This window comes from Crotalus tigris, unplaced genomic scaffold, assembly GCF_016545835.1.
Source record: "Crotalus tigris isolate CLP2741 ecotype Arizona unplaced genomic scaffold, ASM1654583v1 scf7180000020019.1302030, whole genome shotgun sequence".
In the NCBI taxonomy this organism is placed as follows: domain Eukaryota; kingdom Metazoa; phylum Chordata; class Lepidosauria; order Squamata; family Viperidae; genus Crotalus; species Crotalus tigris.
In genome coordinates this window covers 1,035,594-1,176,640 of record NW_024097821.1, presented here as the reverse complement: position 1 = coordinate 1,176,640, position 141,047 = coordinate 1,035,594, and the positions used below count along the sequence as shown (strand labels likewise).

The 141,047-nt window shown below is 45.3% G+C and overlaps 4 protein-coding genes across 16 annotated transcripts; 2 read left to right on the top strand and 2 right to left on the bottom strand.

Moving 5' to 3' along the window:
• Positions 1 to 25,133: 25,133 nt before the first annotated feature.
• TMIE (transmembrane inner ear) lies at positions 25,134 to 45,591 on the bottom strand. Its single transcript, XM_039365294.1, has 4 exons — positions 45,490 to 45,591; positions 38,539 to 38,656; positions 34,067 to 34,216; positions 25,134 to 25,627 (listed from the first exon to the last, which is right to left on the bottom strand). The coding sequence occupies exons 1-4, from the start codon at positions 45,589 to 45,591 to the stop codon at positions 25,269 to 25,271; spliced, it is 729 nt and encodes a 242-aa protein (XP_039221228.1). The 3' UTR covers positions 25,134 to 25,268.
• Positions 33,477 to 92,335, top strand: ALS2CL (ALS2 C-terminal like). 6 transcript variants are annotated; one of them, XM_039365255.1, is made up of 27 exons: positions 53,145 to 53,525; positions 57,349 to 57,504; positions 58,556 to 58,676; positions 59,820 to 59,997; positions 60,464 to 60,529; positions 61,408 to 61,573; positions 62,400 to 62,528; positions 64,057 to 64,176; positions 65,667 to 65,734; positions 67,364 to 67,430; positions 69,059 to 69,261; positions 69,351 to 69,416; positions 70,680 to 70,778; positions 71,057 to 71,218; positions 72,598 to 72,709; positions 72,846 to 72,923; positions 75,005 to 75,132; positions 77,949 to 78,122; positions 79,424 to 79,514; positions 82,671 to 82,828; positions 85,225 to 85,287; positions 86,092 to 86,265; positions 87,404 to 87,446; positions 87,707 to 87,768; positions 88,879 to 89,028; positions 89,909 to 90,002; positions 90,814 to 92,335. In XM_039365255.1, the coding sequence occupies exons 3-27, from the start codon at positions 58,571 to 58,573 to the stop codon at positions 90,856 to 90,858; spliced, it is 2,802 nt and encodes a 933-aa protein (XP_039221189.1). In that variant the 5' UTR covers positions 53,145 to 53,525; positions 57,349 to 57,504; positions 58,556 to 58,570; the 3' UTR covers positions 90,859 to 92,335. The 6 variants fall into 6 exon arrangements, with proteins under 6 accessions (XP_039221190.1, XP_039221188.1, XP_039221187.1 ...); XM_039365256.1 differs by lacking the exons at positions 53,145 to 53,525; positions 57,349 to 57,504 and adding an exon at positions 33,477 to 33,699; XM_039365254.1 differs by lacking the exons at positions 53,145 to 53,525; positions 57,349 to 57,504 and adding an exon at positions 48,233 to 48,286.
• A 4,133-nt stretch (positions 92,336 to 96,468) lies between these two features.
• Positions 96,469 to 110,365, bottom strand: JMJD4 (jumonji domain containing 4). Of its 4 annotated transcripts, none has more exons than XM_039365248.1 (7): positions 110,259 to 110,365; positions 105,561 to 106,205; positions 104,005 to 104,170; positions 103,006 to 103,131; positions 100,830 to 101,097; positions 99,110 to 99,256; positions 96,469 to 97,648 (listed from the first exon to the last, which is right to left on the bottom strand). In XM_039365248.1, the coding sequence occupies exons 2-7, from the start codon at positions 105,823 to 105,825 to the stop codon at positions 97,337 to 97,339; spliced, it is 1,284 nt and encodes a 427-aa protein (XP_039221182.1). In that variant the 5' UTR covers positions 105,826 to 106,205; positions 110,259 to 110,365; the 3' UTR covers positions 96,469 to 97,336. The 4 variants fall into 4 exon arrangements, with proteins under 4 accessions (XP_039221182.1, XP_039221181.1, XP_039221184.1 ...); XM_039365247.1 differs by lacking the exon at positions 110,259 to 110,365 and adding an exon at positions 107,139 to 107,200; XM_039365250.1 differs by lacking the exon at positions 110,259 to 110,365 and adding an exon at positions 107,139 to 107,200 and having other exon boundaries at positions 100,880 to 101,097.
• Positions 110,366 to 110,451: 86 nt separating this feature from the next.
• SNAP47 (synaptosome associated protein 47) lies at positions 110,452 to 132,935 on the top strand. Of its 5 annotated transcripts, none has more exons than XM_039365242.1 (5): positions 110,452 to 110,601; positions 116,937 to 117,477; positions 119,929 to 120,419; positions 128,114 to 128,250; positions 132,208 to 132,935. In XM_039365242.1, exons 1-5 carry the CDS (start codon positions 110,559 to 110,561, stop codon positions 132,352 to 132,354), a joined length of 1,359 nt encoding a protein of 452 aa, XP_039221176.1. In that variant the 5' UTR covers positions 110,452 to 110,558; the 3' UTR covers positions 132,355 to 132,935. The 5 variants fall into 5 exon arrangements, with proteins under 5 accessions (XP_039221176.1, XP_039221177.1, XP_039221178.1 ...); XM_039365243.1 differs by having other exon boundaries at positions 110,460 to 110,601; positions 116,851 to 117,477; XM_039365244.1 differs by lacking the exon at positions 110,452 to 110,601 and adding an exon at positions 110,854 to 111,088 and having other exon boundaries at positions 116,851 to 117,477.
• The last annotated feature ends 8,112 nt before the right edge of the window (positions 132,936 to 141,047 follow it).

Here is a 141,047-nt window from a genome sequence, read left to right as displayed (position 1 = left end):
CACCCACAATTACTCTGAGATACACTGCCCATCAGACTAGGTTCCCATCCCTTTGGAACAATATTTCCAGTGGGATCTTGACAGGGAAGAGTCAGAGAAAGGATTCCCCCTGGTGAGGTCCCAGAAGAAGACCAGCAACTAGACCGTTTGTGGTCAGGAGTTCTTGGAAAGTCCTGGAGGGAAGCTGCCCCTGCCAGTGTCCACGAGAAGAACATCCAAAAGAAATAAGGGTGTAATTCGAAGGAATTTGGAAGGCGGAGAGGTCCTACTCCAGAGGAACCACAGGATTCATTCATGAAGTCCTTCCAGAGTTTGGTAGATGGTGATGGGGCCCTCTTGAGTCTGGGTTTCTCCAGAGGTTCCTGGAGGTTCTGTGGGTCAACGTGGAAAGCAGAGCCTCAGGAGTGGAACGAAACCACCAAGGATGGGTCTGACCCATCCAGGTTTCCACGAAGTTGACCCTTGATGGAAAACAAAACCTCATTTCAACGAAAGAACTTGATTACGATTCTGCAACATGGCACATACTTTGGAGTTGATTTGCAGGCTTACAACCCAGACAGTTGCAATTACTGAACGAACAATGGATTCTGGGTTGTACTAGAACAGTGATTCTCAACCTTTTTAATGCTGCGACCCCCAACCGGTCGTAAATCGAGGACTACTCAACTGGTGTAGCACCGTTTGCAGAATGGGACTTTTGGCGGGCTCAGCAGGGCAGAGACAGCCTGGACAATTCCTATTGGCTTTTGAAAGCCAATAGAATTAGACTCTATTCAAGAGAGTCTATTCTATTGGCTTTCAAAAGCCAATAGAATAAAAGGGAGTAGCACAGCCAAGGAAAAGGGGGAAAAAATGGCGGACTGCGTTGTTTGGCGACCCCTGTGAAATGGTTGTTCGACCGCAAATGGGGTCCCGACCCACAGGTGGAGAACCACTGTGCTAGAAAGTTCTACTTCAGGTTGTCAGCCCTAAAATCCTAAACCTGGATGTGGTCTTGGAGGTCATCTAACCTGACCCTCGCCCAGAATTCTCAGACCATCCTGGACAAATGGCTTGCAACCCTCTAGTGTGGTGGAGTCTCCATGTCACCAGGAGATTATTCCATTGCTGAACAGTTTTCAGGAAATTCCTCCTTATTGTGAGTTAGGATCTCTGAAGCTTTCATAGACTAGGGTTAGCCTGTCCCCATTCCAGCTTCTCTCCCTTACGTAAAGTCTTCCCACTTCCTTTTGTTCCATGTGCCTTAAGAGCCTGGACAATTCCTATTGGCTTTTGAAAGCCAATAGAATTAGACTCTATTCAACAGAGTCTATTCTATTGGCTTTCAAAAGCCAATAGAATAAAAGGGAGTAGCACAGCTAAGGAAAAGGGGGAAAAAAATGGCAGACCGTGTTGTGTGGCGACCCCCGTGAAAGACAAATGGGGTCCCGACCCACAGGTGGAGAACCACTGACTTAGACTTATATACTCTCTAAGCGGCATTAAAAAGGTTGAGAACCACTGGTCTAAGTGCTATCGCTATCGCTTAACCTCAACAGCTTTAAGATGGGTGAACTTCAGCTCCCAGAATTCCCCAGCCAGAATCGCTAACCAGCAAGGTTGAAAAACCAGCTTTCAAATCTAGGGTTAGGTTTAGGCTTAGGAGTTAGAGCTAGAGTTAGGGTTGAGATTAGATTAGGAGATAGGGATAGGGATAAGGTTAGGGTTAGGAATGGAGAGAGGAAGGGAAGGAAGGAAAGACAGGAAGGAGCAAAGAAGGGAGGGAGGGAGGAGAAAAAGAAAATGAAATGAGATGAAAGGGAAGAGAAGGGAAGGGAAGGAACTTCAACTCCCAGAATTCCCTAGCTCAGTGGTTCTCAACCTTTTTAATGCCACAACCCCCAACCGGTCGTAAGTCGAAGACTACTCAACCGGTCGTAAGTCGAGGACTACTCAACTGGTGCAGCACCGTTGGCAAAATGAGACTTTTGGCGGGTTCAGCAGGGCAGAGACAGCCTGGACAATTCCTATTGGCTTTTGAAAGCCAATAGAATTAGACTCTATTCAAGAGAGTCTATTCTATTGGCTTTCAAAAGCCAATAGAATAAAAGGGAGTAGCACTGCTAAGGAAAAGGGGGAAAAAATGGCGGACTGCGTTGTTTGGCGACCCCCGTGAAATGGTCGTTCGACCCCAAATGGGGTCCCGACCCACAGGTGGAGAACCACTACGCTAGCCAGTAGGGCTAGGGTTGAGATTAGTGTTAAGAATAGGGGTTAGGCTTCGGTTTAGGAGTTAGCGTTAGGGATAGGGATAGAGGTTAGAGTTAGGAATGGAGGGAGGGAGGGAAGGAAGGAAGGAAGGAAAGACAGGAAGGAGGGAGGGAGGGATGGAGGGAGGAGAAAAAGAAAATGAAATGAAATAACTTCAACTCCCAGAATTCCCCAACCACCAGTCCATGCGTCTTCAAGCCTCTGAGGCTGAGAAACTCCTCTTTAGCAGTTGAGCCTCCAGGTCCCTCACCGCCTTCATTGCTCTCCTCTGCACCTGTTGAATACCACCTGCCTCCAGAAGTGGTGGGTGCTCCATCACTGGAGCTTTTGAAGGAGAGACTGGACAGCCATCTATCCGGAATGTTACAGGCTCTCCTGCCTGAGCAAGGGGTTGGACTAGATGACCTCCAAGGTCCCTCCCAGCCCCGTTACTCTGCGATATCGTTATTTCCAAAGACGTTCTCAAGCCTCTTCACGGACATTATGGGATGGCTCTGCCAGGGCTTCCAGCACGGACAGAGCCGGGAATTCAGCACTGGGTGTTCCTGCTTTTATAAATTAGTCATTCTTCTAGGAAGCTCCTGGCACAAAAGCCTGGTGGGGGTTTTTTTTGCACCGGGGAGATGGCAAAGCAAGCTGGCATTCCCAAAAATCTTTCTTTAGCCACACTGCCTGGCTAGGTTGCAGAAAACCAGTCGGTAATGCAGAATAGAATACAGGTAATCCTCAACTTACAACCGTTCAGTTAGTGACCGTTCAAAATTACCACAGCACTGAAAAAGGTGACTTAGGACTGTTTTTTCATACTTACGACCGTTGCGGCATCATGTGATCAAAATTCAGACACTTGGCAACTGACTCGTATTTACAATGGTCGCAGCATCCTGGGGTCACCCAATTTCCTATTTGGGATCATCTGATAAGCAAAGCGAAGCCAGATTCACTTAACAACTGCAGTGATTCACTTAACAACGGTGGCAAGAGAGGTCGTAAAATGGGGGAGAACTGGAGGTAAAGCACATTTCAAGGTAGGTATCCTATACTGCTAGCCAGTTCTCAGCTTAGGACGATTGCCAGTCAAGATCTTTGTTGAGTGCAAAACATGTGATCTGAAGACATTTTGCCACGACTGTTAAGTGAATCATGTGGTCATTAAGCAAATCTGGCTTCTCCGGTTGAATTTGCTTGTTAGAAACCAGCTGGGAAGGTCTCAGAAGGGGTTCACGTGACCCCAGGACACTGCAACCGTCACAGATACATGTCAGTTGCCAAATGCCCAAATTTTGGTCACATGACTGTGGAGATGCTGCAATGGTCTTTTAAATGCCTGGACCGGTTTTAAGTCATGGTTTTCTGTGTTGTAACTTCAAACGGTCACTAAACAAATGGTTATAAGTTAAGGACTGCCTGTATCATCAAGTTATAGCAGGAGGTGGCTGAGTTCTGCAATATGGCAGGTCCAATAAATGCAATTAAAGCCCGTCTCCAAGTTGGCAGGTGTGTGGTGTCACAATCAAGGCCTCTCCTGTGTTTGCCCACCGTCCATTTTTGCAAAGTTTAACCTGCAGACGATCATCAAACAATTTACCTTTTGAGCCGTGTGGAATGTATGACCACAAAACCACGGGGTTAACCTGCGAGTGATTTATTTCCGTAATTTTGCAGCCTGCTATTTTCAGAGAGTAGAAAATGTTCAGCAAACACAAATGGACACACACACATACGCACGCTCATTTGTTCATTTATTCTCTGAGGATCCCAGGATCTTTTTCACTAATGCAATTTCTGGTTACATTAGAAGAGAATCTGTGTAGCTCAGAGTTGAACTGGGGGGGGGTCTTTGTGGGTCTCTGAGAGTGGGAGTTTTCTGGCAGACATTTCATGACCCAACTAGGGAACATCATCAGGGCTAGAAGGGAGGAGGAGGAGGAGGAGGAGGAGGAGGAAAAAAAAGACTATGAGTTCCTTGATGGTCTCTGATCTTGGTTGTTATCTTGCAAACATTTCATGACCCAACTAGGTAATATCATCAATAAGAGGGTGTGTGGTGTTTGCTCCCTGCTTATATACAGTAGTTTGTGCTTCCAGTGTGGGGAGGACAGCATTTTCTCCTTAAAACCTTCTTATATTCTAGGGCAGTAATGGTGAAACTTTTAGAGACCAAGTGCCCAAACCGCAACCCAAAACCCACTTATTTATCACAAAATGCCAGGGCCGCATTAGCATTGTGGTGCCCTCAGGGGGGGGGGGTCAGGGAGGTGCCTCTGAGTGCCACCTCTGGCATGCAAAAACCAGGGGTGCAAAAATGGGCCACTGTGCTGCAAGGCGCAAAAATGACCGCTGCCGCGCTGCAGGGTGCAGATACAAGGCGCTGCACCACGCAAGAATGGGGCAGGGGTAGTGAGTATCACACAGGCACTAGCCCCGTCCCATTTGCAGCAGGTGCGTGCTCACGGCCTCGTGCACGCATACATGCATGTAAAATGCTTCCCCCTCCCTTTTCTTCCAGTCTGCCAATCCACAATGGTTGGTGATCTCTGCTCTACCATCTCTACTCCAGCTTGCTAGTCGGCCGCTTCACCTCCTTTGTGCTGGGCGGGGCTCCTGCTCCGGGCGGCGGGGGCCTGATGGACCTGCTGCTGGCAGTGGTGGCGCGTGTGCCAACAGAGAGGGCTCTGAGTGCCGCCTCTGGCACACGTGCCATAGGTTTGCCACCACCGCTGTAAGGTATTATTTTCTGCTTGATTGTCTGGTGTTAATCTGGGTGCTGGCCATTGGAGAGTCTATGTTTTTATTCTGTCCTTGGCTTTTTTTGTTATTGTGTGTAAATGTGGTTTGTCTCCATGTGTGTTATCAATAACGGATTTGTCTGAATGGCAGATTGTCTAGTGTTTTTAGGATTCGACTTGGTCCATAAGGATGCTCTCAGCCATGTGCCGTGAGTTTAACAAGTTTTTGGTTATTTTTTCTGGCAGCTGGCTGGTGTTCACAGACATCCTTTGGTGGTATTTTGCCTGCCTGCAGTCCTTACTAATGTGTTGTGGGAGAGTCTTGTTTTTATTTCTTGAGCCACTGGATCTAAAATTCCTTAGTCTCATAACACAGACACACACACAGAGAGAGAGAGAGAGAGAGAGAGAGAGAAAGAGAGACTTAGCCACAATTTCAGCTGGGAGTGTGGTAGACCTAGACGTCCTACCTAACCCTAATTTGGCCATGAAATATCTGCAAGAAAACAGACCTTGCACAGAGAACATCAAGGACACCATAGTCCTTTTCCTCCTCCTCCTCCTCCTCCTCCCCACAAACCCTACTCCCTTCTAGCACTGATGACGTTCCCTAGTTGGGTCATGAAATGTCTCCAAGGAAATCACCCACATCAGAGAGCGCCAAGGACCCCATAGTCACAGTCTTTCTTCCTCCTCCTCCTCCTCCTCCTCCTCCTCCTCCTCCTCCTCCTCCTCCTCCTCCTCTATCTCCATCTCCTCCTCATACCCCCCTCCCTTCTAGCACTGATGATGCTCCCTAGTTAGATCATGAAACATCTGCAAGAAAGTCATCAGAGGGCATCAAGGACACCCCAGTCGTCGTCCTCCTCCTCCTCCATTTCCTCTCTCCTCCTCCTCCCCACAAATCCCACTCCATTCTAGCACTGATGATGTAACCTAGTTGGGTCATGAAATGTCTGCTAGAAAACAATCAAGTTCAGAGACCACCAAAGGCTCCACAATTTATGTTTGGTGCTTCCTGCCACTCATCGGAAGGAAGATCAGCCAGGAAGCATCAATGTTTATTTTTATGTGTTATGGATTTATGGCTGTTTTAGTCTAGTGATGGATGCTTCAGCCATCTGATCTGCTCATGTCTTTGTTTGATGATCTTAATTACTGTAAACCGACGCAAATGACCGTAAACCACTATAAGCCTGCTTGATTGCGGCCGGTGTATATTCAATGAATAACTCAAATGGTTTAAGCCGTAGAATAAACGCCGTGTTGTTACAACACAATCTTTCCTACTCGTTCAAAAATGCCTGTAAAAGAAAAAAAAAAAATAGTTCCACAAGATTGTGCTAAGAAGAGAAGGCACGAGGTTCCAGGAAAAAGAAATTTAAAAGTTTTTTAAAGTCTCAGCTCTCAATTTTCTGCGCTGAAACCTCTAATGATCCTTGGCATTAAATTAATTTAAAACACAGTGTTTAATTGATCATATCGGGCAGTTAAACGTTGGAAAAATCTAGAAGAGCAAAATTTAACCTCATACATGATGCCACTTGTCTGAGCATGGTGCACACTGTGAACCAATATGTACATTAACATGTGAATTTGTACATGATGCACAAAGATGTACAGGTAATCCTTGACTTACAACAGTTCACTTAGTGACCGACGGCACTGAAAAAGGTGACTTATGACCATTTTTCATACTTAATAACCATTGCGGGATCCCCACGGTCAAAATTCAGACGCTTGGCAACTGACTCACATTTATGACGGTTACAGTGTCCTGGAGTCCCATGATCCCATTTTGCGACTAGCAAAGTCAAAGGGAAAGTCAGATTCACACAACGACCGTGTTGGTAGCTTAATAACTGCAGGGATTCAGTTAACAGCCTTGGCGAGAACCGTCGTACAATGGGGCAAATGTCAATGTCTCAGTTAGCCATGGAAATTTTGAGGTAAATTGTGGTTGAAATTGTGAGTGAAATTGCTTTAGTTGCTTATACAGAGCTGAGGAAAAAATTATCTCGTTCCCCATTAATTGCCTGGGGGAAATTGACTATATTTTAGTGTAATCCTCGACTTACGACTATTTGTTTAGTGACCATTCAAAGTTACAATAGCAGGGGGGGGGGAAGGATTTAACACTGGTGCTCACGCTTACAGGCAGTCCTCAAATTTACAACAATTGTGTCCGAAATTTCTGCAGCTACGCTAGACAGCTAAGTGAGTTTTGCCCCATTTTACAACCATTTTCGCCACAGTTGTGAATTAGTGAATCCCTGCTATTGTTAAGTCAGTCACACAGTTGTTAAGTGAATCTGACTTTCCTTGTCAGAAGGTCGCAAAAAGGGATCGCGTGACCCCGGGGACGGTGCAACCGTCGTAAATGTGAGTCTGAATTCTGACGCTGCAACAGTTGTAAGTGTGAAAAATAGTCCTGTTACTTTTTTTAGTGCCGTTGTACTTTTGAATGGTCACTAAAACGAACGGTCGTAACTCTGTACAATCTGTAACTGGGACTGGAACTTCCATTACCAAACAATGAGGTTGTTAAGTGAGCCACATCCAATCTTACAATCTTTTTTTGCCACTGTCGTTAAGTGAATCATATGGTCGTTAATGTAATCAACCCCCCGTTGCTTCTCAGAAAGCACCCGGGAAAGCCACAACTGGAGATCCCCTGGCCCCAAGATGCTGCAACATGCCAGTGGCCAAGTGCCCCGATGTTCTGATGGTCGTAAGTATGAGGACTACTTTTAAGACCTCTTTTTTCAGCACCGTTGTAATTTCAGATGGTGCCGAAATGAAAAGTCGTAACTCGAGGACTATCTGTCATGAGCCAAGTTTTCTTTTAGCCCTGTTTTGACTTTTAGCCATGGGCTCCTGTGAAGAAATTTAATTAAACGCATTATGTTTAATTAATTATGTTTATATCGTGGAAAGAAGGGAAATATAATAACAAGGAGCTGGAAAATCATGCGTCCGGCTGATTCGTTTTCATTTTGATGGAGACATTATCCCTCTTTCGCCCACCCACCGCCCACCTCTGCATAATTATTCACATCTTTCCTAGGGGATAATTTAATATTTTGGAAAGCGACTTTAAAGCCGGTCTCTTAGTTAGTTCTCAACTTATGACCACAACGGACTCCGAAATTTCTGCCGTTAAATCAGACAGTTGTTAAACGACTTTTTACCTCACTTTACAACCTTTCTTGAAGCAATTGTTAAGTGAATCACTGTAGTCATTAAGTGAGTGACTCGGTTGTTAAGTGAATCTGGCTTCCCCATTGTCAGAAGGTCACAAAAGGGGATCAGGGGATTACCGTCATAAACTGGGAGGGTCCGTCATTAAGTGTCAGCCGTAAATGGAGGACTACCTATAGATGCCTATACAGGTAGTCCTCGAATTATGACCACAATTGAATCCAAGGTTCAAGTGGCTAAGCAAGACAGTTGTGAAGTGAACAGATTCGCCCCATTTAACAGCCTTTTTTGCCACAGTTGTTAAGTGAGTCACTACAGAATCTGGCTTCCCCATTGCTTATCCAAAGGTTGCAAAAGGGGGGGGTCACGTGACCCCGGGCACACTGCAACCGTCATAAGTACATGCCAATTGCCAAGCCTCTGGATGTTGATCACGTGACCATGAATGGATGCGGCAAAAGTCGTAAGTATGAAAAATGGTCTTTTTCTCAGAGCTGCCCTGACTTCAAAATGTCACTAAACAGACCGTTGTAAGTCAAGGACGATCTGTAATCGCCCATGCCCGACTTACTTTTAAGGGGGTTTCGAACTCAGCTAATGTTGGGGAGGCTGGTTTTCAAACTCGGCATTTGGCCTTCTGTTCAATGTCTCAACCACCCCGAAAAGCAATCTCAAATTTGTGGGAAGGAATTCCATACGTTGATTATAGGTTGCATGGAAACCAAAATTAACATTTATCGTGATTGCGCTGTCAAGCTTCTCTCGGCGATTCGCACGCAGGCCGAGTTGCGCTCTCCAATTTACAAGAAAATTATGAACTTCGGCAATTCTCTGTCCAACTGAAACTTTGTTTATGCCGAAAACCTCAGCTATATTTCTCGGTGACTTGTCACCCCGAAACTATGACCCATCACAGCTTCCTGGATGCTTTGATTGTGCACAGACGTCTCTGCTGCTTCCCGGGACCAATGGAAGCAGAATTCGAAACCCGAACGCCTGCCAGGCCTTCCCACAGAGTAACTGTAGCCTTCCCTCGTGCCCACATTACGGCATTCTGACGGACACTAATAATTACCGGACGAGATGAAAGGGTTCAGATGGAGTTCTTAATAAAAGAACAGCGATGGGCATTTGGTTCAGAAACATCTGCTTGAAGCATTTGCCTTCAGGCTGTGGAGGAAAGAAAGAAAGAAAGAAAGAAAGAAAGAAAGAAAGAAAGAAAGAAAGAAAGAAAGAAAGAAAGAAAGAAAGAGGGAGGGAGGGAGGGAGGGAGGGAAGGAAGGAAGGAAAGAAGGAAGGAAGGAAGGAAGGAAGGAAGGAAGGAAGGAAGGAAGGAAGGAAGGAAGGAAAGGAGGGAGGGAGGGAGGGAGGAGGGAAGAGAGTGAGGGAGGGGAAGGAGGAGGAAATAAGGGAGGAGGGAAGGAGAAAGGAGGGAGGGAGGGATGGAAGGAGGGAGGGAGGAGGGAAAAAGAAGAGGAAGGAAGGAAGGAAGGAAGGAAGGAAGGAAGGAAGGAAGGAAGGAAGGAAGGAAGGAAGGAAGGAAAGTTTTTAAAAGTTAAAAGTCTAACCTACTGACTGCAGTGATTCACTTAACAACTCTGGCAAGAAAGGTCATAAAATAGGGAAAACTCACTCAACAAATGTCTCACTTAGCAACGGCTCTACAAACAGCGACTTATAACGGTCTTCGCACTTACGACCATCCCAGCATCACCAAGTCCAGACACTGGGTAGCCAAGATGCATTTATGACGGTCATGTGACCAACATCTCTGACCTTCCCACTCTGCTCTACTCTATTCTATTCTATATTCCATTCCATTTTATATTCTACTCTACTCTACTCTACTCTACTCTACTTTACTCTACTCTACTCTATTCTACTCTACTCTACTGTACTCTACTCTACTCTATATACTCTACTCTACTCTACTCTACTCTACTCTACTCTACTCTATCTACTCTACTCTACTCTACTCTACTCTACTCTACTCTATTCTATTCTATTCTATTCTATTCTATTCTATTCTATTCTATGACATGTGCTGAGATCTTGTCAGGGTTTCTGACATGAGACAAGCATTTCCAGTTCTTCTGTGGAATAAGATTTTTGGTAGAACCTCAAATGTCTTTCTTGAGAAAGATTCTTCAGGGTCTTCTACCAAGATTTAAAAAAAGATGTTGAGATTCTAGAAAGAGTGCCGAGAAGACTAACTAAGATGATTAAGGATTTGAACCTGTGATGAACTATTGAAGGAATTAGGAATTAGACCTCAATAGAAGATATGGTGTTTTATGAGGTCTAAGCAGAAAACGGTGGAGAAGAACATTCTGGATGTGCGACCTTCCGAACTTGCAAAAGTCAGCTAGATGGAGAAACAGCTTGCAACATGCTTGGCAGCGTCACAACATGTTGGGTTAAATGGGTTGTAACTATCAGTAATAATAAGCCAGTATTGATGGGTTAGGATGAGCCAGGTGCTTTAAACTTGTGTGGTAAACCAAGCTGACAACAGATTAGGAGTTAGTCCAGGTATGAACCAGTTGTACTTCAGCCTGGGAGAAGGAAAGATCGCCAGTCTTAAGGTCCAGCTCCACATCTGATGGTCAAAGAAGCTCATGGTGACCATCTTGATTTTTCTTGACCTCCGTGCTAGTTTTTTTCACTTGGAATGACCTCCCCATACCCTCATTCTGTGGTGTGTGTTTTTTCTGAAATGGACCCAGCTTAAAAAGCTGGATTGTCCTCATTGACCCCCTTCAATTTCAGAGGCCTTTCATGCTCCCCTGGGCATGGTCTGCAGCTGTTGCCTTCGAAAAAGGAAATAAAACAATGACAGGCTATTTTAAAACATGAATATAAACTGCCATGGTGTGTTCTGTTTGTTTTCCAGCAGGATCTTTCTGGAGAAATTGACGGGGAGGGAACAAAAGGGAGGAGGGGGAGATGCTGGCCCCACTGAACAGGACTAGGGGTGACAGGATAGCAGCCTTCCAATGTTTGAGGGGCTGCCACAAAGAAGAGGGGGTCCATTTATTTTGCAAAGCACCAGAAGGCAAGACCAGAAGCAATGGATGGAAAGTAATCAAGGAGAGAAGCAACCTGTAAATTAAGAAACAAGTAATTAAGGAGAAACTTCCTAACAGTGAGGACAATTAACCAGTGGAACGGCTTGCCACCAGAAATTGTGGGTGCTTCATCTGGAGCAGCGGTTCTCAACGTTTGTGTGACGGCGACCCCCGTCACACAAACGTTATGCGCATGCGCGGCGCGGCGCGCATGAGGGCGGGGCCCCCGCACGCTGCGTGCATGCGCGGCGGGCCCCCTGCGCGTGGCGCGCATGCGCGGTGCGCATACGCGGCGGCAGCCCCACGCACGGCGGCGCATGCGCGGCGCTACCCCCGGGAGGCGCGGTGCGGCCCCCATACGCGGCGCGCATGCACGGCGGTGCCCCCCGGAGCGCACCGCCGCCCCCACGCGTGGCGCGCGTGCGCAGCACCGCCCCCCGGAGGCGCGCCGCCGCCCCCACGCGCGGCGCGCATGCGCGGCACCACCCCCCCGGAGGCGCGGCGCGCCCCCGGAGGGGACAAAATGGCGGATCGCCGCATTTGGCGACCCCGCAAAAGAGGTTGATCGACCCCAAATGGGGTCGCGACCCATAGGTTGAGAACCGCTGATCTGGAGGTTTTTAAGAAGAGAGTGGACGGTCAATTGTCTGAAATGGTATAGGCCAAGGTCTTCTGCCTGAGCTGGGGGTTGGACTAGATCAGTGGTTCTCAACCTTTTTAATGCCGCGACCCCCAACCGGTCGTAAGTCGAGGATTACTCAACCGGTCGTAAGTCGAGGACTACTCAACTGGTGCAGCACCGTTTGCAGAATGGGACTTTTGGCGGGCTCAGCAGGGCAGAGACAGCCTGGACAATTCCTATTGGCTTTGGAAAGCCAATAGAATTAGACTCTATTCAAGAGAGTCTCTTCTATTGGCTTTCAAAGCCAATAGAATAAAAGGGAGGAGCACAGCTAAGGAAAAGGGGGGAGAAATGGCGGACTGCGTTGTTTGACAACCCCCGTGAAATGGTCGTTTGACCCCAAATGGGGTCCCGACCCACAGGTTGAGAACCACTGGACTAGATGAACTCCAAGGTCCCTTCCAACTTGGTTATTCTGTTAGGAGGAGGAGGAGGAGGAAGAAGAAGAGGAGGAGGAGCAGGAGCAGGAGCAGGAGCAGGATTATTGTGGGGTCCTGGGTGTTCTCCGAGCTGGGTGGTTTTCTTGCTAACGTTTCATAACCCAACTAGGTAACATCATCAGTGCTAGAAGGGAGGGGGGTTTGCAGACAAGAGGAGAAGGAGGAGGAAGAGGAGGAGGAGGAGGAGGAGGAGGAGGAGGAGGAGGAGGAGGAGGAGGAGGAGGAATATGACAATGGGGTCCTTGGTGCTCTCTGAGCTGGGTGGTTTTATTGCAGACATTTCATGACCCAACTAGGTAACATCATCAGTGATAGAAAGGAGTGAATTTGTGGAAAGAAGGAGGAGGGTCAAAAAAGTCAGAAAAACAGCCATGACAGTGTCAGAGAAGCCTCACCCCATTTTGTCAAGAGTTCAGTAAAGTCAGCGCCACCATTTTGACTTGTTTTGACCTAACCCATCCCCACTGTGGACCTTCCCAGCTCTTGGCCCAAAATTTTGAGTGGGAAGCTGCTCAAACTATTCTGAAATTCTGTCCAGATCTCATTTTTGGGGATTAACTTGCAAAATGGCAAAGTTACACATTCAGTTTTGGGATTCTTTTGGCTGAAAAAAGACTAAAACACGTTATAAATAATTAAATTCATGTCATTTTTCTTTTCTTTCTTTTCTCTTTTATTTCATTCTTTGGCCAGCTGTCCAGAGATGCCGGAAAAATATGTTTCCTTCTCTCTCTCTTCCTCCCTCTCTCCCTCCCTATCTATCTATCTATCTATCTATCTATCTATCTATCTATCTATCTATCCATATATATGTCTATATATCTCTATATCTCTATCTATCTATCTATCTATCTATCTATCTATCTATCTATCTATCATCCATCCATCCATCCATCTATCTATAGCAATGCAATACAATACATACAATACAATATATACAATAGAATACTATACAATATTGTGCGTGTATATAAATATATATAATATAAATATATATAAAAGCTCTCTCTATATATATACATAATTTTAAAAAATGAGATGACAAAGCTTAAACCAAGCGCCGTTCGATGCTTTTTAATCTACCACCGTTGGACTCCCGATTAATTTCTCTGCGGTGCGATGAAGCAAAACAGGCATTCAAATACTCTTTTATTAAAATGTCCAATTTAAAGCACATAATGTGGAAAAGAGTCTAGGGTCCTGTGGGGGTCATTTGAGATGAAAAAGAGGCAGGAAAAAAACTTTTGTGAAATAGTTTCTCTAAGGAAGGGGGGTGCTTTGGAGGGGAATTCCTCCACCGTGGCCATTCTGAGATGGGAGGAAGGAAGGAAGGTAGAAGGGAAGCAGGAAGAGAGGGAGAGAAAGAAGGAAGGAAATGGATAAGATAGATAGATAGATAGATAGATAGATAGATAGATAGATAGATAGATAGATAGATAGATAGATAGGAACCAAGGAAGAAGAGAGGGGGAAGGAAGGAAGGAAGGAAGGAAGGAAGGAAGGAAGGAAGGAAGGAAGGAAGGAAGGAAGGAAGGAAGGACGAATGGGAGGAAGGGAGGAATTGAAGGAACATGAGGGGGGAGAGGAAAGGAAGAACGAATGCAAGGGAGGGAGAGAAGAAAGATAAGAGATGGAAAGAAGAAAGGAAAGAAGAAAGGAAGGAATGGAAGGGAGGGATAGAAAGAAGACGAGGGCGGGAAGGAAGGAAGGAAGTAGAGAAGAAAGGAGGAAATGGAAAAAAGGAAGGAAGAAGAGGGAGAGAAAGAAGGAAGATAGGAAGGAAGGAATGGAAGGGAGAGGATAGAAAGAAGACAAGGGAGGGGAGGAAAGAAAGAAGGAATGGGAGGGAGAGGAAAGGTGGAACTGGAGAAAAAAGGGAGGAATATAAAGAAGAAAGAAAGAAAGAAAGAAAAAAGAGAGTGGGACGTATAGAAGGAAGGGAGGGAAGGAGGGATAGAAGGAAGCAAGGAAGGGAGAGGAAGGAAGGAAGTAGAGAGAAGTGAGGAAGGAAAAGAAGGAAGGAATGGAAGGGAGGGATAGAAGGAAGACGAAGGAGGGAGGGAAGGTAGCTGGGGAATTCTGGGAGCTGAAGTGTCCCTATCGAAAAGTTGCCAAGGCTGAGAAACTTTGCTTTTGAGCTCTTTTTTTTTTTTTTTTTTTTTGAGTCGGTGAGGGTCTGTCCAGAGGAAATGCCAAGCGTTTGATCAATGAGGGCTTTTAAGGGGGGGGGCTTTGCAATCCCAGCTGTCAATCTCTGCCAAAGTCATCTACTCTGTCTGCAGTTTTGAGCGCGACGCTCCTCCGCTGCAAAGCGCCTCTTCCGCCCCCCCCCCCCGGCGAAAGGCTCAGCGTGGCAGCGTCTCTCTTCCAAACTCACCGTTTCCTCCACCTTTACTCCAAGGTGCCCGAAGGGAACTGAGGAGGGGCTTCACCCGGGCAATTCGGCGGCAGGGCTCTCCTCCATAAGGCAGTTGGCAAGGGGGGTGGTGGTTTGCACCTGCACGCCCCCACCTCCCTGGCCGGGAAGGGAACATGGGGGGAGGGGGTCTGGCGGGAGGGTGCCGGGGCTCCTGCCAGCTGCTTGGGGGGGGGGGGTCAGGAGAAGAGGGGGAAGCAAAGGGGCTTTAGGTGGGCAAAGAGGGCATTTCGCTTGAAGGAACAGGGTCTAAAATTGAATTTATCAGAAAAGGGGACCAGTGGCCTAGTTTTCCCTTCCTTTCCCTAACCCTCTTTCTTTCTTTCTTTCTTTCTTTCTTTCTTTCTTTCTTTCTTTCTTTCTTTCTTTCTTTCTTTCTTTCTTTCTTTCTTTTTTCTTTCCTTCCCCTCCCCTCCCCTTCCTTACCTTTCTTTTCCTTCCTTCTTTCATCTTCCTGTCTCTTTTTTCTTCCCTTCCTCTTTCTTTCCCTTTCTTTCTTCCCCTTCCTTTTTTCTTCCTTCCTTCCTTCCATCCTTCTTTCCTCTCCCCCCTCTATCCCTCCCTCCCTCCCTTCCTTCCATCCATCCTTTTTCTCCCTTCCTTTCCCTTTCCTTCCCTTCCCTTCCCCTCCCCTCTTCTCTTTCTTTCTTTCTTTCTTTCTCTCTCTCTCTCTCTCTCTCTCTCTCTCTCTCTCTCTCTCTCTCTCTCTCTCTCTTCCTTCCTTCCTTGCATCCATCCTTCTTCTCCCTCATCTCATCCATCCTTGGAGCTGAGCTCTTTGTCACTTGAAGCTGCTTCCTTGAACCCTCCTTCTGAAAGATGAGATAATAATAGTAGTAGTAGTAGTAGTAGTAGTAGTAGTAGTAGTAGTAGTAGTAGTAGTAGTAAAGTTGGAAGGGACCTTGGAGGTCATCTAGTCCAACCCCCTGCTCAGGCAGGAACCCTACATCATTTCGGACAAATGGCTGTCCAGTCTCTTCTTAAAAACTTCCAGTGTTGGAGCATTCACCACTTCTGGTGGCAAGCAGTTCCACTGGTTAATTGTTCTCACTGTCAGGAAGTTTCTCCTTAGTTCCAGGTTGCTTCTCTTTCACTTCTGATGCTCTCCTCAGCCCATCCAGCAACTGTAAGAGGTTCCTGGGCACATACAAAGTTCCTACAAAGCAAAGGATTTCTCCTGCAGCCCTCAGGTTTTGACTGGTGTCTCTGCAAAGATCAACCAAAAATCTTATCTTTTATTTAAATATTTTAGAAACCACTGAAGTCAGCTCTATGCTGCCCCCTGCTGGTTCATATCGCTTAGTTCACTTTTTTCCTATTGGTATTTCTCCACTTAGGACCGTAATAGAACGTGCCCAGTATAGTCGTAAAATGAATCACCCACGTGACCAACCTGATTTTACCACTTTTTTTTGCATAAGTTGTTAAGCAAATGGCCCAATTGTCAAGTGAACCAATTGTTTTTACCAAAAATTGAAAATAAATCCCGATTTTTGGTTATGTGACTTCAAGGTGGTGCAAATAGCCCTAAATCCAACAGGGGGCGAACGTCAGAACTTCGGAACTGAGTTATAAGGATCCCCAAGGAGGTCTGTCATAACTCGGAACGGTCGCTAAGCTGTGTTCTCCTTTGCTATGCGTTCTTTGACCTGATTAATTAAAATCAAGCCATTAATTTTAGTTGCCTTTTTCCAGAATTAAGTGGTGCTTAAAAAATGGCACCCATGTTTTAACTAAAAAAGGACAAAGATACTAATTTCTGTGCAAGCTATAATAACAGCGCACCTGGATAAATATATTTTAAAAAAACAAAAAGAAAACATTAAAATTCAAGATAAAGACAAGGTAGAATATTTTTAAAATAGGAAAAGCAAGGGGAACATGACCTTTTACCTTGTGACAGCTTCCCAAATATTATTTGGTGTTAGGGCAGTTAATTCAAGCCACAGATTAAAAGGTCAATCCATTTATCAGCATGAGGACTAGGAACTTGAGCTATCCCGAAATTTCCTTTAGAATTTTACTGTATTCAACTAATACGTGTGTATGTGTTGTTTTCTTTTTTTATGCACCATTTTTTTTTCAATGTCTGTCTTGTTTTGTGTTTTTTCTTTGTTTATTTTTTTTAAAAATTGGACTTTTATGTTTTAACTTTTTTCAAATAAAAAAAAAATAGAAACAATTTTTTTTTTTAATCAGATGGCCAGATGCAAGTCATGTCTTTTTCTCTCTTGGCCAAAATGATGGGCTTTGACAGATATAATAATAATAATAATAGACAGGAAGACCTGGAGGAATGTTGTCCATGGGGTCGCGATGGGTCGGACACGACTTCGCAATTAACAACAACAACAAAGTTGGAAGGGACCTTGGAGGTCATCTAGTCCAACCCCCTGCTCGGGCAGGAAACCCTACACCATTTCGGACAAATGGCTGTCCAGTCTCTTCTTAAAAACTTCCAGTGTTGGAGCATTTACTGCTTCTGGAGGCAAGCTGTTCCACTGATTAATTGTTCTCACTGTCAGGAAGTTTCTCCTTAGTTCTAGGTTGCTTCTCTCCTTGATTAGTTTCCACCCGTTGCTTCTTGTCCTGCCTTCAGGTGCTTTGGAAAATAGCTTAATTCCCTCTTCTTTATGGCAGCCCCTGAGATATTGGAATACTGCTATCATGTCCCCCCTTGTCCTTCTCTTCGTTAAACTAGACATACCCAATTCTAGCAACCGTTCCTTATATGTTTTAGCCTCCAGTCCCCTAATCATCTTTGTTGCTCTTCTCTGTACTCTTTCTAGAGTCTCAACATCTTTTTTACATCGTGGTGACCAAAACTGGATGCAGTATTCCAAGTGTGGCCTTACCAAGGCATTGAAGAGTGGTATTAATACTTCGCGTGATTAATACCACTCTTCAATGCCTTGGTAAGGCCACACTTGGAATACTGCACCAGTTTTGATATTCCACACTGGAATATCCAGTGAAATATTATAATGTTCCCTTCTACTTCTGTGTTATTTACACCAAGTTATGACAGCTTAGTTTGCATTCAAGAACTGCTTTCGAAAAACTCAGATCAAAGATCAAAACTTTCCGAGCTGCTGTTAACTCTTATTCATCTGAGATCCTTGTTGCTAATAAAAGCAATCCTTGACTTACAACCGTTCATTTAGCAACCATTTCACAGCTACAACAAGCACTGGAAAAAAATAATTTACGAGCAGTCCTCACACTTACAACTATTGCAGCATCCTGATGGTCACATGATCAAAATTCGGCCACTTGGCAACCAGCATGTAGTTCTCGACTTACAACAGTTCATTTAGTGACTGTTCAAAGTCAAAGCACAGAAAAAGTGACTTATGACCGTTTTTCACACTTACGACCGTTGCAGCATCCCCAGGGTCACATGATCAAAATTCAGTCGTTTGGCAAGTGGTTCATACTTATGACGGTCGCTGTGTCCCGGAGTCACGTGATCCCCTTTTGTGACCTTCTGACAAGCAAAGTCAATGGGGAAGCCGGATTCACTTAATAACCGTGTGAATAATTTAACAATGGCAGTGATTCACTTAACAACTGGGGCAAGGAAGGTCGTAAAATGGGGCAAAACTCACTTAATGAATGTCTCGCTTAGGAAGAGAAATTTTGAGCTCAACCGGTGGACACAATTTCAGAATCCGTGCCTGAAAGGAGAAAAAATGTCTTTCCTCTCCTATTTATGCAATATTTATGCAAGAAGCAGGAGTTAGGTTAATTTGCAAGTCCATTAGCCACCCAATTAGCGTTCTCTCTATCATTTTCAGTGAAGCCTAAAGAGAATTTTAATAACTCCCAGCTTGAAGCCCGGCAAAGATCAGCCCCAATTACAAATTGCCTTCATTCTGGTTTTTAGATTTAATTGAGAAACAACGGCGACTGTAACTAAAACAGCGCTGGAGGCTGGCCTTGTTTATTCATCAGCTGCTCCCGTGTTGTCACTTGCGGCTCACTTAATCGCCCAAATATGAGTCTGCACGGAGTCCCCATTGGTCTGCAAACGCTCGTTTCCACAAGCGGTTCAGATTCCTCCCCCCGAGGGAACTCCACTCCCCCCCCCCCCGGCCCTGGTGACGTTCCCTGGTTGGGTCATGAAATGTCTGCAAGGAGACCACCCGGCTCAGAGGGGACCAAGGACCCCCACACACACAGCCCTCCTCCTCCTCCTCCTCCTCCCTTCTAGCTCTGGTGATGCTCCCTAGTTGGATCATGAAACGTCTGCAAGAAGACCACCAAGCTCAGAGAACCCCCAAGGACCCCCACTGTCATTTTCCTCCTTCTCCTCCTCCTCCTCCTTCTCCTTCTTCCTTCCATCCGTCTGTCCATCCATCCATCCATCCATCTCTGGTGATGTTCCCTACTTGGGTCATGAAACATCTGCAAGGAAACCACCAAACTCAGAGAGCTCCAAGGACCCCCACAGTCCATCCATCTCCTCCTCCTCCTTCCTGTCTTTTCCTCCTCCTCCCTTCTAGCTCTGGTGATGTTCCCTAGTTGGGTCATGAAATGTCTGTAAGGGAACCACCCAGCTCAGAGAGCACCAAGAACCTCACTTTCCTTCCTTCCTTCCTTCCTTCCTTCCTTCCTTCCTTCCTTCCTTCCTTCCTTCCTTCCTTCCTCCTCCTCCTCCTCCTCCTCCTCCCTTCTAGCTCTGGTGATGTTCCCTAGTTGGGTCATGAAATGTCTGCAAGGGAACCACCCAGCTCAGAGAGCACCAAGGACCTCACTTTCCTTCCTTCCTTCCTTCCTTCCTTCCTTCCTTTCCTTCCTTCCTTCCTTCCTTCCTTCCTTCCTTCCTTCCTTTTCCTCCTCCTCCTCCTCCTCCTCCTCCTCCTCCTCCTCCTCCTCCTTCTAGCTCTGGTGATGTTCCCTAGTTGGGTCATGAAATGTCTGCAAGGGAACCACCCAGCTCAGAGAGCACCAAGGACCTCACTCCTTCCTTCCTTCCTTCCTTCCTTCCTTCCTTCCTTCCTTCCTTCCTTCCTTCCTTCCTTCCTTCCTTCTTCCCCTCCTCCTCCTCCTCCTCCTCCTCCCTTCTAGCTCTGGTGATGTTCCCTAGTTGGGTCATGAAATGTCTGCAAGGGAACCACCCAGCTCAGAGAGCACCAAGGACCTCACTTTCCTTCCTTCCTTCCTTCCTTCCTTCCTTCCTTCCTTCCTTCCTTCCTTCCTTCTTCCTTCCTTCCTCCTCCTCCTCCTCCTCCTCCTCCTCCTCCTCCTCCTCCTTCTAGCTCTGGTGATGTTCCCTAGTTGGGTCATGAAATGTCTGCAAGGGAACCACTCAGCTCAGAGGGCACCAAAGGCCCTCCAGCCCCCCCATCTTCCTCCTCCTCTTCCTCTTCGTCTCCGTAAATTCCTCTTCTAGCACTGATGATGTTACCTAGTTGGGTCATGAAATGCCTGGAAGAAAGTCTGAAAATTCACTCTCTCCATTATTCCTGTTCAACACAAGCTTCTGCAGAGAAAGAATAATAATAATATTCCAAAAATTCACACTTGACAATCAACTTTTGTAAAGAAAGGGACATTGAAAGACACAAATCACTAAAAAAAATAATAAATAAATTTCCAAGTCAAGCAAATATCACCATTTGCGTTTACAAGGTCTCGTGGCAGATTTGGTAAATGTCCCTCTCTAATTTACACATTGTTGTAAATTGCAGGATATAGTGTCTTTATAGTAAAAAAACAGCAACAACAATGCAAATCCTCTCATTTTTAGGCACATAAATTTCACTAATGGAGGCTTTCTAAATGCAAATTCAGCTGAATTTTCCTGGAGAACAAGCCACTCCATTATTGAATATTGTTTCCATTCGAAACAATTTCCCCGCTCAGCATCTTCTTAATTCATTGATTTAATGATTTTTGCAAAGTGAACAAGTTCCTGGAATATCTGTGGAAGAGGCCAAGGGTCAAAAGAGTCAAAATGACAGTCACAACCCTTACCGATAGGTGCAGGTAGATGATCAGTTTATAAACACATCCCTATTTGTCTATTAATGGCTGATTTCTCCCGGTTTCCTATCGTTTTTGGATTTAGTTTGGTCTAGGATGTTTTGGATTTAGTTTGGTCTAGGATGTTCGGAGCTCTGATCTCAGGGTGGTGGCTGCCATCTTGACTTTTTTGACCCTTGGTCAATGACTCTGAGAGGTTTGTAGGGGGCTGGTCACACTCTTCAGCACCTGACATTTCCACCTAGAGAAAACGTAGGGATTTATTTCCTAAAACAGGCAAGGTTGAGACTTCTTATGAGGCAGATGCTCACGTGCTGGCTTAAAAACCAGGAGACGGTGAGTTCTAGTCCCGCCTAAAGCATGAAAGCCAGTTGAGTGACTTTGGATCAATTACCAGGTGATGGTGAGTTCTAGTCCCGCCTTAGCTGGCTAATCACCGGGTGATGATGAGTTCTAGTTCCGCCTTAGACATGAAACCCAGCTGGGTGACTTTCAGCTGGATGACTTTGGACCTATCACCAGGAGATGGTGAGTTCTAGTCCCGCCTAAAGCATGAAAGCCAGTTGGGTGACTTTGGATCAATTACCAGGAGACGGTGAGTTCTAGTCCCATCTTAGGCACAAAAGCCATCTAGCTGGCTAATCACCAGGAGATGGTGAGTTCTACTGTCGCCTTAGGCATGAAAACCAACCGGGTAACTTTGGGCCAATCACCAGGAGACAGTAAGTTCTAGTCCCGCCTTAGACATGAAACCCAGCTGGGTGACTTTCAGCTGGATGACTTTGGACCTATCGCCAGGAGACGGTGAGTTCTAGTCCTGCCTTAGGCATAAAAATCAACTGGGTGACTTTGGGCCAAGCACCAGGAGATGGTGAGTTCTAGTCCCACCTTAGACATGAAAGCTGGATGTGTCCATTACCTAGGAAGGAGCATTGTATGTTCCTTGCCTTGAGTTATTTGCGGGATATAAATACCTAAATATACATGCTGCTTGCCTGCATCTTCCAAAGGCTGGTATATTTTGTAAAAGTGAACACATAAATGGGATTCCTTCAATGTCGCCTGCCTGCAGATTTTTCCTCTCGAATCTCAGCCTCCCCACGAAATGAAGCAGGTGGTCTCTGACCCCCAGCTTGGTCTTATCTGCTCTAAAATCAAGACGCAGCGGGGTATTGTCAGGAATTCAATATTTTGCTCTAATTAAATATTTGTCTGATCTGATGCTTTCCCAGCAATTTCCCCCCTTCGGCTTTTAATGGCTCTGCAACCTTGGATGGCATTTCCTACAGTTAAATATCCCAAATTTGGCCAAGTGGCTCAAGAGAAGCAGCTTGGGAGATCAAGGGCAGAATCAGGACCAGAATCCAGATACGGCTAGGCTTTTTTGGGGGGGGGGGTGAGAAATTAGCAATTTGAAGAACTGGAATTTATTTTTGGGACAAGGTCAACAGCCACTTAAGGCCCTCTTGAATGTGGCAATGCTGGAGGATTTCATAAATGGTGAGATGGTCTGAATTGGTGATTTTTTAAAAAAAAAATAGGCAAGCTTAAGAAGGGAGGACTTCAACTCCCAGAATCCCCTAGCGGCTTGCTTTAAGAGAGGTGGACCAACTCCCAGAATCCCCCAGCCGGCATGTTTTAGGAGTGCAGGACTTCAACTCCCAGAATCCCCCAGCCAGCCATCCTTTAAGAGGGGAGAACTACAACTCCCAGAATCCCCCAGCCAGCCATCCTTTAAGAGGGGAGGACTACAACTCCCAGAATCCCCCAGTCAGCATGACACGTTAAAGCAGGCCGGACGCGTCACCAGGAAATCGCGCCCACCCCATTGCCGGCAATGGAGAAAGGCTCCGATACATCATGCGATGTCACATGACGTCGTGAGTTTGACATGTCTGCCTTAAAACATGGTGAATGGAGAATTCTGGGACTTGAAGTCTGCCCATCTTAAAGTTGTCACTGTTGAAAAAGCACTTTTCTGACTCATTTAAATAATTCAGGTAGTTCTCAACTTATAACAGTTCATTTAGTGACCATTCGAAGTGATAATGGCACTGAAAAAAGGGACTCATGACTGTTTCCAGCATCCCCCAGGGTCACATGATCAAAATTCGGATGCTTGGCAACTGACTCATACTTACGACGGCTGCGGTGTCCCGGGGTCACGTGATCCCCTTTTGCGAACTGACAAGCAAAACAATCCAGAGTCGCTTAACAATATTAACAACTTAACAGCTTCAGTTGATTCACTTAACAACGGTGGTAAGAAAGGTACTAAAATGGGAGAAAACTCACTTTACAATGGTCTCGCTTAGCAACAAAAATGTTGGGCTCCATTGCGGTCGTAAGTCGAGGACCACCTATATTTTTGATTGGCAAATTTCCATTAAAAACACGCATCTCGCTGAGCGCTGTCTTCAAATCAAACCAGGGGCTTTTTTTTTTTTTTTGTTCCTTCTACCCTTCAAGTACCAGGTGCGAATCCACACAAGAGCTTAATTGTGCTTTTGATCATCAGAGAGGCTGCAGAGTGGCACCACTTGAGGTGATTTTAGCAAGCGCCTGATTATCTCAGCCTGCAATTTTGTGCTGAGAGCTCTTATATCCTACGCACACTGTTCCCGGCGTCAAACACCTGTATATTCATCAAGAAAATTAGATTTTGAAATGGTTTTCGCCTCAAAGGGACACAGAGAACTTCTTTTCTGAAATAATACATTCAGTTTTCTAAATTAAAAATGGCGGCATATACAGGTAAGGAGATATCTGGAAAGTTCCTTTTGCTCAGAACCGACAGGCCTCTCTTAGGCTCTCTGATTTATTAATAAATTCCACGAATTTTCAAAATTCTCCAGATTTTTCCAAGGCCTCTGCAACTCAGAAAAGGGACTTTTTTAAAAAAAAATTAAGCCCAGAATCATGTTGTATTGAGTAACAAGAGAGAAGGACAGGGGGAAAGTCTTTGTAGTAAAAGTATGTGCAACAGGGTCAGTATGAGGAGAAAACCAATTTATAGAGGTTTGTTTTAAAAAAATAATAATTGGAAAACAAGCAAAGAGCCACAAAATAAATCGATTTAAACGTAGACCAAAGTGAACTCAGTATCCCACAGATAAAGAAGGGAAATGTCTAAATTCAATAGGTTGAGCTTTAAAAAGGATCAAAGAGGCATGTGCCCAAAGGCAGTCTTAGAGGTCATCTAGTCCAGCCCCCTGCTCCCAGGATCCCAGGACACTGTTACGTCATAAATCTGAGTTAGTTGCCACAGTGTCTGAATTTTGATCACATCACTATAAGGACGCTGCTGCAGCGGTCATAAGTGTGAAAAACAGTGGGGGATTTTCAGTCCGTTGTAATTTAGAACGGTCACTAAATGCACCATTGTAAGTCAAGGACTGCCTTGTATTTGACTCTGAAAAACAAAACAAAACTCTGATTTTAGGTTTTGATGCTGTTATAGATTATATCTATATCTATATATCTGTTGCTTGAAAGATTATAAGAGAAATTATAACATTTCTTTTATAAATTATCAAAGAAATGTAAAGCCAAAACTTGATGCTGTAAACTTTTTTGTGTTTTTGTGCTAAAAAAAAAAAAACAGAAGTCACTTCCAATTTTTCCTTCCTTTTTGACTTCTTTCTCCCTTTTTCTTCTTCTTCTCTCTTTAACCTTCTCAATTTTTATTTGTATTTGACCTTGTAATAAACTTTAATAATGGGGTTTTTTTTAAAAAAAACAAAAACTTTCCTTTAAAATTACCGCTTGGAGCAGATGACCCATCTTGCTCCAGATGCTAAAATATTGAACGGCCTTCTGTACATGCCCAGAGGCATACTTTTCGCAGAAAGAATTTGTGTTCCTGAGCATCGCCATAAACTGGACCATCCTAACGATCTTGAGCAAATTAGGACTTTGAAGCACAATTATACATTTTTAACCCTCATTAACCATCTGCCTTTTGAACAGATGTTTTCAAAACCCACTAAAAAAAATAAATCTGAATTTATTTTTCATTTGCTACCTGCTGGATCACTACAGGCAACTTTTCCTACTGTTTGCATGCAAGCCTGTGCTTGTGCATATCATTGAGATAATAATTGTTTCCCCAATATATATTACCTTTTCCAAAACAATTAGAAATTTCCCAAATTAAATTATTGCACTGGATGAAGGCAGTTGCTAAAAAACAGCCACTCTATCCTCCTAAATATTCTGAATTGAGTTCACAGTTGAACTTTTTTTTTTTTTGGAACAGGACAAAAGAGATAGTCAACATAGATTTCAAGATGCTTGTTCAAGTTTCTAGTCCTCAAGGCTGAGATTTATTTTTCTCAATCATCATTTTTTAAAAAACGAGTCCAAAGTGGTGCAAACATTCAGAGACATTGAGAAGATGCAGAAAGTCCTTTTTTTTTTAACCTCCAGGTTTCTCTCTCTCTCTCTCTCTGTCTCTCTCTCTTTTTTTTGCAATTTTTCTCTCATCTTCGCTCATTTTTTCCGGGACGAAGATTTAGGATTTCCAGGTGTTTTTGCACGTGCTCTGGAACTGCCTCTGAGTCCGTCTTTGCCACTGTTCTTTTCTCCTTCCTCTTTCTTCCTTCTCTCCAATTTTGTCTCATTCCCTTCTTTCTTGCTTTGTTTTTTCTTCGTTCCCTCTTTTCCGTTCTTCTCGGAAGCTTCCCTTTCTTCTTTTTCCTCTTGGTGCTTCTTCTTCTTTTCTTTTTTTCCGTCTTTCGATTTTTCTTTCCTCTTCTGGGCATCCACTTTGCCAGATACGGTGGGCACGTCCTCCTCCTCTTCCTCTTCTTCTTCTTCTTCTTCTTCCTCGCCCTTCACATTGGCCAGACCTGGGGTGGGAGGGGAGAAAAGGAAGGAGAAAGAGAGCGGAGAAGATAGAAACAAAAAGTGCCATTAATAACAAGGATGGGACCCTCTGTGCTGGGGGTTCTCTCTGCAGATGTTTCACGACCCAACTAGGTAACATCATCAGTGCTAGAAGGGAGGGGGAGGAGGAGGAGGAGGAGGAGGAGGAGGAAGAAGTAGAAGTGGAGGATGATTGTGGAGGTCTTGGGGTCATGAGACATCTGCAATCCTCCTCCTCCGTCCTTGGTCCTCCTCCTCCTTCTCCTCCTCCATCTCCCCCACCTCCTCTTCTTCCTCTTCTTTCTACTCCTCCTCTCCACAAACCCCTCTCCCTTCTAGCACTGATGATGTTCCCTAGTTGGGTCCTGAAACATCTGCAAGGAAACCACCAAACTCAGGGATCACCAGGGACCCCACAGTCTTTCCTCCTCCTCCTCCCCCCCCCTTTTCTCCTCCTCCTTTCTACAACACCCTCTGCAGCACTGATGATGTTCCCTAGTTGGGTCATGAAATGTTTCCAAGGAAACCACCAAGTTTAGGGAGCATCAAGGAACCCACAGTTGTCCTCCTCCCCCTCCTCCTCCTCCCCCTCCTCTTCCTCCTCCTCCTCCTCCTCCTCCTCACAAACTCCCCTTCCTTCTAGCACTGATGATGTTAGCTAGCAGGGTTATGAAACGTCTGCAAAAAACCAAGCTCAGAGAACACCAAGAACCCCACAGTCTCTTTCTTCTTCTTCTTCTTCTTCTTCTTCTTCTTCTTCTTCTTCTTCTTCTTCTTCTTCTTCTTCTTCTTCTTCTTCTTCTTCTTCTTCTTCTTCTTCTTCTTCTTCCTTCTTCTTCTTCTTCTTCTTCTTCTTCTTCTTCTTCTTCTTCTTCTTCTTCTTCTTCTTCTTCTTCTTCTTCCTTCTCCTCCTCCTCCTCCTCCTCCTCACAAACTCCTCTTCCTTCTAGCACTGATGATGTTACCTAGTGGGGTCATGAAACGTCTGCAAGGAAACCACCCAGTTCCACAGTTTATGTTCAATGTTTCCCCAGATTTTTTTTTTCATTTGTACAAAAAGTTCACAAGTCCCTTGGTTAAATTAGGCAGTTATAGAAAATGAATAGAATAAAATAATAATATAAATGTATTTAGTCCTCAACTTATAGCATTGTTTAGTGACCAAAGTTGCAATGGGATTGAAAAAAACTGACTTATGACCATTTTTCACACTTACGACTGTTGCACCCCTCCCATCATTACATAATCAAAATTCAGACGCTTGGCAACGGACTCATATTTACGACGGTCGCAGCGTCCCTGGGTCATGTGATCCCATTTTGTGACCTCCTGACGGGCAAATACAATGGGGAAGCCAGATTCACTTAATAGCCATTTTACTCACTTAACAACTGCAGGGATTCACTTAACAACTTGACAAGGAAGGTCATGAAATGGGGCAAAACTCACTGAACAACTGTCTCACTTAGCAACAGAGGTTTTGGGCCCAGTTATAGTCGTAAGTCGAGGACTCCCTGCATGTATTGCCTATAACTTGAACCAGGTGGGGAAAAAAAATCATTTAATTCTTATTAGCCAGCGGTTAAGTTTGGTGTTGCAAAACTCTCTTTAAAAATGTTTTCTGAAGATCAGGTTCATTTGCCACTGAAAAGTACAAGAAACTCTGTTTGCAGAAAAATTAATCTCACTATAGGGAGCGAAGATAAAATTGCCAATAACTATCTTTTATTTATACTCATAATGTTTATTCTAATAGATTACCCCACAGCTGTGCAAATGTCATCCCTACATTAAATAGAGACTATTAAAAATGAAAAATGCTTCCGTGTGGATAAATTTAATCGATAGCTAAATATCAGCTTCATTTGTAATGTTTGTTCTGATTACTGTATAAGTGTCATACAGACAGTCCTCGACTTACGATAGTAATCGGAACTAGCAACATATTGTTAAGTGAGTTATTCCTGATTTTATGAGTTATTTTTGCAGTGGTTGATAAGCAGTTGTTAAATAAGTTCAGCTTTCCCCCATTGGCTTTGTTTATCAGAAGGTCACAAAATGGGATCTCATGATCCCAGGACACTGGGACCGTCATAAATGTGAATCAGTTGCCAAGCGCCCATATTTTGATCATGTGACTACTGGCATCCTGCCATGGTTGTAAGTGTGAAAATTGGTCATAAGTCATAATTTTTCAGTGCCGTTGTAACTTTGAAGGGTCACTTATTCACAATGACTGCCTTACATAGCAACGGAAATTTTGTGGTTGTAAGTGGAGGACTCATATATATGTACAATCAAATCAAAATCACTTTGAAATTTCAACTATAAAGGTTGAGGCACCAAAATGGATTCTAGATAAAAGAAGCTTGTACAAAAACTTCGCTCTTTTGTTCTGCTTGCTGGATATTGATCAACAAAAAGAAAAAGTATAGAAAATGTATTTCGTCTGAGTGAAAGTTTAATTAACACTTTATTTTATTCAGCCTTTGATTAAACTTTCATTTTTGATTAAGCCGATAGCTCTTACAGATGTGGATTTTATAGCAGTGTTTTTCTTTTATAAACTCACCATGTTTTAATTCTATACTACAGTGTTTTTTTTAGCTTGCTAAGTTTTAAGAGGGGTGGGTTTCAATTCCCAGAATCCCCCAGCCGGCCATGTTTTAAGAGGGGAGGACTTCGACTCCCAGAATCCCCCAGCCAGCATGCTTTAAGAGGGGTGGACTTCAACTCCCAGAATTCTGCAGCCACGATGCTGGCTGTGGAATTCTGGGAGTTGAAGTCCATATATCTTAAAGTTGCCAACTTTTGAGAGCCAATTGAAAGGCTGGAAAGCAGAAGGGCGAAAACTAATTGCCCCCAAATTTCACTGAACATTTTAAGGTACATGTTTCTTTTAGGGGTTCACCTGAAATTTGGAGGACCCAGCATGGAAGCAGAAAGGCAGTGGGTGGGTTAAAGCTTCGCTCTTTCTCACACACACACACACTTTTGCAAAAGTTTCTGAAAACTTGCTGCCTGCCTCCAGGACGTGTGTATAAGAAATCTGGCTTTTTCGTGTGTCATCACCTGAAGCTGTTTTTTGTCTTTTAATTACAAGCTGGCCAGATGTTTGACTGGGACGCCACGTCGCTTCTTGTTGGACCCAAACCAAGATTCGTTGGCTACAGCAACCAAAAACAGCTTGTTTCCTGCCACCCGTGAGGCAGACTTATAAATCTGAGAGAAAGACTGAACCAAAGAGCCATCCCATAACAAGAGAGCCAGAAAACCAGAGAATTGCCTGAATTGGGAGGGACTCCCAAAGATCATCTAGTTCACCCTTCCGCAACAGGCAGGAACACTAGTTTGGCCATCCTCAAGGCCATTCGGATTCTTCTTTCAAACCCCTCCAGAGTTTGGAAGGAGCTTTTAATGACCAGGGTCTGATAGCGGAGGAATTTTAATTTCTAATCCTCAAATTGGAAAAGTCCTTTGAGATCATCTATTCCAACCCCCTGCTCATTGCAGGAACCCTCCGAAGGGCAAATGGGTGGTCTAAAAACGCAATAAGTAAATAAAGTAAACTCAATAAATATCCGTGACAAAGGATTACCTGGGCTGTACCAAACCCAGGTTTGTGATAATCCTCTTTCTAGATAGTCCTCACTTTACGACCGGTGGCTTAGCAACCGTTTCATGTTACGATGGACCTCCTCTGAGAGACTTGTGACCTATTTCTTTTGCACACACACACACACACACAGAGAGAGAGAGAGAGAGAGCTTTGTGATTTGTGTCTTTGGGCACTTAGCAACCGACTCCCCTTTTACTGTCGTTTGCAGCATCCCACAATCACACAACTGCGATTTGCAATGTTTTTTGATGGGTTTTGACAAAAAAAGTCCTATTGGGGAAAATAGCTTCGCTTAATGACCGCCGTGCTCACTTAAGAACCGTCCTAAAAACTTCAAATCAGGACACAAGTTGCCTTGATTTACGACAGCAATGACTTATTCCAGGTTCAATTCCAGTCATAAGTCAAGGACCATTGTGTGTCCTACTTATTTCTCGCCAAGGAGTCTTTGCCACTCAGTTATGATGACTCCACGCTGCTTCCTAAAATTTCTGTTGCTAAGCGAGACAGCTGTTAAGTGAATTTTGCTCCATTTTACAACATTTCTCGCCCTACTGGGCAAGCGAATCACTGCCATAAGGTCGCAAAAGGGGGTCACGTGACCTTGGGACCCTACAACAGCGTCATAAATGCGAGTCAGTTGCCAAGCGTCTGAATTCTGATCACATAACCACGGGGACGGTGCAACGGCCGTAAAAGTGAAAAAACATTGTAAGTTACATTTTTGAGTGCTGTTGTAACTTTGAGCGGTCACTAAACAAATAGTTGTAAATCAAGGATTGTCTGTAGTGGAAATAATGTAAATTCTTACCAGTTCTTCCCTTTTTTCTTTCTTGCGCTCTCTTCCTTTTCTCTGCCTGCTATCCCCTTTTTCTGACAGCTGGCAGTTTTGCTAGTCGCTGGTGTTTAATAAGTAATATCCACTTGTTCATTAAATATTATTTTATTAAATATTAATGCTGTAATAAATTAATAATAAATAATGCATATTTTTTTCTAACTGAACCCAGGATGGGAATGCTGGCTGTGATCCAAATTCAGGGCTAACTGGCTGAGCAAAGTGGTTTTCTAACAACCTGGAGGCCTGGGGTAGTCCAATAGTCCTTGACTTACGACCGTATTGGAGTCTGGAATCTCCATCCTAAGTCATGACGGTCATAAGTCAAGGCACCCTGTGACCAACCAAACTCAATTTTAAGACATTTTTGCCAGTGGCCTTTCAGCGAATACGGTGGTCATTAAACGAAGCAAGGCATTCCTATGGGCGTTTTTTCCTGGAAACCATCCAAAAGGGAAAAAATTAAAGAATGAAAATAAAGAATGAAAAAAGAAATAACAATTAATAAAAAATGTGATTCATTGTACGTCGGCCATAAAACTGAGCCGGTTACCAAGCACCAATACTGGTGTCTATTTCTGGTTTCAGGTAAAGCTGCCCCATAGGAAATGATGAGTTTCACTTAACGACCGCCATAAAAAAAGATCGTAAAATGTTTCCAGTCACCACTATCATGATTTACAAACATAATTGTGGTCGTCAATGATGGTCGTCATAACTCAGAGACTACCTATAAACGCTTTTTCTAAGGAGCAAAACGCCACCACGTTGCACGTAAATCAGAGATGGGTCTCTGGATTGCCTGGCTGTGGACTCCATCTTGACTTTTTTGACCTCCTCTCCCGTTCCAAAGGAAACCTATTTTCCATTTCCTGCATCCTTTTAATACTTTCCTGTCTTTGCAGATTCAGCCCTTCTACAGAGTCCTCGAAGTATGAACACAAATGAACCCATTGCTAAGCAAGACAGTTGTTAAGTGAGTTTTGCCCCATTTTACGACCATCCTTGCCACAGTCACTAAGTGAATCACTGCAGTTGCTAAATTAATCACATCATTATTAAGCAAATCTGGCTTCCCCATTGACTTTGCTTGTCAAAAGTTTGCAAAAGGGGATCATGTGACCCGGGACTCTGCGACCGTCGTACATATGAGTCAGTTGCCAAGAGTTTGAATTTTGATCATAAGGCCATGGGGATGTCGCAATGGTCGTAAGTATGAAACACAGTCGTAAGTCTTTTTTCAGTGCAGTTGTAAATTCAGATTTAACTGATAGAAACTAAATTTTGCATTCTTGCTATTCTTAGCATCCTATATCGCTCTGACTTCTTTTAATTTGCCAATTAAGCAAACCATCCATATTTAATTTAATTTCAAGATCTAAAGAAATCCTGATCTCAGGAGGGATCTTGGAGATCTAGTAGTTCAACTCAACTCTCAGTTTTGGCTTTCTACGAGTTTCCGTCTCTCTCAAACCAATTGGCGGATTTAAAAAACCCAAAGCTTTTAATTCCCTCTGTCCTATTAATCTATTCCTCTCTTTTCTCTCCTCTCTTTTTAATCCCCTACGATCTTCAGCTTCATTGGTTGATCTGGTGAGGGGATTCTGGGTGGGCATATATGCAGATTTATGCAAATAAGCAGAATTATTTATGCAAGCAGGATGATGCACCGCAAAGGATTATGGGAGTCTAGACAGGAGTCATCCAGAAGGAAGCAGCCGATGTGCATTTCACCCACGGGGTCAAAAAAGTCAAAATGGTGGCCACCCATGATACAATTCCACAACATTCTTTTTTAAAAAATGAGAAGCTGGCCACTATCTTGAATTGTTTTACTTTCTTTGTGAGATCAGGCAAGGAGGATCTGGCTGAAATCTGATTTTTTGGGATTCCCCCAAAGCCGCAGGAGTGGTGCAGGCTGTCCTCTACTTACAACCATTTGCTGAGGTTGAGAAACTTGGATTTATTTGCTTAGTGATCTTTTGAAGTTACATTAGTTTCACACTAATGACCGTTGCAGCCAACCCCCGGGTCACATGATTAAAATTTCAACGCTTGGCAACTGACTCATATTTACGAAGGCTGCAGTGTCCCGGTGTCATGTGATCCCATTCTGTGACCTTCTGACCAGCAAATTCAATGGAGAAGCCGGATTCACTTAACAACCGTGTCCCTAACTTAACAACTGCAGGGATTCACTTAATAACTGCGGTCGTAAAACGGGGCAAAACTCACTTAACAACTGTCTTGCTTAGCAACGGAAATCTGGGGCTCAATTGTGGTCGTAAGAAAAGGACTACAGTGTATTCAATGGCAAGAAGTTGAGAAAGGAGCTGCCCGCCGTGCTTCTGCAGGAGTCCCTGTTCGGGCAGGATGAGGCGGCGGAAGAGACGGGCTTTCGGATCGAAGGAGAAAGCCAGAAGAGGAGCGACGTGGCCGGAGGAGGAAAAAGACAGGACAGAGAAAGGATCCCAGAGGAGGAGAGAAGAACGTTGAAGGGGAGGGAAAGCGGGCGGCGGGCGCCCCCTAGTGGGCTTCCCCCGCGACTTCCTCTTCTTCCTGGACGGCCGGCAGAGAGGCGAGCGGGCGCGCTTCGAGCTGGCCCGAAAGAGTTTGGAGGCTTTCCGTGGAGCCTGGAAGAGGCAGAGAAGCAGGGGAATGAAGGACAGGAAAGGAGGGAGGGAGGGAGGAAGAAGAACGAGGGGAGGAGGAAATGGGAGGGAGGCTGGGAGGGAGAAGAAGGAAGGAAGAAAGGAAAGAGAGAGAGAACGAAAGAAAAAGGAAGGAAGGAAAGAAGGAAGGAAAGAAGGAAAGGGAGAGCAAGGGAGAAAAAAGGAGAGGAGGAAGGAAGGAAAGAAAGAAAGAGAGAACGAAAAAAAAGGAAGGAAGGAAAGAAAGAAAGAAGAGGAAGGGAGGGAAAGGGAGAGCAAGGGAGAAAAAAGGAGAGAAGGAAGGAAGCAGGGAGGAAGGGAAGGAAGGAAGGAAGGAAGGAAAGAACAAGGGGAGGAGGAAATGGGAGGAAGGAATGGGGGAGAAAAGGAGAGGAGGAAGGAAACAGGGAGGAAGGAAAGGAAGGAAGGAGAACAAGGGGAGAAGGAAATGGGAGGGAGGAAGAAAGGAGGGAGAGAAGAAAGGAGAGAGCAAGGGAGAAAAATGGAGAGGAAGAAGGAAGGAGGAGGAGGAAATGGGAGGGAGGGAGGAAGCAATGAGGGAGAGAAGGAAGGAAGGAAGGAAGGAGAATGGGAGGAGGAAATAGAAAGGAAGGAAGAAGGAAGGAAAGAGCAAGGGAGAAAAAAGAGGAGGAAGGAAGGAAAGAAAGAAAGAGAGAGAACAAAAGAAAAAGGAAGGAAGGAAGGAAGGAAAAAAGAGGAAGGAAGGAAAGGAAAGGGAGAGTAAGGGAGAAAAAAGGAGAAGAGGAAGGAAGGAAAGAAAGAGAGAACGAAAAAAAAGGAAGGAAGGAAGGAAGGAAAGAAAGAAGGAAGGAAAACTGTCAAGAGTGCATTGAAGATCCCTTAATTGAGCCAATGAACTGGTGATCAGAGTGGACAGTCCTGCCACGCCTGTGGCTGCAGCGCAGAGTCTGGCGGTCATTGCCCGTGGTGAGTGTGTCCCTCAGCCTTCTAATGGGGGTGGGGGGAGGGACACAGCTGGCTGCTGTTCCTTTCTGTACAGGTCATCCTCAGCTTACGTCCACAGTGCGGACCAGAATGTCCATTGCTAAGTAAGACGGTTGTTAAGCAAGTCCCAACTTTTATGCTGGGGTTGTTAAACGAATCACTGCCTCTCTGACAAGTCAAGTCAATGGGTCCAGATGCATTCACTTCACAACCAAACTTATTCGCTTGCTTAGCAATAAAAATTCTGCTCCCCACTGTGGTCGTAAGTGGAGGACTCCCTCGACCTGATGCCCCAATTTCTGCCCTCTTACCCAACCCTGGGTAGAGGAAAAACGTGGTCCCCCCTCACCTCCTGGAATCTCAGTCAGTTCATTGAGGGGGGGGACGGTGTCCAGCTTGTCCGCGTACATCTTTGCCGCCTGCCTCTTGGCGTAGCGTGCTTCGATCTCCTTCTTGGTCCTCGGGATGCGGCATTTGAAGATGCAGCAGAGGGTGATGACTAAAAAAAAGGGAGGGAGGGAGGGAAAGAAAGGAAGGGGTGGCTCAGGAGCCAGGAGAGCCCTCCTCCCCCACGGGAGAATGGACCCCCAGATTTGGGGCTCCCCAAAGGAAAGACAGTTGCTCATCCTCCCGGCTGAAGCCAGAAACCTGCAGTGCCTGAGTTAAATTTTAAAACTCACAAATGAAGGGTGGAAAGCAAGGAGGAAAAATGAGGGTGTAGAATGGGGAAGAAAGGGGAAATAAAAATGAAAGGAAGGAGAAGGAGAAAAGAGGAAGAAGAGAAGGGAGGAGAGAAGAAACAGAAGGTGAAGAGAGGAGAGAGAAAGAGGAAGGAAGGAGAGAGAGAAAGAAAGAAAGAAAGAAAGAAAGAAAGAAAGAAAGAAAGAGAAAAAGAAGGAAGAAAGAAGAAAAAAGTAGGGAGAAAGGAAGAGGAAAAGAGGAAAAGAGGAAAAAGAAAGAAAAAGGAAGGAAGAAAAAAGAAAAGAAGGAAGAGCGAGGAAAAAGAAAAGGGGAAGGGAAAGGAGGAGAAAGAAAAAAGAGAATGAAAGAAAGGAAGAGAAAGAAATGGAGGAAGGAGGAAGAGGGAAAAAAGAAAGAAGAAAGGGAGGAAAGAGAAAAAAGAAAAGAAATGAAAAAAAGAAAGAAAAAAGAGAGAAATGGAGGAAGGAAGAGAGAAAAAGGAAAGAAAAGTAGGAGAAGAAGAAAGGAAAGAAAGAAAAAAGAGAAAGAAAGAAAGAAAGAGAAAAAGAAAAAGAAAAAGAAAGAGAAAAAGAAAAAGAAAGAAAGAGAAAAAGAAAGAAAGATTGTAAGTTGAGGACTACTTGTATGATGTGTAAGTGGCCCAGATTCACTTGACAGTGAGATGGACAGCATATTAAACTGAAATAATAAAATCAAGTGAAATTAAATTAAATAGCCCCTTTTTTTCAGCGTTGCCATAACTTTGCATAGCTGCTAAAATATGAACGGGGTTAATTTGAGGACCCTCCTTCTGTCTGGGGAACCTCAACTTAAAATCCGCAGCCAGCTTTGGCTCCCGTTCTCGAAAGAAACAAGATCCTTTTGATCTGTGGCTTAAAGAGATCTGTTGGGAAAGTCAAATAGGACGGGGAAGCAAGACTATTAATGTGCCAACTGGCAAGGTCAAAACGTTTTGGGTAACTTCGCCGTCTGGCATGCTCGGCGCGCATTCCCTGTGTGATGCTCGTGAAATTAAATCTGCCTCAAAAAAAAAAAAAAAAAAAAACCCCAACCCCCCAAAAACACTCCTTAAAAAGCTTGTTTTCTCTTCCTGGCAACTTTTTCAGTGGGTCTGTTTTCACTGTCAGCCGCGGGAAAAACCTGGCCACGTTTCCCGCGATGATGCTTATTTAATGGTGCAAATATTTCCTGCCCTGTCTGGGAACATTTTCTTCTAGCGTTTCTCTTCCAGTGCCAGCAGGCAGGCTGCAGACCTGGAAAACGGCCCGCGCCAGGTGGAATCAATGGGGCGTGCGGTGGAACAGTTGCCGTTTGCTTAATTCCCGGGGATAGGAGCGAGTTCGAATCCTGTCAACCGTGCTGCCATAATTTACGGCTCTAAGAAAACCCATCCAGATTCTCTACTCCAGGCAGCAGTTCATCCTGAAGAGCTACGGGGTGTGTGTGTGTGTAATTGGCTTTGCACAGCAGGACGGTCCTTGACTTACAGCTGTTTTTGTTTAGCAACATTTCCAAGTTACAATGGCATTGAAAACCCTGACTTACGACCGTTTTTCAGACTTATAACTGTTGCAGCCTTCTTGCAGTTGTGTGATTAGAAACCAGACGCTTGGCAACCAGAATGTACAGGTTGTCCTCAAATTATGACCAAGCCTCACATTTCTGCTGCTCAGTGAGGCCTCAGTTAAGTGAATTTTGCCCCATTGCATGACCTTTCCCCTCGCCGTTGTTAAGCAAAGCCCTGCAGTTGTTAAGTTAATAACATGGCTGTTAAGTGAATCACCATTGACCTTGTTCGTCACAAAGTAGCAAAAGCCGATCACAGGATCCTGCAACACTGCAACCGTCAAAGTATGAATCAGTTGCCAAGCACCTGAGCTTTGATTGCATTATCGTGGGGATGGTTGCAATGGACGTAAGTGTGAAAAATGACCGTTGCTCTCTTTTTTTGGTGCTGTTGTAACTTTGAAGGGGCACCGACCGAACTGTAGTAATCTGTATATATTGCGGGGGTCTTATAGGCTAGTCCAGGATCTACAAACACTGAATGCCAAGATATGGAGTCCAACTCTGCCCAGGGTGGAAGACTTGACCATCTCAGGTAGAGATGAACCTCAACACTCCAAAAAACAAAGTCTTCCATGGCTCCATAGCTCTGGCCATAGAGAAATCCCTCCTTATTGGGAGTTTTCTTGAGGATGTCCATCTGGCAATCTTTCATGGTTAGGTCTTCTCCAGCTGTTGGACATCGTGGAGACGTCTCTTCACAAGTTGGAAGGTGCTCTGATGTCTTCTCTTAGCTTTCTCTTCTGAGGTTGAACCTATCCCATTCCTCTAAGTCAGTATTTCCCAAACTTGACAATTTTAAGGCATGTGGACTTCAACTCCCAGAATTCCACAGCCAGCGTTGCTGGCTGTGGAATTCTGGGAGTTGAAGTCCTCATGCCTTAAAATTGTCAAGTTTGGGAAACACTGCTCTAAGTTCTTTGTAAGAACATGTAGGACTCTCACCATCTTCACTGTCTTCTTCACAGCTGGTCCTCAACTTACGACAGTTCATTTAACGACCATTCAAAGTTACAACAGCAGTGGAAAAAGTGACTTAGGAGCATTTTTCACCCTTACGACTGTTGCAGCATTCTGATCAAAATTCAGACACTTGGAAACTGACTCATATTTATGATGGTCATGGCGTCCCAGGGTCACTTGATCCCCTTTTCCAACCTTCCAGTCAAGTTAATGGGGAAAATCAGACTCACTTAACAACCGTGTTACTAATTTAACAGCTGCAGTGATTCACTTAACAACCGTGGAAAGAAAGGTCGTCAAATGGGGCAAAATTTACTTAACAACTGTCTCACTTAGCAACATAAATTTTGGGCTCAGTTGTGATTGTAACTTGACTGCCTGTAGTGGCTTTCCAGGATCTTAGCAATCAATCAATCAATATCAATCAATAAATCAAATATTTATTTGGTCATTGTCCAGACTTCTTAGCATCCTTTTCAGATTGGGCCTCAAATCCTCAAATTTATTTAGTGACCCTTGAAAGTTACAACAGTAAAGTGACATGAGTGGTCCTCGCACTTGTGATCGTCGCAGCATCACCGTGGTAACACGATGGTGATCACAGACTCTGGGACACTGCAAGTGTTATTAATTAATGTCCAACCATCTGAATATTGATCATGTGACCATGAGGACAATACTATTGTTGTAAGTGTGAAAACAGTCATGAATCATTTTTTTCAGTGCTGTTGTGACTTTGAATGGTGACTAAACAAATGGTTATAAGGTGAGGACTACCTGCACATGGTATTGAAGGAGACCAAAGCTTGTTTTTTTTATACTATCCAACAAGGATGTCCACAGGAGAGTGGTCAAAAAAAAGTCAAGATGGCAAGAAACAGTGGCTGGAAACTGACCAAAGAGAGAAACAACCTGGAGAAAGTTCCTAACAGGGAGGACAATTAACCAGTGGAACTTGTCACTAGAAGTTGTGGGTGCTTCATAGCTGGAGGTTTTTAAAGAAAAGACTCTATTATATTCCATTTTGTATTCTCTTCTCTTCTCTTCTCCTCTCCTCTCCTCTCCTCTCCTGTTCTATTCTATTCTATTCTATTCTTATTTTCTATTCTATTCTGTTCTGTTCTATTCTTATTTTCTATTCTATTTATGTTCTATTCTATTCTATTCTATTCTTATTTTCTTTTATATTCTATTCTATTCTTATTTTCTATTCTATTCTTATTTTCTATTCTATTCTGTTCTGTTCTGTTCTATTCTTATTTTCTATTCTATTCTATTATGTTCTATTCTATTCTTATTTTCTTTTATATTCTATTCTATTCTTATTTTCTATTTTATTCTTATTTTCTATTCTATTCTATTCTATTCTGTTCTATTCTATTCTTATTTTCTTTTATATTCTTTTCTATTCTTATTTTCTATTCTATTCTTATTTTCTATTCTATTCTATTCTGTTCTATTCTATTCTTATTTTCTTTTATATTCTATTCTATTCTAATTCTCGACCTCCATTTGACTTTTTTGACCTTCTTACCCATAAAACTGGCACCCAAGAGGATGGAAATTAAAAGAAGAAGAAACAGCACTTACTAACACTCAGCACAAAAATAGCAAAAATTCCAACCACTTGCCAAAGCCGCAAACCCCAGATCACCACGGTTTCCGACGTGATGGGATCCGGTTTCTTTTTCGGCGTTTCAGTGGTCGCCTACAGAGACACAAAAGAGGCTAAAGAAAGGAGAAGGAAGGCAGAGGGAATTCTGGGAATGGGCTTAAGCAGCCATAACAGACCCAGAGGCTTGTGGGAAAGAGGAAGTTGGTGATTCATAGCCAACTTTGACTTTTGTTAATTGCAGGTTTTCTAATGCAGCTAATTTGAAAACTAAATTTAACCATCCTGGGGGTCTTTTTTCTTTTTCTTTTTATAAATGTTTCATTAATTTTCTATTTTCACAAGCAAGTGCTCAATTGACAACGTGATGACTGAGTCCATTAGTAATTTGGTGACACATGTAAGTTTCCCCAACTAAGTCCAATGTTACGACCTGTCTTCTTCTGGTAATAACAATTTTTCCGCATTAGGCAAATACAATTCTTATTATTATTAGTAAACATACAAGTGCACATCAACATTGATTACATTTTTCTAATAATATCAATAATATCAGTTTAAAATATCTTTCCTATCCAAAGTATATCTGAATTGCATTTGCATTCAATTTCCACTTATTTAATCCCTGTCCATATTTTTTAATCCATTTTTAATCCATATTTTTGCTTTTTTCAATTTTTGTTTCCCATCCATATTCAAACCATCCCAATCATTTATTATTTCAAAACAAGTTACATTGGGGCAACAAAGAGAGTCCCTTATTCAAAATTTTTAACATATTCTTATTTCCCTTCTCATACCAAGATATAATATTCTAATTACAAATCATAACTAATTAGTTATAATAATATTTCTATTTCTAACAATCTATTTTTAACCATATTCAAATCTCTAATCAATAGTCTAGCATCTCCTATAATAGGTCAAAGCTTTTGCTTCCTTCAATCTTACTCTAGCTTTCTTTCTTTGCCAACTAGCTTTCCCAGTCAATGCATTTGGATCATCAAATAATTCTTCCTCTGTTTTTATATTTATTATTTGGAACAAAAGAAACAATTTAGTTAAAATATTTTTGGAAGAGCTAGCCCAGTTAAACCGCCTCCCTCCTTCTCTGGTTCCCCACAGTTCTTTTAACGGAGTTATCTTCCATTCCATCAGTTCTCCTTCCTTGTCATCCGGTATGTTCTGAAACCTTAATTTATAAAATGTCTCTTTCACTTCCAGTATTATCGTTATACCTTAGGAGTGTTCATTTATCTGAATCTGGTTGTTTGTTTCCTCTTTTGGATCCTCAATATTTGTGTCAGAATTCTCTAGTTTTCCTTCTATTTTCTGGGTTGCTGAGGGTCCATTTTCAATGGTGGCAGCTTCATGATGTGGACTTCAACTCCCAGAATGCTGGCTGGAGGATTCTGGGAGAGGAAGTCCAAGCCTCTTAAAGCATGCCAGCTGGGGGATTCTGGGAATTGAAAGCCACCCATTTAAGCCACCCGTTTAAGCATGCCGGCTGGGGGATTCTGGGAGTTGAAGTCTTCCCCTCTTAAAGCATGCTGGCTGGGGGATTCTGGGAGTTGAAGTCCTTCCTTCTTAAAGCATCCTGGCTGGGGGATTCTGGGAGTTGGTGTCTAAACACAGATCTAAGGGACATAGACAGCCCCTTGTCTACCAAGTGTTGCTTTACAACTCCCATCATCCTCCATCTTGCGCTTTCTTTACCTGGGGCTGCTGGGTGTTGTAGTTCAAGGCTTTTCAACCAGTGGTACGGGTACCACCTGTAGTACATTGGCACCTGGCAGGTGGTACGCGACCATCCTAGAAAAGTGATAGCGGGGGAGGAGAATGAGCTGAACCGATGGCAGCACCGCACAAGCCTGAGCGAGAGACGGCTGGAGCTGCAGGGTTGTCAGGGCTCAGCGGAAGCACCAGGATCAGCACCAGGCTCCAGCTGATCGGCGCTTCTTTGGGGCTATCAGGGCTCAGTGGAAGCGCCAGGATCAATGCCAGGCTCCAGCTGGAGCTCAGCACTGATCCTGGTGCTTCTGCTGAGCCCAGAAGAAGCGCCGATCAGCTGGAATGTTGCAGCCTCTCCAGGGTCTTGTGATTTATATTCAGATGCTTTGCAACGGATTCATATTTATGACGGTCACAGGGTCCCAGGGTCATGTGAGATGACCAAAACCTGCTGCAACCACCCAGCAGACGGGGGGGGGAATAAAAACCAAACACCCCCCCCACCCCACCCCCGCTGCCAATCCTCAACAGAAACACTCACAACAATGAAAACCTGGGACAGGAGGAAGAGCGTGGCCAGGCGGGCAGGCAGGTGTCTTGCTCGGCTGTGGCTTGGGGGGCACTTTTTTCAGTGCCATTGTAACTTTGAACAGTCACTAAGCGAACGGTTGTAAGTCAAGGACTACCTGTACTTTATCACTTTTTTCCTTTTTGGTCATCAAGTTTTTGACCCCTTGCTAGGCGACTGGTGGTACTTGGATATTGCTATATCCTAAAAATGATACAATGGGTGAAAAGGTTGAAAAGCCCTGTTGTAGTTGACCAAGAGGGCCTGAGTTATACAGATAGTCCTCTACTCATGACCACAATCAAGTGAGTGAGACATTTGTTAAGCCCCATTTTACAGGCTTTGATGCCATAGTTGTTGAGGGAATCCCTGCAGTTGTTAAGTGAAACACACCGTCGCTAAGTGAATCTGGCTTCCCATGGACTTTGCTTGTCAGAAGGTCAGAAAAGGGGATCCTGTGATCCTGGGACTTTGCGACCGTCATAAATACGAGTCAGTTGCCAAGGGTCTGAATTTTGATCCCGTGACCCATGGGGAGGCTGCAACGGTCGTTAAGGGTGAAAAACGGTCAGAAGTCAATTTTTTCAATGCTGTTGTAACTTTGATCGGTCATTAAATGAACTGTTGTAAGTCGAGGACCGCCTGTATTTGGTTAATCTTGTTTTTAACTTTATACCTTTTTCTTTCTCTCAACTCTTTCGTGACAAAATGGCAGCCGGGGGGTGGGTGTTGGAACAGTCACACTGAATCTAGAACTAAGGAGAAACTTCCTGACAGTGAGAACAATTAATCAGTGGAACAACCTGCCTCCAGAAGCGGTGAATGCTCCAACACTGGAAGTTTTTAAGAAGAGACTGGACAGCCATTTGTCCAAAATGGTGTAGGGTTTCCTGCCTGAGCAGGGGGTTGGACTAGATGACCTCCAAGATCCTTTTCAACTTTATTACTATTATTATTATTATTATTAATTGTGTGAAACATTCATAGGGGCTTTGAGGACAAGATAACACAACCCTTCAACACACTCCTGCACATACACACACACATATACACACACACACAGGTTGCTGTCTTCCTTGAAGGCTCTATGATTTATTTCGAGCGCATTATGTTTCTCACTCGTCTCCAGTTTCAGAACATAGTCTGGCTGTTGTTGAGGTGCGGCGTTGCATAAACTAATCGCCACTTTAAAAAAACCTAGGATGCCAAATTGTGAGGTCTAACACAAAGACACAAACGCACACATAGACCCTCCTCCTGTACTCAATCTGCAAAATTGCTGCATCCTCGAATCCAACTAAGCAGGCAAAAGGAGTTACCAACTTTCAATTTATCTCAAGCACGGGTAGTCCTCGCCTTACAACCACAGTTGAGCCACTTAACAGCCGCAACTTACCACACTAGAATGTCCCTTGCTAAGCCAGGCGGTTGTTAAATGACTCGTGCCCGATTTTACAACCTTTTCTGGGGCACGGCTGTTCATCAAATCTCCGCTGTTGTTAAGTGAGTCCCGAGGCTGTTGTTAAGCGAATCCAAACTCCCCTCCTTGGTTTTGCTGGTCCGCTGGGAAGGTCGCATCACGTGACCCAGGGATGCTGCAACGGTTGTTAAATACATTCCTGTTAACTCAGATCATGTGAGCATGGGTGTGCTGTGACGGTCGCAAGTGTGAGGACCGTTCAAGTCAAGCCGGTTTCCAACAAGAAAAGTCGAAGTTGGATTTGCTTAACAACCACATGATTTGCTTAACTTCTGCGATTCGCTTAACAACGGTGGCCTAAAGGTCGTAAAATTGGGCGTGACTCGCCTTGTTTAGGAATGGAAATTCTGGTCCCTGATTTTGGTTTAGAGCAACAGCTGGCGTCATAATTCGAGGACTACCTGAATTACAACTTACTTTCTAGCTAGAACAAAGATTTGTTTGCTTAGCGATAAAATTCAGAGCCCTCTTACTCCCAGGAAAATCTTACTTCCTTGCTTTGCAGCCCACTATAAATATTTTCAGAATCAGAATGACAAGAGTTGGAAGGGACCTTGCAGGTCATCTAGTCCAACCCCACCTGCCCTCCTTCCACCCCCTATTTTCAGTGGAATTAATCTCGGTTTTAGAATAAGAACTGTGGCTTGAACAAGTGGAATTTCTACTTTTTGCTTGGAAGAAACAAAACTTTAATTGTGGGATTTGACGATTAGAACCGTTTATGATTCTAGGAAAATTCTGTATTATATTTAATTTTAGAGCAAGAGGCTTAATGCACTTTACATTTGCACAATATCTGCGCTGAAAAAAGCATAAATGATTATTTTTCTATTTTGTTCTTGGTTTGTTTTCTTTTCCACTCTCCTTTGTTCCTTTTCTGATCTTGCCTTCTCTTAATTCTTCTTTCTGTTTCTGTTTTATCGTTTGTTGACTCTTAAAACCTTACTAAAAGATAAGGCCAGAGATTCTGAAACATTTGCAAACAGAGGAGAACAAATATATTTGGTGAGCTTTTTCTCTGCATTTTTGATCTAGAATAAAAATTGCCGATGAAATAACAGGGGGCTAAAAATAATTCCCTTCAGTTTGTGGGGGGCCATTGCAAAGCTTAAATTAAATAAATATTCAATGTTGAAAGTCAAAATTATCTGGAAATTCCTGAAAACCTCTCTCTGTTTTAAAGAATTTAAGTACATTTTTCTTGGAGATTTCCTGCAACTTATCTGATACTCCTCAACTAAATACCTTTTGTTAGTTTTTCCTTTTGTTTGCGAAATTCCTGGCCTAAACCTAGTTCAAATAAAAACCCCAAACTAGAATCTCTGTAAATACCCTTGTGAGAGCCAGTTGACTGGATTTCAGACTGATGGAAAAATTGGGATTTTTGCAATGCAAAACAGATGGTCCTCAACTTACGACCGCAACTGAGCCCAATATTTCCGTTGCTAAGTGAGACAGTTGTTAAGTGAGTTTTGCTCCATTTGATGACCTTTCTTACCACGGTTGTTAAGTGAATCACTGCAGTTAGTAACGTAGTTGTTAGGTGAATCTGGTTTTCCCAATCAGAAGGACATAAAAGGGGACACTGCAACCGTCATAAATATGAGTCAGTTGACAAGCGTCTGAATTTTGATCACGTGACTGTGGGGATGGTTGAAATGGCCGTAAGTGTGAAAAACGGTCAAAAGTCCCTTTTTTCAGTACAGTTGTAATTTCAAACGGTCACTAAATGAACTGTCGTAAGTCGAGGACTACCTGTATTTGGGGAGTCTTAGCCTGCAGGCTAGTTTGTCTCATTAGTTATTTTATTTATTTAAAATATTTATGTAACTTGCCTCGTCTTTCAATCAACTCTGGGCGTCATCCAATCGAAAAATAAACAAGATGGAAAATCAGATTAAACTGCTAAGATTCAACTGATGAAAAAAAATTAAAAACAACAACAGCATCCTTAGCCTCTTGAGCCATTCTGGATCTGTGATGGCAAAATGTGATGGCCAGAAGGTGCTGGGAAAGAGATCTTCCCCTCCCACCCCCAATTCTCTGCTGGCCTTTAGTGGTGGTCCAGATATTTGCAACCCAGATTTGATAATCCTGCTTCTAAGATTTTTTCCTTTCGGTTAGGATCCCGAAGAATTTGGCACAACGGTATTTTTGGATTTAGGGGTCCTTGGTAGTCTCTGAGCTTTCCTTGCAGACGTTTCATGACCCAACTAGGGGACATCATCAGTGCTAGAAGGGAGGAGGAGGAGGAGGAGGAGGAGGAGGTGGAGGAGGAGGTGGAGGAGGAGGGGGAGGAGGAGGGGGAGGAGGAGGAGGAAGATGGGAGGAGGAGGAGGAGGAGGAGGAGGAGGAGGAGGAGGAGGAAGGACTGGGGGGGGTCCTTGATGCTCTCTCTGAGCTGGTTGGTTTCCTTGCAGACATTTCATGACCCAACTAGGCAACATCATCAGAAGGGAGGGGGGTTTATGGAGAGGAGGGGGAGGAGGAATGAGAAGAAGAAAGAGGGGGGAGGGGGAGGCGGCCTGTGTGGGGTTTTTGATGCTCTCTGAGCTGAGTTGTTTTCTTGCAGATGTTTCATGCTCCAACACTGCCAGGGCAAGCTATTGCAAATCCCACTTTTAGCACTGGTGACTTTACCAAGTTGGGTCATGAAACATCTACAAGAAAACAACTCAGCTCAGAGCTCCTCCTCCTCCTCCTGCTCCTCCCTGTAACCCCCCTCCTTCTAGCATGGATGATGTTCCCTAGTTGGGTCACGAAACGTCTGCAAGAAAAAACACCAATCTTAGAGGGCACCCTACAGTCCTCCTCTCCTCCTCCTCCTCCTCCTCCTCCTCCTCCTCTCCGCACACCCCACTTCCTTTAGCACTGATGATGCTCTCTAGTTGGGTCATGAAACGTCTGCAAGAAAACCTCCAACCTCAGAGAACCCCAAGGACCCCCCCCCCAATTAATTTTCTGAGCTACAAATATTCTCAGCTATTCCCGGGTGTCTTGCAACCACCACCCATCCTTTGCTGATCCTGGATGGGGTCTCTGCACCCACCCACCCACCCATTCATCCACCCATCCATCCATCTTCCAGGCACCCCCCAATCTCTTCTGGCCTTCCCCCCCCCCCCGTCTTTCTCCCATCCGCTTGCTCACCTGAATCAGCTGGCTCCAGGCAGTGCTGGAGTAGCAGAGCAGGATGGAGGGTGAGCCCCCAAACGGACAGAGGGGGCTTCGTGTGTTTGGATCCCAGGCCATCTCCCTTCGGTGCTCAAGGCTCGGTGCAAAGCGGAGCCTGCTTCGGCAGGAGGAGAGATGGCTCCCCCCCCCTCCCTTTGTCCCTGTCCATGCCCAGGCAGAGCCATTAATTAATTCATTAGGGGCAGGTTGGCTTTCAGACAGCCTGGCTCAGCTGAGCCAGGAAGCCAGGAAATATCTTGTTTTTTTACGGTTCTCGCTCAAGGCAGCAGGGCGTTCTCCTCAAGGAGAAGGTGATTTGGTTAGGCCAGGTCTGCTTTTTTTCAGAGCAGCATCCGGGCGTGTTTTGCAGCCCCAGGATGTAGTTGCAGCTTTGCATTTCTGGGGTGCAGGCGACCACTTGGGGGGGGGAGCAACTGGGCCCTGCAGGTGGCCAGGTTTTAGGCTGGAAAGAGGGATTGGGGCCGTTCGGCTGGGTGGGTTGATTCTTTTTTATTTATAATACAATTAAAAAACATTGGATGTAACGTGACATTCCAGTATATACCTTCTGATCAAGTTGTTCCACATTTTACAATCGATTCTTCATCTATAATTATACATCTACGTTTTTTATACAGTACTTATTCTAAAAGAACATATATTTCTATCTTAACGCTAATCTTTAATCCCAACCGCCCTCCTCCAATCCCTCCAGCAGTAAAGTTTATCCCAGGTTTTGAAATAAATTGATCCACATTTGTCTTTCGATACCATTGTGAGCCTGTCCATTTCCACACATGCTAATATTTTATATAGTAACTCTTCCTCTGTGGCTGGGTTGCTTCTTAAAGGAAAGAGAAGCAGGAAGAGAGGAAAAGAGGGAGTGAGAAAGAAAAGAGAGACAGAGAGGAAGGAAGGAAGGAAGAAAGGAAGGAAGGAAGGAAGGAATAATGGAGGGAAGTGGAGAGAAAGGATGGGAAGGAGGGAGGAATAATGGAGGTAACAAGGGGAGGGATGGGAAGTGAAGAAGGAAAGAGGAAGAAGGGAGGAAGGGAGGGAGGGAAGGAGGGAGGAAGGAATAATGGAGGGAATGGGAGGGGAAGGATGGGAAGGAGGAAAAAGGGGAAGAAAAAGAAGGAGGGAGGGAAGGAAGGAAGGAAACCGAGAAAGACGATGGTGTGAATTTTGATTTGGTCAAATCTCTAGTTTCAAATAAAGGCAAACCTCGACTTACGACTACAATCCATATCAGAATTTCCCTTTCTAAGCAAGGTGGTGGTTAACTGAGTCACACCTGATTTTACGACCTTTTTTGCCACCGTTCTTAAGCAAATCACTGCCGTTGTTAAGTGAACCGCACAGTCACTAAGTGAATCCAACTTGCCCGATTGACTTTGCTTGGCAGAAGCCTCGCTCGGTGATCAGGCGATTCTGGGATGCTGCAACTTCCCTCAGTGACAGGCCCGTTGCCAAGGTCTGAATTTTGATCACGTGACCGTGGGAATCCTGCAATGGTCGTAAGTGTGAGGACTGGTTGTAACACACTTTTTCCAGTTACGTTGCCATTTGGAACGCTTGCTAAGCAAAGGGTTGTTGAGGACCACCTATATTTTTTTCTTCTTTGTTCCCCACATTTCTCTCTCCTTGCTTCCTTTCTCTTATCAACTTTATTCTCACCTATATTTTATATTTGGAGGATTTCAATTAAAAAAAAATGGTCAAAAAAAGAGTAAAATGCAGAGGACTGCTCCAATGGAGTCTTTCACCGTCTTTGTTGCACTCAGGTTAATTCAGCACTGTTTTTGCAGGATGCATTTTTCAGTACAGAACGTGACCCTTGCTTATTTTGCTGTTCCTCTTTCGATGGATTTGTGGTGATTCAATTTCCGTCTTTTCCTGTTTCCTCTTTCTGGCCTAAATTTAGCAGATCAGGACAAAGACAGATTCAACCTCAGTGTCTGCACGGCAATTTTCATATGGATGGACTTCCACTCCCAGAACCCCCCAGCCAGCCATCCTTTAAGAGGGGAGGACTTTGACTCCCAGAATTCCCCAGCCAGCCTGCTTTAAGATGGGCAGACTTCCACTCCCAGAATCCCCCCAGCAACTATGCTTTAAGAGGGGTGGACTTCAACTCCCAGAATCCCCTGCCAGCCTGCTTTAAGATGGGCAGACTTCCACTCCCAGAATCCCCCCAGCCACTATGCTTTAAGAGGGGTGGACTACAACTCCCAGAATCCCCTGCCAGCCTGCTTTAAGATGGGCAGACTTCACTCCCAGAATCCCCCAACCACCATGCTTTAAGAGGGGTGGACTACAACTCCCAGAATCCCCCAGTCAGCATGCTTTAAGCTGGACAGCATTCCCAGGATTCCTCAGCAGACATCCTAAACGGAGAATTCTGGGAGTTGAAGTCCACAGATTAGAAAATGGCTACCTTCGTGCCCTGGAGGGATCCCCCCCTCCTTGCCAAGTGTCAGAAGGTTTGGCAGCTCCCCAAAGGATTTCATGGAGGGCCAGGAGGAATGTGGTTGCAGTGCATTGTGGGATTCCACCCCCCACACAAACACACACACACACACCCCTCCTTTTTTTTTCTTTCCCTTTGGCAGCCGGGCCAACCTTTGGAGCCGAGATTGGCTGAGCTGCTGCTTGCAACACGAGTGCAGGGCGCACGTGAGCTGGGAGGGAGAACGTGCCTTGTGGGTTGCGACCGGGAAGGGCCAGAGGGAGGAAGAGAAGGAGGCAGCCACGGATGCCTGCTCCAGCCCAGGTGGGGTTGTTTTGCTTCGGGAGAAGGCAGAAAGGGAGGAAAAAAGGAAGGAGGGAACGGGAAAGGAGGAAGGAAGGAAGGCAGGAAGCACGGAAGGAGAAAAAAAAATATACCAAGAAGGAAAGAAAAGGAAATAAAGTGGGGAAGAGAGAAAGAAGAAAAGAAAGGAGGGAGAAAGGGAAGGAAGGAAGGAAGGAGGAGAGAAGGGAACAAAATAAAGAAGATAGAAAAGACGGAGGGAGTGGGGAGGAAGGAGAGAGAGAAAGGAAGGAATGATGGGAAAAAAGGAAGACAAAAAGGAAGGACAAAACGAAAGAGGAAAAGAGGGATGAAGGAAGGGGAAGGAGAGAGGAGAGGGAGGATAAGGAAGGGAGAGGAAGGAAGGAAGGAAGAAGAAAAAGACAAAAAGGGAAGGAAAGAAAGGATAGGAAAGGAGGAATGAAGAAAGGAAGTGGAGGGACGAAGGAGGAAAAAAGTGCACGCAATGAAGGGGTCTTCAAACTTGGCAACTTGTAAGACTTGTGGACTTCAACTCCCAGAATTCCTCAGCCAGCCCTGAGGCTCAGCCCTGGCTGGCTGAGGAATTCTGGGAGTTGAAGTCCACAAGCCTTAAAAGTTGCCAAGTTTGAAGACCCCCTGCCTTAGACTCCCTCTGAGTAGACAGGTAGGTTTTTGCTGCTGGGAAAATTGGCCCGTTTTCCCCGACTACGGAAAACAGCTGAAATGCAAAATTAACTGTTATCATGTATGATGCCCCTCCGCAAGGGCAATTAACTCTAGGGATGTGTGTGTGTGTGTTGAGGTTGCTGATTTTCCCAATCCCCACAAGTTCTCCCTTCTGCAAGCTTCCATGGCTGTTTGTTGGTCACCGTTTTGCAAAGTTGAGAATGTGACGTTCGTTCCCCATTGGAGGAACACCCTCCCCCAAAGGCTTCCGTTTTTCTGCCTCATTCTCAATGGAGAACCTCCAGTGGTTCCCTTGAGGCTGCCTTGATGACAGTGTTGGTTTCTTTGACCTGTCTCTCCCCTCAGGAGTGTGGAGTTCCCTTCCCTTCCTTCCCTTTCCTCCCTCCCTCTCCCTCCTCCCTCCATCGTCCCTTCCTTCCTTCCTTCCTTCCTTCCTTCCTTCCTTCCTTCCTTCCTTCCTTCCTTCCTTCCTTCCTTCCTTCCTTCCTTCCTTCCTTCCTTCCTTCCCATTTCTATAGCCATTTCTTAACCAAGCAACAATGGGCAGCTCACAGTTCTCAAATCCTAAAACAAATCAAATCATTTAAGAAGCACTAAAACAATAAAAACATGCGCAAAGCATATTTATTTTGCTTCCAGTGGAGCAAAGGGAAAATGGATAGGGGAAGAAATGCAGGCCTTATCTTGCAAAGGCTGAATTGCTGAAGGCGCTGTGGATCATGGGGGGTGTTGTCCCGCTGGTCTGCCTTAAGGGGGTCTCTCCTGGGAGTTGTCAGTCTTCCTTTTTAGCTGCAATGTTGCCGTTTTTGTCGCTCTCTGAGTCTCTGGAGGGCCTAAGGCAATATTTCCCAAACTTGACAATTTTAAGGCATGTGGACTTCAACTCCCAGAATTCCACAGCCAGCGTTGCTGGCTGTGGAATTCTGGGAGTTGAAGTCCTCATGCCTTAAAATTGTCAAGTTTGGGAAACACTGGCCTAAGGACTCCTTTCATGCCAGGGAGAAATGGGGGGGGGGTGTTTGCTCATGTTTTGAACCTGGACATTTTTGACACGGAAGTCCATAATTGCTCAGAAGGGGAGTGACTCAGGTTGACTCACCTGTGACTCATTGCACTTCTGTGGGACCTCCGGTCTCGTCTCCTGCGACCGTGCAGCAATTTTGCAGCCTCTCATTGGCTGATCAGGTCGCCCTCCAGCAAAGCATGGGGGGATTCAGGAATAGGGTAGCTGGTTGGTGAGGTGTCCTTTGGGGGGGGGGCATGATGAAGAAAAAATAATGGAGGTTTTTGGCTGCTGGCTACGATGTGGGCAGGCAGAGACCAAGATCCCCATAATGCGGTTGGTTTCTTTCTTTCTTTCTTTCTTTCTTTCTTTCTTTCTTTCTTTCTTTCTTTCTTTCATTCTTTTTTCTTTCCTTCCTTCCTACCTTTCTTCCTTTTTCTCCTTCCGCTCTTTCTCTTTCCTCTTTCTTTCTTCCTTTCTTTTTCTTCCTTTTTTCTTTTCTTTTTTCTTTTTTCTCCTACTTTTCTTTCTTTTTTCTTTCTTTTTCTTCTGCTCTTTCTTTCTTTCTTTCTTCTTTTCTTTTTCTCCTCCGCTCTTCTTTCTTTCTTTCTTTCTTTCTTTCTTTCTTTCTTTCTTTTTCTTTCCCTCCCTCCCATCCTTTCTTTCTTCTTTTCTTTCTTCCTATCTTTTTCTTTCTTTCCTTTTCTTTCTTTCTCTTTTTCGTTCTCTTTCCTTTCTTTCTTTCTTTCATTCATTCATTTTTCTTTCCTTCCTTCCTACCTTTCTTCCTTTTTCTCCTTCCGCTCTTTCTCTTTCCTCTTTCTTTCTTCCTTTCTTTTTCTTCCTTTTTTTCTTTTCTTTTTTCTTTTTTCTCCTACTTTTTCTTTCTTTTTTCTTTTTTCTTTCTTTTTCTTCTATTGTTTCTTTCTTTCTTCTTTTCTTTTTCTCCTCTGCTCTTCTTTCTTTCTTTCTTTCTTTTTCTTTCCCTCCCTCCCATCCTCTTTCTTTCTTCTTTTCTTTCTTCCTATCTTTTTCTTTATTTCCTTTTCTTTCTTTCTCTCTCTTTTTCGTTCTCTTTCCTTTCTTTCTTTCTTTCTTTCTCTTTCCCTCTTTGCAATTCTTTAGTCTCTATATCTCTGTCTCTTTCACTTTCTCTTTCCTTCTTTCTCTCTTATTCTTTCTCTTTCTTTCTATCTTCCTTCTTTCTCTTTCCCTCTTTCCCTTTTTCTGCTTTCTTTACTTATCTTTATTTCTCTCTCTCTCTTTTCCTTTCCTTTCTCTCCATCCCCTCTCCCTTTTCACTTTTCTCCCTTTCTATATTTTATTTCTCTCTTCTTTTTTCCCTTTCTCTCTCCTTTCTTTCTCTTTCTATTCATTTCTCGCTTCTTTCTTCCTTGCTTTCTCTCCCTCTGGCTATTGCTCTTTCTCCTTAATCCCTCTTGCTTTCTTTTTCTCTTTTTCTCTATATCCATTCTTTTCTTTCTTCCTCTTCCTCTCTAGTTCTTTCTTTCTTTCTCTCCCTCCCTCCTCCTCTTTCTCTTTCTTTTTCCCTTCTATTATTTTACAATATTTATGTTCCTTAAATCCGCCATCATGTGCTTTCGGTATATGTCAACATCTGCCAGATTGGGATCCCTTCTCCATTTGGTGAGGGCATTAACCTGCCACATGTGTCAAAATGGCAAACGTTGCGTGATAACATCACCCCTCCCATTTTGTAACCTTTAACCCCATTTCACCCCTTTAGTTATAGGCGCTCTCAAGCGGAGAAGGGCCTTTTAAAGCCAATGAGGCCATTACGGCTGCAAATGACATTAACCACATAATTTGCATGATGGCTTCATGTCGCTCGCCTGTGACATTGTGGTTTGTCCCATTTGTCACCAACCTCGGATGGGCATTTCCACCAGCTGGGAAAACGGGTGTCACAACGTGATTTAACTCTGGATCAATTTCCTCTATTACTCAAACAACCCTAAATTTCTCTCTATGGAAATACAAAGAGCAGTGTGCAGCAGCTTAAAAAAAGGAGAGAAAAAAAGGGCAATTGGCTAGATTCGAATCAAGGGCCCAAATTAACCTCAGGATCATTAAAACAAAAATGCTGTAATTAGGTTAAACTGCAGTGATTTATGTCCCTGTGACCTGGCTGACTCTGGTCCTAAACAGGATAAAATAATAGGTAACGCTGTACAGATAGTCCTTGACTTACAACTTTTCACTTAGTGACGGTTCGAAGTTGCAACAGCAATGAAAAAAAGTGACTTAGGACTGTTTTTCACATTTATGATTGTTGAAGCATCCCTGCGGTTCACGTGATCCAAATCCAGACGTTTGGCAACTGGCATGTACTTAATGAGGGTCACAGCATCCTGGGAGGATCACGTGATCCCCTTTTGTGACCTACTGACAAACAAAGTGAACTGGGGAAGCCAGATTCACTTAACAACCGTGTCGCTAACATAATAACTGCAGTGATTTACTTAACAATGGTGGCAAGAAAGGTTGTAAAATGGGGTAAGATTCACTTAATAGCGATGTGGCTTGGCAACAGATATATCCCTTGCAGCATCCCCATGTAATCAAAATTTGGGTGCTTGGCAACTGATGTTATGAAGATGCAGTGGTGGCGAACCTCTGGCACGGGTGCCAGAGCTGGCACTCGGAGCTCTCTCTGTGGGCACACGTGCCGTTGCCCCAGCCTCGCCTCCCCCCGTGACCCCCTCCTCACCAGCAGCCCCCCTGGAGGAGAGTCGGCCACAAGCGTGGCCCACGCAGAGCAGCACAGCCAAGGACATGGCAGCCAGGCAGCGTAGACAAGACTCTGCCCACACACCCCATTGTGCACAGTTGATGCTGCGGGGCGCGGGCAGAGGGTGTGGCCGCCATGGCACTGCTGGGCTGCCTGGGCAATCTGTGGGGGTCCTGGAGGTGGTGAGTGGCCCTGTGGGCAGGCGGGGTGGGGGCGGGGCAGGGGGTGGGGCAGGGGCGGGGCCAGTTTTTGGGCACTCGGTCTTTAAAAGGTTCGCCATCACTGTCCTAGGGTCATGGGCTTTAAGATGGGTGGGCTTCAACTCCCAGAATTCCCAGAATCCCCCAGCCGGCCATGTTTTAAGAGGGGAGGACTTCCACTCCCAGAATCCCCCAGCCGGCCATGTTTTAAAGAGGGGAGGACTTCCACTCCCAGAATCCCCCATGCTGGCCGGAGATTCCTTGGAGAAGCACACATGTCTTCAGGTGGCCAGGCTTGGAGACCCCCGGTCCAGAGGGTCTCTCTGGCCCTCAGGCCGGGCTTTTGAGGGGGACCCCTCTGGAGGTCTGGGGTCCAGAGGGGAGCATGGAGTTGAGCTTCTGAAGCTGCTGCTGGAAGCCTTTCTGCCTGTGTGTCCTGGGCCAGGAAAGAGGCGTGTCTGGATGCGTCCTGGAGGAAAGAGGAACTGGCTGTGCGGAGGTGGAGGGAGGGCTCAGCCCTCCGTGCTCCCTTCCGAAAAGGGTCAGCCAGACGGAGGCTATGTCAGCGGAGTAAACCAGGAGGATCTTAAAAGTAAGGTGAGTTTTCTGGGCCGGTTCTTTGAGGGGGTGTGTATGGGGTCCTCTTCTTCCTTCTCCTCTTTCTTTTCTTTCCTTCTTTCTCTGGTCTATTTTCTCCTGCTTTCCCTCCTCTATGTCTATCTTCTCCTCCTTACGTAGCTTCTCCTAGTCTTCCTCCTCCTCTTCTGCTCCTCCTCTATCTCCTCCTCTTCTTTCTGCTCCTCCTCTGTCTTCTCCTCTTTCTGCTCCTCCTCTGTCTTCTCCACTTTCTGCTCCTCCTCCTCTATCTTCTCCTCATTATGTATCTTCTCCTTCTCCTTCTCTTCCTCCTCTTTTTCTTCCTCCCTCACCCCTTCATCTTCTTCTCCTCCACCTTATCTGCCTCCTCCTCCTCCTCCTCCTCTTCTTTCTGCTCCTCCTCTGTCTTCTCCACTTTCTGCTCCTCCTCCTCTATCTTCTCCTCATTATGTATCTTCTCTTTCTCTTCCTCCTCTTTTTCTTCCTCCCTCACCCCTTCATCTTCTTCTCCTCCACCTTGTCTGCCTCCTCCTCCTCCTCCCTCCTCCTCCTCCTCCTCCCATTTTCCCTTTAGTCAAAGCCTCATCACACATAGTCCACAACTTACACCCACCCTTGGGATCTGAATATCCATTACTAAGCAAGACCAGTGTGAATTGAGTTGCTCCCAATTTTTTGGGCCATGGTTGCTAAGCGAATCGTCCTATCCTTAAGTGAATCCATCTCTCCCTCCATTGACTTTGCTTGTTGGCATGGGGGGAATTCCCGTTTGGCCCCAAGACTTTGCAATCATTGTTGGCACGGGCTGGGTTCCAAGCACCCAAATAATGATCATGTAACTGTGGGGATGCTGTGACGGTCATAACTGCGAGGACCGGTGGTAAGTCCACTTTTTTTCAGTAGCGTTCTAACTTGGAATGGTGGTTAAATGAATGATTGTAAGTGGAGGACAACCTGTATCCGTTTTACGCTTTCCCCGGTGAACGCTAAGCCCACATTTAGAAAAAGTTGGATAGGTAGGTTGAAAGCAAAGAGATGGGGTTGCATCAAGCAGGAGCAGTGGGGTGCACAGATCCCTGGACCCCCTCCCCCCCACAGGTGGGTCCTCGACTGATGACCACAATTGACCCTGAAATTTCTGTTGCTAAATGAGACAATTATTAAGCAAGTTTTGGTCTCTCTCCGTTGCTAAAGGAGATAGTTATTAAGTTTTGCTCTCTCTCTTTCTCTGTTGTTAAATGAGACAGTTGTTAAGTGAGTTTTTTTCTTTCCGTTGCTAAATGAGACAGTTAAGAGAGTTTTTGTCTCTATATCTGTTGTTAAATGAGACAAGTGAGTTTTATTCTGTCTGTTGCTAAATGAGACAATTGTTAAGAGAGTTTTGCTCTCTCTCTCTCTGTTGTTAAGACCCCATTTTACGACCTTGCTTGCCACAGATCTTAAGTGAGTCACCCGGCCGCTAAGTGAATCTGGCTTCCCCATCAACGATGCTTGTTAGAAGGTCGCAAAAGGGGATCATATGTGAAACCCACTGCCCAGGACATGGCAACCGTCGTAAATACGAGCCAGTTGCCAAGGGTCTGAATTTTGATCACGTGACCATGGGGATGCTGCAACGGTCGTAAGTGTGAAAAACTTTTTCCGGTGACATTGTAACTTCGAACGGTCACTAAACGAAATGGTGGTAAGTCAAGGACTAATCTGTATGCCTGTCACCTGTTCAAGGAGCCATTTTATCCCCTGGGGCTAAACCTGCCTGCCACAGCTGAACTCTGCCAGGGGAGAGAACATAGAATCATAAGGGACCTTGGAGGTCATCTAGTCCAACCCCCTGCTCAAGCAGGAGACCTTATACCGTGGGCTGTCCAGTCTCATCTTGAAACCCTCCAGAGATGGGGGGGGTGTTTCCCTGCGGGGAAGGGCAACCGAGTCAGAAATCACACCCAAGTCTTTCCTGCAGCCCCCCCAAAAGATGGGAACCCCATTTGCTGGCTGAGCTCTTTGATTTACATCAAGGTGTTTGGTGGATAATACTCTTTATAAGATCCCCAAGGCTCCCCAGCTTTGTAAATACATGCCCGAGTAATTAATCATTAAGAAAGAAATGGTGTTGGCATCAGGTCAGGGCACAGGAAGGGTGAGGTCTAGAAACTTAAAAAAAGACCTTGCATAATTAATGGGTTGCATCAGGCCCCTTGTCTCACCCAACCCCTTGAAAGCCTCCAGCTAGGATGGACTACAGCTAACCCTCCACTTAAAAACAGTTCATTTAGTGACCAAAGTAACAACAGCCTGGGGAAAAAAGTGACTTACAACCAGTCCTTGCACTTATGACTGTTTTCCGTCCTTGCGACCATTTTCCACACTTACGACCATTGCAGCACCCCTGTGGTCATGTGATCCAAATTCAGAGGTTTGGCAAATGATTCACACTTAACGACGGTTGTATTGTCCCAGGCTCATGTGACTCCATTTTGGTGACTTTGGGACCAGCAAAGTCAATGGGGAAGCCGGATTAACTTAACAACCGTGTTGCTAACTTAACAAATACAATGACTTACTTAACAATTGTGGCAAGAAAGTGGATGAAACTTGCTTAATAAATATTTCATTTAACAACAGAAATGTGGATGCAAGTCGAGGACTATCTGTATTATGTTTGGGCTGCAGTAAGTGTGCCAAAACAGGCAGGATTTGCCGTTTCCAAACCATTTTCTAAACCTTTTTGTAGATTTTTGAGGTTGTTGTGGTTATTTTTTTAAAAAGGAATCCACCATTTGTTTGTCCACCATTTGTTAGTCAGTATGTCCACCATTTGTTAGACAGTATGTCCAGTGGGGCTTCAAAAGCTATTGGAGGGGTAGGGGAAAGAGAGAAAGAAATCAAAATGAAGAGAAGGACGAGGGGGGACATGATAGCAGTGTTCCAGTATCTCAGGGGCTGCCCCAAAGAAGAGGGAGTCAAGCTATTCTCCAAAGCGCCTGAAGGCAGGACAAGAAGCAACGGATGGAAACTAACCAAGGGGAGAAGCAACCTGGAACTAAGGAAAAACTTCCTGACAGTGAGAACAATTAACCAGTGGAACTACCTGCCTCCAGAAGCAGTGAATGCTCCATCACTGGAGGTTTTTAAGAAGAGACTGGACAGCCATTTGTCCGAAATGGTGTAGGGTTTCCTGCCTGAGCAGGCGGTTGGACTAGATGACCTCCAAGGTCCCTTCCAACTTTATTATTATTATTAAAACTTTGCAGACTTTCAAAATGGGCGAGCCTGAAACTGTGTAAAGATTGTGTTGCTTTCAAGAGACAATGTCACACCTCAGCCACACACCCGGGAGCAAGAAGAATGTCACTCTTATGCAATTGCCGATTTTCAGGGACGCCTTTGTGTGCTCAGCAACTTTTCCCCACCTCGGCTTACGACCACAACCCGTTGCTAAACAAGGAGGTTGTTAAGTGAGTGACACACGATTTTCCAACCTTTGGTGCCACGGTTCTTAAGCAAATTGCTGCTAGTTGTTAAGTGAATCACACCCAATTTTACAAAAAAAAATTCCCACGGTTGTTAAGCAAATCACATGATCATTAAGTGAATCTGGCTCCTCCTTGCTTGTCAGAAGGTTTCAAAACTGATCACATGCCACAACTGTCATACATACATGCCAGTTGCCAAGTGCCCGCATTTTGATCACATGATCCTGCAATGGTCGTAAGTATGAGGACCGGTCATAAGTCATATTTTTTAGGTTGCCTGTGCAAGGAAGGGGGAGAATTGGATTCAAAGTCATGCTTTTCACCCAGTCTATTAATTTTTGCTTTGCCAGTTGACATGATTCCACAGAGTTGAAAAACAACAGCAAACATAATAATATATTATTAAAAGCAGATGCTACAAACCATCATCAAGATATCCTGATTTAGTCTGTAAATTCATCTATTTATGTCTTCGCCACCTATAAAGGAATCGCTGCCGTTGTTAAGTGAGTAGCATAGTTGTTAAGTGAATCTGGCTTCTCCATTGGCTTTGCTTCTCAGAAGGCGGGAAAAGGGGATCACTTGATCCCGGGGCACTGCGACCATCGTAAATACGAGTCAGCTGCCAAGCATCCGAATTTTGATCGCATGACCACAGGGATGCTGCAACGGTCGTAATCGTGAAAATTGGCCATAAGTCACTTTTTTTAGTGCTGTTGTTACTTCGAACAGTCACTAAATAAACTGTTGTAAATCTATTACTACCTGTGTACAGTCAAAAAACTGAAGCCAGTATGAGAAAGACAATCAAAATAAACCTGGTTTGATTTTATTTTGCATAAAAGGGGACAGGGATAAACATGGATTGTTTTTCTAAATCCTGTTTCATGCCGTGTTTTTCAACCATGGCAGCTTGATGGTGAGGGACTTCAACTCCCAGAGTTCCCCAACCAGCTGGGCTGGGAGTAGAAGCCCTCCCCTCTTAAAGCATGGCTGGCTGTGGGATTCTGGGAGTTGAAGTCCACCCTCTTAAAACATGCTGGCTGGGGGATTCTGGGAGTGGAAGTCCTCCCCTCTTAAAGCATGCCGGCTGGGGGATTCTGGGAGTTGAAGTCCTCCCCTCTTGAAACATAGCTGGCTGTTGGATTCTGGGAGTTGAAGTCCACCCTCTTAAAGGATGCTGACTGGGGGATTCTGGGAGTTGACGCCCACCCCTCTTAAAGCATGCCATCTGGGGGATTCTGGGAGTTGACGCCCACCCCTCTTAAAGCATGCCATCTGGGGGATTCTGGGGGTGAAAGTCCACCTCTCTTAAAGCATGCCAGCTGGGGGTTTCTGGGAGTTGAAGTCCACCCCTCTTCATCCTTAATCCCACCACAATCCTTCAGAAATATCGTTTTTTCCCCCTTGCTTCCCCTTCCTGAATCTTTAAAGGCGTCCCAGTGTGAACCTTGTTTCTGGATCAAGTTGAGTTTCATCCTGACCTGTTTCTGAAGCGTCCAAGCTTCGCAACTCCGGCCTAATTCAGCGTCTCTGCCTCCTCTCCTTTCCCAACAGGGGTCTTCCCAGGACATGAGCATCACGGAGGTGATCTCCTCACTACTAAGGGTGGAGGAGACCTTCTCTGCGCATCTTGCCCGGATCAACACGGTGGTCCTTAAGCCCCTTCTGCAAACAGGTGAGAAGGGGGACACCCAATCTTGGGGTCCAGGTTCGGGTGCTCTTAATCTGTGCTGTGCAATGGGTCGTGCCTGGCAGAATGGGTTCGAATTTACCGTGGGAAATTCAAGATAACAACTGCAGGCGGTCCTTGACTTAAGACCTCATTGAGGCCCTCATTTCCATTGCTAAGCGAGACAGTTGTTGATATGTTTTGCTCTGTTTTAGGACATTTCTTGCCACCGATGTTAAGGGAATCGCAGCCGTCATTAAGTGAGTCACACGGTCGTTAAGTGAATCTGACTTTCCCCATTGACTTTGCTTGTCAGAAAGTTGCATGTGACGCCAGGGATGGTGTGACCGTCGTAAATACAAGTCAGTTTCCAAGCGTCTGAACTTTGATGGTGTGAACACGGAGATGCTGTGACGGTTGTAAGTGTGAAAAATGGTTATATGATTTTTTTTCAGTTGTGGTCATAAGCTACTTGAAAAATAGCTGTGCCCTCAGGCATTTAACTTGAATTAGACACAAAATTTCTCAGTTTTATATAGCACTGAGTCCAGTTCTGGCCCACAAGAAAAAGGAAAAAAACAAACTTTAATTTTGAGGTCAATATATCATCAGGATAACATTCTGTCTGATGCATTAGCCACATCACCGCTAAACTTCAAGTACTCCTCAAGTTACAAGTCCTCGTTTAGTGACTGTTTGAAGTTAGAACTGCCCTGAAAAAAATAACTTACAATTGTTTTTCACACTTATGACCGTTGCAGCATCTCCAGGGTCACGTGATCAAAAATTCAGATGCTTGGCAACTGACTCGTACTTATGACAGTTGCTGTCTCCCAAGGGTCACGTGATCCCCTTTTGCGACCTTCTAACAAGCACAGTAATGGGGACACCAGATTCACTTAACAACTGTGTTACTTAACAACAGCAGGGATTCATTTAACAACTGTGGCAAAAAAGCTCGTCAAATGGATCAAAACTCACTTAATAAATGTTTCGTTTAGCAACAGAAACGTTGGGCTCAAATGTGGTCGTAAGTCAAGGACTAATTTGTATCCGAGATCACCAAATTGCATTATTTCAGGATGATTAAACCATTTTTCCAACCAGACTATTTCACCTTATGGGTAACTCCGATTTTTATCTTAAAAGGGTCTTTGGAGAACATAAAGTTCTTTCCCTTATTAAATGACCACTTCCAAGTGATCTGGCATCTGACGGAGGCGAATTACAGGACATTAAAGGAGACGTACAGCACTTCCGAATCTGTTGACTTTCCGGACATCTATCTCATTTGCAAAGCGGACTCGTTCCTGAATGCTTATATCCAGTGAGTACTACAAAGCTCATCTTGCGAACAGATATGGATGCTGGCCCTCTTTTCATTATTCAGGATTTTTTAAATTAATTTAATCCAAGCGTAAAACACAAAAATATAAGGAAAGATGAAGGTCAGGGGATTCTGGGAGTTGAAGTCCTCCCCTCTTAAAGCATGCTGACTGGGGGATTCTGGGAGTTGAAGTCCTCCCCTCTTACAGCATGGCTGACTGGGGGATTCTGGGAGTTGAAGTCCTCCCCTCTTAAAGCTTGGCTGGCTGGAGGATTCTGGGAATTAAAATCCTCCTCCTAAGGTATGCCAGCTGGGGGATTCTGGGAGTTGAAGTCCTCCCCTCTTAAAGCATCCTGGCTGGGGGATTCTGGGAGTGGAAATGCTCCCCTCTTAAAGCATGGCTGGCTGGGGGATTCTGGGAGTTATTGGTTACAGCAATAACCCAGTGTCTTTGTTTAACTCACAGATACTTTTTCACATTTGGTACTTGCGTCGTGGTGCAAGATTTCGAACAGGCCGCTCGGAGTAAAAAGTGAGTAGCGCAGGACAACAATTAATCAATTGGCCTGCAAAATTAAAAATGCTTCTAATTTGAATTTAGCCTTTTGGAGCAAAAATGCCCCTGTTGGAAAATTTTTTTTGCAATTTTTGTATTTGAACGGAAGCGTGTTTCTAGCAAAGGAAAATCGTGATTGGGCAAGAATTATGTGTTTGGAGAGGTAAAATGTGCAAAATATTACATGAACCTTTTCAAAGGAAATAAAAAATAAATAAATTGTGCTCTAAAGGGGTTTGCAGGCCAATTTTTTTTTTTAAAATTGATTTATAGGTACTTTTGAATCCTAACAAAAAGGAAATAAAAGAACAAAACACTCACACACACACAGAACCTGATGGTAGAAATAAATACATTACCAAGAAAGGGAAAATTAAGAAAAAGAACACATAACAGCATAGTTTGATACAGGTAGCCTTTTACTTATCAATAGTTCATTTAGTGACCGTTTGGAGTTACAACAGCACTGAAAAAAAAAGAGTTATGATCGTTTGTCACACTTGTTGCAGCACCCCCACGGTCACGTGATCAAAATTGGTGACTGATTCGCATTTATGACGGTCGCACAGTGTCCCGGGGTCACGTGATCCCCTTTTGCAACCTTGTGACAAGCAAAGTCAATGGGGGAAGCCAGATTCACTTAACAACTGTGTGTGACCCACTTAACAACTGCGGTAATTCATTTAACAACCGTGCCAGGAAAGGTTCTCTATAGGCTTCATGGCAAAAATTTCTGCTGGTTGAGGAATCTCAGGATTTGTGGGGAAGGGGCCTTTTTTCAAAAACTCTGAACTTTCTTGAGATCATTTCCAGTTTGACAGCTCCATGGTCTTGCTGGTTCTTTGTGATTGCAGTGACATCTGGAGGTTGCAAAAACCAGCCCTGCAGGAATTCCTTGCTGACTTCTCACTGGATACCTGTCTGGCAATGGGGCTCCACACGGTGTTGCAGAAGCCGTTCCGAGACCACCTACAGCAATATGCCTGTGTCCTTGCCAAGCTCAAGACAGCCACCGGACAGGTAGCACATCTGCAGCTGGAAACACCTGTCTGTGGAGTCCTGGGTGCTCTCTGAGCTTGGTGGTTTTCTTGCAGACGTTTCGTGACCCTACTTGATTACATCAACAAGGCTGTAAGGGAGTGCGGTTCTAACCTCTAGCACTGGTGATGTTACTGGTTGGTAAATGAAACGTCTGCAAGGAAACAGGCAAGTTCAGACAGTACCAAGGACCCCATAAGTGTCCTCCTCCTCCTTCTCCTCCTCCTCCTCCTCTCTGCAAATCCCACTCCCTTGTAGCATTGATGATGTTCCCTAGTTGGGTCATGAGACATCTGCAAGGAAAAAAACCAAGTTCAGAGAGCGCCAAGGACCTCACACTCCGCCTCCTCCTCCTCTTCTTCTTCTCCTCCTTCTCTTACTCCTCCTTTTCTTCTCCTCTTTCTCCTCCTCCTCTTCTTCCTCCTCCTCCTCTCTGCAAATCCCACTCCCTTCTAGCACTGATGCTGTTCCCTAGTTGGGTCATGAAACATCTGCAAGGAAACCACCCAGCTCAGAGAGCACCAAGGACCCCACAGTCATTTTCCTCCTCCTCCTCCTCCTCCTCCTCCTCCTCCTCCTCCTCCTCCTCCTCCTCCTCCTCCTCCTCCTCCTCCTCCTCCTCCTCCTCCTCCTCCTCCTCCTCCTCCTCCTCTACACCCAGTTGGAGCCACTCAGAGTTCACTGGATTGCATGAATGGAAAACTCAGGTTCATCCCGGAAGCAGCTTAAACCCATTTTGCCAATGTCCGCCTTGACTCGGAAAAAGTTGGGAGCTGAGCCAGCTCCGTTTCTACTTTTCTTCCCACAGAGCTTAGAGGCAGAAAAAATCTCGGAGGCCTCCGAAAAGTTTGCAAAGCTCCGTTCGTGCCTCAGCCGGATCCTGGACGAAGCCTGCCTCACTGCCAGGTTGTGGAAGTCCATGGGGGCTAAGTGCACGGTGCGTTCTTCAGAACGGATGGATGTAATAAGTAATAATAATAATAAAGTTGGAAGGGACCTTGGAGGTCATCTAGCCCAACCCCCTGCTGAGGGAGGAAACCCTGCACCATTTTGCACTAATGGCTGTCCAGTCTCTTCTTAAAAGCCTCCAGTGTTGGAGCATTCACTGGATGATTCAGGATGATTCAGGTGTCCCAGCGAAATGGCCATTAGGATCCCAGACCAAATGTCATTTTTCCCCATTAAACCTCTCAGCCATAAATACCAACAGATCTATAACTCAGACACACCCAAAACCAGAAATATCGATTACAAAATTTATCTATCTATCTATCTATCTATCTATCTATCTATCTATCTATCTATCTATCTATCTTTGGTTATTCGGGTTTTCTCCCGCATCAAATTGAAAGTGTCTTGGTGACGTTTCGACGAAGTCCCATTCGTCATCTTCAGGCTGGTGCTTTCAGCTTCGTGCTTCTAGAAGCAGCTAAGACCACACCTTGCTCCTCAAAGCACGAAGCTGAAAACACCAGCCTGAAGATGACGAATGGGACTTCGTCGAAACGTTGCCAAGACACTTCCAATTTTACGCGGGAGAAAACCCAAACAACCAAAGACCTACATACAAACACCCGTGAAAACCTCAGAAAACACACACATATATATATATATATATATATATATATATTTCGGGTTTTCTCCCGCGTAAAATTGGAAGTGTCTTGGCAACGTTTCGACGAAGTCCCATTCGTCATCTTCAGGCTGGTGTTTTAGCTTCGTGCTTTGAGGAGCAAGGTGTGGTCTTAGCTGCTTCTAGAAGCACGAAGCCGAAAGCACCAGCCTGAAGATGACGAATGGGACTTCGTCGAAATGTCGCCAAGACACTTCCAAGTTTACGTGGGAGAAAACCCGAACAACCAAAGACCTACACACACACACACACACACACACACACACACAGATATGTTTTCTGAGGTTTTCATGGGTGTTTGTATGTAGGTCTTCTGCCGCGGGAGAAAACCCAAATAACCAAAGACCTATATATAAACACCCGCGGAAGCCTCAGATAATATGTTTGTGTGTGTGTGTGTGTGTGTGTGTGTGTGTGTGTGTGTACAGGGGGTGCTCAGGTTACACCCTCAATTGAACCCAAAATTTCCGTTGCTAAGCAAGAATGATTGTTAAGTGAATTCTGCTCCATTTAATGACCTGGCTTGCCACGGAGGTTAAGTGAATCGCTGTAGTTGGTAAGTTCATCACACGGTCGTTAAGTGAATCTGGCTTCCCCATTATTTGTCAGAAGGTCGCAAAAGGGATCACGTGTCCCCGGGATGCTTCAACCCGTCATAAATATGAGGCACTTATCCCAATTTCTATCACGTGATCACGAAGGGGGAGGCTGCAACGGTCGTAAGTGTGAAAAATGATCATAAATCACTTTTTTTCAGTGCCGTTGTAACTTTGAATGGTCAATAAATGAAGTGTCGTAAGTTGAGGACTGCCTGTATCTCTCTCCCTTGCAGGAGGCCCTTTGCACCCCAGAGAGACGGTTGCTGGAGGACAGCGAAAACCTCCACATCTGTGCCCGCCCTGGCAGAGCGGACCGCGTCCTGCTCTTCAACGACATCCTGGTGCTGATGCAGGTAAGGCGGCGAGGCGGATTCCAGGTGCTGTGAAGTGGAGCGTTGCCTTCCACAGGACCGCAACATCCCGGTGATTTACGTATTTAGTTTTATTCCTGTATTATTCTTTAGCAATCACTCAAAGGATAGAACTTACTTTCCTCCTCCTATTTTCGAAACAACAGCCTTGTGAGGTGGGTTGGGTTGAGAGAGAGGGAGAGAGGGAGAGAAAGAATGAGAGGGAGAATGAGAGCGAGAAAGGGAGGGAGGGAGAGAGAGAGAGAGAGAAAGGGAGAAAGAGAGAGAAAGAGTGAGAGGGAAAGAAAGAGAAAGAAGGAGAGGGAGAGAAAATGAAAGAATGAGAGAGAGAATGAGACAGAAAGAGCGAGAGGGAGAGAAATAGAAAGGGGGAGAGAATGAGAATGAGAGAGAGAAAGGGAGGGAGGGAGAGAGAGAGAAAGGGAGAAAGAGAAAGAGTGAGGGGAAGAAAGAGAGAAAGAAGGAGAGGGAGAGAAAAAGAATGAGAGGGAGAAGGAGAGAAAGGGAGGGAGGGAGGGAGAAAGAGAATGAGACAGAAAGAGTGAGAGGGAGAGAGAGAGAAAGGGAGGGAGGGAGAGAGAAAAAGAATGAGGGAGAAAGCAAGAGGGAGAGAAAGAGAGTGAGAGAGAAGGGGAGGGAAGGAGGGAGGGAGGGGGAGAGAGAGAGGGAGAGAAAGAATGGGAGAATAGAGAGAAAGGGAGGGAAGGAGAAAGAAAGAGGGAGAATGAGAAAGGGAGGGAGAGGGAGAGAGAGAAAGAATGAGAGAGAGAGAGAGGGAGAGAAAGAATGAGGGAGAATGAGAGAAAGGGAGGGAAGGAGGGAGAAAGAGAGGGAGAATGAGAAAGGGAGGGAGAGGGAAAGAGAGAAAGAATGAGAGAGAGAGAGAGAGAGAGAGAGAGAGAGAGAGAGAGAGAGAGAGAGAGAGAGAGAGAGAGAGAGAGAGAAGAACTAGCTTTCATGCCCACAGTGGCATTTACAAACTCACCATCTCCAGGTGATTGGCCCAAAGTCATCCAGCTGGCTTTTGTGGCTAAGGCAGGACTAGAATTCGCTGCCTCCCACTTTTTAGTGTGTGAGAGAGAAAACATCCTCCTCCCCCCCCCCTCCTCCCTTTCCCTACGTGTTGATTGCAGTTCTCCAAACCCTGGGGTTTTCCCAAGCCTGTTGTATCTGGAGCACCCGTTTTCCTTCCATAATCCCCGACCCTTTCAAGATGAGAAGAGGGATTTACACCTGGGGCCATGCAGCCTCTCCTCCTGAGCCTTAAAAGAGTCCCAGGAATCAGAAAACAGCTTTATGCCTTGTGTCCCAGTTAATGCCCTTCGAGCAAGCAGCAGCAGCAGACACACGCATGAACGTCTGGTGCCAAATCCAGGGAAACTGACTTTGCAACGGTGTACTGTTGTTTTTATTTTATTTTTTTTAATTAATTGTTCTGAGGCTTTTTCTGTTTTAATTCTCAAATCTTCCAGGGGAATAACCTGCAGAGTTTTGATCTGAAGCTGCTGTGGATAGATACGTCTTACAGTGAAAACGAAAAGTGAGTGGAATTAGTTCAGTTGCTTAAACAGAGCAGAGGAAAAAAATTATCTCGTTCTCCACTTATTTACCTGGGGAAAATTTAGTATCTTTCACAGTAGTCCTCAACATACAACTGTTTGTTTAGTAACAATACAGCAGCACTGAAAGAGTTGACTTATGACAGCACATACAGGTCATCATCTCCGACTTATGGCAACAATTTAGACCAAAACTGCTGTTGCTAAATGAGACAACTAAGTGCGTTTGGCTCCATTTTCCGATTGTTCTTGCCACAGTTAAGTGAATCATTACAGTTGTTAAGTGAGTCATGTAGTTGTTAAATGAATCTGGCTTCCCCCATTGATTTTGCTTGTCAGAAGGTCACAAAAGGGATCACATGACCCCGGGACACTGCAACGGTCATAAGTGTGAATCAAAGGCCAAGTATCCGAATTTTGATCATGTGACCATAGTACGAAAAATGGTCATAAGTCACTTTTTTCAGGGCAGTTATAAGTTTGGACTGTCATTAAGCGAATGGGTTGTAACTTGAGGATTATCTGTATGTGGGAGGAGAAGAGCGGGAGGACAAATTGAGGGGTCCTCAATAATAAGACCACCTTCATTGACCCAGGTGTTTCCTTATGTTTACACTAGGGGTCCCCAGCCTATGGGCCACAGCCCGGGGTCAGTGGGCCTCAGAAAAGGCATTCTCCCCCACTTGCGCTAGCGCCCACGGCCCCGTTTGAGCATGTGTGTGGGTGCGAACGGGCCCCTAGCGTGGGGCGGGTGTGTGGGCCATTTGCGCCTGCGTGCAACGGGCCGCTAGCGTCGGTGCGGGTTTGCATGGCTGTTCATGTATGTGCACGGCACCAGCGCATGCCGCATGCATGACCAAGGCTGCTGGTGCTGTGCCACTACGGGTGGCCCTGTTTGTGTGTGTCCATATGCGTGCACCAATTCTCTGATCCGCAAGCCAGGAAAGGTTGGAGATGTCTGATTTACATCAGGGTTCCCCAACCTTTTCAGCTTGGTGCCGGAAGGAAAGGAAGCAGAAGGAGAATGTGTGCGTGTGCAGCCTGCGTGCACATGCGCAAATAGGTGCGTGCACAATGGTGGCAATAGCCTGCACATGCATGCACAAGTGGGCCACGCGTATCCGTGATGCACTTGTTGGCCATGCGCATGTGCAAATAGGCCACACAGGCCACTCACAATCTCCTGCTGATTGGCCCGAATCACCCAGTCACTTTTCGTGCTTAAGGCAGGACTAGAATTCACCATCTCCTGGTGATTGGGCCAAAGTCACCCAGCCAGTTTTCGTGCCTAAGGCAGAACTAGAACTCTCCACCTCCTGGTGATTGGCCCAAAATCACCCACGTGTGCGCAAATGGGCTACTGGCGCCCGCATGACGCTGGCAGCGATGCTAGCATCCCCACACATGTGCAAATGGGACTGCTAGCGCCCACGCGGCAAGGCTACCACAGGTGGGGCAGGCCTCGCCAGCTGTTCCCGGAGCCTGGTGGCCAAGAGGCCACGTCCCAGTACCGAGCCACGGACTGTAGGTTGGGAACCCTGGTTTACACAGTTAAAAAGATGAAATTACTTTTAATGCAGAACTTCTACAATTTGTCTTTTTTTTTGCAGCTGTGCTTTACTGATTGTGACTCCCGAAGACAATTTCTTCCTGTTGGCCAAAGCAGCAAAAGCCAAAGTAAGTGGCTGATGGCCTTGCGTGCAAGTAGTCCCCATCTTACGACAGCTCACTTAGTGACCATTCAAAGTTATGACACCAAAAAGAGTGACTTATGACCGTTTTTCACACTTACGACCATTGCAGCCTCCCCCATGGTCACGTGATCCAAATTGAGATGCTTAGCAACTGACTCGTATTTAGGACAGGGTCACGTGATCCCCTTTTGCGACCTTCTGACGAGCGAAGTCGATGGGGGAGCTCAGATTCACTTTACAACCTAATAACTGTGAGGATCCATTTAACGACTGTAGCAAGAAATGGTCGTAAAATGGGGCAAAATTCAGTTAACTGTCTCACTTAGGAACAGAAATTCTGGTCTCAATTGTGGTTGCAAGTCAAGGACTCCCTGTACGGTGGAACAACTACATGTTACTCTTCCCATGTGGTTTGCAAAGATTGTCCAAGCAATGAATGTCCAGTAAATGACTAATTCCATCAAAAAGGGGATCATGCGACCATCGTAACTGTGAGTCAGTTGCCAAGCATCCAAATTTTGATCACCTGACAAAGGGGAAGACTGCAACGGTCGTTAAGTGTGAAAAACCTAATGGTCATAAGTCAACTTTTTTCAACACTGTTGTAACTTTGGATGGTCCCTAAACGAATAGTCGTAAGTCGAGGACTACCTGTAAAGAGGAAATACGGGAAGTCCTCGACTTACAACCACAATTGAGACCAAAATTTCCATTGCTGAGTCAGATAGTGGTTGTGAGTTTGGTCCCATTTTATGACCTTTCTTGCCACAGTTGTTAAGTGAATCACTGCGGTTGTAAAGTGAGTAACACGGTTGTTAACTGAACCTGGCTTCCCCCATTGACTTTGCTGGTCAGAAGGTTGCCAAGCAGGATCACGTGACCCCTCCCGGGATGCTGCGACTGTCGTAAATGCGTGTTGGTTGACAGGTGTTGTCTGAATTTTGATCACATGACTGGGGATGCTGCAATAGGGGTAAATGTGAAAAATGGTCCAAACTCCCTTTTTTCAATGCCGTTGTAACCTAAACAGTCACTAAACGAATGGTCATAAGTCAAGGACTACCTGTTGAGAGGAAATCATACTCTTTTGATGGAATTAATTACAATTTTACATCTTTAGGGCAATCTTGAAGATGTGTGGATTCCTTTCCTTCCTTCCTTCCTTCCTTCCTTCCTTCCTTCCTTCCTTCCTTCCTTCCTTCCTTCCTTCCTTCTTTCCTTCCTGCTGTATCTATCAGCTATCCATAAGCTCTCTACCATCGATCTATAATTTATAAGCTATATTTATAATCCTCCCTCCCTCCCTTCTTTCTTTCCCTCACACCCTTCCTTCCTTCCTTCCTTCCTTCCTTCCTTCCTCTCTCTCTTTCTTTCTTCCTCCCTCTTTTCTTTTTTCCCTCACACCCTTCCTTCCTTCCTCTCTCTCTCTCTCTTTCTTTTCCTCACACCCTTCCTTCCTTCCTCTCTCTCTCTCTCCCTCCCTCCCTCTCTCTCTCTCTCTCCTTCCTTCCTTCCTTCCTTCCTTCCTTCCTTCCTTCCTTCCTTCCTTCCTTCCTTCCTTCCTTCTTTCTTTCTTTCTTTCATCCGCCCTTCTCCTATCCCCCTCTCTAGGTGGTGTGGCAGTGGAAGATCAACCGGGCGGTGGGCCAGGCCTTGCAGGACAAGAGGGATCTCCCGTTGTGGGGTGACACGGGCAAAGGCCCAAAATCCGACCCCCCTCTCTGCCGCTGCGCCAGCTTCACATTCAGGACTGAAGAACGGTTGAGGAGTGCCACCTACGAGGGGGAGTGGTGCCTTGGGAAACCGCATGGAAAGTAAGTCCCTTCGCCGGGTGGCTGGAAAGCCCCGATTAATTAAAGCTCAGATTTAATTAATGGCTTTAATCGGTCTCTTCTCTTTGCAGAGGGAAGCTGACGTGGCCCAATGGCCAGAATTATGCTGGAGATTTCAAGAAAGGCTTCGAAAATGGGTGAGTGGCTTTACCTGGTGAATTGCCGACTTACGGGGGGACTATTTTGAGTGGCAGGTTGCTTGGTCTCTCTCGAGCCCAGCGTGCAATGCCCAGATTTGTCTGTTGGGTAGATCCAGGCCTAAAATCCACTTGACCTTGTGAGGGTTTGGCAGGTAAGCAGGTTTGGGCCAAATCGGGCTTTGGATGGGAGACCACCAGGAAACCCTGGAGGCAAGAGACAAAACCAAGAGGCTAAAAAACATAAATCCCACTAAATCAGTGGTTCTCAACCAGTGGGTCGGGACCCCATTTGGGGTCGAACGACCATTTCACGGGGGTCGCCAAACAACGCAGTCCGCCATTTCCCCCCCCTTTTCCTTAGCTGTGCTACTCCCTTGTATTCTATTGGCTTTTGAAAGCCAATAGAATAGACCCTCTTGAATAGAGTCTAATTCTACTGGCTTTCCAAAGCCAATAGGAATTGTCCAGGCTGTCTCTGCCCTGCTGAGCCTGCCAAAAGTCCCATGCTGCAAACGGTGCTGCACCAGTTGAGTAGTCCTCGACTTACGACCGGTGGAGTAGTCCTCGACTTACGACCGGCTGGGGTTCACGGCATTAAAAAGGTTGAGAACCACTGCACTAAATTAAGACATAATTAAACTGCCTCTGGACGGTGCCAGGAAAAACAGCACCTCGGAATTGACTTCGTCTGCAAATCTGTTTTGGGAATTCTTGCACACTTACATACAGCTAGTTCTCGACTTATGGCCATCCATTTAATAACCACTCGAAGTTACGACAGTGCTGAGAAAAGTGACTTACAGCCAGTCGTCTCATTTGAGACCATTGCATGATCAAAATTCAGACATTTGGCAAATGGTTCATATTTATGACGGTCGCAGTGTCCCGGATTCAAGTGAACTTCTTTTGCGACAAGCAAAGTCAACAGGGAATCCAGATTTACTCAACAACCTTGTTACTAGCTTAACATCTGCAGTGATTCACTTAACAACAGTGGCAAGCAAGGTTGTAAAATGGGGCACAACTATTTAACAACTCTCTCACTTAGCAACACAAATTTTGGGCTCAATTGTGGTCATAAGTCAAGGATTGCCTGTACTGGATGTGGTGGAGCATTGAGGATACTTTAATTGGGTGCCTATTTGAAGCGGGTTGGACTGGATGACCTTCAGGGCTTTTTCCAGTTCCAGAATAATGAGATTTCCTCACTATAAGTCAATGCCAGCATTTCTCTCTAACATCTTTTCTTCTGGGTTTCAGGTTTGGGATCTGCTTGATCCCTCAAGAATCCAAGGACCACTACAACTGCTACAAATGCCACTGGAGGGATGGTCAGATGAATGGCTACGGTATCTGCGAGTAAGTTTGTCTGAAATGGTCTCCTGCCTGAGCAGGGGGCTGGACTAGATGACCTCCAAGGCCGCTTCCAACTCTGCTATTCCATGATCCTGTAAGGATCTCCTGCTCCAGCAGGGGGTTGGACTAGATGATCTCTGAAGAATTGGGGCAAAAATGGTGCAAAATTGGGTGTGACTCCCTTAACAACCACTTTGCAACACAAAATGTGGTCATAAGTCAGGGACCGCCTGTACTGTTAAAATCCGCTCTCCGTTGAAGAGGTCTTTGTTATTTTTCAGATACGGCAATGAGATGGTCTACAAAGGCTATTTCAAGGACAACGTGCGGGAGGGTTTTGGCGTCCTGGATAGTCCCCCGAGTACCGGACATCCATTTAAATACACAGGACACTGGAAGAAGGACAAGAAAACAGGTTATGGTGTCTGGGATGATAAGGAGAGGTAAGACGGCTTGCATCTCGTGAGTAAATAAAGTGTAGGGTCCTTGGTGCTCTCTGAGCTGGGTGGTTTCCTTGCAGACGTTTCATGACCCAACTAGGTGGCATCATCAGTGCGAGGAGGAGGAGGAGGAGGAGGAGGAGGAGAGGAATGACTGTGAGGTCCTTGGTGCTCTCTGAGCTTGGTTATTTCCTTGCAGACCTTTCATCACCCAGCTATGTAACATCATCTAGAAGACAGTAGGGTTTGTGGAGAGGAGGAGGAAGAGGAGGAGGAGGAGGAGGAGGAGGAGGAGGAGGAGGAGGAGGAGGAGGAGGAGGAGGAGGAAGGACTGTGGGGTCCTTGGTGCTCTCTGAGCTTGGTTATTTCCTTGCAGACCTTTCATCACCCAGCTATGTAACATCATCTAGAAGGGAGTAGGGTTTGTGGAGAGGAGGAGGAGAGGAGGAGGAGGGGAGGAGAGGAGGAGGAGGAGGGGAGGAGGAGGGAGGAGGAGGAGGAGGAGGAGGAGGAGGAGGGAGGAGGAGGAGGAAGGATGTGGGGTCCTTGGTGCTCTCTGAGCTTGGTTATTTCCTTGCAGACCTTTCATCACCAGCTATGTAACATCATCTAGAAGGGAGTAGGGTTTGTGGAGAGGAGGAGGAGGGAGGAGGAGGAGGAGGAGGAGGGGAGGCGGAGAGGAGGAGGAGGAGGAGGAGGAGGAGGAGGAGGAGGAGGAGGAGGAGGAGGAGGAGGAGGAAGGACTGTGGGGTCCTTGGTGCTCTCTGAGCTTGGTTATTTCCTTGCAGACCTTTCATCACCCAACTATGTAACATCATCTAGAAGGGAGTAGGGTTTGTGGAGGAGGAGGAGGAGGAGGAGGAGGAGGAGGAGGAGGGAGGAGGAGGAGGAGGAGGAGGAGGAGGAGGAGGAGGAGGAGGAGGAGGAGGAGGAAGGACTGTGGGGTCCTTGGTGCTCTCTGAGCTTGGTTATTTCCTTGCAGACCTTTCATCACCCAGCTATGTAACATCATCTAGAAGGGAGTAGGGTTTGTGGAGAGGAGGAGGAGGAGGAGGAGGAGGAGGGGAGGAAGACTGTGGAAGGAGGAGGAAGAGGAGGACTGTGAAGTCCTTGGTGCTCTTTCAACTTGATTCTTTCCTTGCAGACCTCTCATGACCCAACTAGGTAACATCATCAGTGTTTGAGGGATGTGGGTTTTGCTGTCTATGCACGTACTAGTGGCTCCCCCTATCTGTGTTGGTGGGAATAGTCTGGTTGGTGAACAACAGCTGGAGCAAGGAACCACCAAGAACACTTGAGGTTGAATTTAATGTAAACGTAACGTAATTTAAATTTAATTTAATTATTCAATTTCAATTCATTCCTGGCTTGCCGGATGTCAGAGGCGAGAGGTACATCGGGATGTGGCAAAACGACCAGCGGCATGGACCAGGGATTGTGGTGACGCAATCCGGGCTCTGCTTCCAGAGGACGTTTCACCTGGATAAAATGGTGGTAAGGGAGTCTCTGGATTCTGTTTTTAAAAAAGGACTATAAAAACTGACACTAATGTTTATTTATTTACTTGATTTTTCAATCCCGCTTTCCACCAATGGTTCCTCCTTTCTCTTTTTGTCTCTTGATCCGGAAGGGATCCGGGATTCTCCTTCTAGAGGACGGCTCTATCTACGAAGGAAATTTCACGAACGACTTGAAATTTGTCGGCAAGGCAAGTATTAGGATGGGGAACCCGTTGAATCGAGGTCCGAGTCTGGAAGACTCAGGCTGTTGCTTAAAGGGCTTTCTTAAGATCGGGATTGGTAAATCCCTAGATAGGAGACCACCAAGAAATCCCAGGTTTGGATAAATAGATAGATAGATAATTAGATATAGGTCTAGATCAGGGGTTCTCATCCTTGGCAACTTTAAGACTTGTGGACTTCAACTCCCAGAATTCCTCAGCCAGCAAAGCTGGCTGAGGAATTCTGGGAGTTGAAGTCCACAAGTCTTAAAGTTGCCAAGGTTGAGAACCCCTGCTATAGATAGATAGAAAAATAGATAGATAGATAAATAGATAGATAGATAGATAGATAGATTAGATATAAATAGATATAGATAGAAAGATAGATATAGATAGATAGAAAGATAGATAGAAAAATATAACTAAAGTAGATGATAGACAATAGATAGAGATAGAAAGAAAGATAAATAGATATAGATAGATAGATGATTCATAATGTATAAATAGATATAGATAGAAAGATAGATATAGGTAGATAAATATAACTAGAGATAGATGATAGACGATATAGATAGAAAGAAAGAAAAATAAAGATAGATAGATAGGTGATAGATATAAGATGATAGAGATAAAAAAGAAAAGAAAGAAAGAAAGAAAGAAAGACAGATAGATAGATATGGATGGATTTTCTTTTTTTGCTGCCAAGAAATTTGTATGGATGTGGGAAATAGTGGTTATTAATAACGAATAGTTAATAACAGTTAAATTGACTAATAATTAATTGACTAATAAATTAACTATGAATAGTTAATAATTATTAATAATTAATAATCTAAGCATTGCCAAGGAACAATAGTTAAGATGAAAATGAATTGATAATTAGTACATTCATATTAACCGGGTGTGTTAGTGATACTGGATGTTTGCTGTTTGTAGATCCCCTTCCCAGCTGCTAAATGCCTCACAAGCACTCCTCAACTTATGACTGTTTGTTTAACAACAGTTTGGAGATATGACGGTGCTGAACAAAGGCACTTACAAGCCATCCTTAAAGAGGTTGTAAAACGGGTCCAGTCTTCTGACGATGCACTTAATGACCGCATCACTTAATGACCAAGATTTCAGTCCCAATTGTGGTTGTACATTGAGAAGTATCTAATAATAATAATAATAATAGTAGTCAAGTTGGAAGGGACCTTGGAGGTCATCTAGTCCAACTCCCTGCTCAGGCAGGAAACCCTACACCATTTCGGACAAATGGCTGTCCAGTCTCTTCTTAAAAACTTCCAGCATTGGAGCATTCACCGTTTCTGGAGGCAGGTTGTTCCACTGATTAATTGTTCTCACCGTCAGGAAGTTTCTCCTTAGTTCTAGGTTGCTTCTCTCCTTGATCAGTTTCCATCCGTTGCTTCTTGTCCTGCCTTCAGGTGCTTTGAAAAATAGCTTGACTCCCTCTTCTTTGGGGCAGCCCCTGAGATATTGGAACACTGCTATCATGTCCCCCCTCGTCCTTCTCTTCGCTAAACTAGACATACCAAATTCCTGCAACCGTTCCTTATATGTTTCAGCCCCCAGTCCCCTAATCATCTTTGTTGCTCTTCTCTGTACTCTACAGGAAGTCCTTGACTTACGACCCACAATTTAGCCCCAAATTTCCCTAGCTAAGCAAGACAGTCATGACTCCACTTTATGACCATTTTTGCCCCATTTTACGGCTATACTTGCCACTGCTGAAACGCAAATCACTGCGGTTGTAAAGTTAGTAACACAGATGTGAAGTGAATCACATGGAGATCACATGAACCCAGGACACTTCAACTGTCGTAAATATGAGTCAATTGCCAAGCATCTGAATCTTGACTATGCTTCAACGATCATAAGAATGAAAAACGGTCATAAGTCAGTGCCGTTATAACTTTGTGCGGTCAATGAATGGTTATAAGACGAGAACTATCTGTATTGTGTCTGCGTCTCTCTGTTTTTATCATGTTTAATATTGTTAGTGACATGTACTTAAGGTGAGTGGCTGTGTAAACATGTGAAATAAACAAACCATCATATAATTTTAGGGAAAACTGACATTTCCAAATGGCTTCGTTCTGGAGGACACCTTCGCCAACAAATCTAGAGAAGGGTGCCAGGTTCCTGGGGTGGCGAATTCTTCTGGAGACCATCAGGCTGTCACTAGACCTGCTATGTAAGTCAGAAGACCATGGTCGGTTGAGATTCTGGGCTTTCCACTCTTCTAAAATCTCCATTCTTGTTCCTATGAGTGTTTGGCTAGGAAAGACCTTGTTTCCTTGCTGATGGATGGCTGGAGCAATCTCAGCACAAACATGTCTCCAAATCCTGGTCCAATGATCTGATCCAGCATTTCTCAAGCTCAACCTTTGAAGATGGGTGGATTTCAGCCTCCAGAATCCCCCAGTCAGCATGTCTTGATGGGCTTCAACTCCCAGAATCCCCTAGCCAGCATGCTTTAAGAGGGGAGGACTTCATTCCAGAATCCCCCATCTGGCATACTCTAAGGGGGGGGGCCCTTCAATTCCCAGAATCCCCCAGACAGGACTCTTTAAGAGGGTTGGACTTCAACACCCAGGATCCCCCAGCCAGCATGCTTTAAGAGGGCTGGACTTCAACTCCCAGAATCCCCCTCCGGCATCCTTTAAGAGGGGAAGATTTCAACTCCCAGAGTGCCCTAGCCAGCATCCCGTTTGGAGATTTCTGGGAGCTAAAGTCCACGAGTCTTCAATGGCAAGGCTTTTCAACCAGTGGTACGGGTACCACCTGTGGTACATGGGCACCTGGCAGGTGGTACACGACCATCCTAGAAAAGGGGTAGTGGGGGAGGGGAATGAGTTGAACTGGTGGTAGCACCGCACAAGCCTGAGCGAGAGACGGCTGGAGCTGCAGGGCTGTCAGGGCTCAGCGGAAGTGCCAGGATCAGCGCCAGGCTCCAGCTGGAGCTCAGCGCTCATCCTGGTGCTTCTGCTGAGCCCTGAAGAAGCACCAATCAGCTGGAAAGCAGCACTGATCCTGGTGCTTCTGCTGAGCCCAGAAGAAGCGCCAGGATCAGCTGGAATGTTGCAGCCTCTCCAGGGTCTTGTGATTTACATTCAGATTCTTGGCAACTGATTCATATTTATGATGGTCACAGTGGCCCAGGGTCATGTGAAGGGACCAAAACCTGCTGCAACCATCCAGCAGATGGGAAGGAATAAAAACCAAACACCCCCCCACCCTACCCCCGCTGCCAATCCTCAACCGAAATGCTCACACCAATGAAAACCTCGGACAGGAGGAAGAGCGCCGCTGGGTGGGCAGGCAGGTGTCTTGCTCGGCTGTGGCTTGGGGGGCACTTTTTTCAGTGCCATTGTAACTTCAAACAGTCACTAAGTGAACTGTTGTAAGTCGAGGACTACCTGTACTTCATCACTTTTTTCCTTTGGTTTTTTTTTGTTGTTGTTGTTTTGGTCATCAAGTTTTTGACACCTTGCTAGGCAACTGGTGGTACTCAGATGTTGCCATATCCTAAAAGTGGTACAATGGGTGAAAAGGTTGAAAAGCCCTGACCTAGATCCAGGGGTGTCCTTGGAGTCTACTTTAAAGATGGTGACCTGATGGTCCTCTGCACATCAGAAATGGTCAACGTTTCAGTCAAGTTTCATCTTGACTCTTTGGCGATATCCTGAGGACACCTTTTCGTGGACCAGGCATTCTTTTTCCTTAATCAACTTTGTGAGAAAATACGGGATTTATGCAGGTAGTCCTCAACTTACGACCACAATGGAGCCCAAAATTTTTGTTGCTAAGTGAGACATTTGTTAAATGAGCTTTCTCCCCCTATTACGGCTTTCCTTGACATAGCAAATCATTGCAGCTGTTAAATTACTCATACAGTCATTAAGCGAATCTTTGCTGATCAGAAGGTCGCAAAAGGGGATCACATGACCCCGGGATGCTGTGCCCGTCATAAATATGAGTCAGCTGCCAAGTGTGTGAATTTCGATCACGTGACCCAGGGTATCGCTGCAACGGTTGTGAAAAATGTCCTAAATCCCCTTTTTTCAATGCCGTTGTAACCACAAATAGTCACTAAAGGAACAGTTGTTAAGTCAAGGACTATTTCTAGAGTCCTATGAACAGATTACATTGTCAGAGCTGATAGATATAGTAATAAGAATAACAACAACAACAACAATAATAATAATAAAGTTGGAAAGGACCTTGGAGGTCATCTAGTCCAACCCCCTGCTCAAGCAGGAAACCCTATACCATTTCAGACAAATGGCTGTCCAGTCTCTTCTTGAAAAGATAAGATAATCTTTATTGTCATTTTTTTATTGTGGGCACAACGGCACACATCAAAATGAAATTTAGTTGCCCGCTCTCAATGTGAAACACATACATGACACACACCTAAAACATACTATATACAACATATGTACAGAGCAGTGGTTCTCCACCTGTCGGTCAGGACCCCATTTGGGGTCAAACGACCATTTCACGGGGGTCGCCAAACAACGCAATCCGCCATTTTTTCCCCCTTTTCCTTAGCTGTGCTACTCCCTTTTATTCTATTGGCTTTTGAAAGCCAATAGAATAGACTCTCTTGAATAGAGTCTAATTCTATTGGCTTTCAAAAGCCAATAGGACTTGTCCAGGCTGCCTCTGCCCTGCTGAGCCCGCCAAAAGTCCCATTCTGCAAACGGTGCTGCACCAGTTGAGTAGTCCTCGACTTACGACCGGTTTAGTAATCCTCGACTTACGACCGGTTGGGGGTCGCGGCATTAAAAAGGTTGAGAACCACTGCTCTAGAGCCACACCCCTACATATACATAACAAATAAATATTAAATACCGTCCATCTTGAATATATAACTTCCAGTGTTGGAGCATTCACCGCTTCTGGAGGCAGGTTGTTCCACTGGTTAATTCCTGCGTGTCACGTTAAATATGCACTGATGTCCATTCGCACGTGATTTCGTGTGAACTGTTGGTTTTTCCCATCCAGCCAGTTGGGTCAGGAGGACTTCCCGGTGGAGAAGCGGTGGGAAGACCTCTACAACCAGTTCCTAGCGTTCATCCGTGCGGGAGGCCAAGCAGACGACGAGGAGTCCTTCATGGGGTTTCACGTGCAGACGAGTCGCGAGCTGCGGAAATCTCAGGAGAATCTCTTCAGCCACGGGTAAACATCCAGCTCGCGAGAAACTAATGCTGTTCCTGAGCAGCAGGATCGGGGCCGTGGGTCGCCACCTTTATGTGAGGGTTAGATTTTGACTACTGCAATAGGCCCTGCGTGGGGCTGCCCTTGGAAACTATCGGGAAGCTTCACTTGGTTCAATATGCAGTGGGGTTTTTTTTTTTGCCAGTCTAGATTTGCACCCAGGTCACGAGCTTAATGTGCTTCCAGGTGAAATTCCAGGTGTGGGGTGATCACCTTCAAAGCCCTACGTGGCTTGGGACCAGATATTGGGCAGGATTGGGGAATGGGTCGCGATCTTTAAATAAAAAATAAATTAAGAGATCTTCCACTTATTGCGGCTATATATACATATATATTGGTAGTCCTTGGGCTTATGACCTTTTGTTTAATGACCGTTTAAAATTATGACTATGCTGAAAAAAGTGACTTGGGAAAAGGTGGTTGTAATGTTGCAGTGTGTGCATGGTTGCACAGTCACAAACTTGGCAGCCGGCTTGCATTTTGGACGGTCGCACTGCCCCAGGGTCAAGTGATCCACAGTTGTGACCTTCCCAGCCAGCTTCTGACACACAAGCTGTCAGGGAAGGACAAGTGTCAGTCATGTGATGCCTTGCTTAAGCAGCGTAGTGGTTCACTTAGCGACCGGAGAGAAAGGTTATAAAATCACATACAGTTACATGATGATTTGCTTAATGACCACCTGGCTTATTGATAACATTTCTTGATCCCTTATGTCCTCAACTTACAACCTTAGGTGGTTGTAAGTTGAGGACTACCTGTATTTTCCCCTTAGGGGTAACAGTGCAGAAAAGTTGATGGACACCCCTGATGGTAAAGCTTGAAATGTAGAGGTAGTCCTCGACTTATGACTTACGACCACAAAAATTGACCCCCGAATTTGCTAACTTATTAAGACATTTCTTCAGTTAGTTTTGCCCCATTTTACGACCTACCTTGCCGCAGTTTTTAAATTAATCACATGGTTGTTAAGCGAATCTGGCTTCGCCCGTTGACTTTGCTGGTTCACAAAAGGGAGTCATGTGACTCCAGGACATAGCGACCGTCATAAATATGAGTCAGTTGCCAAGCCTCTAAATGTAAATCATGTGACCCCGGGGATGCTACAGCAGTCGTAAGTGTGAAAAACGATCCCAGGTCCCTTTTTTCACTGCCGTTGTAACTTTGAACGGTCACTAAACGAATGGCTGTAAGTCAAGGACTACCTGTATGTAGCACCAGGGCAAGTATGAGGCTTCTCACTCACCTCCATCTGTCTCCTCCAGCGGAACCGAAGAAGCGTCTGAGAAAACGGACTTCCTTGAAGAACTAATAAAGCATCAGGATCCAGAAGCTCGACGGAATTGTTTGCAACAGGTATGGATGTAGCACAGGTAATCTTCTGAACTTAGTAATAGAATTGGAAAGGTCCTTGGAGGCCATCTAGTCCAGCTCCCTGCTCCAGCAGGAGACCCTTACAGAGTCATGGAATAAGAGACTTGGAAGGGATCTTAGAGGTCATCTAGTCCAGCCCCCTGCTCCAGCAGGAGACCCTTACAGAGTCATGGAATAAGAGACTTGGAAGGGATCTTAGAGGTCATCTAGTCCAGCTCCCTGCTCCAGCAGGAGACCCTTACAGAGTCATGGAATAACAGACTTGGAAGGGATCTTAGAGGTCATCTAGTCCAGCTCCCTGCTCCAGCAGGAGACCCTTACAGAGTCATGGAATAACAGACTTGGAAGGGATCTTAGAGGTCATCTAGTCCAGCCCCCTGCTCCAGCAGGAGACCCTTACAGAGTCATGGAATAAGAGACTTGGAAGGGATTTTAGAGGTCATCTAGTCCAGCCCCCTGCTCCAGCAGGAGACCCTTACAGAGTCATGGAATAACAGACTTGGAAGGGATCTTAGAGGTCATCTAGTCCAGCCCCCTGCTCCAGCAGGAGACCCTTACAGAATCATGGAATAAGAGACTTGGAAGGGATCTTAGAGGTCATCTAGTCCAGCTCCCTGCTCCAGCAGGAGACCCTTACAGAGTCATGGAATAACAGACTTGGAAGGGATCTTAGAGTGTAATCATAGTCAGCCCCCTGACTCCAGCAGGAGGACCCTTACAGAGTCAGGGAATAAGAGACTTGGAAGGGATCTTAGAGGTCATCCTAGTCCAGCCCAATGCTCAAGCAGGAGACCCATAACAGAGCAGGAATAAGAGGACTTGGAGGGATCTTAGAGGTCATCTAGGTCCGCCCCTGCTCCAGCAGGAGACCCTTACAGAATCATGGAATAAGAGACTTGGAAGGGATCTTAGAGGTCATCTAGTCCAGCCCCCTGCTCCAGCAGGAGACCCTTACAGAATCATGGAATAACAGACTTGGAAGGGATCTTAGAGGTCATCTAGTCCAGCCCCCTGCTCCAGCAAGAGACCCTTACAGAGTCATGGAATAACAGACTTGGAAGGGATCTTAGAGGTCATCTAGTCCAGCCCCCTGCTCCAGCAGGAGACCCTTACAGAGTCATGGAATAAGAGACTTGGAAGGGATTTTAGAGGTCATCTAGTCCAGCCCCCTGCTCCAGCAGGAGACCCTTACAGAATCATGGAATAAGAGACTTGGAAGGGATCTTAGAGGTCATCTAGTCCAGCCCCCTGCTCCAGCAGGAGACCCTTACAGAATCATGGAATAAGAGACTTGGAAGGGATCTTAGAGGTCATCTAGTCCAGCCCCCTGCTCCAGCAGGAGACCCTTACAGAATCATGGAATAAGAGACTTGGAAGGGATTTTAGAGGTCATCTAGTCCAGCCCCCTGCTCCAGCAGGAGACCCTTACAGAATCATGGAATAAGAGACTTGGAAGGGATCTTAGAGGTTATCTAGTCCAGCCCCCTGCTCTAGCAAGAGACCCTTACAGAGTCATGGAATAACAGACTTGGAAGGGATCTTAGAGGTCATCTAGTCCAGCTCCCTGCTCCAGCAGGAGACCCTTACAGAGTCATGGAATAACAGACTTGGAAGGGATCTTAGAGGTCATCTAGTCCAGCCCCCTGCTCCAGCAGGAGACCCTTACAGAGTCATGGAATAAGAGACTTGGAAGGGATTTTAGAGGTCATCTAGTCCAGCCCCCTGCTCCAGCAGGAGACCCTTACAGAATCATGGAATAAGAGACTTGGAAGGGATCTTAGAGGTTATCTAGTCCAGCCCCCTGCTCTAGCAAGAGACCCTTACAGAGTCATGGAATAACAGACTGGAGGGATCTTAGAGTCTCTAGTCCAGCCCCCTGCTCTAGCAAGAGACCCTTATCAGAGTCATGGAATATAACAGACTTTGGTGAGTGATCTTGAGAGGTCATCTAGTCCAGCCCCCTCTCCAGCAGGAGACCCTTACAGAGTCATGGAATAAGAGACTTGGAAGGGATCTTAGAGGTCATCTAGTCCAGCCCCCTGCTCCAGCAGGAGACCCTTACAGATCATGGAATAAGAGACTTGGAAGGGATCTTAGAGGTCATCTAGTCCAGCCCCCTGCTCCAGCAGGAGACCCTTACAGAGTCATGGAATAAGAGACTTGGAAGGGATCTTAGAGGTCATCTAGTCCAGCCCCCTGCTCCAGCAGGAGACCCTTACAGAGTCATGGAATAAGAGACTTGGAAGGGATCTTAGAGGTCATCTAGTCCAGCCCCCTGCTCCAGCAGGAGACCCTTACAGAATCATGGAATAACAGACTTGGAAGGGATCTTAGAGGTCATCTAGTCCAGCCCCCTGCTCCAGCAAGAGACCCTTACAGAGTCATGGAATAACAGACTTGGAAGGGATCTTAGAGGTCATCTAGTCCAGCCCCCTGCTCCAGCAGGAGACCCTTACAGAGTCATGGAATAAGAGACTTGGAAGGGATTTTAGAGGTCATCTAGTCCAGCCCCCTGCTCCAGCAGGAGACCCTTACAGAATCATGGAATAAGAGACTTGGAAGGGATCTTAGAGGTCATCTAGTCCAGCCCCCTGCTCCAGCAGGAGACCCTTACAGAATCATGGAATAAGAGACTTGGAAGGGATCTTAGAGGTCATCTAGTCCAGCCCCCTGCTCCAGCAGGAGACCCTTACAGAGTCATGGAATAAGAGACTTGGAAGGGATCTTAGAGGTCATCTAGTCCAGCTCCCTGCTCCAGCAGGAGACCCTTACAGAATCATGGAATAAGAGACTTGGAAGGGATCTTAGAGGTCATCTAGTCCAGCCCCCTGCTCCAGCAGGAGACCCTTACAGAATCATGGAATAAGAGACTTGGAAGGGACCTTAGAGGTCATCTAGTCCAACCCCCTATTCAAGCAGGAGATTCTACACCATTTCAGACTACCCTTTCAGACCTCTCTTAAACACTTCCAGGGTTGGAGCACCCACGACTTCTGGTGGCAAGCTGTTCCACTGATTCAATTGTCCTCAGTGTCGGGAAATTCCTCCTTCATTCTGGGTTGCTTCTGTCTCTTTGATTAGTTTCCAAATTTGAAATTCACCTTGATTTTAAAGTGGTTTGTTTATTTGATTTCCCAGGCTCTGGAGTCCTCGTTACATCCTTTAGGGAAATTGCTGAAAGCTTTCGTTCTGGTGTTCCAGTCCACTTATTCTGGCATTGGGGCTAACAAGCATCTCTTGAGAATGGCCCAAGAAGAAGCCAAGCACTACGCCACGAAAATATGGGAATTTTACCAGTAAGTATGGCTTGCATTGTGCAATTCCTGGAAATCTTTACTGCTAAACAACTTCAAATAAAAATAAGTTTTGCTTTGTGTGGGGAAAAATGCACACCCAGAAAACTGCCATGCTTCCCCCCCCCCCAAACTTCATAATCTTTTGATACCTTTGTCCCAATGAAGCAGCCAGAAGGTCATCCCCTTTTGACTTAATGCCTCACCTACCTAAATAGATAATATGCTTAAATTCCTTCCTATCTCTTCCTACCTTTGTCAGTTATTTCTCCTTTTGATCTACCTGTATTTGTTATTTACCTGGTCTTTGATCAGGTAATGCGTTACTAGAAAATAGTTGCTTACATGAAGACATTTTCCAATGAAGAAACTTTGTCAACATCTAATGGTTAACCTTATGAATGTAAAATGTCAGCATTTAATGGTAAAAGCCTATGTATGTAAAAAGTATATAAAAACCAATAAACACACAGACTCTCAAGCTGTCTCATGCTGTGACAAGCAGCTCTGCAGCAGCTTCAAATCTCTGCTCAAGACATGCCTGAGTCTTTTTCTTAGCGTCTTACAGCTTTGGGCTATTGGCTTGTAGCTTTGGCCACTTTCGTTTGCCTTTTGCCTGGATTGCGCTCCTAAAAACTTTCCTGTGTTTGTAACAGGAAATATCATTCTTTTGACAGTAGTTCTTGATTTACGACCATTCGTTTAGTGACCGTTCGACCAGCACTTAAAAAAGTGACCTAGGGCTGTTTTTCACACTTACGACTGTTGCAGCATGCTCAAAATTCAGACGCTCGGCAACTGACTCATATTTATGACGGTCGCAGCATCCCGGGGTCACGTGATCCATTTTTGCAACCTTCTGACAAGCAAAGTCAATGGAGAACCCAGATTCACTTAACAACAGTGTGATTAACTTAACAACCACAATGATTTACTTAGGAACTGTGGCAAGAAGGTGGCAAAACTCATTTAACAACCGTTTCACTTATCAACAGAAAATTTGGGCTCAGCTGTGGTCGTAAGTCAAGGACTACGTATGTAACAAAATAACAAGGTTGAAGGTTAATCTACTCCAGGAGTCTTCAAACTTGGCAACTTTAAGACTTTTGGACCTCAACTCCCAGAATTCCTCAGTCAGAATTCCTGGCTGGCTGAGGAATTCTGGGAGTTGAAGTCCACAAGTCTTGAAGTTGCCAAGTTTGAACCTTTTGTGTAGTTTCCCTTCCTTTCTCTTTTTCATTTATAGCTATAAGTAGGAGTCCAGGTTTTGAGCTAAAACATGGTTTCCATCAAATTTAAATTTTAAATTTCTGAGTTTAAATTTCTGGGTGTCTGCTAATGGTCTTTTTAAAATGTATTAATTTTCTGATATTGTATTTTAGCTTTCTAAGTTTAAACTTTCAAGTTTCTGAGTGTTTTCTAATGATCTCTTTTAAATTTCTTAATTTTCTGAGTATGTTTTCTGAGCTTAAAGTGTTTCCGAGTTTAAATTTTTAATTGCCTAGTGTGTTTTCTGAGTTTAAAATATAAGTTCCAAATCTTACATTGCGCTGAATTGGATAAGATGACTAAGGAATTAAAAACAGGAGGAAACAGAATATTATCGAATTCTGAATAAATTTTACAAGTGGAGGGAAATAAGAAGGAAGTCGATAGAAGTGATATAAATAGGGAACTTGATACGTATAACTGTATATGTAATATTTATTTTTATATGTACAGTATGGAATGATTAGACAAAGATGTATGTCAAAGATGATACACCACGTTCAACGTTTTTAAATTTTTTTCCCTTCCTTTGTATTCAATAAAATATATATTCCAGAGTTTAAATTCAACATTTATTAATGACCCCTTTTAAATTTCTTATTTTCCAAGACTTTTCTGAGTTTAAAAGTTAAATTTCTGAATATTTCCTAATTATTTCTTTTAAATTTCTTAATTTTCTGAGTTTAAATTTTCAATTCCCATGTTTAAATTTTCCAGTGTCTTCCTAGCTATCCCTTTTAACTTTCTTAACTTTCCAAGTACTTTTTCTGTGTTTAAATTTTAAATTTCCATGTTTAAATTTTAAAATTTCTAGCGTCTTCTAATAATGATCTCTTTTAAATTCCTAATTTTCAAAGTGTCTTTCTAAGTTTCAATTTTAGATTTTTGAGTTTAAATTTCAAATTTCCTAGAGTTTTCTAATGAGTTATTTTATATTTCGTAATTTCCAGGTGTATTTCTGAGTTTAAATTTTAGGCTTTTAAATTTCCTAGAGTCTTCTAAGGATCTCTTTTAAATCTTCTAATTTCTGAGTGACTTTTCTGAGCTTAAATTTTTAAGTTTCTGAATTTAAATTTTAAATTTCCAAATGTCTTCCAATGAGATCCTTTAGATTTCTTTTTCTCTTGCAGAGCTTTGCTGCAGCTTGCCTTCAAGGTGAAAGGATTCAAATCCCCCCAAAACACAGAAATGAGGTACTGGTGTAGAACTTGGTTAAGCTCTTGATTTGTTGAAACCATGGTTTGTTTCCTAAGCCACAGTCCTATGATGCTTATTGAACACCACACCATAAGCTGGTCACTCCTTCAGTTTTGTTCCCCATTAAAAATGGTTAAAATCTTATATTTTTATGATTTTAGCCTTACAGATTCACTGATGTATTTATTTCTTTGAAGTACAGGTAGTCCTTGATTTCCGTTGATAAGCGAGACAGTTGTTAAGTGAGCTTTGTCCCATTTTACAACTTGTCTTACCACCGTTGTTCAGTGCAGTTGTTAAGTGAGTCACACGGTCATTAAGTGAATCTGACTCCCCCTTGACTTTTGTTCTCAGAAGGTCGCAAAAGGGGATCACGTGACCCCGGGACACTGCAACCGTCATAAGTACATGCCAGTTGCCAGGCATCTTGAGTTTTGATCACGTGATGCTGCAATGGGTGTAATTGTGAAAAACAGTCCTAGGTGGTTGTAACTTTGAACGGTCACTAAACGAACTGTTGTAAGTCGAGGACTATCTCTAGATTTCACCTTGCCTATGGGAGATCAAGGTGGCGTATCCAATATTTTCCCCTCTTGTTTTTTTTTTTTTTTTTTTGCTTTACAATAACAACCCTATAAGGTAGGCCAGGCTGATTAATCCACCTGACCAATCCACTGAGTTTGCTTAGATGAGATTGGACTTGAACCCAGACCTTGGTAGCAATGAATGTGAGCACTTTGCTCTTGCGGGATGAAGGAGAGGAGTGGAATGATGGGATTTGTTGTTCTCCCTCGGATTAGGGACTCGGATGGAGGCTCCGTCCTTCTACCGCTCATCCTTCCTTATTTCTACCCGGAACTCCTGATGTTGTACATGGTCGCCCACGAGAAGCAGGACGAGATTTACTGCCAGAGGATCGTCAGCCTCAGTCTCCTCTCTGACGTGACCCTCCTGGAGTACCTGGAGGTGCAGAGGTAAGTGGGAGGGTCTCAGAAAGGCCCCTCCCTCCCTCCCTCCCTCCCTCCCTCCTTCATTCCTCTCTTCCTCCCTTCCTTCCTCCCTCCCTCCCTCCCTCCTTCTTTCCTCTCTTTCTCCCTTCCTTCCTTTCTCCCTTCCTCCCTCCCTCCCTCCCTTCCTTCCTTCCTCCCTCCCTCCTTCTTTCCTCTCTTTCTCCCTCCCTTCCTTCCTCCCTTCCTCCCTCCCTCCCTTCCTCCCTTCCTTCCTTCCTCCCTCCTTCTTTCCTCTCTTTCTCCCTCCCTTCCTTCTTTCCTTTCTCCCTCCCTCCCTCCCTTCCTTCCTTCTTTCCTTTCTCCCTCCCTCCCTCCCTTTCCTTCCTCCCTCCCTTCCTCTCTTTCTCCCTCCCTCCCTTCCTCCCTCCCTTCCTTCTTTCCTTTCTCCCTCCCTCCCTCCCTTCCTTCTTCCTCTCCCCCTCCCCCCCTTCCTTCTCCCTCCCTCCTTCTCTCTTTCTCCCTCCCTCCCTTCCTCCCTCCCTTCCTCCCTCCCTCCTTCTTTCCTTTCTTTCTCCCTCCCTTCCTTCTTTCCTTTCTCCCTCCCTCCCTCCCTTCCTTCCTCCCTTCCTCCCTTCCTTCCTCCCTCCTTCTTTCCTCTCTTTCTCCTCCTACCTCTTACTCTCCTCCCTGCCCTCTCTCTGTCTCCCTCCCTTCCCTTCCTTTCTCCCTCTCTCCCTCCCCCTTTTATTCTTTCTTCCTTCTTCCTGCTTTCTTTCCCTCCTCCTTCCTTCCTCTACTCCTGCTTATCCTACCTCTTCCTTCCCTCTCTCATCTCCCTCCTTTCCTCCATCTCCTTTTCCTTTTTCCTCCCTTTCCTCCTCCCTCCCTCCCTCTCTTTCGTTCTTTTTTATTTCTGCCCTCCTTTCTCTCCCTCCTTCTTTCCATTTCCTCCCTTCCTCCCTCCCTCGTTTCCTCCCTCTAACCGTTTCGTCCCTCCCTCCTTCTCTTCTTTTCTTCCTCCATTTCCCTTTCCTCCCTCTCCCCCTCCTGCAAATTCTTCCAAATTTCCTTGGGCTCCCAAATGCAATTCGATTTTTTTCCTCTGCGTCCTCCACTTTGAGAATGTTTTATCCTCTCCCCATCTGCTACCTTTTCTTTGCAGACACTTCTGGCCTCTGAAAGATCTCAGCCTCAGCAGTAACCAAGTAAGTTCTCGTGCGGGGTCTCTAACGTTAGTTTGAGTCCCTGTTTGGGCACGCTGCATGCTTCCCACACCTGCATGTTTGAAGATGCCGCGTCTTTGCATGAATGAAAGACCCCTGTTCAGGATGCGGGATATTTCGAACGCCCCAAACCCTTCGATTGGGATGTCCTCAAATGCCCCGGCTCTGTGTGTGTGTGTGTGTGTGTGTGTGTGTGTGTGTGTGTGTGCGTGCTAACCTCGTGTTGTGTTCTTCCTTTAAAGAGACAGTCACTGGTGAAGGATCAGTGCTTTCTCTCTGCGACCGAATGTCTGCAGAAGCTGATGTAAGTGCCAGCAAAAGTTCTTCTAATCTTAGCTTCACAATATAGGGAGTCCTCGACTTATGACCACAATTGAGCCCAACATTTACGTTGCTAAGCGGGACAGCGGTTAAGTGAATTTTGCCCAATTTTATGACCTTTCTTGCCACAGTTGTTAAGTGAATCACTGCAGTTTTTAAGTTAGGAACACAATGGTTTGAATCTGGATTCCACTACTGACTTTGTCAGAACGTTGCAAAAGGGGATCATGTGACCCTGCAATTGTCATAAATAGGAACCAGTTTCTGGGGATGCTGTGATGGTTGTAAGTGTGAAACATGGACATAAGTCATTTTTCTCAGTAACTTCCTTCACTAAATTAATTTTGTAAGTCAGGGACTAACTGTATGTATTTTTCATATTTCGTGTGTGTGACTATTCCTGGTCAATAAATAAAATAAATCAATATTTACTGGCCCTCTCCATAAACTGAGTAGGACCCTCATTATATGAATAAGGTGCAAGTAGTCCTTACAATCCTTTTTTAGCGACCGTTCAAAGTCACAACAGCACTGAAAAAAAATTGATGCGTAACTTGTCCTCACATTTACGACATTAGCAGCAGCATCTGGGTCACGTGATCAAAATTTAGGCTCATGTAATTATGACAGTTGCAGCACCCTGGGGGTCACATGATCACCATTTCAAATCTTCTCAGTTGGTTTCCGACAAGCTAAGTCAACAGTGAATCAGTCATTAAGCGAACACTGCAGTCATTAAGTGAATCCATTGTCTGGTTTCTAGCAGAAAAATCATAAATTGCAATCATGTGACCACAAGACCGAAAATAAAGGCAGGCTGGTTGCCAATCATCTTCAGATGCAATCATATGACCAGAGGGACAAGCGTCTGAAGTTCGAATTCTGATTCTTAAGTACTTTTGGGGGGGTCTCTCACAGCTGTAATTGACCATTAAATAACTCGTAGTCAGTCAATGAAATCCCTCTTTTTATTGGGAAATCATTAAGATTTCTCCCTTGTGCACCTCACTAGGGACTAGTGACTTTTGGCTTCCCTGGTATTTTATAGAATCGGGAGTGTTTGTGTCTCTGTTCACCCCCTGCTCCCTTGCAGCACCACCGTGGACCCCCAGGAAAAGCTGGACATTCTCCAGAAGACGTACGAGGAGATTGAGGAAACGATAAACCAACTTTTGGGCAAGGAATATAATCTTCCCATGGATGACTTCCTCCCCCTGCTGGTCTATGTGGTGACGCGAGCCAGGTGGGGAGGTGCTTGTGTGCGTTGTTGTGGGGGGAACACACCCAGTGGGCCAGCCGGCACCCCGTCCCTGGCGCAGTCTGTGCCCTGAAGTCAGGGGGCTGAAATGGGATGCTGAAGGGAAAAAATAAAACGCCTCTCCCTGCTGGCACTGATAATGTTGCCTAGTTGGGTTGTGAAACATCCACAAGGAAGCCATCCAGCTCAGAGAGCACCAAAGACCCCCACAGTATTCCTCCTCCTCCTCCTCCTCCTCCTCCTCCTCCTCCTCCTCCTCCTCCTCCTCCTCCTCCTCCTCCTCCTCCTCCTCCCCCTCCCTTCTAGTAGTGTTGATATTATCTAGTTGGTTCATGAAATGTCTGCAAAGAAACAAAAGCTCAGAGAGCACCAAGGACCCCACAGTCTTCCTCCTCTTCCTCCTCTTCCTCCTCCTCCTCCTCTTCTTCTTCTTTTTCTCCTCCTCTTCCTCCTCCTCCCCCTCCTCCTCTTCTTCGTCTTCTCTTCCTCCTCCTCCTCCCTTCTAGTAGTATTGATATTACCTAGTTGGTTTATGAAATCTCTGCAAAGAAACAAAAGCTCAGAGAGCACCAAGGACCCCACAGTCTTCCTCCCTCTCCTCCGCTATCTGTACTCCCTACTAACCCTGGTGATGTTGCCTAGTAGGGTCATGAAATGTCTGCAAGAAAACCATCAAACCATCCCCCTTCTCTTCCCCCTCCATTGTGCAAACTCCAACACCCACTCATAAGTGCCCACCGAGTAGGATCAAGATGCGGTGGTCAAACCACTCTTGACTGTTGTGAGCATACTCTGCAGACACCCCCCCCCCAGCCTGACTGCTACGTGTCTTCCTGTTCTGATGTAAGCTGTTCCTCTTTTCTAGAATTCAACATCTAGGAGCAGAAATTCATTTGATCAGAGATCTGATGGATCCCACAAATGGTGGAAGGCATGACTTCCTCTTGACAGCACTGGAGGTAAAGAGGGAAGGAGGGAGGGAGGGAGGGAGGGAAGAAGGGTGGAAGGAAAGGAAGGAAGAAAGGAAAGAAAGGAGGAAGTATGAAAGGAAAGGAAAGAAAAAAGGAAAGGGAGGGAAGAAGGAAGGAAGGGGAAGGAAGGAAAGGAAGGATTAGGAAAGAAGGAAGAATGGAAAGGAAGAGGAAGGGAGGAAGTATGGAAGGAAAGGAAGGATTAGGAAAGAAGGAAGGAAGAATGGAAGGGAAGAGAAGAAGGGAGGAAGGATGGAAGGAAAGGAAGGAAGAAAAGGAAGGAAAGGAAGGATGGAAGGAAAGGGAAGGAAGGAAGGATGGAAGGAAAGGGAAGGAAGGAAGGATGGAAGGAAAAGGAAGGAAGGAAGGATGGAAGGAAAAGGAAGGAAGGAAAGGAAAAGGAAGGAAGGAAGGAAGGAAGGAAGGAAGGAAGGAAAGGAAGGAAGGAAGGAAGGAAGGAAGGAAGGAAGGAAGGAAGGAAGGAAGGAACCTTCCCTTCCATTGTATTTGCAATGGAATCCTTCTTCCTCTACAGCTGAACTGGACGTATAAATTTTCCTCTCCAAAAAAAATGTCTTTTAATTGCTTAACAGCCTTTTCAATCCACTGTGTAGCATTTTCCGAAAAAGGGAATTTTAGTGGATGGCAAAATTCAATTTTTTTTCCTGATGTTGGGAGTTTTTTTCTCAGCATTTATGGGATGTTTGGAGAGGAAGCTGAGATTGAAGTGGAGGAACACAAAATAAACACAAGATTTTTAGTTTCTAATCTTCAAACTCAACTCTCCTTCTTGTTATAGTCCTGCTATCAGCTTATCCAAGAGATACAACTGCCTTTGAATTGACGAACGGCGTGTGACTCCTGAAAGACTACACAACCCATCATGAACAGCCAATAGCAGCTGGAGAACTTACTCTGATAATTCCCAGAAACTGGACTGGACATAGTTGCTGCTATTGCTTATTTTTTTAAAAATTAATATTTGTCTTTCCTATGGGAAAGTGTGTTCATGCTTTTAGGGGAGCTGTCAATTTTTTTGAAATGAGTCAATGATGGGAATTTTTTTGAAATTGACAGAAAAGAGATAGGGTAAGATAGTCCTTGACTTACAACAGTTTGTTACAACGGCTCTGAAAAAAAAGTGATTTACAGCCATTTTTCACACGTAGGACTGTTGTAGCCCCTCCATTGTCTTATGATCAAAATTCAGACACTCAGTGACTGGCTCATATTTACGACGGTCGCAGTGTCCCAAGGTCACGTGATCCCCTTTTGCGACCATTCTGAATAGCAAAGTCAATAAGGGAAGCCCTATTTGCTTAACGATGATCGTGTGACTCAACAGCTGCAGCGATATACGTTAATAAAAATTCAGCAAATAAATTGAATAAATGTTCAATAAATAAATTAAGTAAATAAATTAAGAAATTTGATAAATAAGTAAACTCAGTAAATAAATTTAGTAAGCAAATTCAATAAGTTAGAAAATAATTAAGTTTACTAAATTTAATAAATACTTTAAAAAAAAATCATTATCACGTGACCGTGGAACTGGTCTTAACTGCCAAGCACCCTCAATACGGTCATGTGACCTGTGGGGGGGATCCAACAGAACGGTCATTAAATGAGGACTTCCTGTAAGGAGATTCAATAGAATAGTTTATCCTCAACTTATGACCATAATTGAGCCCCAAATTTCTGTTGTTAAGTGAGACATTTGTTAAGTGAGTTTTGCCCCATTTTATGACCTTTGTCGCCATAGTTGTTAATGCGCTTGATAAATTAGTAACTCGGTCGTTAATGTGGCATCCCCCATTGACTTTGCTTGTCTGGTTGTAAAAGGGGATCATGTGACCCCGGGACATGGTGACCGTCATAAATATGAGTTAGTTGCTAAGCGTCCCAATTTGGATTGTGTGATCATGGGATGCCGCCAAGGGTTGCAAGTGTGAAAAACGGTCGTAAGTGCCGTAACTTTAAATGGTCACTAAAAGAACTGCTGTTAAGGGCTACCTGTATAATGTTTTTCCGTGTTTTTTGTACTTTACCTTCTGCTAACATCTTGTGGGTGTATTTTTTCAAAATCCAAAACCTGCAAAATCCGACATCCACTCTGTTTTAACAGCTTAATGGCTTATTTTTTTCTTGAAACAGGATCCTATGGATGGAGGGAAGTAAGAATCTCAAGATGATCCATCAGAGCAGTGGTTCTCAACCTGTGGGTCGGGACCCCATTTGGGGTCGAACGACCATTTCACGGGGGTCGCCAAACAACACGGTCCGCCATTTCCCCCCCCTTTTCCTTAGCTGTGCTACTCCCTTTTATTCTATTGGCTTTGGAAAGCCAATAGAATAGACTCTCTTGAATAGAGTCTAATTCTATTGGCTTTCTAAAGCCAATAGGAATTCTCCAGGCTGTCTCTGCCTGCTGAGCCCGCCAAAAGTCCCATTCTGCAAACGTTCTGCACCAGTTGAGTAGTCCTCGACTTACGACCAGTTGACTAGTCCTCAACTTACGACCGATTGGGGGTCGCGGCATTAAAGAGGTTGAGAACCACTGCTCTGGGGGGGGGGACTTCATTTATGAAGTGATTTTCTACAACTACTGACATTTCTTACTGGATGCTAAATTCTGTGTGTGGGGGGGGGTTAAAAAAAATTTGCAACAGGTTTGGTTTTGAAAAAAGTCGACTGGGGAGCAGACAAGTTTAATGTAATAAGCACTTAGCTTGTTTACTGCACAGTCAACTTCTTTTAAGTATCAGCTTGAGGATTTCTCGGCAGTTAGAAATGAAATGTTAATTTTTTCCTAATTAACTTCAGAGGAAATTCTGGCCTTTTGTAGAATTATTGACTGGGTTTTATACTTAAAAAAAGAAAAAAATCTAATAAACTGCCTGTGTTCTCAGTAGTGATCTTGTTTATGCAATAGATTAGATAAAAGTGAACTGCAATGTTGAGATGAGTAGAAAGGACCTGATGTACTGTGACATTTTATTGGGGAGGCATTTTTGCACCCCCCTTGGAAAGAAAGGAGAGGAAAAGATGAAAGGGAGGGACTGAGGAAGGAAAGAAGGAAGAGAATAGAGCAAGTAAGTAAGGGAGAGAGGGAAAGACTATATGTAAAGAAAAAAGGAGGGAGGGAGGAAGGAAGGAAAAGAGGGAGGAGCTAAGTGTAAGAAAAATAAAAGAAAAAAGGAAAGGAAGGAGGGAGGGAGGGAAGAAATTGAGTAACAAAAAGAAGGAAAAGAAGAAAGGAAAGGAGGGAGACAAGAACTGAATGTAAGAAGAAAAAAGGAAGGAAGGAGAAGATCGAGAGAGTGAAGGACTGAATATAAGAAAAAAAGGGCAGGAAAAGAGGGAGGGATTGAGTGTAAGAAAAAATGAAAGAGAAGAGGAAAGAAAGAAGGAAGGAGAAAGGGACAGGAAGGAAGGAAAAAAAAAGGACAGAAGGAGGGCAATTCCAGGAAGTCCACCCATCTGGTTGACACACAACCCTCCTTTTTCACCCTGCATTTTCAGCCCCCAACTCAAGAGCAACAGATTGAAAAAAAAAAACCACAGAAAGCGAGAACGTTTAATTCCTTTATTATCTGTTTTCTCAAAGAGCAGTTATATCAAGAACTCCAGATGCTCTGGGAAAACACCCGAGGTCTGAGCCCGCTTCCGCTCAGGGTTAAAACAGGCCCCGCCAGGAACATTTAGTGGGCTACAGCTAAGAGGAAGGGCAGGTCCTCAGCCAGTCCCCATTCAGAAGGAAGACTCTAAGGTTGGGGTGCACCTACAGACACCCTCCTATGAGTAGTTTTGAGCCCTTATAGCATATGGACTAGTAACACTTCGCTGTAGTGTCAAAGCTCCTATCTTATAACTATGCTCAGAGTTCAACCTGTGGCGTCCTGGGTGCTCTGCAACCACCTTGCAGACGTTTCATGACCCAACTAGGTGACATCATCAGTGCTAGAAGGGAGGGGTTTGTAGAGAGGAGGAGGAGGGGATGGAGGAGGAGGTGGAGTAGGACTGTGGGGACCTTGACGCTCTCTGAATTTGGTGGTTTTCTCGCAGATGTTTCATGACCCAACTAGGGAACATCATCAGTGCTAGAAGGAAGGAGGACGACGACAACATAGGAGGAAAAGGAGGACTATGAGCTTGGTTGCTTCCTTGCAGACGTTTCATGACCCAACTAGATAACATCATCAGTGCTAAAAAGGAGTATGGTTTTTGCTCTCTGTTTATATGATTGCCATGCTGCTGGTGGGAATATTCTTGGTGGGTCCTGAATAGCAAGACTAACACTAGATTTAACAACCAAGTTGTAAATCACATCCCAATCAAGGAACTAGCAAGTTAGATAAGCAATCAAGCAGCAAACAACAGCCTAATCAAGGGCACTCCCACCAACGCTGGCAGGGTAAGCCACTTATACATAAAACAGACCAAATCCCCCCTCCCTCCCAGCACTGATGACGTTCCCTAGCTGGGTCATGAAACATCTGCAAGAAAACAGCCAAGCTCAGAGAGCACCCTCACAATCCTCCTCCTCCTCCTATCCACAAACCCCTCTCCCTTCTAGCAATGACGTTACCTAGTTGGGTCATGAAACGTCTGCAAGAAAACCACCAAGTTCAGAGAGCACCAAAGACCCCATAGTCGTCCTCCTCCTCCTCATTCTTCTATCCACAAATCCTACTCCGTTCTAGCATTGATGATGTTACCTAGTTGGGTAATGAAATATCTGCAAGGAACCAAATTCCAAGAGCACCAAGGATTCCCCTTCGTCCTCCCCCCCTCTGCAAACCCCACTCCCTTCTAGCACTGATGATGCTACCTAGTTGGGTCATGAAACGTCTGCAAGGAAACCAAGCTCAGAGAGCACCAAGGACGCCACAGTTCTTTCTTTCTTCCTCCTCAAACCCCAGTCCTTTAGTAGCCCTGATGATGTTCCCTAGTTGGGTCATGAAACGTCTGCAAGAAAACCACCAAGCTCAGAGAGCACCAAGAATGGTATGGATTATTCCTAAAATATACACTAAATTTTGTGCTGTCCTTTTTTAAAGGAAGGGATACCCTTCCACCAAGCAACTGTTGTAGGTTAACATAACATGTTGTAGGTTAGTCTGTTTCCTCCACTTGTCGCTTTGAAGGAACGCCTCCTCCAATCTCCAAGTGGTCCTCTTTCCTCTTCCCCCACTCGCAGCTTGAGCAGTCTCCACGTTTGCCCATCGCATCTGATCAAGGAGGAAGAGAGAAGGTCGGGTCTCAGAGGGACACGGAGCAAACCCCATCCTAACCGAGGTTGAAAAGTCAATTCTTGCTCCAGACCAAGCCTTTGTTCCTGGGGGGTGGACTAGAAGACCTCCAAGGTCTCTTCGAACCCTGTTAATTCTATGCTCTCCTCGTCTCTTCAATTTCTCCAAGGATGGTTCTGCTCCAGGCCTGGAGCTGCTGAGAAGGATTTCAGGAAATCTTGGTTTAAAAAAAGTGAAGGAAAAAACGGGAACCCTGCTGATTTCTAAAGCGTCTTGAACTCAAAGCAGAAAGGCAAGGTGAAAAGCAGCCCTTGAAGCCGAGAAAGCAAACATGGCTTGTAGAAAAAGTGGACACCCTTGTCCACATGCCACCTTGGGCCACCTAAGACCCACAACAAGCTTTGTTCAGTCCCTGAAAAGTTCATGCTAAGCCTGAGCTGAAGATTCCTAACTGTCTCTCTCTCGCATTCACCAACCAAGGGAAAAATGGCTTCAAGCAACAAATAAGCAATTTCTATCCCCCTTCTTTCTTTTCTCTCTTTTCCAAAGATTCCCAAAGAATCAAAACAAAGCAGTGTTGCTAAGAGTACAAGCTTCTATAGACATCCATGTGTGTGTGTGTGTGTGTGTGTGTGTGTGTCTGTGTAGGTCTTTGGTTATTTGGGTTTTCTCCCGCATAAAATTGGAGGTGTCTTGGCGACGTTTCGACGAAATCTCATTTGTCATCTTCAGGCTGGTGTTTTCGGCTTCGTGCTTCTAGGAGCAATGTGTTTCTTCCTTTCAACTGCCAGTGGGGGTATGAACTGATTGGATGAGAGCTTGGCTGTGTTCTGATTGGATGGAAGTGTGTTCTGATTGGTTAGGAGCTTGGCAATGCAGCTCACCATAGCAATGCAGCTCACCATCTCACATTCCTGTGCAACTCAGACTAACCTGAGCACAACAAAGCCCCCACCCAAAGAGAACACTCCCCCAACCAATCAGAGCACAGCCAACCCCCCCCATCCAATCAGCACAGCCAAGCTCCTAACCAATCAGAACACACCTCCATCCAATCAGAATGCAGCCAAGCTCTCATCCAATCAGTTCATACCCCCACCGGCAGTTAAAAGGAAGAAACACATTTCTCCTAGAAGCACGAAGCTGAAAACACCAGCCTGAAGATGACGAATGAGACTTCGTCGAAACGTCGCCAAGACACCTCCAATTTTACGCAGGAGAAAACCTGAATAACCAAAGAACTACATACAAACACCCATGAAAACCTCAGAAAACAGAGAGAGAGAGAGAGAGAGAGAGAGAGAGAGAGAGAGAGAGAAAATGATTCAGAATTAAGTTCTATCGAGTTTGATTCGGCCAGAATTAAATTAAATAACCAGTAGTATTGCAATCCTATGACTTTTCAGCAAAATTTCCTACTCTCTTAAATTCTTTAGTTCACCCCCTAACGTCAGCTAGTGGAGCACAGATAATCCTTGACTTACAACAGTTCATTTAGTGACGGTTCAAGTGGCTTATGGCCGTTTTTCACACTTAACAACCGCTGCAGCATCTCTGTGTCCATGCAATCCAAATTCGGACGCTTGGCAATCGACTCATATTTATGAGTCCTCATTTTGCGACCTTTGGACAAGCAAAGTCGACGGGGGAAGCCAGATTCACTTAACAACCGGGTGACTCAATTTAACCACTGCAGGGATCCCCTTAAGAACGGTGGCAAGGAAGGTCGTCAAAAGGGGGCAAAGCTCACTTAACAAATGTCTTGCTTAGCAACGGAAATGTTGGGCTCAATTGTTAAGTCGTTAAGTCGAGGACTACCTGTACAACCTACAGGGACTCCTTTAGCTTTACCTTCTAAATTCTCTAAAAATTCTCTACCGCTACTTTTTGCACGTCAGCCTCTTCAAAAAAAAGTGATTTTTTTTCGTGCTGGAAACTTTTAAAAAAGGGGTGATCGAAGAAGAAGAAAAAAGAGAGATAGAGAAGAAGATAAATATTCATAGGCAGCCAGCTGGCAAGGGAAGGTTGCTTGCAGACTGGAAGTGCTTCACTAGCAAAGGGGGGGGGGGCTCAGAGCAGGGCGGTGTCGATGGCGGCCTTCAGCCGGAGCAGGAGGGCCTGCGGGGGAGGGGAGAGGGCTTCGGGGTTGAGCTTCTTGAATTCCTCGTTGGCATTCAGGGAGGCCAAGACTTTTGCGGTCCTTTTGAGGTCGAACACGGCGTGAAGCATCCCCAGGCTGGAGAGGGCGGCCCGGGAGGAGCGCTTGGAGGCGTCGTCCTCGGAGTGGTGGTGCTCCAGCACAAAAATGCGATTTTCCCCGATGATCTTCAGGAAGTTGTAGAACTCTTTGTAATCGATGCCGGTGTAGGACTTCATCAGCACCTGGGGAAGGGGAAGGAGAGAGGCTGAAGTCCCGGGACATCGCCCGGGGAGGAAAAATATATAGAATTAAATAAAGGGTGTTCAGTGAGGTTCTGCTGAAACGGGATGGGATGGTTTGGAGCTTAACGGTGTCTTCGCTCAGGCCAAGAGGCTAAGCTGCAGTTCTGCTCAGGTTTTATTCCAAAAAATATCCCGAACTTAGAATTACGTTTAGAATATTTTAAATAAAACCTGAATAGAAGTTGCTTACGGAAGTAAATTCTTTCTACAGGAGCAATTATTGGACATAAGAATGAGAGAGACAGAGAGAGACAGACAGAGGAGAGAGAGAGAGAGAGAGAGAAAAAGGGAGAGAGAGAGAGACAGAGAGAGACAAAGGCAGAGAGAGAGAGAGAGAGAAAGGGAGAGAGAGAGAGAAAGGCAGAGAGAGAGAGAGAGACAGAGAAGAGAGACAGAGAGAGAAAGGGAGGGAGAGAGAGAGAGAGAGAGAGAGAAAGGGAGAGAGAGAGAGAGGCAGAGAGAGAGAGAGAGAGAAAGGGAGAGAGAGAGAGAAAGGCAGAGAGAGAAACAGGCAGAGAAAGGGAGAGAGAGAAAGAGAGGCAGAGACAGACAGAGAAGAGAGACAGAGAGAGAAAGGCAGACAGACAGAGAGACAGACAGAGAGACAAAGGCAGAGAGAGAGAGAAAGGGAGAGAGAGAGAGACAGAGAAAGGCAGAGAGAGAAGCAGAGAAAGACAGAGAAGAGAGACAGACAGAGAAAGGGAGAGAGAGACAGACAGAGAGAGAAAGGGAGAGAGAGAGAGAGAGAGAGAGAGAGACAGACAGACAGACAGACAGACAGACAGACAGACAGAGGAGAGAGGCAGAGAGAGCGAGCAAGCGAGAGAGCCTGGCTGAGGAATCCTGGGAGTTGAAGTCCACCAGTCATCAAAGAGCCAAGCTGGAAGACCCCTGCTGTAGGCAGTCAAAACCGAAATGCGCTTTAACGCAGTTACAACCTGTCTGGTTATAGATACTCCTTAACTTACAACCATTTGTTTAGTGGCCATCTGAAGTTACAGTGGCATTGAAAAAAAAGTGACTTAGGACCATTTTTCACACTTCCGACCATTGCAGCATCCCCACAGAATCACACAATCCATATCTGGATGCTCGGCAACTGACTCACGCTTATGACAGTCAGTCTTCCGGGGGGGGGGGGACGGGTCACGTGATGCTCTTCTGCAACCTTCTGAACAAGCAACTGTCAGCGGGGGAAAGCCAGATTCACTTCATTAACTGAACAACTGCAGCAAGACAGGCCGTAAAAAGGGGCAAAACTCACTTAAAGAACTGTCTCGCTAGGCAACAAAAATCAGGGGATTAATTGCGGACGTAAGTCGAGGAGTATCTGTATTCTGGGGGGGGGGGAGAGGGACAGATTCCTGGTGAAAGGCTGACTTTTCCCCAGGTGCATTTTACCTGGCATTGCAGGTGCCAGTCTTCCATGCTCTCTTTCCACTCTTTGATCTCCCGCTGGACGGCGGCGAGTTCGTCCTGGAGGAAGCTCCACATGATGGCCAAGTTGCAGCCGTTCACCCAGTTGTGGTTGATGGAGATAGTATCTTCCTGGGAGGGGACACGAAACCGGAAATGTTTATCCCCCCTCCAAGCTAGGGCACCTGGGAGAGGAGGGGTAGGTGTGTGTGTGTGTGTGTGTGTGTGTGTGTGTCGCTATGGGTCGACCGCTAGCCTAAGGGACTGAATTCCTTGAAGAATTAAGGTGGGCCCCAGGATGAAAATTCTGTTCACCGGTCCATCGAAAGTCAAATATTTCACCGCAGAAAAGGATTAGGTTTCACAAGGTAGGCCACCTTGCCTCTTTTATGGCTCGTGGACTTCAACTCCCAGAATTCCTGAGCCGGCATGGCTAAACATGAAAACCTCTCCATTTCTCCTCAGCATGGCTGGCACAGGAATTCTGGGAGTTGAAATCCACGAGTCATAAAAGAGCCAAGGTGGCCTAGACCTGGTTTAAAAAGAGAATTCAACTCGTATGGTGGATTGGGTCTAGGAAGACAGGAAGTTGGGGGATGAAGCTGGAAATTTAGGGCTGAAACTTTGGCATAAAAGGGGGCTGGGTGACTTTGAGCCAAAGAGCAAAGTTAGACTTATAAACTACTTCACCATGCTTCACAGCCCCCCCCCCCCCAGCGGTTTACAGAGTCAGCATCTTGCACCTCCCAACAATCTGGGTCTTCATCTTACCGACCTCAGAAGGAGGGAAGGCTGAGTCAACCTTGAGCCGGTGAGACACGAACTGCTGAACTGCAGGCAGCTGGCAGTCAGCAGAAGGAGCCTGCAGTACTGTACTCTAACCACTGCACCATCAGGGCTCAAATACCGGGAGATAATGAGTTTTAATCCTGCCTTAAGAATAAAAAAATGGCTGGATGACATTGGGCCAAGCCTCACAGACAGTTTCTTGGTGACTGGACTGAAGTCATCCAAGTGGCTTTCATTGCTAAGGCGGGACTAGAATTCACCGTCTCCTGGTGATTGACCTGAAATCACCCAGCTGGCTTTTGTGCCTAAGGCGGGACTAGAACTCTCCCTCTCCTGGTGATTGGTCCGAAGTCACCCAGCCGGGTTTCATGCCTAAGGTGGGACTAGAACTCACGGTGATTGGCCCAAAGTCACCCAGCTGGCTTTTGTGCCTAAGGCGGGACTAGAATTCCCCATCTCTTGCTGATTGGCTCAAGTCACCCAGCCGGCTTCCATGCCCAAGGTGGAACTAGAACTCCCCGTCTCTTGCTGATTGGCCCAAAGTCACTGTTGGCTTTTGTGCCTACGGCGGGACTGGAACTCATATTTTCCTAGTTTCTAGCCTGCTGCTTTAGCCACTAACCCACAAACTGGCTCTCTTGCTTTTCGCTTATATCAAGATTAAAAACAGAATAGAATGTCTTTATTGTCGTTGTGGAACTCACAACGAAATTAAGTAAAATAAGCCGAGCCGTGTGCAACCAACTCTGAGCAGCCACAGTTGTTTAATGTGGCATCAGAGGAAACAATGCCCAGAATCTTGTGGACTCTGTGGTGAACCTTCCTCTCGGTGGCCCTACAACGAAAATACACGCTACCCAGCAGCAGTAGCAACCACTGGGCGGTGCACAGATGGTGGTTTTCAGAAGATTCTCACCAGATTGTAAACCTGATGATGCCAACCGCTCGGGATGAAGACTATCTCACCGGCTTCCTGTATGATTTCGACCGGCGGGCTGCTCTGAGCGTAGCGGGGATACAGGGAGTCATTCTTCAAATCGGGGGCCGTGATGTCAAATGGCAGGTGGCCGTGACGGTCTTTTAGAAACTCTTCTTGGCCTGGGGGGAAGACCAGCCATTTCTTTTTGCCACAAATGTTGGCTGACCAGCTGTAAGAGCGGAAGACGTCGGCGTGGAAGGGCGTCCTGGCAGAAAAGGGAAGAGATGGGAAGGTGAGGAAGAAGTAGGTGGACACACTGAGTAAGAGGGAGACTCCGCATGTATCCGAATTTACAGCCCAAATGTTGGAGATGTGGAAATTTAGATGCAACTTATTTCATATTTGGTGGGCTTGTAAATATATTAGAGCTTTTTGGATTAAGATTTGGTGGAATATTCAAAAGATTTTTTAAGAAAAAAAGTTTACTCTGCAATTATTTTTGTGGGGTATTATTGTAGATTTGGATGTTAAAGAAACTAATTTGATGTTGAACTTTATAACTGCTGCAAACCCTTCACTGACTCGTCGCACGCGAGGGGCGCAGCCGGAGCACCAGCTCTTACTTAGAAGGCACCGCTTCTCCCCTGGCGGCCCGGCCGGCTGGCCTCCGACTCACATGCAGGTGGAGGAGCCAGCAGAGGAGGAGGAGGGCAGTGGCAGCGGCCAAATAGAGGAGCGGTGTCTCGGTTCCTAAGACCACCGGAAATATGTGTTTTCCGATGGTCTTAGGTGACCCGTGAAAGAGTCGTTCAACCCCCAAAAGGGTCGCGACGCACAGGTTAAGAACCACTGATGTAGAAGAAGGAGGAGAAAGGGAGGGAGAAGACAGACAATGAGGAGGAGATGAAGGAGAAGGAGAAAAAAAACACAACGAGAAGATGGACAATGAGGAGAAGATGGAGAAGACAAAGAAGAAGATGGACAATAAGGAGAAGATGGAGAAGATAGACAATGAGAAAGGGAACATGAAACAGGAGGAGAAGATAGGCAATGAGAAGGAGAAGATGGAGAAGAAAGACCAAGAGAAGAAGATGGACAATGAGAAGCTGGAGAAGACAATGAGAAGGAGAACATGGACGAGGAGGACAAGGAGAAGATGGAGAAGATAGACAATGAGGAGGAGGAGATGGAGAAGAAAGACAAAAAAACAAAGATGGACAATGCAGAGAAGATGGACAATGGGGAGAAGCTGGAGAAGAAAGACCAAGAGAAGATGGCAATGAGGAGAAGCTGGAGAAGACAATGAGAAGGAGAACATGGAGGAGATAGGCAATGAAGAGGAGAAGATGGAGAAGACAGACAACGAGGAGGAGAAGATGGAGAAGAAAGACAAAGAGAAGATGGACAATGTGGAGAAGATGGAGAAGAAAGACAAAGAGAAGAAGATGGACAATGAGGAGAAGATGGAGATGGAGAAGATGGACAATGGGGAGAAGATGGAGATGGAAAAGACAATGAGAAAGGGAACATGAAACAGGAGGAGGAGAAGATAGGCAATGAGAAGGAGAAGAAAGACCAAGAGAAGGAGATGGACAATGAGAAGTTGGAGAAGACAACGAGAAGGAGAATATGGAAGAGGAGGAGATAGGCAATGAGGAGGAGAAGGAGAAAATAGACAATGAAGAAGAGAAGACAGAGATAGAGAAGGAGGAGAAGAAGAAGAAGAAGCTAATTCTATGGTGGGCAAGCGGGTTGGGGAAATTCTGGAATTTGAAGTCAAGTGGTCAAGGTTGAGAAACATTGAATTAGTATTTATCTGCAGGTAGAACAGACAATCCTCATTTCTTTGAGTGGCCACCCAATTTTCACTCAGAAATGCTGGTGTTGAGTGGATGAGTGAAGGGTAGTCCTTTGGGTGTGTGTTTGTTATAAACTAGATCTATGTGATCACTGACCTGGATGACTGAGAATCACCATAGACACTCAGTTACAGGGTTGATGGGGCACCATTGGAGGAAGACTTGAAGAACCAGGTTGGATGAGAACATCCTGCAGAAAACCTATCTAGGTGCTCACCAAGAATCAACCACAAATTGATGGAACATCATCACAGTTATTATAAACAAACATTTCCTTCCCCCAAGAAAAAAAAACAATCAGGAGGTAGTTCTACCATGAGCCTTTAGGTCCCATGTAGACAAACCGGTAGTCATCCACAGCGATGGCTTCCCAATACTCATTCAGCCAATCAGAGGAGAAATAGATGGGCGTGGTGTAGACCTCCTGATCTGGAAATGTCCTTAAAGAGACAAGGATTATGACAACATTTGAAGTCTGCGCCAAACCAGAGCGTATCAAAGGGCAGATGGTGGTTTAATATCTTAAGAGGACTATACAGCCAAACAGATACAGGGAGTCCTCGACTGACAACCACGATGGAGCCCAAAATTTCTCTTTTGCTAAGCGAGACGGTTAATTCTGCCCCATTTTACGTGCCACAGTTGTTAAGCGAGTAACAGGGTTGTTAAGTGATTCCGGCTTCCTCACTCACTTTGCTTGTCAGAAGGTCAAAAAAGGGGATCACATGACCCCAGGAGACACTGCAACTGTCGTAAGTACATGCCGTGGGGCCAAGCTGACCCCCTGACTGTGGGGATGCTGCATGGGTTGTTAAGTGCAAGGTGACTTTTTTTCGCGTAACTTTGAACGGTCACTAATCGAACAGTTATAAGTCGAGGACTGCCTGCCTGTCTAAGGGTGCTATGACATGGAAGAAGGAAGCACGCCCGTGCAGCACAACCGTGGTGGAATTCAAGAGGCGTGCAAATTATAGGAAGAGGGGGGGGGGAGAAACACAAAAAACAAATAAATAAAAACGCATTCAAAGCATTCAGGAGGAAAACAACAGCAGGTGAAGTGAGTTCATCACGGAAAAAATGCAAATTAAACATGATTCCTGCAGCTTCGGGCAGAAATCCGTGCTGTGGGTTCCTGATGGGGGGGGGCAAATTAAAACATGATTTCTTCTGAGCAAGTTTTGCATCAGGAGCAGGAGCACCTGACGCAGTTTTAAAAAAAAAAAGAAAAAAAAAAGGTCATCCACCGAGGGGACTTAGCAGCATGCCGGCATCTGTGGCGAGCATGCCGCCCATTTTTCCAAGCCGTGGCTTACCTCTGCAAATGCCAGTCCTTGAGATAAAGGCAGCCGCGGGCGGAGCGATAGCTCTTTTTAATGTGTTCCTTCCAATAGTTTATGTACTCCTTGAGTTTAAGATGCTCCTTGGGGTTACAATTGTACTCCTTGGCATCACAGTTGGCCACGGGGACCACAGCCTCGCCTGCAATATAAACTCTTTCAGCCCAGTGGGGGGGGGAGCGTTTTTTCCCCCTGGGTCAGGGCTGAAGGATCAAACCGTGGAGGACCCCTGTGGGCGACCCTGAGGAAAGGTATTCTCTCTTTTTCTGAGTGCTGGGGAGGGGAGGGGAGACAGGGAGAGGAGAGAGGGATGGAAAGTGGGAGGGGAGAGGAGAGAGGGAGGAGAGAGGAAAGGAGGAAGAAGAGAAGGGGAGGAGAGGAGTAGAGAGGGAGAGTAGGCAAGAAGAGAAGTGGGAGAAATGGAGAGGAGAGGGAGAGAGGTGAGAGAGGTGGAGAGGAAGGAGAGAGGAAGAGAGGGAGGAGAAAGAGGAAGAGAGAAAAGGGAGGAAGAGGAGGAGAGAGGAAGAGAGGAGAGGAGGGAGGAAGGGAGAGAGGAGACAAAAGGAGGGAGGGAGGAACAAGGTGAGGACAGGAGAGGAAGAGAAGGAGGAGAGGACAAGGGGTGAGGACAGAGGGAGAGGGGAGAGGAGGGAGGAAGAGAGGAGACAAAAGGAGGGAGGAAGGAAGAAGGTGAGGACAGGAGAGGAAGAGAGGGAGGAGAGGACAAGGGGTGAGGACAGAGGGAGAGGGGAGAGGAGGGAGGAAGAGAGGAGACAAAAGGAGGGAGGAAGGAAGAAGGTGAGGACAGGAGAGGAAGAGAGGGAGGAGAGGACAAGGGGTGAGGACAGAGGGAGAGGGGAGAGGAGGGAGGAAGAGAGGAGACAAAAGGAGGGAGGAAGGAAGAAGGTGAGGACAGGAGAGGAAGAGAGGGAGGAGAGGACAAGGGGTGAGGACAGAGGGAGAGGGGAGAGGAGAGGGAGGGAGAGAGGAGAGACGAAAGGAGGGAGGGAGGAAGAGGGCGAGGACAGGAGAAGAGGAGAGGAGAGGGAGTTTACCTCCCAGTACTCTCCTGCCAATAATTCTGGGAGTTGAAGTCCCCACATCTTAAAGTTGCTAAGGCTGAGAAATATTGCTATCTATCTATCTATCTATCTATCTATCTATCTATCTATCTATCTATCTATCTATCTATCTATCTATCATCTATCTATCTATCTATCTATCTATCTATCTATCTATCTATCTATCTATCTATCTATCTATCTATCTATCTATCTATCTATCTATCTACACCATATCCTTAGCAATTCACTCTCCTGGACAGAAGCAGGCTTACTTCCAATTTATGACGGCCCCGAAATTGCAGGAGCATCTTGAAGTCGTCCCCAGATTTTCAGCCAGGCAGAATCTGTGGCCTGTGGCAAAATCAAAAACCACACACCGCAAATCGCCAACGCCGTCACCACCACCACCACCTCTTGACAACAAAAACAAGGTTACAGCCAATTCTTTTCAATGGAAAGTGGGCTTACCGAACGTCCGCAGGAGGTAATCCAAGTTGGGTTTCCCGTCCGGCGTGACCCACTTCCTCCGGCTGGCCCAGCCCTCCGTGAACTTGGCGGAGAAGATGCAAGGATCGTTGGGGATCAAGTAATCCTTGAAAAAATCCGCGTAGCTGAACGTCTCCGGCTTTTCAATGTAGTCCACATGGTCGTGAGGCTGGCAGGCGGCACCCCTGGTCGAGCCGCTGTACTCACGGAAAAATTTAGTGGCGTGCGCAAAAGTCTCCCTGTCCATTCAGGCGAGGAGGACAGATGGAAGGAGACTAGTCCCTATGAAGTAACTGGACTGGGATGTCAGAAAGTTTTTTTTTTTTTTAAATGGGGTCAGGGAGAAGAGCAAAAATCAGGAACGACGAAGGGAGTAGAAAACAGAGGTCCAATTCCAGACCTTGCTGGAAAATCGTCCCATTGGGCTCGTGCGAGGAAGAGCTCAAATGTTCTTTGCCGTTTGGGCTCCTTGAGGACTAGAATGGTTGAGAGTCAGATCAGCAGGATGTCTGTTTCCAGCAGAGCAGTTTCCATTCAAAGCTAGAGGAAGGAGCAGGATAATTTGGTTCTTGCTTCTCTTTGGCATTTCCTGGAGGGCCGTGGTCAAGGAGAGTGTCTTTCCAATTTCTGGGACCAAACAACAAAACAATCACTTTTAACACCACTTTATCAAAGTTTCATAGTGTGATGGCATGGGGAAGTCAGGGGAATTGCAGGTAGACCTCAAGTTATGACCACAATTGATCCCAAAATGTTTGTTGCTAAGCGAAACATTTCTTAAGTGAGTTTACCCCACTTCATGATCTTTCTTGCCATAGTTGTTAAGGGAATAATTGCATTTAAGGGAATAATTGCATTTATTAAGTTAGTAACATGGTTGTTAATGGAATCTGGATTCCCCATTGACTTTGCTTGTCAGGAGGTCACAAAAATTGATCACGTGATCCTGGGATGTTGTGACCGTCATAAGTATGAGTCAGTTGCCAAGCGTCTGAATTTTCTTCATGTGAGGGGGGGGGGAAATGTTGCAACAACTGTGAGTGTAAAAAAATGGTTATCACTTTTTTAGTGCTGTTGTAACTTTGAATGGTCACTAAATGAATTGTTATAAGTCAAGGACTATTTGTAAATTTTCTAGGTCACCTAGAACACGTTTTCATATATATAAAACATATTTACTTATTAAAGTATATGTATTTATTACATTATTTATTGAATTTATTAAATCTGTATGCTGCCCATCTCTGCCAAGTGACTCTACAAATAGCATCATTAAGATTTTAAACAAGATTAAAAACAGAAGGAGAAACCAATATTAACATAAAGACACAATTTTTTTTTAATCAATGACTCAGTCGAGGGGATAGATGGGGAACTCATTAAATTTGCAGATGACACGAAGCTGGAAGGAACAGCCAATACCCCAGAAGACAAACTCAGAATCCAGAAAGATCTTGACAAACTTGAACAATGGGCCCTGTCCAACGAAATGAAATTCAATGGTAAGGTTTTATATTTAGGTAAGAAAAAAGAAATGTACAGATATAGTATAGGTGGTACCTGGCTCAACAGCAGTAACTGTGAGAGGGATCTCGGAGTCCTAGTGGACGATCACTTAAATATGAGCCAGCCATGTGCTGCAGTTGCCAAAAGAGCCAACACGTTGCTAGGCTGCATTTACAGAGGGATAGAATCAAGATCAGGTGAAGTGTTAATACCACTTTACAATGCCTTGGAAAGGCCACACTTGGAATACGGCATACAGTTTTGGTCACCGCGATGTAAAAAAAGATGTTGAGACTCTAGAAAGAGTACAGAGAAGAGCAACAAAGATGATTAGGGGACTGGAGGCTAAAACATATAAGGAATGGTTGCTGGAATTGGATATGTCTAGTTTAATGAAGAGAAGGATAAGGGCGGACAGGATAGCAGTGTTCCAATATCTCAGGGGCTGCCCCAAAGAAGAAGGAGTCCTGTAGGAAGGAGAAGAACAGATGGAAACTAACAAAAGAGAGAAGCAACCTAGAATTAAGGAGACATTTCCTGACAGTGAGAGCAATTAACCAGTGGAACAACCTGCCTCCAGAAGCAGTAAATGCTCCAACACTGGAAGTTTTTAAGAAGAGATTGGACAGCCATTTGTCTGAAATGGTGTAGGGTTTCCTGCCTGAGCAGGAGGTTGGACTAGATGACCTACAAAGTCCCTTCCAATATTATTATTATTATTAATAATAATAATTACTACTACTACTACTGGAGGTTTTTAGGAAGAGACTGGATAGCCACTTTTCTCAAATGACACCCAAGGTCCCTTACAACTCTGTTTTTGTGTTATTTATAATCTGCATTTCCAGAGCATGAGTTTTTTTTTTTTTAATTCAAGGATATTGTCTGATCTTTGCAAACTGCTTTTTACAAATGGGAGGAAGTGGATCTTTAAATTTTATTCCTGCTGTAGCATGCTCCTGATTTGAGTGCTTCTCATCCCAAAATATGTTGAAGTTTTTTTTTTTTTTTTAAAAAAGATAAAAATTTGTCCCAGGGCCAAACAATGCCTGGTTCGTCTGCAAAATTAATTGAACCAATTGCTGGCATATCCACTTTGCAAGCAGTGACCTCAAACTGTCAATCATAGGAAAGCAACTTTCATAAATCCAAAGCAGAGAGCATTTGTCCTGAAATGAAGAATCAACCTCACACCTTAAAATGAACAGGGTAAGTGGGAATACACAAAATATGACTCACACACACACACTGCTGCCCTCATTGTGGTGACATTCCAGCAGGATGGCATAACCATGAAAAATTAAAATTAATCACGGCAAAGACATGCATTTGCAAAATGACCCACATCATCCCTTCTTCAGACTGAGGCTGACATTCTTTGAATCCTTTGTAATGGGAGAATAGCCCCAGGAATCAGGTAGTCCTTGACTTACAACCATTCATTTAGTGACCGTTCAAAGTTATAACAGCACCAAAACAAGTGACTTATGACAGTTTTTCACACTTATAACCGTTGCAGCATCCCCAGGATCACGTGATCAAAATTCACACGCTTGGCAACAAACTCATATTTACGACGGTTGCAGCGTCCTGGGTCACGTGATCCCCTTTTGCGACCTTCTGATAGATAAAGTCAAAGCCGGATTCACTTAACAGCCGTGTTACTAATTTACTAACCGTGTTACTAAAAACTGCAAGTGATTCACTTAACAACTGTGGCAAGGAAGGTCGTAAAATGGGGCAAAATTCACTTAACAATCTTCTTGCTTATCAACAAAAATTTTGAGCTTAACTGTGGTCATAAGTCAAGGACTAACCGTGTATTTCCTGCAAAGTCAGTTTCCAAGTGAGCATACAAAGTAAGATTTGTTAGAAAAAGGCTTGAAATGTGTATATTATGTGGTATTATAAACCCTATATAAATATTTTAATTATTTTTTTTTATCCTCCCATTTTAAGATATAACTCAAGGTGGCAAACATCATTAATACTGTACAGCTACTTCCTGTTTGCCCCACCACAACAATCCTGTGAGGTGGGCAGGTTGAAAAAGTGGGACTGGCCCAAAGACACCCCTCTTGAAACTTGAGCAAATGTAATCACCTTTACAATATTTTATTTTTTTTACATTTCAAGTTTTAACTAAAGGCAAAACCTTTAAGAAGATTATATCAGCAAATAATTATTACTAAATGTCATGCAGTTTTTAAATTTTTTACCAGAAACGAGCATCTCTCTATAATACTACAAGGTGCCAATCTATAGGTGGCTTGCGGGCAAAGGGCCTGCAGGGGGGGGATGGGAGTTGTAGTCAATTACTTTCAGGATTGAGGGCATGGGAACCTCATGGCTATAAGGGATCAGAGATGGGAACTGTAGTCAATTAGTTTGTGGACTGAGGGCATGGGGATTGCAATCTAATGGTTACAGGGTGGAGGGTGGGGGTGGGAGATGGGAGTTGTAGTCAATTACTTTCTGGATTGAGGGCAAGAGAATTGAACTCTACTGGCCACAGGGAGTGGGAGATGGGAATTGTAGTTAGTTTGTGGACTGAGGGCATGGGGATCTAATGGTTACAGCGTGGAGGGTAGATGGGAATTATAGTCAATTACTTTCTGGATTAAGGGCATGGGAACCACAGTCTCAAGGCTATAAGGGATCAGAGATGGGAACTGTAGTCAATTAGTTTGTGGACTGAGGGCATGGGGATTGCAATCTAATGGTTATAGGGTGGAGGGGTGGGAGATGGGAATTGTAGTCAATTACTTTCTGGATGGAGGGCAAGAGAATTGAACTCTATTGGCCGCAGGGGGTGAGAGATGGGCATTGTAGTCAATTACTGAGGGCATGGGAAACGCAGTCCAATGGTCACAGGGTGAGGGGAATTGTCCGGCGGCTAGCTTGGGGAAAGAGGGCCACCTCGATGAGGTGCGGCTCCAGCAAACGGCTGGGAATGACGGAGACTCCGAGGCGAGAGATGGGGATGATGGGACCTTGTAGTCCAACCCTTGAAAAAGCACCTCCAACCGCAGAATAGCTGAAAAGAGGCCCCGCAGCCACCCTGCCCTTCCTCTCAGCTTCCCCCCCATTCCCCCCTCTTTTCTCCGCTTTTCCTTCAGCTCCCCCCCTCAGCCGCCCCTCCCGAGCCTCCCCACGGCATGCGCATGCGCAAACCTTCCCTCCCCCATGACTAATCCGGCCGCCGCCGCTTCTTCTTCTTCGGACCCCTCAGAGGACGCGCCCAAATGGATGCGCACGCGCCGTGCGCTGGCTCGCGGGCGCTCCTCCTCCTCCTCCTCCTCCTCTCCCCCGCCACTACCGTCTCTCAGGCAGCGCGCGTGCGCCTGGGTCTCTCGCGGCCCGGCGGAGCGCCTGCGCGCGACTTCCCAATCGAACCGGCGCGCCGCGGTTTGCGCAGGCGCGGTGAGAGCGTCGTGAGGCGGGCGGAGCGATGGCGGGTTGACCGCGGAGCGGATGGCGGCTCCTCTCCTTCCCGTCCGCCTTTCACGAATGACCGGTGAGGAGTCTCGGTGGGCAACAACCCGGGGATGTGGGGCGGGTTGGTGATGCCCTGACGGAGCCCCCTCCCTTCCCCGATATCTCGTGGTGAGCGCCTCCTCGGGCTGGCGCAAGGGATGTCGGGAGTTGTAGTCTGAGGGCGGGGGGAAGGCTAAGGAAGGAGGGGAGAGGCCCAGGCCTTCGCCCCCCCCTTCTGTGTCGGGCAGGGGAAGGTGGAGGGGGGGAGGGGACGGCAGTTTGGGGGCTCTTGGGCCACTGTTGGTGGTTGGGGGAAGCCTCTGAAAAGGTCAAGGCAAGGGGGGAGCAGTGAGATCCCCCAGTTGCCCCCATTTAATGGGGAAGGGTCCTCCCTGGCCCCAGGAGCAGCTGATCCAGATTAACTACTAGTCTTGAAAATCTACGTGAAACCGGTATTCGCATCCAGAACAATGGCAAATAACAATGGCAGATCACAAAGCAGCACAAGACATCATTGAACAGTATAGGTAGTATATCTGTGTGTTTGTGGGTCTGTGTGTTTGTGTGTACCTATGGCAGATCACAAAGCAGCACAAGACATCATTGAACAGTATAGGTAGTATATCTGTGTGTTTGTGGGTCTGTGTGTTTGTGTGTACCTATGGCAGATCACAAAGCAGCACAAGACATCATTGAACAGTATAGGTAGTATATCTGTATTTGTGGGTCTGTGTGTTTGTGTGTACCTATGGCAGATCACAAAGCAGCACAAGACATCATTGAACAGTATAGGTAGTATATCTGTGTGTTTGTGGGTCTCTGTGTGTGTGTACCAATGACAGATCACAAAGCAGCATAAGGGATCATTGAACAGCATAGGTAGTATATCTGTGTGTTTGTGGTTCTGTGTATGTGTACCAATGGCAGATCACAAAGCAGCATAAGACATCAAACAGTATAAGTAGTATGTCTTTGTAGGTTTCTCTGTGTGTGTGTGTGTGCGTGCGTGTGTGTGTGTGTACCAATGGCAGATCACAAAGCAGCATAAGACATCAAACAGTATAGATTAGGGGTCTTCAAACTTGACCCTTTTATGACTTGTGGGCTTCAACTCCCAGCATGCCTGGCTGAGGAATTCTGGGAGTTGAAATCCACAAGTCATAAAAGGGCCAAGTTTGAAGACCCCTGGTATAGATAGTATCTCTCTCTCTCTCTCTCTCTCTCTCTCTCTCTCTCTCTCTCTCTCTCTCTCTCTCTCTCTCTCTCTCTCTCTCTCTCTCTGTGTGTGTGTGTGTGTATACCAATGGCAGATCACAAAGCAGCATAAAATATCAAACAGTATAGTTTGTGTTTGTGTGTGTATCTATATATACCTATATATACCCGAAGCAGAGCAACTAGATTCTGTAATAGCTTTATACAGGCAGTCCTTGAGTTACGACCACAACTGAGTCCAAAATTTATGCTGCTAAGTGGATCATTTGTTAAGTGAGTTTTGCCCCATTTTATGACCTTCCTTACCACTGCTGTTAAGTGAATCGCTGCAGATGATAAATTAGCCACACAGTTGTTAATTTGGCTTGCTCCATTGACTTTGCTTGTCAGAAGTTCGCAAAAGGTGATTACAGAATCTGGGACGCTGAAATTGTCATGAATATGAAGCAGTTGCTGAGCGTCTGAATTTTGATCATGTGACCATGAGGATACTGCAACAGATATAAGTGTAAAAAACAGTCCTAAGTCTTCAGTGCTGTTTAACTTCAAACGGTCACTAAACAAATGGTTGTATGTCAAGGACTGCCTGTAATTAATTTCCCACAGAGTGGGAAAAAGTAAGCACCCTTATTCAGTGGATTCAAAATACGAAATGGATGGTTTGACTAGACATCTTGCAAAGAATAATTTGCAGGTATTAGTGTAGTTGTGGTCATGTTTTGCATTTTGTATGCAATTAATATCTCCATAGATACCTATTTTATTCTTATGTCTATCTATTTATCAACCTTGTATGTCACCTCCTCGTACAGAATAACACAGTTGGAAGGGACCTTGGAGGTCTTCTAATCCAGGACTTTTCAACCAGTGGTACGGGTACCACCTGTGGTACATTGGCACCTGGCAGGTGGTATGCGACCATCCTAGAAAAGTGGTAGCGGAGGAGGAGAATGGGCTGAACCGGTGGCAGCACTGCACAAGCCTGAGCGAGAGACAGCTGGAGCTGCAGGGCTGTCAGGACTCAGCGGAAGCGCCAGGATCAGTGCAGCTTTCCAGCTGATCGGCACTTCTTCGGGGCTGTCAGAGCTCAGTGGAAGCCCCAGGATCAGCGCCAGGCTCCAGCTGGAAAGTGGCACTGATCCTGGCGCTTCCGCTGAGCCCTGAAGAAGCGCCGATCAGCTGGAATGTTGCAGCCTCTCCAGGGTCTTGTGATTTATATTCATATGCTTGGCAACTGTGATTTATATTCATATGCTTGGCAACTGATTCATATTTATGATGGTCACAGTGTCCCGGGGTCATATGAAGTGACCAAAACCTGCTGCAACCACCCAGCAGATGGGAGGGAGAATAAAAACCAAACACCCCCCCCCACCGCCAATCCTCAACAAAAACGCTCACAACAATGGAAACCTGGGACAGGAGGAAGAGCGCTACCGGCTGGGCAGCCAGGAGTCTTGCTCAGCTGTGGCTTGGGGGGCACTTTTTTCAGTGCCATTGTAACTTCGAACAGTCACTAAGTGAACTGTTGTAAGTCAAGGACTACTGTACTTTATCCCTTTTTCCTCTTTTTTGGGAAAGGGTCATCAAGTTTTTGACCCCTTGCTAGGCGACTGGTGGTACTCGGATATTGCCATATCCTAAAAGTGGTACAATGGGTGAAAAGGTTGAAAAGCCCTGGACTAGTTCAACCCCCTGCTCAGGCAGGAAACGCCATACTATTCTGGACATACGGGACATTGCCAAAGGAAACTCCCAGCAAATTAAAGACATTGAATAAATTGCAAAGAATAAACAAAGATCTTCAATTGAAAAAAAACCATTTAAAATAAAACTAAGTAGGATGGAGAGTTAGGGAGTAAAGTGAACAGAGGGAACTTTGACTGTATAAACATCTCTCCCATTGACCACCAATTGCTGTATAGCTAGTCCTCGACAACCATTTATTTAAGTTACCACGGTTTTGAAAAAAAAAATGATTTATTACCATTTTTCACCCTTACAACTGTTGCAGCCATCCCCATGGTCTAGTGATCAAAAATTCAGACGCTTGGCAACTGACTCCTATTTATGATGGCTGCAGTGTCCCGGGGTCATGTGTGTGATCCCCTTTTGTGACCTTCTGATTAGCAAGGTCAATAGGGGAACCAGATTCACTTAACAACCGTGTTGCTAACTTAACAACTGCAGGGATTCACTTAACGACTGCGGCCAAGAAAGGTCGTAAAACGGGATAAGATTCACTTAACTTTCTCACTTAGCACTGGAAACGTCGAGGACTACCTGCATAAATACGCTTTCGAGGAGTGACAGAAATCCACCCAAGTCTTCCTGGGTAATGAGTGAGATGTTTTGCCTTTAACGATCTTGTTTTCTCTGTTCTGTATTGGCATGTGTCTGTGGTACAGCTTGTTCTTAGATTGCATTTCCTGGCTGCCTCTCTAATGAATAATTTAAAATTATGTTTTTTTAAAAAAACAACCAGCTGCTCTGCTTTGGGGTAAACAAGGAAATGTTCTGATATTTTAATATTTTATTTCACGGGCAGTTCCCTGTAGGCTTCCTTGGGAAGGATTCATAAAATACCTTTGTGTAAAGTGTAATTTATTGGTTTTGCTGGAAACGTTGCATCATCTTTACATTGTACGTCACTCCTTGGCAGCAAAGAAAACTCCATAAGGGCCTCTGTTGTCCCGAAGGAAAAATCCTAGGCTAGAATTGCAGACATGAATTCAAATCCTGCCTTGGCCACGTGAAAGCCGCCTGGGTGATTTCAGGTCAATCACTTTTTATCAGTCAACCTCGCAGGGTTGTTGTTGAGGGGAAAACAGGATAAGGAAGCTGTGTTGGATACTGCCTTGAATTATTTGTGAGAATAATAAAGGCGGGGAGGCGTATAAATTAAAACAAAAAATAAGCAGAAGTACAGGTCCTCAACTTACAACAGTTCATTTAGTGACCGTTCGAAGTTACAGCAGCACTGAAAAAAGTGGCTTTTGACCCTTTTTCACACTTAATGACTGTTGCAGCATCCCTTTGAACGTTTGATCAAAATTCAGATGCTTGGCAGCTGACTCATATTTACGACGGTCGCAGCATCCTAGAGTGACCTGATCCCCTTCTGACAAGCATAGTCAGTGGCAGATTCACTTAAACAACCATGTGACTAGCTTAACAATTGCAGTGATTCAGTGGCAAGAGAGGTCGTAAAGTGTGGCAAAACTCACTTAACAAATGTCTCACTTAGCCACAAAAAAATTTGGGTTCTGTTGTGGTTGTAAGTCGAGGACTACCTGTATCAATATAGGATCTGGTTTCCTAATAGGATGTTGACTCTGGTCGGCATGTGATGCCTGAGCAAAAATAATATCCTCAGTTTCATCATGTGAGAAAATGACTAGCCAGATAGTAAATAGGTGAGTTATACTTGGACCATGAATCATGAGATCAAATATATATATATATATATATATATATATATATATAATATTTAGTATCCTCCTTTGATGTTCATTTTCTTGTGCTAAGGACAAACTGTCAAATGCCTGCTTTGGACTATCATTTCCCCCCCCCCCCAAAATACCTCTTTTCTAAGTTTTAGATGTGTAGTGAATTTTATATAGTATGACAGGTGTTTTGTTTTTGATCTGTACAATTCTGGGCAATTTTTGTTGGGCTCCGGAATCGAGAAGCCTCAGTCGATAACAATTTTTAAGCTACCAGAAACTTCTGAATCCACCAACAGACCAGGTAAATGGGGAGAATTAATTAATTAATTCCCTGCAAGATATTTAGTGGGTGGTGTAGAGGAGATGAAAACAGAAACTCAAGCGGGAGACCTAAATGTCTTTATTTGCTTTTATTCAGATAGGTGATCCTGTGCGCAGGCTTAAATATTTATTATTCCAACGTCTGTTCTTACTAATGAAGGGTTGAGTGTTGGAACTGACTTTATTTAAAAAAAAAAACAACCTGTCTTTTAGATGTAGTAGCTTTGCCAGCAGTCATTGCACTGGTGACCTTCACGGGTCTGTAAAGCAAAGCTGCACACATAAGCAGAGTTGTGGTTTCGCTTAGCAACCATGGTTTCACTTAGCAACTGTTTCACTTAATGACCAGGTTGCCTGTGCCATTTGGGGGTGACTAAACGAGGATGCCTGTAGAGACTTAGAATTTGTTTCTTCTATAGCTGATTTGCAATTTCTTAAATAATAAATGTGTACAGGAAGTCCTCAATTTACAATGTTATATTTAGTGACCATTTGGAGTTACAAGGGCACTGAAAAAGTGACTTATGGCCATTTTTCACACTTAACGACCATTGCAGCATCCCCACGGTCACGTGATCAAAATTCGGACCATTTGCCAAGCCGAGTTAATGGCTTGAACAATTGTGTTACTAACATAACAACTGCAATGATTCACTTTAACAATTGTGGCAAAAATCTAATAAGTGTCTCACTTAGCAACAGATATCTGTGCTCAATTGTGGCTGCAAATTGAGGACTACCTGTACACAGGTACTCCTCAACTTACAACCATTCGTTTAGTGACTGTTTGAAGTTACATCAGCACCAATAAAGTGATTAAATAGCGACTTTCAGAAGAATGCAGCTTCAGATATTTGAAAGTCACGATTTGGGGGATCCGGAATGAGCGGGTTCACCTATTGGTGCCTTAGCCCAGTGGTTCTCAACCTTTTTAATGCCGCGACCCCCCAACCGGTTGTAAGTCGAGGACTACTCAACCGGTCGTAAGTCGAGGACTACTCAACTGATGCAGCACCGTTTGCAGAATGGGACTTTTGGCAGGCTCAGCAGGGCAGAGACAGCCTGGACGATTCCTATTGGCTTTTGAAAGCCAATAGAATTAGACTCTATTCAAGAGAGTCTATCCTATTGGCTTTCAAAAGCCAATAGAATAAAAGGGAGTAGCACAGCTAAGGAAAAGGGGAAAAAAATGGCAGACTGTGTTGTTTGGTGACCCCCGTGAAATGGTCGTTCGACCCCAAATGGGTTCCTGACCCACAGGTTGAGAACCGCTGCCTTAGAGTCTCACACCTTTATCTTCACAGGTGTTTGTCGTGAGGCTCATGAAAGGTGAACGAACCTTGTGTTAATTGCTCATCGCTGATTACACAATTCATTTGATCTTTGGAAGGTGCCAGTTGTTTCCTTGAGGAAGAGGAACCAAGGAATAAGGTAATGGATGAGAAGGTCCACATTCACACCTGGTCCTGTTCCTATTACCTCAACTCGGAGAAGCAATGGGTGTCCGGCAAACTCCTCCTGACTCCGGTTTCGGTTAAGTTTACCGCGGACAAATCCGGAGAGGTCCTGGCCAGCTTCCCCCTTTCCTCCATCAGCGAGATCAAGAAGGAATCGTCCACCTTGATCTTCAGTTCCCTCACAATTTTGGAGAGCAGCACCAAGCATTGGTTCAGCTCCCTTCAACCCAACCGGAATGTGATCTTCAACGTGCTGGAACACTTTTGGAGAGAGCAGCTCCTCTCGCCCGACGGGGCTAGGGCGCAGACGGCATGCGTCCAGACCCCCAAGGGCAAGGAGTTGACCGGCTTGTTGATGGGGTCTCAGAAGCGTCTGGAAGATACCTCGAAGGTGCTGGAGCACCAGGGCGAACAGTTCGATAACATCATGAAAGGCCTGGACAAGATTGAGTCGGAGATGGATGTGGCAGATAGGTACGCTGGCACGCCAGGGGTTCTGATTGCGGCCAGGGGTGTGTGATCTGGGGGATCCTCAAGATGGGGCGTAGGGTTGGCGGGGCGTAGGAGAACGTCTGGAGGTTTTCTTTGCATGGAGTCGTAGAGAGAACTCGTTGGCAGAGAAAACCCGTTCTCAAGATCCAGTGCAGAACCACAGCTTAAAAGAGGTAAATAATTTGTTGTTGTTAATTGCGAAGTCGTGTCCGACCCATCGCGACCCCATGGACAATGTTCCTCCAGGTCTTCCTGTCCTCTACCATCTTCTGGAATCCATTTAAGTTCACACCTACTGCGCCAGTGACTCCATCCAGCCATCTCATTCTCTGTCGTCCCCTTCTTCTATTGCCCTCAATCTTTCCCAGCATTAGGCCCTTCTCCAGTGAGTCCTTCCTTCTCATTAGGTGGCCAAAGTATTGGAGTTTCAACTTCAGGATCTGGCCTTCTAAAGAGCAGTCGGGGTTGATCTCCTCTAGGACTGACCGGTTGGATCACCTTGCAGTCCAGGGGACTCGCAGGAGTCTTCTCCAGCACCATAGTTCAAAGGCCTCCATTCTTTGGCGCTCAGCCTTTCTTATGGGGTAAATAATTCAAGAATATTTTCTCCCGAAACAATGGACGAACAGCTGCATTGGGACAGGATCACAACTCAAGGTTGGTTTAATAGACGAAGGCCTCAGTTTACGACTGCAGTTGTGATGGGGAGACAGCCAGTTTGGGAGTTGAGGTGCTGGCCTAGAAATTGGGAGACTTGTGAGTTGTAGTCCTGCCTTAGGCATGAAAGCCAGCTAGTTGAGTTTGGGCCGGTTACCTGGAGATGGTAAGTTCTAGTTTCAAATTAGGCATGAAAGCCAACTGGGTGACTTTTGAGCCAATCATCAGGTGACAATGAGTTCTAGTCCTGCCTTAGACATGAAATCTGGCAGGGTGACTTTGGGCCAATCATCAGATGACGATGAGTTCTGGTTCCGCCTTAAGCATGAAAGCCATCAGGGTGACTTTGGGCCAATCATCAGGTGACAATGAGTCCCGCCTTAGGGATGAAAACCGGCAGGGTGACTTTGGGCCAATCACCAGAAGACAGTGAGTTCTAGTCCTGCCTTAAGTACGAAAACTGGGTGATTTTGGGCCAATCATCAGGTGGCAGTAAGTTCTAATCCCATTTTAGGAATGAAAACAGGCCAGTCATCAGAGACAGAGAATTCTAGTCCTGCCTTAGGGACATAAGTCCCTCCTTCTCAGCCCAGCCCACCTCACAGGGTTGTTGTGGGGAAAATGGAGGAGGAAGGGGTGTTTGGACTCTTTACTGCCTTGAACTAGTTATAAAAATAATAAAGGTGGAATAATCTAATAAAAATCTAGTAGTTAAAAATCGTGGCGCTCGTTGACCGGAAGTGATTTTATTACCTTTTTTTGTGGTGTTAAGAGAACGCCCCAGTTGTAAATGTGAATCCATTCATTCAAATGGCCATTTATTACAATTTTTTTGCCAGAAAGTGCCCCCCCCCAAAAATCACGAATAAGCGATCATGGCACTCCATAATGCTGTTACCGGCCATCAATATTACTGGTGGCTCAGCGCCCGACATCCAACCAGGTGATCCCTGGGAGTGGGCCAGTCATGTGACCATTTATGACCCATTAGTACCCGGACGTAGGAGGTGGAGGTCTTTCACTCCTAGTGAACTACAATTCCCAGCCGTTTCAGTCAGCCCTTTCAGCATTGAGGGATACCAGGTGTTCCTCTTCAGCAACTCTGGAAGTCACTTATTCCCTTCCTTGGACTTGTCATACTTTCCATGCTGGCCTTCATTAACTGACCAGACACATACAGATTACGTCCTCGACTTATAGCAGTTCGGTTAGTGACAACGTTCCAAGTCACAACGTCGCTGAAAAAAGTGACCTAGGACCATGTTTCACACGACCGTTTGGAGACTCCCCACAATCAAAATTCACACATGACAAATGTATTACTTTAGCGACGTAAATTTGGGGCCCAACTGTGGCCGTAAGCCGAGGACTACCTGTACGGGCAGTCCTCCATGTACAATCACAGTTGAGCTTCAAATTTCTGTTGCTTTTGTCCCAATTTACAATCTTTCTTGCCACCATCATTAAGGGAACCATTTTAGTTGTGAAGTTAGTCACACGGTCATTAAGTGAACCTGGCTTCCCCCCCCCCATTGACTCTGCTCGTCAGAAGGTCGCAAAAGGGGATCGCATGATTCTGGGACGCTGTGACCGTCATAAATACGAGTCAGTTGCCAGTGTCTGAATTTTGATCACGTGACCCTGGGAGGATGCTGCAACAGCCGTGTGAAAAATGGTCCATAAGTCCCTTTTTTCAGTGGTGTTGTAACTTCGGTCACTAAAAGAATGGCCATAAGTCGAGGACTACCTACATTTCTGATCTTTCTTTCGTCACAGGTTATTATCCCAACTCGAGTCTCCATCTTGGTGGCCTTTTGGTGGGAAACTCCTCGCCAAAGCCGTGTCCGAAGTGGGAAAGGCGACGGAGAAACCCGCGGCTCTGCCATCCGGGAGCAAAGATGGCGTCCTCGTGCAGATCCCCGTCATCGTCACCGAACGGGCCGACACTCATGCCAAACCGGGCAGCCTCTCCCTCTTAGTGTCCGGCCTGAGGATCTGCGGCGCCAAGGCCCAGCTGCTCCACTGGTTTGAGAAGCAGGACGTGGACGAGGTCAGAGTCCACAGCCCGTATGAAATATGCGTCCGCCAGAGGTTTATCGGCAAGCCGGACATCTGTTACCAGCTCCTGTCGGCCAAGATGCCCGAGGCCATCCCGTTCCTGGAGATGCAGTACAGCAAGAAGATCCAATTCCTGCAGGATGCCGTGGGGCTGGCGCAGGCTAGGAGGACCTCCCCGGAGGAAGCGGGGGGCTCCATCTGGCAGGCAGGTAAGAGACCCAGAAGGTGATCGGAATCTGATAAAATAATAACGGAAGGAGCCAGGCATGGGCTGCACCAACCAAAAAGGCCAGTGCAGGCCTCGGTTGTGTCAGCAGAGAAACGGCGTTAGCTAGCCCTTGATTTACGTCCATCCGCTTAGCAACCATTTGTGGTTACAATGGCACTGGAAAAAAGCGACTTAGGACCATTTTTCACACGGCCATGGCAGCATCTCCGTGGTGACGTGGTCAAAAATCCCGGCATTTTGGCAACGGTTTTCATACTTACGACAGCATCCCGGGGGTGTCGCGTGATCCCGTTTTGCAGCCTTCTGACCAGCGAAGTCAATGGGGAAGCTTAACAATCCTGTTGCTGACTTAAAACCTACAGCGAGTCACTTAGTGACAGTTGCTAAAAAAGATCGTAAAGTGGGGCAAAACTCACTTAACGACTGCCTCAGCGTCAGAAATTTGGGGCTGAGTTGTGGTTATAAGTCAAGGACTACCTACTACGTACTGATCAGGCTTGGTGGTTGATCACCACCTAGTGGCTATTCTGAAAAACCAACAAGGCTAAATTTTGGAGAAAGTACAACCAGCCTCTCTAGCCCTTGCTCAATTGCTGTTAACTAACTTAACAAGTGCAGTGATTCACTTAACAACTGTGGCAGGAAAGGTGGTCAAATGGGGCAAACCTCACTTAGCAATTGTCGTACTTAGCAACAGAAATTTTGAGCCCAGTTGTGATCAAATTGAGGGATTTCTGTACAGGAGCATCCAGCCTAGTGGTTCTCCACCTGTGGGTCGGGACCCCATTTGGGGTCGAACGACCATTTCACGGGGGTCGCCAAACAACGCAGTCCGCCATTTTTTTCCCCTTTTCCTTAGCTGTGCTACTCCCTTTTATTCTATTGGCTTTTGAAAGCCAATAGAATAGCCTCTCTTGAATAGAGTCTAATTCTATTGGCTTTCCAAAGCCAATAGGAATTGTCCAGGCTGTCTCTGCCCTGCTGAGCCTGCCAAAAGTCCCATTCTGAAAACGGTGCTGCACCAGTTGAGTAATCCTCGACTTACGACCGGTTGAGTAGTCCTCGACTTACGACCGGTTGGGGGTCGCGGCATTAAAAAGGTTGAGAACCACTCATCTAGGATGTTTCAAATATTCTTTTGACAATCTTTGGGTGACGATTTAGCTCGTAGACAACCATGGCTAACGTGTGTGTGTGTGTTGGTAGTGATCGTCTATATTTGGAGCAGCTAAAAAGTTACTTTTCTCCTGCTACAAGACAAAGGCTATCAGTAGTCCTCAACTAAATGGCCTTAATGGAGCCTGCTCATTATGGTTAGAAATCATGACCATCATAAAGCAGGTCACCACGTGATCAGGCTCATTTTAATGACATTTTTTGCGGTGGTTTAGCAACAGGACACTCATTAAGCAACCCTGTTGTTCACTATGGGGGGGGTGTAGTTGCCCAAATTTTGTATCATAAATTGCAATGTTTTAAAAATTAATTCTAATCCATCATTTCTAAATACCTTCTAACGTATTTTCCAAATTCGAAAAAGTCTAGGAAGAAAAAAAATTCTGGTCTGTTATGCTTAAAATAGGAGTTTTAGACCTTTAAAGCAGTGTTTCCCAAACTTGACAATTTTAAGGCATGTGGACTTCAACTCCCAGAATTCCACAGCCAGCGTTGCTGGCTGTGGAATTCTGGGAGTTGAAGTCCTCATGCCTTAAAATTGTCAAGTTTGGGAAACACTGCTTTAAAGCAAGCTGGGCATTAACAGACCACGTTCTGTTGCACCCTCTGCTAAAAGTTCAGTAGAGCAAAGATTGGAATGCACTTTTGTTGATCGGTGGCTGAAATTCGGTGCTCGGAAAAAGCTTGTTAATTTTTAAATGAAGGAATCCTGGGCATCAGATGGTAAAATGCCAGTCTAACATCTAAGAGGCAGAAAACAACTTTTTGGTTTTGTTCATCCTGGTTCAATCCACAATACGGCAATAGCAGTTACTAAAAAATAATTTCTACGTTGAGTCTTTTTTGGCTGCTCCTTGTCGTGCATAAAACGGTTTGCCTTCATTACTTATAGGACTGTGATGTCCTTCCTTTCTGTGGTCATGCTTTAAAGTCACCAGCATCCATGAGGTAACAGCAATCCATCAAGAATGTCTAGAATGATGTTGGCTTGTTCTCTTTCTGCAAAACTTAGGCTTGTCCTTTTTCAACCGAGAATTGCCACTAGGTGGCGATCAACTACTGCACCTGGATCATTCGGTACGCAGGTAGTCCTCGACATACAACCAAAATTGACCACAAAAATTCTATTGCTAGGCAACACGGCTGTTAAGTGAGTTTTGTAACATTTTACAGGCTTTCTTGCCATAGTTGTCCAGCAAATCGCTGCAGTTGTTAAGCTAGTCACACAGTCGTTAAGCGAATCTGGCTTCCCCCTTTGACTTTGCTTCAGTTGGCAGTGTGTGAATTTTGATCACGTGGCCAGAGGGATGCTGCCGTGGACCGCAGTGTGGAAAACCATCAAGTCACTCTTTTCAGTGGCATCGTAATTTGGTCACTAAACAAATAGTTGTAAGTTGAGGACTATCTGTATGGATACATTTGTCTGTGTGTATGTATACCTCTGTCTGTATCTCCCTAAAGAGAGAGAAATAGAGAGATAGAGATAGATAGATAGATAGAGAGAGAGAGAGAGAGAGAGAGAGATAGATAGATCAGTGGTTCTCAACCTTTTTAATGCCGCGACCCCCAACTGGTCATAAGTCGAGGACTACTCAACTGGTGCAGCACCGTTTGCAGAATGGGACTTTTGGCGGCTCAGCAGGGCAGAGACAGCCTGGACAATTCCTATTGGCTTTGGAAAGCCAATAGAATTAGACTCTATTCAAGAGAGTCTCTTCTATTGGCTTTCAAAAGCCAATAGAATAAAAGGGAGGAGCACAGCTAAGGAAAAGGGGAAAAAAAATGGCAGACTGCGTTGTTTGGCGACCCCCGTGAAATGGTCATTCGACCCCAAATGGGCTCCTGACCCACAGGTTGAGAACCACTGATATAGATATAGATTTGTATTTTTAATATTAGAGATAGATAGATATAGAGAGAATTATATACATACACACATATATGTATACACATACATTTATACACATATATATTGAATGTATGTATGTGTGTGTATATAGTGTGTTTCTGTATAACTATATAGAGAATATATATACTGTGTGTATATGTATGTATGTTATGTATTTGTGTGTAGATGGAAAGAAAAAAGAAAAAAAGAAAAGAAAGAGATAGATAGATAGATAGATAGATAGATAGATAGATAGTATTTCCTCAGGTATTTCACTAGTAACATATTTTGTTTTTCTAAAAGAGGTTAGGACAGGGTTCAAGCTGGCAAATTTGATCTGATTCATCTTTGATTTTTTTTTTACTTTGATCCACCTCCCCAAAGCCAGTGAGAGAGGCTTTTCATGGGACCTTGCGTGAAGAAACACATACGTGTAAATTCTTGCTGCTTAGCCATGGAGGGTCTCAGATTTAATCCAGAGCCATTTGTAGCCAGACAAAGAGCAGCGTGACTTGCGAACATCGCTCTGAAAAAGAGGCCCCCAATTTAAGCTGGGAAATGCAGTCATTTAATCTCTCGAAACAAGCAGACTTAAGCCAGCTTCTTCGCTGGCCAGGCGCCCCCCTGGTTGATGGATCCGATTTATACTCTGCCTTTTCTCTGAGGACTTAAGGCAGCTCATGGGTGGGGGGGATTCACCCCCATCTCCGGCAACCCCGAGGGGGCACAGAGACACTGGCTGACCCGATCGTACAGCCGATTTTTCCCGCTGGTTGTTAAGTGAATCGCCACAGTCATTAAGTGAATGTGCAGCTGTTAAGCCTATAATGCAGTGTCTTTGCCAAAAGCCAGAAATAAGAATCTTTTTATGAGGGAGGGGTCCGTCGTAACTTTGAATGCCCACTAAGCGACCGGTTGTAAACTGAGGACTACCCGCATAAGTTTTTTTCCCACCCTGTGAAATTATACCCAGATGGTCTTCGACTTACGACCACATGTTTTATTGCCAAGCCAGACCGCTGTTAAGGCCCCATTTTGCGACATTTCCTGCCTCAGTTGTTAAGCGAATCTCTGCAGTTGTTAAGTGAGTCGCAGGTTCGTGGAAGGTCACAAAAGGGGATCCCATGACACACACACACACACACACCGGGGATGCTGCCACCGTCATAAACATGAGCCGATGAATTTTGATCACACGATCTTGGGAGATGCTGCAACGGTTGTAAAGTGTGAAAAATCAGTCATAACCCCCCACCACCACCACTTTTTTGTTTTTTCCCATCGGAACTTCAGACGGTCACTAAACGGATAGTTGTGAGCCAAGGAGGAAAGGGAAGTTTTGCACCTGTACCGCTCGGCTGGCAGGTTTCGGGCCGCGTTAAATTTAGACCGGCATCCATGTCTCCCCCTGTAGCCGCGATGCCCCAGGTCTTCCCCCCCCCCTTTGTTGCGAGGACCGAATAATTCCAGGGGATTAAGAGTCTGTGGTAATTAACTCCTGGGGGGAGGGGAGGCCTGGGGAGGGGGGGGGAGGTTTGTATTTTTAGGTGCAGCTTTTGTGTCTGCCTTTTCCATTAAGTAACACAATCCTGAGCTGACACCAGGCCAGTGTTTCTGGCATGGGGCCTCCAAGACCTGAGTGAGCGTCAGCTTTTCAGCCTGGTTTCTGGCCTAGCGCCCGGCAGCTGTCGCGGTGGAGGTGGGGCGGGTGGGGGGGCTTTGGAGCAGGGGGCAGCTTCCTCTAAAGTAGGCTGTCTCCCCCCCCCCATCCTCCCCACCTCGGCCCCCAGCCCAGAATATCCTGTTTCCAGCAGAGACCCTGGCCCTAGAGAGGCAGGGTGCGTGTGCATAGTGAGGAGTCCACCTTTTGCAGCTCCTCTCTGAAAAGTCAGGCAGTCCTCAGCTTATGACCACCCATTTAGCGACCCTTTGAAGCCACAACGGCACGCACAGGTAGCAACAGCGATCATTTGATGAGAGTGCTGTATGAAGAGGGCCAGTAAATGTTGATTTACTTGCATTTTATTTTACTTATTGACCAAAGGGAAAACACACACACATACACACACACACACACACAATAATAAAAATTCCTACAGGTAGTCCTCGACTTAGCAACAGTTTGTTTAGTGATTGAAGTTACAGCAGCAGTATGAAAATTGACTTAGGACCGGTGCTCATGCTTATGGCTGTTGCAGCATCATGTGGCCAATATGCAGATGCTTGGCAACTGACTCATACTTAACGACTGTCGCAGTGTCCCAGGGCCATGTTTGCAGGACTTCTGACTAGCAAAGTCAGTGCGGGGAGCCGGATTCACTTAACAACCGTGTGACTTGCTTAACAGCTGCAGGGATTCCCTTAACAACTCTGGCAACTTAACAACTCTTTAAGGGTGTTAAAATGGGGCAAAACTCGCTTAACACTCACTGTCTCGCTTAGCGATGGAAAATGTGGGCTCAGTTCTGGATGCAAATCAAGAACTCAGCTGAGTTTAGCTTCCAGTTGCACCTTTGTGCACGGAGGCAATTGCACGCAAGACCCAGCAGTTGTCACTGTGTGACTGTGTGACTGTGTGACTGTGTTCTTTGTCAGGTTCAGGAATAAAATCCCTGTTACCTGTTACAACTTTGTCACCCGAGACCACTATCCTACAGGTAGTCCTCAGTTTGTGTCCTCAGCCTACCCATCACAGTCATAACTCATGACGGCCGTAACTTGGCTAGTTTGTGTGACAGATCTGACTTTTATGATTTGCTGGGTTTTTTTTGCAGCAGTCATTAAGCGAGGCTTTGGTCGTTAAGTGAAGCAGTGGTTTTGCCGAAAACCAGAACAAAATGCCTGTTTTCAGCCAAAAAATAAAGTTATGTGACTGTGGGATGCTGCCAACAGCCATGAATGTGTGTTCATGGAACTTCTGGAACTTCAAATCCAGATCAAAAGGTGTCCCCAGGGAGGTCTGTTGTAACTTTGAACGGTTGCTAAGTGAATGGTCGTAAGTCGAGAACTAACTGTAATTGTTTTCTCCGCCTTGGCAGCTTTCAGGAGAAGCACAGGCATATGTAGATAATCCTCGACTTAACGTTGGTCACAGCATCCCATGATCACGTGATCAAAATTCAGGGGCTTTGCAACTAGCTGGTATTTACACCATTCATCTACTCATCCTCCTGTCTTATTATCCATCCATCTATCTGTCCATTGGTCTCTTCTTTTCTTCCATCTGTCATCCATTCATCCATCCATCTCTGTTCTCTATCTCCATCCATCCATCCATCCATCCATCCATGTTATCTATTTTTCTGTCTCTTATTTTTCCATCTGTCATCCATCCATTTCTATTCTCTATCTCCATCCATCCATCTATCTCTATTCTCTATCTCCATCCATCCATCCATGTTACCTATTTTTCTGTCTCTATTATTTTTCCATTTGTCATCCATACATCTCTATATCTCCATCCATCCATCCATCTGTATTCTCTATCTCCATCCATCCTGTTATCTATTATTTTTCCATCTGTCATCCATCCATATCTATTCTCTCTCCATCCATCCATCCATCCATCCATCTCTATTCTCTATCTCCATCCATCCATCCATCCATCCATCCATCCATGTTACCTATTTTTCTGTCTCTATTATTTTTCCATTTGTCATCCATCCATCTGTATTCTCTATCTCCATCCATCCATCCATCTGTATTCTCTATCTCCATCCATCCATCCATGTTACCTATTTTTTTGTCTCTATTATTTTTCCATCTTTCATCCATTCATCCATCCATCTCTGTTCTCTATCTCCATCCATCCATCCATCCATGTTATCTATTTTTCTCTCTATTATTTTTCCATCTGTCATCCATCCATATCTATTCTCTCTCCATCCATCCATCCATCTCTATTCTCTATCTCCATCCATCCATCCATCCATCCATCCATCCATCCATCCATCCATGTTACCTATTTTTCTGTCTCTATTATTTTTCCATTTGTCATCCATCCATCTGTATTCTCTATCTCCATCCATCCATCCATGTTACCTATTTTTCTGTATTATTTTTCCATCTATCCATCCATATCTATTCTCTCTCCATCCATCCATCCATCCATCCATCCATCCATCCATCCATCCATCCATCTCTATTCTCTATCTCCATCCATCCATCCATCCATCCATCTCTATTCTCTATTCTCTATCTCCATCCATCCATGTTACCTATTTTTCTGTCTCTATTATTTTTCCATTTGTCATCCATCCATCCATCCACCTCTATGTCTGTCTGTCTATCTATCTATCTAGTCTTCTGTTTCTATTATCCTTCCATCTGCCTGTCATCTACCCACCCATCCTTCTGGCTCTATCATCCGTCCGTCCGTCCATCTCTATTCTCTGTCTGTCTATCTTGTTTCACAAGACAAATTCTGGTCCCAATTGTGGTCGTAAGGCGAGGACTACCTGGACAAACTCTTTTGCCAGCCCTTAAAGCCCTGGTTGCAATACATCCATGCTGGTCCAGGATCAGCTGTGCCATTTTGTGTGATTTTTTTTTTTAAAAAAACGATACCGCTTAAAATAAGGCCTTTCTGGTCCCCGCTTCTCTTCTTGCAGCCACTGGGTTTGTGGGAAGCCTAGTTCAATCCGGATCGACACCATCCTCCTCTGGAGGAAGCGCAGACAGCAAGCAGGCTCAGATGCAGAAGGAGAAACAGATTGTCTCCCAGAGTGAAATGCAGGAAATCCGTCAGGTACGTCCAGAGCACTTTGGGGCAGGCAGCCAAGCAGCCAACGCAGTTAAAATAGAATTCCTTTTCCATTTAGCAGCCCTCCCTCCCTCCCACCCACCCACCCACCCACCCATCTTTTTGGAATCTCTCTGGAAGAGAAAAAGGGTGCAAAGAGGCATGCTTGGAAGGAGACTCACATTCACTCAAGGCATTCAGATGTGTACTTAGGACAGTGTTTCTCAACCTTGACAATTTTAAGGCATGTGGACTTCAACTCCCAGAATTCCACAGCCAGCAATGCTGGCTGTGGAATTCTGGGAGTTGAAGTCCACATGCCTTAAAATTGTCAAGGTTGAGAAACACTGACTTAGGAGAAAGAACCATGTTAACGATAGAAGAGAATATTTATAGCTCAGGGTTGACCTGTGGTGGTCCTGGCTGCTCTCTGAGCTGGGTGGTTTCCTTGCAGACGTTTCGTGACCCAACTAGGGAACGTCATCAGTGTTGGAAGGGAGGGGGATTCTGAACAGGAGGAGGACTGTTGGGTCCTTGTTGGTCTCTGAACTTCTTGGTTTCCTTGCAGACGTTTCATGACCCAACTAGGGAACATCATCAGTGCTACAAGGCAGGACTGTGGGGTCCTTGGTGCTTTCTGAGCTGGGTGGTTTCCTTGCAGACATTTCATGACCCAACTAGGGAACATCATCAGTGCTAGAAAAGAGTGGACTTTGTGAAGAGGAGGAGGAGGAGGAGGAGGAGGAGGAGGAGGAGGAGGAGGTGGCAGTGGTCTCTGAACTTAGTTGTTTTCTTGCAGATATTTTATGACTCAACTAGTAATATAATAGGTGCTAGAAGTGTTAACCCCCCTCCCTTCTAGCACTGATGATGTTACCTAGTTGGGTCATGAAATGTCTGCAAGAAAACAACCAAGCTCAGAGAGCACCAAGGACGCCAAAGAACTACTACTACTCCTCTCCACCCCCCTCCTCTTATCTTCTGACACTGATGATGTTCCCTAGTTGGGTCATGAAATGTCTGCAAGGAAACCACCAGGCTCAGGGTCCATTCTCCCTCCTTCCCTCCCTCCCTCCCTTCCTCCCTCCCTCCCTCCCTCCCTCCCTCCCTCCCTTCCTTCCTTCCTTCCTTCCTTCCTTCCTCCCTCCCTCCCTTCTTTCTTTCTTTCTTTCTTTCTTTTCTTCTTCCTTCCTTCCTTCCTTCCTTCCTTCCTTCCTCCCTCTCTCCCTCTCTCCCTTCTTCCCTCCCTCCCTCCTCCTCCCTTCTAATACTGATGATGTTCCCTAGCTGGGTCATGAAACGTCTGCAAGAACATCTCCCGCCAGGCTGAGGGAACTACAAAGACACCACAGAATTTAAATTATATTCAACTCCATCCGAAATAGCGACAGGTTGAGGGATACTCCTGGCATTGGGTAGGCCGAGATCCTAACCACAAAAAAAGTGTGTGCCACCTGAACTCGGGACCTTCTTCAGAGGGATGTGTGTCGGGCAGAAAACGTTGGCTTCATGCCGTAAAGCAGGCCTTCCCCCTTTCTCCGGGGTCCTGGTAGAGCCCAGGGGCTCAGGAGGCTGGTTTTATGAAAAGCCATCCTGAAGACTTTCTTGAGAGATCTGGAAATCCCTCCTTCTCAGGATTTGGGATCCACCCGGAGCTCCGTAATCTATTCGGCACTTGGGAGGGGCGCGTGATGTGGGTCCGTGAGCTGGTCCCTCCCTGTAGAGCAGTGGTTCTCAACCTTTTTAATGCCGCGACCCCCAACCGGTCGTAAGTCGAGGACTACTCAACCGGTCGTAAGTCGAGGACTACTCAACTGGTGCAGCACCGTTTGCAGAATGGGACTTTTGGCGGGCTCAGCAGGGCAGAGACAGCCTGGACAATTCCTATTGGCTTTTGAAAGCCAATAGAATTAGACTCTATTCAAGAGAGTCTATTCTATTGGCTTTCAAGAGCCAATAGAATAAAAGGGAGGAGCACAGCTAAGGAAAAGGGGGGAAAAATGGCGGACTGCGTAGTTTGGCGACCCCCGTGAAATGGTCGTTCGACCCCAAATGGGGTCCCGACCCACAGGTGGAGAACCACTGGCGTAGAGAAAGGGCTTTCATGATGTTTTCTCCCGCCTGCCGGCTCCCCAGGGTTGGACGTCATGTCAGCAAAGATGGGAGGAGACGGGATAATATTAGTTTATAAAGTCTGTGGTCAGAGAGAGCCGGGAGAGACCTCGGCAGGGTTTGGCAGGAAACCTTCCGCCAGCTCGGATTTCTCCTGTCCTGCTCTCGTCCCAGCTGCAGGACGGAAAGGCCGAGAGGGGTGGGGGGGGGCTGGGGGGGTGGACCTGAAGCTTTTAGGTTGTTGTTTCCCCCCCCCCCCTCATTCGGCCCTGTTCAGTTCTCTGAACAGGGTCGGTTATTCTGAATCCCGACCCCTGTTCTCTGAAAGTCTAGACTTGGGAAGGGCAGTTGCCGTGAGGCAGGCCATACTGGGCCAGTTGGTCTGAAACTGGGTGGGCTGGAGCTGGCAGGTGGAAAGCAAGGACGTTCAGCCCAGAGTCTGCATCCCCCACCTCTCTGTTATATCCATCCATCCATTCATCCATCCATCCATTTCTCTATTTATGCATCTATCCCCGCTCTCTCTTTCAAACACACACACTCCTCCTCATCCTCCATGTCCTTCTCTTTTTCTTCTTCTCCTTCTCCTTTTCTTTCATTCTCTTTCTTTTCTCTTGATCTCCATTTCCTTCCTTCCTTCCTTCCTTCCTTCCTTCCTTCCTTCCTTCCTTCCTTCCTTCCTATTCTTCTTTCTTATTTCCTTCTCCTTCTCCTCTTTCTTCCTGTCTGTCTCCTCCCTTCCCTTCATTCGCCTCCTTTTTTTTCTGTCCTCATCTTCCTGCCTCTCCTTTTCTTTCTGGTCTGTGTCATCTTCCTCCTCTTTCTCTTCCTCCTCTTTCTCAATGTCTATCTTCTCCTTCTACTCCTCCTTCTCCCCCCCCTTCCTTCTTTTCTCTAAAGGAGAATATTTGTAGCTCAGGGTTGAATTGAGGGGTCTTTGGTGCTCTCTAGTTGGCTACTAACACTGATGATGTTCCCTAGTTGGGTCATGAAACATCTGCAAGGAAACCACCCAAGCTCAGAGAGCACCAAGGATCCCACAGTCATTTTCTTCCTCCTCCTCCTCCTCCCATCCATCCATCCATCCATCCATCCATCCATGACTGATGATGTTCCCTACTTGGGTCATGAAACATCTGCAAGGAAACCATCAAGCTCAGAGAGCACCAAAGACCCCACAGTCACTGTCCTCTTCCTCCTTTCCTCCTCCTCTTCCTCCTCCTCCTCCTCCTCCTCCTCCTCCTCCTCCTCCTCCTCCTCCTCCTCCTCCCTTCTAGCAGTGTTGATATTACCTGGTTGGGTCATAAAATGTCTGCAAGGAAACCAACCAGCTCAGAGAGCACCAAGGAACCCACAATCTTTCCTCCTCCTCCTCCTCCTCCTCCTCCTCCTCCTCCTCCTCCTCCTCCTCCTCCTCCTCCTCCTCCTCCTCCTCCTCCTCCTCCTTCTCCCATTCTACCCTCAATCTTGCCCTTCCTTCCCAGCTCTGCTTCCAAACCTCTCCCAACTCTCCAGGGCTGGGCTGAAATTGTGGAAGCAGCTGGGCCTTCTGAGCAAAAGCCCCAGGTGGTCCAGGTTTGCCACGTCCTCTGAAAAGGGGGCCTTGGATGAGCTTCTCCGTCTCCTTTTTGATTTTCTCTTGCTCCTCCTTGTGCTCTTGAGTCTGGTTACACGGGTGCCCCTACTTACGACCATACTCCCTCCCCATCCACATAGTGGTCGTACGCCGAGGACTTACCTGTGTGCCGTACAAGATTCCTCCAGGCCACGTTCCCCCGAATAGCAAGTCAGGCGAGGAGGGAGGCTGGTGCTTCTTTCCTTGACCGCAGTTTCAACATCTTCTCTTGCCAGATCCTTCGGAGGCTCAAGTGTTTGGCCCTGGAAACGGAAACGGAGCTGGAGCGGCAGGACGAGAGCCTGGATGCCATTACGTCCTCCGTGGATCAGGCCAACATGAGCATCGACCGGCATAACCGCAGAATCCGGAAACTCACCTAGAGACCCGCCCCCGCCCCCTCCAGCGAGAGGATTTTGGCCGCTGGGAACACAGTGGTCCCCCTTCGTCCTGTGGGGCCACCTCCTGGAGGTGTCCTTTAGCTTGGCCGGTGTCAGATGGGTTGACAAAGCAAACAAACAAACAAACAAACTCGCAAAACAATAACACCCGATTGGGGTGTTATTAAACAAAGGGGATGTCCGGTTTAAGTCGCAAAGGAACCGACGTTCTTCAGTTGCAAAGGAAGAAGGAGCAGACTCGTTTTGATTGTTCTCCAGCTGACCTCCTGGATCCCTTCGCCACGTGGGCACCCAGAAATTTATCCATGCGCTAGAGAGAGTCTTGAGCGGTGCATGGAAATATGACAATGAGATCTGCAAAAATTTTCATTTAAATCGCCTGTTGGACCACCCGTTCTCTTCGTGGCTTCAAGAGCCCCCCAGCCATGTCTTTGCATCTTGCCTCCTGGGGTTGTGGGTGCTCCATCTCTGGAGGTTTTCAAAAACAGACCAGGGTGGTGTAAGACAGGGGTAGTCAACCTTGGCTCTTTTATGACTCGTGGACTTCAACTCCCAGAATTCCTGAGCCAGCTGTGCTGGCTCAGGAATTCTGGGATTTGAAGTCCACGAGCCAAGGTTGACTACCCCTGGTGTAAAATCTCCTACCTTGAGCAGGAGGTTGGACTAGAAGACCTCCCGAGGTCCCTCCCAGCCCTAGGATTCTATGTTTTATGTCCCAATTTTTCTTTTTTAAAAAATGGCCTTCGCTCTATGAGATTCTCCCTCAAGAAGCTGTCGTGCTGACGTGAATATACAGACAAGTAGGCATTTTAAGAAGACACCCATAAGCGAGCTTGAATTTTTGAGCCCAGCTTCCATCTGCTCAAAATCTGTGCTTCCAGTCTGACTTCTTTTAAGGCTGTGGTTTGTTTAAACCTCTTAATGTAGGCTTAAACCTGGCCCCTAAACCTGGAGGAGGAACCATTGAGCAATCTGAAATGTCAGGCATGGATAGGCTGCCTGCATCCCGCCAACTTATCAGGATGAATATTTTATTTATTTAAAAAACAAAATCTTAAGCCAGTGACCAATTCTAAGCCTGTTGACCTAAAGGACCTGGCCTGCTAGCAACCTGGAAAAAAAAAAAGTCTTATTCTTATTTTTTTTTCCCCAACAGAGGAAAAATGAGGGCTCTCCCTATTTTTGAACAGCCCTTAGATAGCTCTGAGCACTTTAACTATTGAATATTACACAAAAGGGAATGACTGCTAATATTAGTCCTGTAGTGTTGGCGTCTATCTATAATCAAATGCATTTTACAGACTTTCGTCATCTCTGGGAAGAAAAATAAAAATATTGTACATAGCCATTCCTGAAGGCAATATCACCCAGAACAAGAGAAAGAAATTTGGGATGGAGAATTTTTCAGTGCTATTTAACACCATGGATGGGAATTTTCTGTCGCTGTTGGTACTGTCGGAAATCAAAAGAATGGATCTGGCAGATTTGGGGATGCTTAACGACGGGCACCTCTGGATAGGAACCCAGAAGCAACATTTGGGGAAAAAACGAGATTTCTTTTGAGTAGCAGGATTTGAATTTGGGTAGAATAGAAAGAAACTGACTTTACTTTTGGCTGGTGAGATGCACTGGTTTTAATGCAGGCCGAAATTTACCTTTATTTTAATAAGACCCTCTGCTGTTTCTCAAGCTCAGTCATTTTAAGATGGATATGGACTCCAGCTCCCAGAATCCCCTAGTCAGCCTGCTTTAAGATGGGAGGACTCCAGTTCCCAGAATCCCCAGCCGGCCATGTTGCCTTGGAATTCTGGGATTTGAAATCCATCCATCTGAAAATTCAATGTTGGACACACAGGTAATTTTCAACACACAACCATTTGTTTAGCGGCTGTTTAAGTTACAACGGCAGTGAAAAAAAGCGACATACAACTAGTCCTCGCACTTATGACCATCGCAGCATCCCCCACGCTTCCTTGATTTGAATCTGGGCAACCAGCATGTGTGTACGATGGCTGCAGGATCCCGGGATCTCGTGATTACCATTCGCGACCTTCCCTGCTGGCTTCTGATGCGCAAAGTCAATGGGGAGCTGGATTTGCTTACTGACCACTTAATACCACCAGTGCTTCATTTAACCACCGTGGCAAAAAGGTTGTTAAATTGGGTGCGACTCACTTAACAACTTGCTCAGCAGCGAAAATGCTCGTAGCTGTAAGTTGAGGGCTGTCTGCACTCTACCAAGTCTGGCCTGCAGAAAATCCGGATCATGGTTAAAAGGAAGGTAATGCTGGGTTTCCAACTGTGCCATTGGCTGAGCCCAGCTTTCATCTCCCAGAATTCCCCAGTCAGACAATCATTGCTTAGAATTATGGGTAGTTGCAGTCGTCACCTCTGGATCAGGGCAGACTGACCTAGCGATTTCTTCCCAGTTGTGTTATGTGTGGCATTCCTTCGAGTGTCCTCGCTTAACGGCCACCAACTACTCCATCAGTTTGGTCACTCAGCAGAAAACCACGTGACGGGCTGACCTCCCTTCCCTTTCCGTCGGTAAGCGAAACATCGCAAGATCACAACAATCTTTCTTCCACTTTCTCTATTAGTGGCGCTTGTCTTAGGCCGGTTCCTAATCACACACCTGATAATCGTGTAATTGCAGGACACTGATGGTCATAAGTCCGAGGATTGGTTACGAAGCTTTGCCATCGTCGCAACGTTCAGCTGTGCAAGCTCTGCCTTTTCTGAAACTCCGCTTCCTTTTTATCCATCAAGAGAAAAGAAATAGATGCTGCTTAAGGTGAATTTGTTTACTACACATTATATTCCAAGTTTTTTCGCTAATGGTGAGCCGTTAATTACTTTCGGTGGGGGGGGGGGAGATTAAGGTCAGGCTAAAACCGCAGCAGCTACAGGCAGGGTTTTTTTTGGGGGGGGGTTTGCGGTCAATGAAAGCAAAACAGTAATGTGAATTTCTTAATCTTTAAATTACATTTCTCAAACTCTCGGTTGATTAGATTTTTACATGCAAAGTCTTGGTCTCTTGTTTCACAGCTGTGGACTGGGTGGGTGGGATTGCAAAGACCCGTCACTTTTCATGCAAATTAACTGATTCAAACTCAGTTGTGCTAAAAATTCATCCCCAGAAACTGCCGGGGCAGATTACAGGAAGTCCTCGACTTACGACCGTTCATTTAGTGACCGTTTGAATTTACAACAGCACTGAAAAAAGTGACCTACGGCCGTTTTTCACATGACCGTTTCAGCATCCCCCGTGGTCACGTGATCCAAATTCAGACTCTTGGCAACTGACTCATATTTATGACGGTGTCACAGTGTCCCGGGGGTCAAGTGATCCTCTTTTGCAACTAATGTCAAGGGGGAAGCCAGACTCACTTAACAACCGTGCTCCTAATCTAACAACTGCACCGATTCACTTAACGACGGTGGCAAGGAAGGTCGTAAAATGGGACAAAGCTCACCCAACCACCGTCCTTGCTTAGCTGCAGAAATTTTGGACTCAGTTTTTGGGCTTTATAATAGTAGTAAAGTTGGAAGGGACCTTGGAGGTCATCTAGTCCAACCCCCTGCTCGGGCAGGAAACCCTACACCATTTCGGACAAATGGCTGTCCAGTCTCTTCTTAAAAACTTCCAGTGATGGAGCATTTACTGCTTCTGGAGGCAGGTTGTTCCACTGATTAATTGTTCTCACTGTCAGGAAGTCGAGGCCTCCCTGTAGTTCCAATTAGCTTAAATGTCATTGATTTGATTCGGTCCTCCTTAATCATCGCTTGCCAATTCGCTCCTCTTTTGCTCATCCTGTTCCAGAAAACAAAGGGAAGTTTTTTGCACTTTTTAATATATGTGTGTGTGTGTGTGTGTATACACACACACACACACATACTGTTTACTTTCTGTCTTTTTAATTCTGTCAGTTTTGTGTTTTTTTTAACCACAATTGTGTCTGGAGTTATTTATGGTTTTTTTTTAACTGAACGCTTTAATTTATTGGACACTATTTATGCAAGGGGGATAAAACCTGAACCAGTTCTATAGGAAAACCTGGAATTAGCTCACCTATCACAATATTTCTCTCTCTCTCTCTCTCTCTCTCTCTCTCTCTCTCTCTCTCTCTCTCTCTCTCTCTCTCTCTCTCTCTCTCACACACACACACACACACACACACACACACACACACACACACCGCCTTGGAAATTTAGGTGGGAGGGCAGCTCATTGACATCCAGCTGTGTTTCCCAAATCTGATTGTCGATACTCTTGTTAACTGACTTGGCTGTAACGTGTTCTTTCTTGATAAATAAAACCATGACTAACTTAAAACCCGCAAGTGGTGTCTTTTCACACACTTTCCCGCTTGGTTAGCAGATGTCCTTGACCCTTGTGAAAAAGGATTTGCTATCCTCACCCAGGTCTCATGTAATTTTCAGGTAGTCTGAAAACTTATTTCTCTTTTTAAAGCAGTGGTTCTCCACCTGTGGGTCAGGACCCCATTTGGGGTCAAACGACCATTTCACGGGGGTCGCCAAACAACGCAGTCCGCCATTTCCCCCCCCTTTTCCTTAGCTGTGCTACTCCCTTTTATTCTATTGGCTTTTGAAAGCCAATAGGATAGACTCCCTTGAATAGAGTCTAATTCTATTGGTTTTCAAAAGCCAATAGGAATTGTCCAGGCTGTCTCTGCCCTGCTGAGCCCGCCAAAAGTCCCATTCTGCAAACGGTGCTGCACCAGTGGAGTAGTCCTCGACTTACGACCGGTTGAGTAGTCCTCGACCTACGACCGGTTGGGGGTCGCGGCATTAAAAAGGTGGAAAACCACTGTTTTAAAGGAAAATATGCCCAGGATGGACAGGAAGCGTCCTTGGGTGTTTTCTGAGCTTGGCTGCTAGCTACGGCTCCACCACTACTTAGTAACCATTCAAAGTTACAATGGTGCTGAAAAAAGGGACTGATGGCCATTTTTCACAGAAGCATTGTGGCATCCTCGTGGTCACATGATCCAAATTCGGATGCTGGGCTCTTATTTACGATGGTCGCAGTGTCCTGGGGTCACGTGATCCCCTTTTGCGACCTTTGCACAAGCAAAATCAGTGTCGCCAACTTAACAGCTGTAGTGATTCACTTAACAGCCATGTCAACAAAGGTCGTAACATGGGTAACTCACTTTAAGAAGTGTCTCACTTAGCAATGGAAACGTCGGGCTCAATTGTGGACATAAGATGAGGACTACCTGTATTCCACATCCTTTTCCAAAGAATGAGGCACATCTCTGACATGGTTCGCCTAACTCATGTTTATTCTAAGTTAGATGGTGGTCTGTTTCCCCAATTTTGGCTGGTTTGCATTCTTTTTGCGCTGAGCCAAGACAGCTGGGTTGTGTCAATTCCTCGCAAGACCCCCCCCTCCCCATCCAATTTTTGACACAGCCTCTTGGGCAACAAATGCCAGAGCCGTACAACTGACATAACTCTTTATTTTTCTTCTCATTTACTACAACTGTGATTTCTCTCCCCAGAGACAAATCTAAAAATCTTAACAGCTTCTTGCAATAAGGATCTGCTGAGTTTCATAACTGGCCCTTCATTGACTTGACAGAATGGGGGGGAAAAAACCCCACAGTTTCTGTAGAGATAAATAAGCTGTAAAACACAGTTTCTCAATTTTGGCAACGTGGAAGATGAGTGGACTTCAGCTCCCAGAATCCCCCAGCCAGCCATTTTTGGGAGTTGAAATCCACACATCTTCCACGTTGCCAAAGTAAAAAAAAAACAACAACACCATTTAGATCTCATTTATCTCCATTAAAAAAAAATAAGAGATTTTTCTAGATATTTCCTCTTCCACAGCTAGTCCTCAATTTACGACCGCAATGGAGCCCAAAATCTCTGTTGCTAGGTGAGACATTGGCTAACTTGAGTTCTGCCTCATTTTACGATCTTTTCTGCCACGATTGTTAAGTGAATCTCTGCAGTTGTTAAATTGGTTGTTAAGTGAATCTGGCTTCCCCCATCAGGTTGCAAAAGGGGATCATGTGACACCCCCCCCAGGACAGCATCTGAATTTTGATCACATGACCATGGGGATGCTGCAACAGTCATAAGTGTAAACAAAACCCTGGTCATAAATCACTTTTTTCATTGTTAACTCCAAACCGTCATTAAATGAACTGTTGTAAGTTGAGGACTAGCTGTAAAAGAAGTCTGGAGTGCTGTCTTGAGAATTTTTTTTTTTTTTAATAAAATTGTTAGACAAAGCATTGAATGTCTCAAAGAATTGGTAAGGGAGAACCCAGAGGGACTTATTTTTCACATTTGTGAGATACCCTGAATCTCAAATGTACCAAGTTGGATTCACACGGTGTGCCAAGCCTCTCCTTTCCCTGGAAACTTGGAAATCGGATGAAAACAGTCCAGGGTGCAAATGTGGACCTAACGAAGCCTCTGGGGAGAACTTCCTTTTGCACAAACCAAATCATAAATCACTTGTGAAGCCTTTAAATGGCAAAATTATATTAAAAGGCATCAGCCATACCAGGTGAGTTTGGAGCAGCTGGAGAGACAGAACGAGTTGAAATTTAGAAAAAGGTCTTTGCGTGACTTCTGCAAAATCCCAGTTATGTCAGACATTCGAACTGTTGCAGGTTGCAGGGTTCCTTTTTTCCTTTCCTCTCTGGGGCCTGTTTTCAAGCATCTAGTCCTCATGGTGTGTGACCTAGCCTCACCTCAGTGACCCCGGAGCACCGAACATCTGAAAGGGAAGCCATGCTGTTCTTTTCCCAGCCTCTCTCCTGCCCTGAGCTGCATCTGGAGGAAACAGCACGGCATGGACGGAGTGAGAAAGGAGACGCCCAAACCCCAGGGGGGAGAGTCAAAGGTGGCCCCTGTGAGCGTGCGAAGTGCGAATTCAGAGTCTCTGCAAGGCTGGGATGTCCTGGATACACAGATGGAGGCTGCACGCAAGGGAACGGACGTGACAGAGCAGCGTCTCTCAGCCATGGCCACTTGAAGAAAGCTGGACTTCAAATCCCAGAATGCCCCAGCCAGCACCATTGAATTTAAGTCCCAGAATTCCCCAGCCAGCATGCATGGACTTCTTCTCCCAGAATTCCCCAGTCAGCAATGCTACTCCCAGAATTCCCCGGCCAGCATGCGTGGATTAAAAACAGTGTGACAAACTTAACAACTGCAACGTTTCACTTAATAGATATGGCAAGAAAGGCCACAAAATGAGGCAAAATTCACTTAACAATTGCCTCGCTTAGCAGCAGAAATTTTGTGATCAATTGTGGTCATAAATCGAAGACTATGTAAAGGCAATGAATCTTCTGGTTGCTCAATCAGAGACAGAGTAATATTCAAATTCACACCTGAATTGCAAGTCTACCTTGGTTTTGTAATATTAAGCGACAGCCAGTAGAGGGCAGTGTGGCCCCACATTTGACATGTTTGCTTTTTTTGTATATATAAATAAAAATGTCTCTCCACATATATAAATACATATATTTATATTTTCTATTTACATATTTCTATGCATGTAGGTATATTTACATATATATTTACATTTATATTTACATATACCTAAATGCATATTTTTATATATATATTTGTAGATCAAGATCAAGATCACGTGAAATATTAATACCACTTTACAATGCCACACTTGGAGTACTGTATCCAATTTTGGTCACCACGATGTAAAAAAGATGTTGAGACTCTAGAAAGAGTACAGAGAAGAGCAACAAAGATGATTAGAGGACTGGAGGCTAAAGCTTATAAGGAACAGCTGCTGGAATTGGGTATGTCTAGTTTAACGAAGAGAAGGACAAGGGGGGACATGATAGCAGTCTTCCAATATCTCAGGGGCTGCCATAAAGAAGAGGGAGTAAAGCTATTCTCCAAAGCACCAGAAGGCAGGACAAGAAGCAACGGATGGAAACTAATCAAGGAGAGAAGCAACCTAGAACTAAGGAGAAACTTCCTGACAGTTAGAACAATTAACCAGTGGAACAACCTGCCTCCAGAAGCGGCGAATGCTCCAACACTGGAAGTTTTTAAGAAGAGACTGGACAGCCATTTGTCTGAAATGGTATAGGGTTTCCTGCCTGAGCAGGGGGTTGGACTAGATGACCTCCAAGGTCCCTTCCAACATTATTATTATTGTTGTTATTATTATTATTGTAGGTAGGTAGGTTGGTAGGTAGGTATATCATATTCACTATTCCATTTACTGGTTTGAAATATATTTCAAATATATGTAACTACATATTTATACTTGACGTACAGCCAAAAATGAGCCTAAAATTTCTGTTATGTGGGACAGATAAGCTTATAACCTTCCTTACCAAGTGAATCCCTGCAATTATTAAATTGGTAATACAGTCGTTAAGCGAATCTGGCTTCCCCCATTGACTTGCTTGTTAGAAGGTCGCAAAAGGGGATCACGTGACCCCGGGACACTGCCAAGCATCTGAATTTTGATCACATGACTATGCTACAATGGTCATAATTCATTTTTTTCAGTGTCCTTGTAACTTTGAATAATCATTAAATGAAAGATTATAAATTGAGGACTAGAGAGAGAGAAAGAGAATTAGATAGATAGATAGATAGATAGATAGATAGATAGATAGATAGATAGATAGATAGATAGATGCATGGACGGA

Excerpts from the sequence above, each read along its gene's own strand:
- TMIE (XM_039365294.1), bottom strand. The coding sequence starts at position 45,591 with ATGGCCTGGGATCCAAACACACGAAGCCCCCTCTGTCCGTTTGGGGGC. Across the intron at positions 38,657-45,489 it reads CCTGGAGCCAGCTGATTCAG|GCGACCACTGAAACGCCGAA; the intron begins GTGAGCAAGCGG and ends GTGTCTCTGTAG. Across the intron at positions 25,628-34,066 it reads ACTGACTGAGATTCCAGGAG|GTCTGGCCAATGTGAAGGGC; the intron begins GTGAGGGGGGAC and ends CTCCCACCCCAG.
- ALS2CL (XM_039365252.1), top strand. The coding sequence starts at position 53,172 with ATGCTGGCCGGAGATTCCTTGGAGAAGCACACATGTCTTCAGGTGGCC. Across the intron at positions 69,417-70,679 it reads AAGAAAGGCTTCGAAAATGG|GTTTGGGATCTGCTTGATCC; the intron begins GTGAGTGGCTTT and ends TCTGGGTTTCAG. Across the intron at positions 82,829-85,224 it reads AAAATATGGGAATTTTACCA|AGCTTTGCTGCAGCTTGCCT; the intron begins GTAAGTATGGCT and ends TTTCTCTTGCAG.
- JMJD4 (XM_039365248.1), bottom strand. The coding sequence starts at position 105,825 with ATGGACAGGGAGACTTTTGCGCACGCCACTAAATTTTTCCGTGAGTAC. Across the intron at positions 104,171-105,560 it reads TTACCTCCTGCGGACGTTCG|GCGAGGCTGTGGTCCCCGTG; the intron begins GTAAGCCCACTT and ends TTTATATTGCAG. Across the intron at positions 99,257-100,829 it reads ATCATCAGGTTTACAATCTG|GAAGATACTATCTCCATCAA; the intron begins GTGAGAATCTTC and ends GTCCCCTCCCAG.
- SNAP47 (XM_039365242.1), top strand. The coding sequence starts at position 110,559 with ATGGCGGCTCCTCTCCTTCCCGTCCGCCTTTCACGAATGACCG. Across the intron at positions 110,602-116,936 it reads CCGCCTTTCACGAATGACCG|GTGCCAGTTGTTTCCTTGAG; the intron begins GTGAGGAGTCTC and ends GATCTTTGGAAG. Across the intron at positions 117,478-119,928 it reads GAGATGGATGTGGCAGATAG|GTTATTATCCCAACTCGAGT; the intron begins GTACGCTGGCAC and ends CTTTCGTCACAG.